The sequence below is a fragment of the Ambystoma mexicanum genome, chromosome 4q, assembly GCF_040938575.1.
Source record: "Ambystoma mexicanum isolate Mex_15411 chromosome 4q, UKY_AmexF1_1, whole genome shotgun sequence".
NCBI lineage: Eukaryota > Metazoa > Chordata > Amphibia > Caudata > Ambystomatidae > Ambystoma > Ambystoma mexicanum.
In genome coordinates this window covers 1,024,444,933-1,024,589,111 of record NC_090928.1, presented here as the reverse complement: position 1 = coordinate 1,024,589,111, position 144,179 = coordinate 1,024,444,933, and positions in this window count along the sequence as shown.

The window sequence follows — 144,179 nt, the reverse complement described above, 5'->3', positions numbered from 1 at the left end:
CCCTGAATGCCTGTCAATTTAAACAGGGCAACATTTCTCAAACTTCTTTCTGATTCTTGAAGTGGGGTTCAAGCGAGTATGCCTCATATATTTTTATTATCAGAGGAACATGTGGTTGGCATTTACGATCAGGCTTGTGTGCAGAGTCAGGAGGTAGCTGGGTGTATGGCTAGTGTAATGGTCGATAGGCAATGGGGTTAACATTGAATTCTTTAAAATATATAATGGTAGTTGAAGGAGAGCTAGAATTATCATAGTGTATTTAATGATCTTAATGTACACACTGACTCACATCCACACATGCACGCATCACACACACGCACCACACACACATGTACACACATGCACACACACACACATACACTACCACACAAAATGCCCTTGTTGTGACTAGGTAGCAGCGACAGGAGGGAATCCCAGTGACCACCTTGAATAACACACTCATGTGACATATTTTGAGTGTTGATCACTTTCAGTGGCTGCAACTGTGAATAAAGTATGCGTGTTATCTTGTTTTGACTGAGGACGGTACAATCCATTTCGCCACATTTCCCGATGTACACACATGAAATGTATGTGAATTACTATTTTGGAGGAGAAAATTACAGAGTTGGTTAAAGGCAGGATATTATATTCAGTGGCTTCAACAGAGTAGGCATTGCTAGCGCTATCTTGTTATGGGCAGAGAGGAGAGCATCTCAGTGACCACTTTACATAATATACATGCAGAATGGTAAACAATGCTTACCATGCTGTAACTGTTCTTTTTAAAGTTAAATCTTACCTCTTAATTTTACCACCCTATATCGGTTACAGCTAAACTGCTTCATTGAAATCTGTTTGACCATACATTCAGTACGTCTGGATGACATCTCAGCCTGGATGGACTCTAGATGGCTTTGTCTTAGCAAGAGGAAGCTGGAAGAAGTCCTGCGAACTCTAAGAAGGAAACATTCCCCACGGCCCCCCTGATTTTTAGAAAAAGTGTCAAGTTGTCACCCCACGTTAAATGCTTAGATGCTAAAGTTCATAGTGGTAATTCTTATGGGATGCTATTTTAACATCAGCTGGAGTTGTCCCTTCTTGCCACTGCCTGATGTGTTACCGATGGAGCCTTTGTGACCAGTCGATTGGACTATTGCAATGCACTTCTGGAGCAGGTGGGGGGTTTTCAATGAAACTTATTTACAATCACCAGTTCGTTCCAATGTGATTGTTTTCTGAACATAGAAAAAGTTAAAATGTCCATGTTGCTCGCAGGAAACTGCTGTAGCTTCCAGCAGAGTAATGCATTTTGCTTAACCTTCTATGTATCAGCCGTCAAATACAACCATGGGCTGCGCCTGTCTACCTTAAGGACAGCATCCGATGTTGTGTACCAGGGTTCAATCCTTGGTTTATGGGGGATCACTGACTATTAATTCCTATGTCTCTCTGTCAAACCAGAGATAATAACACTTTCACTCTTGGGACACAGGCATTGGAATCAATCACTAAATAATTCTCTTCATGGTAGTGAAAGCAGTTCTATTGTCAGGCTTCTCTGTGTTTTTAACGATTTCATTTACATCGTTTTCATGTTGATTGTGCACATATTTTCCACCAGAATTCAACAATTGTTTTTAATTATGGGCAGTCTGCCCATGTCAAACCTCCCCCACGCCCCTACCACCCACTTCCCTAGCCTTCACCCCCCTCCCCACTTCCCTACCCTCACATACACATACCTTTAAAAAAGTGGTCGAATTCTGGTTGAACAAAAGTGCACAACCAAAATGTCCACTTTTAAAAAGAAATTGTGGGATGCATAACCACACTGGTGACAGTACACGTTTCACAGTCACTGTTGGCAAATTAGATGTTCTTTTCTGTGCAGAGGAATTGTATAGTTGGGAGAAAAGGTGATAATTCCATGAGGAAAAAAGGGAATTACGCCCAAAAATACAAAAGGAAAATTCTGGAAATAGAAGCGTAGAGATTAAGAAGTAAGAATGAAAGAGTTGGAATGAAATAAGAAAAAACAAGAAGGAACACATGGAGGAAGGCTGAAGTAAACAGGGAGGACTAATAGAAGGGTTAAGTGGGTGGTAGGTGAGAAAAGAAGGGAAGGACAGGTGGAAGGGAGGTAATATATAACCAGGGAGCCATGCAGAGGGTGCAATGAAGGGAGTAAGCAAAGGAGGAAGAAAATGTTGAAAGAAAGCTAGGAAGAAGTGATGGATGTATGGAAACTTCTGGAAGCTACTGGAAGGATAGATCTATGCATGACCAGGATGAAGATTGCAACAATTGAACCTTCATCCTGCATAGATCCATGCATAACTTGTATGTCATCCTGCATCCCTTAGTCTGCACGGCTGAGGCACTACAGCACCCACTGTACCCATGAAGCAGTAGTTTTAGACCAGCAGCTAATAAGAAAACAGTATGGCAGATGCCTCTAAAGTCATAACAGCATTGGGCCCTCGCCTTGACAGTCGACTCTGACTGTGATTCTAGCATTCTATGCATCCTATTTGGATAAATTGAGAGTACAGCATTGTTTGTTTGCTCTGTGGACATATTGGTAGGTGGGCGTCTGCAGAATTCTGAACAAAAGCACAACAGGCAGCATGGAGGGAGGAAGGGTTTCAAAAATGAGATTCAAGAGCAGGAGCTAAAACCAGCTACCTGGTGTTGGGCATCACCTAGTAGACAGGAGCTCCCACAGGGGAACCAGGAGCTACCAGAGATGCTCCTTTAAAGGCGTGTCCATTTTGTATGAACTATTGTGTTTAAATGTGTATTAGATGTGTTCTAATTCTTCTGTATTAACATTCTCAAGTACTCAATGTTAATGTCACAGTTACATTTTTGGAAGGCACCAGTTGGTCGTAGGAGCCAAATGTAGCTCCTGGTCAATGTTAGTTGTAAGCTAACCAGGTTCATCTATGTTAGAAGCAGGAGCTAAATAGCTCCCAGCTCGCCTCAATTTCGAACCCTGAAACAGCACTCACTCATATAACACAGAAGTGACATATGAATTGCTCTAGAGTAGAGGGCATTTAAACCTGCACCTGGCAAAGAATGGCAGAACATGGACATCTGAGCCTCTGCCCTATGGTGACTTCCTGGCATATGGGGCATTAGCTGACATTCCTGACGAATTTGAGGTTGCACTTACACATTATGGCAGAAACTGGACATGTGAGGCTGTTCCTTAGATATTATAACAATACCTGCTACGTGAAGTGATCATTAGTATAAGAGGGCAGCACCTGCATTATGGAAGCTACACTTGGCAAATTTTGTCAGCAGTTGCTGTATTTAGGATGTGCTATACCCAGTATGTGAGGATAGAATTAGCATACCATGTTAATAATGTACTCTATGCGGCTGTCCTGGCATATGGTGGCAATTCCCTTGACCTTTACTAGTCCATATTGATGTATCATAATATGACCACAGACATGGCCTATGAAGGCAGAACACTAGTTAAAATATGGTTGGTAATTTAAATAGTCTTCCGTCTGCTTTAGAACCTATTTTTTAATACATCTATACACAACATTATTTTTTCATATTTTGGTGATTTAAAAGATTATGGGACATAACCTTCTGTGACAACACCAGGGTTAAGTGGGGTGTAGCATCACTTCCTTTGGTGTGACCAGTGTCGAATAGCATGTGATGCCATTTCCTGTGATTTCATCTAGATTGTGATGTCACTTCCTGTGATTACATCTGGCGTGCAATGTCACTTCCACTACACTTGGCATTTAGGTGAATTGATGTCCCTACCTGATTCAATTGTTCAACATCCTAAAGGACTTTCCTGTGGGTATTTAATCTTACAAAAATGGCACTCCAGTGCATGCTCAAGTCTAGTGGGAAGGATGGGTAGCTCTTTCCTCTCCAAACTTATTCAAACAATGTAGGACAATTATCTCCAATTGGAGCAAAAGAGAACCAGTTCTGGAGCATAAACAAATGAGCAAAAGACAAACGTAAAGCTGTTACACCTGTTTTAACAACTTTGTTTGTGTTCTGGGACAGTTTAGCAGACATGGGATGGCCGGAAGAGGAGGGGGTTTATAGCGATAGTTACAATTCCACCTCCCTGTTCCCCTCCCCCCTTCAAAAAAGACCTTTGCTTTATTCCAGCATGACATGAATCTGCCTGCTTTTTACACCAGCAAAAAGCAGGTTGATTCCACAGATATCCATTGTAAATGCTGCCTGCCGTGCTTAAATGGCGGACAGTGTTTACCCATTTTGTACTAAGGAGTGAAAAAGGAAAATGTAATGGCCTTCCAACAGCATTTTATATCTCCCTTTTGCACTCCGCAGTGCAGATGAGAAAATTGCCCAAAACTCACCTGTTTGCATGATCGTGCAAATGTATGTGGTCCCAATAAATTTGCTCAGCTTTATTTATTTCTTTTATTTATTTATTGGGCATTTGTATGGTGCCTATACACAGGTGTTTCCAGGTGGCACACAATAAAAAAAGGAGGGTGGGGGGATACAAGGGAATCATGAGAACAACAAAAAACTAAAATGGTTATATTGGCCTTGTGACAGTCATACTGTGCAGGTGCTTGAGAAGGTAATTGCATGGGGTAGGGGGTAGAAGGAGAAGTGCCGGAGTGGGGTACCCCAGGGAAGAGGGCAGGGAAGTGCTGGGTGGGTCAAGGTGGCAAGTGCCAGGGGAAAAGGGAGAGAGGGAGGATAAACGCGGTGGGCAGGGTGGACCAAGTTGGTCTATTCCAGGAAAAGGAGCCTGAGGGCAAGTGCTAGCAAAGGAGTCGGTGGGGACTGATGAGGGTTGGTCTGGTCTTTGCATGAACTCTGAAGAGACCAGTCCCCAGTCGTAGCAGCAGAGGGAGAGTTAGCAAGGGAGGGGGAGAGGGAAGGAATAGGAGAAAAGGAAAGTCTTGCAAAGTTTCCAGTACTTTAAAAGATCTGGCTCAAGTCAGAGGGGATGGGGAAGCCGTTCCAGGGGGAAGACCCAGCTGAGTAAAGGAATCTACCTCCCACTCTCTGCTTGGATTGACCTACAGGACACGTTGGATGTAAAGGGGTCCCAGGCCACAGATGGCCTTGTGGATGATGCAGAGGGTCTTGAATTCGTTCCTTGCAGTCACAGGAAGTCAGTGGAGAGATTTTCGGGCAGGAGAGATGCGGTCCCTGGGCTCGAAGCCAAGGATAAGTCTCACAGTCCTATTCTAGATTAGTTGAAGGGGGTGAAGGGAAGAAAGAGGCATATTGAGGAAGAGGCTGTTGCAGTAGTTAAGCCTAGAGAGAACCAGGGCTCTGGAGAGAATTTGCTTCTGGGGGATGGTGAGGAAAGGTAGAATGCCCTATGAGAAGGTGGAGCTGAACGTTGGGCTTCTTGACAAGGTCTGTGATGTGTGGAGAGAAAGAGAGGGAGGATTCAAAGATGATCCCAAGGTTTTTTGCCTCACAGGTGGGTGAGGGTATTGGACCCAAGGAGTCAGGCCAAAGAGAGGGGGGAAACAAGGAGCAGGTGTCCCAATGAATAGGATCTTTATCTTACTGGCATTAAGGTAGAGATTATTGGCAGAGCACTATGCCTGAATAGCAGTCAGGTATGAAGGAGGAGGAGGTAGAGGATGGCATCTTAAAGGAGAGCTGTGTGTCGTCTGCATAACACTGGAAATTAGGTGAGAAAGTAGAGATCAGGTAGGCCATAGGGGCGAGGTAGATGTTGCAGAGCCATGGTGATAGAACGGAGCCCTGAGGGACGCCACAGGTGGAGAGTGTTGTGGAGGAGAGAAGAAGACCCATTTGCACTTGGGAGGGTCTAGTAGAAAGGAAGGTAACCATCCATGCCAGTGCCCTGTCCGTGATGCCTAGGGTATCGTGGAGGCAGTTTATGAGGATGGAGTGGTTGACTGTGTCAAGCACTTTCAGCTTTAATTTACATCACTGTTAGGGTATACTTACAATCTATGTGACAACGTTAAAAACCGAGGGTTTCACTTTGATGATGAAATGACGGTCGCTGAGATAAACATTGTTGGTAAATGTGAGTTACCATGCTCTCTGCATTGTTTGAGAGCGACTCAACAAACCCAGTTTCAAGCAGCCTGCCTATAAATTAAATGTTTCTATCATAAGTCCCCAGAGACCTTTAAAAATCGTTAGAACGTTATACAATGTAATAAATCAAACAATATCCAGTGCATGATTTGTGGCTCTGTATCAAGCTCTAAACATCTTTGCATTCTTAGACTGTGTTAGTTAATGTACAAATGCATCATCCTCGGACCACTCAACAAAGCAACACAATTCAGGAAATGCAATGCAATTCTTGAACTTGGAAGCAGATTTATTGACACAGCAGCACCAAGCTATAACACAATATATAGATATGTAGATGTCCCATACACAAACCTGATCTCTTTGTCTAAACGTTTACATATGTGTGTTGCTGCTGAGCCACAAGACATTTAAGCCAGTGCCTCTAAAATGTTTCATTTGGAAGCATGCTTTTAAAAACCTTTCTCAGTCAAACATGTTCTCTTGCCATCTTGAAGCTCGGGCAGTCAGTGTTAAATAGAAACCATTTAATTGCTAAGGCACGTCAATCACGCTGACAGGTAACACTTACAGCATAACCGCCTCAAGCTAAGTAGAGCAAGTGACAAAAACACTTTCAGGCTGTCATGTGTTAATGTGGAAAGCCCCCAGACCCCACCGCTCATTCATCTTCATCCAGTTGACTAATGCCTCTCCCATGTTGTTACACGTTGGTCAATTAAAGAAGCCTTCTCGAATGTTCTGTCAACAGTTTACAGAAATGCACCTCATTAGCCAGACTGAGCTATCACATCAGCGTAATTTTATCCCACTGAATTATGACCAAACTATATCACTGGACAAAAGGCCTTTAAACAGCAGGAAGGTTCCAGGTGTAGCATAACCTTCTCAGTTTAATAATTGACGGAAGACAAGCAAACGCTAACTGCAAAACATGAACGTTATTCTGGGCGATGATTTATTTATCAGGAAGCTGACATACACCCCTAACAGTCTGGTATTTAAACTAATTATATGTCAACACAAATTATACGTTTCTATGGATTTCTCCTTGCAACAAGCTAGAGCTATGGTTTAGCGCCAACATTTCTCTCCTTGAAACTTGGTCATCACAATTGGCTCAGGTTCTAATGAAAAAGTGGCCCACAGTCGCAAATGACAATTGGTTCTTTTGTGACAAGAAACAGAGTGTGGGGTCGCACTCAAAACCTCCAAAACGAATTTTCAAAACCTTTTTTTTAGGTTAATACCAGTAATTTTAGTTATCTTATTTGTGTCAACACTAGATAGCCCGTAGTACAAAGGCCGCCGTGTAAGGAAAGTGTTAATAACGTTTCTTCAGATAATTCTGTGGAACCAGTGGTGCACGCATAAATGATAAAAAGAAAATACCTCCAATCAGTACTCTAAACACTCAAATGTACCAATGTTTAATAGACCAATGATGAACCAAAAAGGCCTTTTCAGATGTAAGCTTTATCAAAAAAAAAATCCTAAAACCATATTTCAACAAGTACAATAATATTAGCGAACATTTCTGCTAGACATAGAAATATTGACGAAGCATTACAATTTAAGAAGTATATGCTATCAAGGGTACAAAGAACAAACGTGCAAAACATACTCACATCATACCCTATTAAAAAATCTGAAAACACAAATTCATACAAATAATGATAACAAAAAAATGGGTATAAAGAGATTAATCGTGTGTTGTCGTCTGCAATATCGCAACAATGGGACCACTTCAAAACGTTTTGGGTATTCACTTCATCAGGAAGTCAGTCCCTTTAAATTCAAAGTTCTTTTGTGACCACCTGTTTGAGTACTACCCAAGGGAAGATTTTTTGTAAAATGTGCTGCAAATTGTGCATTTTAAAGAAAATGTGTTCTATAACACGCAGCAAAAATACTAGCTGTACAATGATGCAACACGTCAAACTGGCCCAATTTGGCCACAAAAAACAGGCCATCATTAGTATGTTTGTCCTGATCTTTGAGCATTGCCCCGTTACCCTATAGGCCAGTCTGAGTCTGGGTTTCTGTAAAGACTGGAGGGAGGATCTGTACTGCTGCCCTCTATATAGCAGGGTAAAGGCACAGAACACCCGAGCAAGGTTCTCAATTTTGTAACAGTGGACAAGCAGCCAGGCTTAAGCTTTCAGGAGGTGATTCAAGCAGGTTCTTAAATACAGTGTTCCCCAAAGCCCCCACAAAGGAATATCCACACACTTTGTTAGGTGATAACATAGCTTCTTTATATAAAATAAGGTTGCTACCTCTACCAAATATAAATATAAATAATAACACTTTGTACTTGAAATACTTATTGAAAGAATGGCAAACATACACACTCTATGTGGTACCACACATTACTTAAATCCAATAATAGACGCACTAACTGCAGACTGTTTGAAATAGGCAGGTGGATTCTTAAGTTAGGTGTAACAGCATAGAATAGGGAAGAAAGGCAGGTTAGTTGTGAACAGTGGCAGAATGCTTTCTTTAGACTATACAAGAAATTCTGAGTGAGGATCCCACCACTTGGGCAGCCTGTAAGGGAAATGTTAGGGATTAACGTATGTTGTCTTTTACAGTCCAGTCCAATAATGATGAATAACCTTGTGCTTTCTTCTAAAAGGTTCTACCACCCCAAAATATCTGAGAGGCCATGGGAGAGCAGGATCCAAAATGGTTCTGGGACCCCTGGACAACTCCTGCATCTAGAAGATGCTCTTCCTCGTCACAGTACATTTGGTGTCCTGGCAGGCAAAGTGGCATTGTTTCTCAGCTTTACTTGATGATTCCCTCTGAGGATGGACCCCTTTGGTAAAACGAGTCACTGAGATGCTGAGTCTAAGAATAAAAAGGAGCCAAAGTCGTCTGAAGTGTAGCAGTATAGCTCTTCACAGTGATCTCCTTTGGTTGAAGATTTCTCTGACTGTAGAAGTCCTGTGAGGATGAAAATTGTTGTGTGCTCCTTAAAGGATTCGCAGATGAAAGAAAGACCCCTGGAACCCTTTGATGACTTTTGGCACTGACAGATGCATAGGTCGCTTATAGTGTTGAGTTTCGTAAACTTTGTGGTTTTCTGAATTTTGGTTCATCAGTGCTGCAGCCGCAGCATGGACCTCTGGACGGGTCTGGCGACCTGGACTTGAACACCAGAGTGGACATCGGACCTTCACCAAATATGGAGCCTCAGGACATCTTTGTTAGCTTCTGGTGGTGGGAAACCCACCAACGGACCTTACACTGCACCCAACGACTCTGGGCTATCTCTAGCGGGAAGAAATGGTCAGTGGTGATGGCAAGGATGTCCTTTAAAATGTTCCTAGGCAGAAGCTTTGCAGCTCGGGGTGTCCAGCAGCACTATGCCAGGTTACCCATTGTTCCGGGAGGTAGACAGCAACGGCTTCAAGCGGTCACAAAACACACATCTGTACCCTGGGAAACACCAATGGACTTCTCTGGCTCAAGATGTCCGGCACTCCTCTTCTCTGGACATTGAAGACCCTTTCTCCGGATGGCAGGCACACATGACTGGCTTCCAGGATACTTTGATGAAGAGCAACAGCTTTGCACAATGGTCCCTCGTAACTCGGGGAGAGGTCTCCTTTGCAGGTCCTCTCTGGATCAGTCCTTGGGAGACACAACAGCTTTCTAATGCAGCAGCAGACATTTCTTCCAGCTGGGCTTCAAGGAACAGCGTCTTCTTGCTTCACCTTCGACTTCAGCTTCTGAACAAATTGGTGAATGAGAGGCCTCCAGATATACACATCCATCCCTCATTCACGCTGGCTGAGCCAGGCTCAGTCAGCCAATCACACAGAAGGATATTCATGCAGGCAGGTAGCCAATCAGGCTCACAGGCATTCAGGCCATTCACTCCACCCAGACACCCACAACAAAGAATGTGGATTGGGGTAAGTACCCAGCCTTTCAGCACATTACACTGCATTCATGTCAGTTTCAGTAAGGGCTGTCTCATTCATTGTGTCACAAACACAGCAACCAGACACCCACAACAGAGAATGTGAATTGACACCCAACTTCATTCACACAGGTCCCACCCCTAGTGTGTACCCACAACGTACAACACCTGGGAAGGATCCAGTCAGTCTGACAGGAGGCAGCCCCAGAGCCATATATGGTATTTCCACCCAACAGCCAATCACGGGAAACGGAACAACAGAGACATATTGGAAAACAAGGTAAAAGATAGTATAAACCAAGAGGCCACAGGGGCCATCTTGCCTTCCATAAGGAATCCATTAATTCCTGTGGGAATGAATGGATTCCTGAAACATTTTGGATCGATAAACTCTGTAGTCTGGTCCTGAATGGTTTGAATGAAGAGATTAATTACCACTCTTACATATGAATCTGGTTTGAAACATCACGACATCTCTATTCATCCCATTGACATGTAGATGCACTTCAAGTGTGAAGTTTGTTGTTGACTCTGTTCTGTTTCCATGTTAATTGACCAACATGTTTTCCATATCTTGTAACATCTTGGATCCTCTGTTACCTCAATAACAACCTCACTGCAAGTCCCGGACCTTGGTCTGGGACCCAAGGTGCCGCCTGTAATGGGCGACACCGCCCGCGACGAGGTTGTGTCGTACTTTCAACCATTGCTGATTTTATGTGATTCCATGCACTATCTTCCTTTCTGATGCGAATTAATGTACCAGCTAAAGTTTAAGTATCCCTCAATAGGAGTGCCACAAACGAGCCTCAGGTTAATGTACGTGTTTTTATTCATTTATTGTTTGTTGTCTTTTATGTAACTTGATATGCCAAGTTGTTTTCTTTCTGTTCACAACGAACCCCATTGTGGTCCCTTTAACACTTGAGTATTTTTTCTATTTCCATGCATTATCTTCAGTGATTTCCTTAATTTTGGGCTAGATACATTTCTCACACAGACCATTATACTGATATGCCCGTAAATTATATACTTCTCTTAACTGTGCAGGCCTACACCTGCCTTACACTGTGCTACGTGACCGTCGGTCATGTGCAGTATAAATTAGGCGTAGCCCTGGCAACCGCCTAACACAGCATTCTGAGATCCAGCCCGACAACTGCATGCAGGAGCTTTCTCCCGCTCCGTGTGCTCAGAGGTATGAGACACGATTGCAATATTTGCAAACCACCGTTTGAAATCCCGGTTCGTTACGCTGTCTCACTCACACTGAACCTTTCCCTTTATTAGATTCCATTTGTAAACACGATTGTGTTTAACAATATAGCCGCTGCAACCACGGCTCATCGTTGCGACCCATGCTGCTCTGGGCATTGACAACGAACGTTCTCATCTATGCAACGCCATTAAGGTAACCACAGTTTCTTACACATCTGTCTGTTTTTGTTATCTACCATACAATTTAGTTATTATTTCTATCTATTTTTTCTCGTTTAATCCTTCTGGAAACTCTACTGACGGGTATGTTGACATCGCTATTATTTTCACAAATATATGTAATTGTTATGTTGACATTGGTGCATTATGTTGTTTATGTGCAATTGACTAGACTTGCCCTGAAGAAGGAATTATTTCCGAAACGCATTGGCTTTAGTCTGCATTACATATGAGTTGTGGCAACTGCTCCCTCACTAAGAAGATATTAGTGACAGCTTTGTTTTTTCTTCGGATAAATTACTATTTGAAAACCAACAGACTTCCTCTTTATTTTTTATTTTTTATTTTTGTACTTTTGATACTTGAAAAAGAATTACATTTTTGAACTTTGAAAGAATACCAGCCCGTGTCTGGGCTCCATTGAGAGCGGCTTTGTGACCTGGTATTTTTACTCGGTCTCTAGCTTTTGTTGTATTTTTAAGTCAGGGTGTCTCCAGACTTGTCACAGCCAGCTCCTTCTGAACTACAATTTGCATACTTCTACTTCCACATTGATTATAAGAAAAGACTCCTAATCAAGTGGTGCCCACTCTCTTCTCTGTTTAAACTAAACCACATCCACACATGACGCTTACGTAGCATCTGGGCATTTGTAATGTGATGTAAAGTGGTATTTTATAGAGTCTGATATCTGCGTGGCTCTGAGGGGAAAATGGAAAATTTGTGGTTTGAGTCCGATAGAAGGAGTGCCAGGTGCAAAGTTTGAGGTGTGGATGAGTGCAGGCCTAAGTAGATTTACTGGAAGTGGTTTGTGGCAGTGACATTTGGAGATGTGCTTTATCTGGAGAACTATTAAATAGCAGTGCTGCAAGCCCAGGTTAGCCACTGACATGGTTCGATGTGTAGTTACAGTGGTTTCAGTGGGCATAATGCTGCAGTATGTGAAACGTGCTGTGTGGAGTGTAAGGTGATAGGAGATAGAGAGGTGAGCTGGTTAGTTGAGGAAGGAGAGTGGATTTTCAGATTCATTAAGACTCTAGTTATGGAGTTTAGCTCTAAACTGAGCTGTTTGAGTCTTACGGCCTGCTTCACAAACATCTGTTCAATGGGACTTTCCCATGTTAAAACATGTTTGTTAATCAGGCGCCAAGTCTGTTGTTCACCCCTACATTCTCGCTGTTATTTTCCATAAATATCTGTATTTCTTATATGACAGTACTACAATGAGCACTGGGGAAGCAATTCAACATATAATATGAGCTCATTACATGTATACGGGTAAATGGGCATGTGGTGACATCACCAGCACTGTACAGCAATACGCGATATATATAATGAATGCTGTTGGGCAATTAATGGCATTATCTCATAAGGTGATGGCAGCGAACCTCTATGTGACAATGCACCTAGGGATATTCTGTCGGTAGCGGGATAAAGGTTCCAAGGTTCTCCCCTACATATATGATGGCGCTGTTTGGAAGTATGAGCCTGCATATTGCATTAACAGTTTATCCCAGATATCCTTGCAGGTGTCCTGTGATCCTGCAAACTTGCTTTGTATTCCAGAGAGATTGAACTGAACATTTCACATCACCATTGGTCTTTGAAATGTGTCCCTTCACACTGGCAAATAGTGCAGGCCTATTTAAACTCTGGGACAGGACTACAATATCCCTCCCTCACTCCCCTCCCTCCCTCCCTCCCTCCCTCCCTTCTTCCCTCCCTCCCGTGGTAGTACCAGAACATACAAGCAACCTGCGCGTGTTTCTGTTTGTTTTTAGACAAACCATTCAATGAAAATACTATATTATTTCAATGGTTGTTTCAATAATTGCTCCTGGCATTGGAATAATTCTTGAGTAGTAATCATATGACTTCTGTGGTAGAGAGATGAATACAACTTTTCAAACATGCTGCTTGGTCATGGCTCATTGCATATGATCAATGTTTCTGCCTGTGACCTCTTCCTGGTACTCATTTCTGACAATATATTGCCTGAATCTTATGCACGTCCATGGATGTTTTCCTCCGAGGTCTCTGCACAAAGCTCCCAAGTTAAAATGTGATTTAGCTAATAAGCAAATGACGCAACCAACCTCACATTGTGCGCGGTGCAATTTGTACCTTGTTTGTCTTTCTTTAATAACATGTATGCCAGTTATAATATGTCACCCTATATTTGTAGCAAAAGGCCAATTTTCCTAAATGGCATAACATCCCTGAATGGGATCCACTAAGGAAGCATGGTTTCAAGCAAGTGCATAGGTCTTCAGCACCTCTTTTAAGAAGTTGCACCATCCTCGTGAGGACGAGCCAGTATTCATTGCTCTGATTTTCTTTCAATACACCGCGATCACCCTAAGGACAAGCACCAAGTTGGAATGGCTCTCGTAAGTTTCATTATCGTGAACACAAGCTGATGCACATAACATAATAGCGTCTTGATGAAAGCGTATGACAGCCCATCGTGGTATGTGTTAAAGACACATGCAATAAAGAGAAGTGTGGGCGTGACGAAATGACTATTGCTCTGCAGAGGCACAGGGATGAATAGTGTAGTATGGTGTAGTCTCTCTGTCATCAGTGGAACGCTGGAGGGAGTGTGAGGGATGGAACGTGGCGAGCAGTGGCATTTGGGGAGAACGGCGGAAAGCTAGCAGTCAGACGACGGCGGCGTTCATGTCCCCAAAGCCCTTATTACAGTTAATATAATACTACCACACGCGTGTTAAGTCTTATCAATAAAACCTGCATGGCAATGACCCTGCATCGGCCCATTGCTTCAATCGCGACGAGGATTCGAAGCCGTCGAGAAGGATCTTAGGCTGAAGTTGCACTCAGGTGAGAGTGTGGCGATTGCGGGCCCCTTGTGCTCTGGTGCTGGCAGCAGCTGATCAAGCAATATTTGATGTTTTCATGTTGAAATCTGCGTTGCGCTGCACATACGCATAAGGAATCATCGTTTGAGTCTGCTGTACATTAGAAGAAAGGCCAAAGCAACGTAGTCCTTAGCATGTTGCCATCAGCCATTTTGGAAGGCCTCTGTAAAGAGGTGGATTGGTCTCACACAGGATCATGCACTCATATCGATGGGCTTCTCCAAAGAAATGGACAGACACTTCTGCGGTTCGATCAACATGTCTTTATTCAACAACAGCTACTCAGGAACCGCCTGAGTGAGCGTACTTCCCGTCCCTCCCCTTCCCGTTGCCCCGAGTCCTTTATCATGTGACTAAACATAAAGTTCGGGATCATGACATTTCTTCGATGAGGCGATGTGGTTTTCTGCGAGTCCTTTGGGGCCTCCAGTCATTTCTCTCGCTCGATTCTTGGGATGGCCAACATGGCTCCTCTGCGCCAGAATCCTCCCTGTCTCCTTCGTAGGGTGCATCCTTTTCCCATGTACCTCGTGGTGTACGAGGTTCAACTAGCGGTACGATCCCTGGCATCTTTTTGAAGTGAGAGCTGTTTCTTGTCAAGACATGAGTACTGCCTTCAGCCGTGATGAGAGACCCTATCCTATGCGTTATGGTGAGGGGTTCTTCTCTGAAAGCTGCCATGTTCTTGCGATTTTGTGGCTGCCTTGCAATGACGATGTCTCCTGTTGTTAGATGATTCTCTTCAGCCCTCCTTTTCTTGTCAGATGTTTCTTTCATGTCCATTTTCTGTGATGCATCCTGCTGTCTCATTTCCGCATCACCTTTGTATCGTTCCTCTTCCAGCCCTATGTGGGTTAGTCTGGTTCTTACATTTCTTCCAAACATGACTTCGGAATGGCGATTTACCAGTGGTACTGTGTGGGGTGTTGCGATAGTCCCTCATTAATTGACACAGCAATTTTTCCACCGATTCTCCTGTCAGGCGAGCTATCTGCATGGTATGCTTTATATTTTTCATGAATCGTTCAACTGTACCATTAGCCTGAGGCCACAACGGTGTTACTCTCCTGTGATGGAAACCCATGTATTCTGCGAAGTTTCTAAAGTCCTGTCCTGTAAATGGGGGTCCGTTATCGGATTTCAGTATTTTTGGAATGCCATAAGTGGCAAACATCAGATCCAATGCGGGAATATTATGGTATGCCGCTGTAGATGGTATGATTTGTACGTGCAGAAATCTTGAATATTCATCAATGGCCACAAGGATATATTCACCTCCTTCTAATGGGCCATAGTGGTCTACTGCAATTTCTTCCCAGGTCCCTTCAGACAGTTCAGTCATTCTGAGTGGTTCTGGTCTGATTTGTGGATTGAGGACCACGCAAGTGGAGCAGTTCTTCTACTTGGGTATCCAATTGAGGGAACCAAACCCTTTGTCGCAACATTCTTTTGGTGGGCATTATTCCTCGGTGTCCTTCATGTGCCAGCTCAAGGACTTTTTTTCTCAGGGTCTATGGAATTACTAACTTGGTTCCCTTAAGTAACAGTCCTTCCTCTGTTTTGGCGAGCTCCTCCTTTACGGCTAGTAGACATGTGATATCTTGTTTAATCTCATCTCCTACATTCTCTTTGAGTTGTTTTGCATGTTTCCAGCGACCCTTCTCGAGGCATCTCATGATGATTTGTATTGCTTGCTCTGTGTTGGTTTCTCTGGCTATTTGTTCCATGTCCAAGCATTGTGGGGCATTTTCTTGAACCACATACATGTTGTATTGATCCGCTATAGATGGGTCTGGGCTGCAATCTTGGCTTGGGTGAAGCGAGAGAAAGTCCGCTGGATTTTGTTCCTTCCCCGGCCGGTGGATAATGTCAAAGTGGTAGTCTTGCAGCCTTAAGGCCCATCGAGCTATCCTAGGAGGCATTTTGGCCTGAGCGCTGCTGTAGATGAACAGTAATGCCTGATGGCCGGTGACTATTGTGAAAGGTTTTCCATAGAGAAATAAATGGAAGTGCTCACAGGCCCAGACTTCAGCCAAACCTTCCTTTTCAGCCTGTGAATAGGCTTGCTCGGTTTTTGAGAGGCTGCGACTTGCATAGGATACTACATGTACGGCTTGACCATCTTTGCGATCAAGTTGAGTCAAAATTGCCCCTAGGCCAACTGGGCTTGCATCCACAATTAGTTCTGTGTGTCTCTGGGGGTCGAAATAGGCCATGTTTTTGGTATCCGCAATGCGAATTTTGATGATTTGGAAAGCTTGTTGGCACTCGTCTGACCATCTGAATTCTGCATTGAGTTTGGTGAGGGCTCTTAGGGGTGCGCTGACCGATGCAAAATCTTTGATGTATCTTGTGCAATAGCTTGCGAAACCCAGAAATGACCGCAAATCGGTGATGGAGGTTGGTGGTGTGGTGCTTGTGAGGGCACTGACCTTCTCAGGATCCGGTGTCATTCCACTGAAGATGTGTCCAAAAAATCGTAGCGTTGTTTTCCTGAACTCACACTTCTCCTTGTTCAGAGTGAGATGTGCTTCCTCCAGCGCCATGCACACCCGCATGAGTATATCATCGTGCGGTTCTTGAGTCTGTCCGAAAACTAAGATGTCGTCGCTATAGTTCAGGCAATTTGGCACATGTTTGATTATGTTATGGGTTTCTGACTGAAAAATTTCTGCTGCTGATGAGACTCCAAAACTGAGTCTTTTGTATCTATAGAGACCCAGGTGAGTAGCAAAAGTGGTGATGTATCTGGATCTTTTGTGGAGTTCTAGTTGATGGTACCCTTTGTTGAGGTCCAGTTTTGAAAAGATGGTTGCGCCATTGTGTAGATGTACCATATCTGTGATCCTGGGAGATTGATGACTTTCTCTTGAAATTGCTTCATTTGGTCTTCGCATGTCCACACAAATGCGAATGTCTGGGGAGTCTTTTTTTGGTACAGGTACTATGGGGGACACCCAAGGGGTCGGACCTTCTGCCGGTTCAATTATGTCCGCTTCTAGGAGTTTGATCAGTTCGATTTCTACCTGTTTTTGTATGTTAATAGGAATTCCTCTGTAGTGTTGGGCTACAGGCGTGATGTTGTTGTCTATGTGTAGTTCAATTTGTCTGTCCTTCAATTTTCCTAGTCCTTTAAATAGTGCAGGGAAGACTTGGTCAATGCTTGCAGTGGGATCCAGATGCTTGTGCATCATGAGTCTGTATAGAATATGTATTAGCCCCATGTCGACGGCCGATTTATAGCTGAGAATGGATCCACTGTGTGTGGCGGCTTCTAGAACATGCATGGGTATTTCTTTCACGTGATCTTTGTATTTACATGAGGCCGTGAAGAAACCTTTACACGCAAGGGGTGTCTTGGAGCCATATGGAAATATGAGCGCTCAGGCTGGCTGCAGGCGTGGTGCGTTTGGCATGTTGTTATATACCTCTTCACTGACTACGTTGACCGTGGCTCCCGTGTCCACCAGAAATTCAGCAGCCACCTTGTTGACTTGTATTATGAGAGTGGGGCTGTTTTCTTTCGCAGTGGGGTTCCTGAGTGCATATAAGTAGCCTTTCACCCTTGGTTCTCCTTTCCGTGGTTTCAGTTCATTCCTGGGATTGTCCTCTGAAGAGGTGCTGGAGACACTGTCCGATTGTGATTGTTCCACCAAACACCTAACATATCTCCTAGGGCGCCTTCTTCGCCCTGAGGATGCAGATTTGTTGTCTCTCCAATCCTGTGATGACCTTGCTTGTCTTCTGTCTGTTGGTTCTTCACGACTCCTGTGGCGTGTCGACTCGGTTTTGTTGTGTGAGTCGCGACTGGGACTTGGACATCTCGGCTCTCTTTCTGGTGTGGATCTTCTATTTCTACCACTTCCTCGAATTTTACTGTGATATATGAAACATACAGCCTTATAATGATTTTCTCCCCCACATGCAGAACAGATTTGACCCATGGCGGGGCATGTGCCGTCATGTGGGTATTCATGCCTGCAACGATAGCAAAATGGATCTGTGTTCCCTTTTGGCGTGTTTTCCAGTTTATGTTGACTCTCATGTTTCCCGTGGGTGATGGTGATGCCATCAAGACCTTCCACCTGTGCTGTTAGGGCTGCCTCTGATCGGGCTAGGCGTAGAATCTCTTCCAGGTTACGTGGTTTTTGCAATAGTCTTTTCCTGAAGTCACCACTTTCACATCCTACTATTATTTGCGCGCTAAGTGCTTACTCATTTGAATACTTGTTGAAGTCACAGTGTTTCATTTTTACTCTTAGTCTCATCACGAACACGTCCATTGTCTCCCCTTTCACTTGTTTCGTGGTGTGAAAGATGTGCCGTTCATAGTCCACATTGGTGTGTGGTGTGAAGTAGTTGGTGAGAGTCGTTTTTAAGCTGGTGTAGCTGTCTATGGTATCTTCAGGAATTTCATCCAGAATGTCTCTTACGTTCGATCCTATGGCATGAGTGAGCAAACTGTGTTTTCTTTCATCTTCCAGAGGGCCCACTGCTTTGAGGCATACTTCAAAGTCCCTCAGCCATTTCTTCCACCTGGGCCCCAATGTGCTGGAGTCACTGAGATCAAAATTGGGGGGCAGTTGTGAGATTAGGCTGTCCGTCATATTTTTGCGAGTTACCCGGACAGGTGTTGGTTGTACAGTAAGTGAATCCTCTAATGAATCATCCAGCATGACACAGTTTTTTGTACTCGTTCACTTACTGTTTGTCGCAGTAGGTGGCAGCAATCAGGTCCCTCCTCAGTATCCGGTTCTCGTTGTTCTTGTGTGTGGTGTTTGACAAAAGTACACAAATCTTTCTTGGTACACTATAAATATGCAGGTTCGCTGCTTGTGCAGTTGGTTGTGTTTGTTAAATGAGACGTGGGGAGCCACTGTGCTCCACCCACGTGAATTTCCGTTTTAATGCGAGACGAAATGAGGAGAGAAAAAAAATTATTATATATATACATATTTTTTTTTTCTTCTTTCAATCCCGTGGGGAGCCGATGTGCTCCACCCACGTGCGTTGCCGCCAGTAGTGGGATTCCGTTTGGATGTGGGGAGCCGATGCGCTCCTCCCACTTAGACCACAGATTTCTTGGCGGGAAGTGTTGTGAGGAGCCGATGCGCTCCACTCACGTGTGTCCGACTCTGGCGAGTAGTATGGGGAATGACAGCCTACCTTCATATGGGGAGCCGATGTGCTACACCCATCGCTGTCTCACTTCCCAGACGTGGGACGGCCTCCTTCTACCCCTGGGCCCTAGCACCGTTGATGGGATGACCCGCCCTCACTGCAGGGAGCCGACGCGCTCCACCTGCCGGGTGCTTCGTTGCCGTTGGCAGGTACGTGTGGTACCTCGCCCGGAATCCTAACGAGGATTGTGGCTGGCGGGGAGTCTTCTCACTCCCACCCGCCTTACCTTCACTGTTGCGTCTTGGCAGGGCCCTGGCCTGCTGCTCTTCCGGCACTCGATGTCTTCGAGCACGAAAACCCTGGGATTGCGTGGCTGTGTTGGCGGTGGTTCGGTCTCACACAGGATCATGCACTCATATCAATGGGCTTCTCCAAAGAAATGGACATACACTTCTGCGGTTTGATCAACACGTCTTTATTCAACAACAGCTACTCAGGAACCGCCTGAGTGAGCGTACTTCCCGTCCCTCCCCTTCCCGTTGCCCCGTGTCCTTTCCCAAGTGACAAGGGAGCAAATGACGACATCACAGCCTCATCCTCATTTATTCAGCATCTTCCTCATCACAGTTTTTTTTTCCTACTTCATTTGCAAACTATTTATTTTTGGTACTACTTGTTGCCTATACGGCCATGTCTAAATGTATCAGGAAATGCAGATGCGCCTAGAAAGGAAGTGACTTTTGGCTGATTTCAATCTCAAGGCAATAAAAGAAGTGGAAGTGCAAGAAGAACTCCCGAAAAGCGACCAGTCAGTGCAGGAAGGAGAGTGAGTGTTATGACCTGCCCCCGCGGCGCAGCGCACGTGGGGGCTGGATGCCAGTGATGGCAGGCCGCGCGGCCTGTGTCGCAGCTCCTGCGGGAGCTAAAGAAACACGCTGCACACGATGCGTTAGTCTGCCTGGAACTGTCTCCCGTACTCAGGGGCGGGGCTTTTATTAGCGCGCCCTGCGTCACCACGTAGCGGGACGCAGGGCGGATGCAACATTCCTCCTTTATTTCAAACAAAACAACAACAACACAAATGCTATAATTTCAACTCACAACAACTTCCCAAATGTCAAAATCCACACGGTCCTTACTGCTCACAGTCTACGGGAGCTGACTACCATACATAGTCATTGAGCCGGGGGGGCGGTTTCGTAGCAGTTATAAGACCATACCGCCCTACTCGGGGGCTAAGCCCCGCTGTCCCATTGGGTGGCTCACCTTCACTGTCTGGGTCCCCCAGGTCCGGCTCACTCCACTGTTCCCACGTTCTGTCACCCACTCCTGCCTCGTCCTGGATGGGCGCGGGCTCTTCTTTGCTGGGCTGAGCTTCTTCGTCTTCCTGGTGGCCCTTGCCATCAGTCCACAGATTCCATGGCACTGCCTTGAACCACGATGCACTTCTCGTCACCTGGCGGCGTCCTCTCGTCACAGTCACCATGGTTCCTTGCCTGCCACTGACGGTCCATGGGAGCTTGTCGTATCTGGTGTCCAGTTTCGACTTTGTTGGATTTCGCAACATGACCACTTGGTCACCCACCTGGTGATCGGACTGTCTCGCCCTCCTCTTGTCGCTCATGTGGGCGTTGGCGCTCCCTCTCCTCCTTTCTGTGCGCTCCTCGTTGACCTCGTCCGGGGTCCTGCTAGGATGATGCAGAATCGAGGATTTGATAACTGTTCCAAACATGAGGTCCGCAGGCGGTATGCCCGTCGTGCTGTGGGGGGTGACCCGGTAGTTCCGTAGGAACCAGTAAAGGTCAATCTTCCACGGGCTGGCATTCGCCCTCGCCACTCTCAACACCTTGTTTATGGTCCTCATGAATCGTTCTACATCCCTGTTTGCCTGGGGCCACCTCGGCATGATGTGATGGTACTTTACATTCAGTTCGTGCAGATATTGTTTGAATCCTCCCCCGTGAAGGGGGGACCATTGTCGCTCTTGATGGTGCTAGCCAAACCATGAGTTGCAAACATCTTCTCCATGGCAGGGATGACCGCCTCTGCTGCTGTGGATTCAACTATTTCGACCTCGGGGTAGCGGGAGTGGTCGTCAATGGCCACCAGGAGGTGGTGGCCTTCCCGTAGCTTGCAGAAATCAATGCTAATGGCCTCCCACTGGGCACGGCCACGTTCTGCTGACTGAATGGGTTCTGGTTCCGTTGGGGCCCCAGTTATCTGGCAGGGTAGGCACGTGCTTATCAGTGTCTCGACCCGGTCATCGATCTGTGGGAACCATACCCTGTGCCTGATCCGAGCTTTTGTCTGTGCCATCCCTTGATGTCCTTCGTGGGCCAGTGCCACTATCCTCTCTTGTATGCTCAATGGGATGACGATATGATTGCCTCTCAGCAGCAGTCCGCTCTCGGTGATTGACAAATCTCGTCTGATGGTGAACATCCCGGACAGAAACCCCTTCGCTTCCACTGTTCTGTTGTGGGTATGCTTCATGAATGTCTCCCAGTCGCCTGAAATGATGGCATCCTTCACTAGGTCGCAGCAAGGGTCTCTGTGGGTCTCCGACTCAATGTCCTCGATGCTGACAGCCTCATGGCGCGCACCACCTGGCATATGTGCTCCTAGGTCTCTTCGGCCACTTGGACTTCTTGTGGGGTTGCCGCTTGAGGATGCCTTGAGAGGAAATCTGCCGGGTTTCCGCTACCCGGCTGGTAGACCAGTTCAAAATTGTACTGCTGGAGGTGCAGCAGCCATTTGGTGATCCTTGCCGGTGGGTGTGACGACGTACCCATGAATATGGGTAGTAGGGGTTTGTGATCAGTGATCTTCGTGAATCTGCGTCCATATAGGTAAAGATGAAAATGACGACACTCCCACAGCACGGCGATGGCCTCCTTCTCAATGTGGGAGTACCTCTGTTCTGTCGCCGTGAGTGCTCTTGATGCGTACGCGATGGGCCTCTTTTCTCCCTCTTTAGTGACTTGCATCAGGATGGTTCCTAGCCCTACGGGGCTCGCATCCACAAACAGTTCTGTGGGGAGCTGAGTGTTATAGTACGCCATTTTCGTGTCAACGGACAGGGATTCCTTGATGTTTTCGAAGGCCTCCTGGCCTCCTGGCACTCCTTCCCCCATTCCCATTTGGCGTTTAGTTTGGTTAGTTCGCGTAGGGGCTCCAAAAGAGTGGCCAGGTTTCGGATGAACCTACTGCAGTAAGTGGCCATGCCCAGGAAACTGCGTACTTCGGTGGGAGTCAATGGCGGGCTTGCGGCTTGAATGTCTGCAACTTTCTGGGGGTCAGGGGAGATGCCTGTACTGCCGAATTTTTACCCAAAAAATGTGATTTCAGATCTGAGGAATTTGCACTTTTCTGTGTATGGTTAATCCAGCGTCTTCTAGCCTGCCCAGTAGTGAGCCTCTTGAGATGTTCTTCCCTGTCAGGAGCGTGAATCAGGATATCGTCGCTTACATTGAGGACACCGGGTATGCCCCTGATGACTTCTTGAATGGTTTGTTGAAACACTTCGGCCGCTGACGATATCCCAAGGCTCAGGCGTTTGTACCTTCGCAGCCCTAGATGTGTTGAGAAAGTCGTAATGTAGCGAGAGTCCCTGTGAAGCTTGAGCTGGTGGTGCCCCGCCTTCAGATCCACTTTGGAGAACACACACTATCCCGTAAGGTCGGCCACAATTTCATCGAGCGTGGGTGTGATGTGGCGTTCCTGCTTGATGGCGGTATTCGGGAGACGCATGTCTATGCAAATCCGGACTTTTCCGGGCTGTTTGGGCTTCCTTGTTACCACCATTAGAGAGACCCTTGGTGTGGGCCCTGTCACCTCCTCTATAATGCCGGCTTCTTCCAGTGCTTTGAGTTCTCTCTCCACTTGTTCCCGCATGTGGAAAGGTGTTCTCCTGTGTCTCACTGCTCTCAGTTGTACCGATTCATCAATGTGCAGTCTTGCCTTTCAGACACCCTATCCCGTCTTCCAGCTTGGGGTAGTGCTTTAAAATGTTTTCCACTTCTTTCCCCTCATCGACTTGGCAGATGAACTTGACCACGCCCGGATCCTCCGTTGCGTCCCCACTCAGAAGGCTTTCGATCCCTGCCTTCACGACGTAGATTTTTGACCATAGCCTGTTTTCGCCGTGGACTTAAGTGGTGCGGAACCTGCCAACAACTGGTAGGGGCTTCCGGCTGCCGTACACAAACAACAGTGTGTCCGTGCTCTTCAGATCTGTTTGTGGTTGTAGCATCTGGAACATGCTTGTGGGCATGACGTTCACAGAGGCACCCGTGTCGATGGTCATTAAAACCTGCTGGTTTTGGATGGTGACTACGCATTTACGCCTTCGGAGGTTCTTTCTCTGTGGCACTTGGCCCTGATCCAACGCAGACACTAGGTAGATCTTCCTCCCTTTTCTGCCTTGTTCTTTACCGGGGTCATGTTGCGTGCCCGAGACATCATCACCTTCTTCCTCCGTCGATGAGTTGGCTGCATTGACCCTCCTTGCGCTGGCCTGCTTTTTCTTCTTGGTCCCGCTCTTTTCCTGAGGGTTCTGTGAGGGCTGTGCCGTGGTGCCCACTGACCGGCATACTTTCGCATAGTGGTCCTTCCTGCCACATGCTCGGCATGTAGTGCCTTGCGCGGGGCAGTTTCCCCATCCGTGTCGCGGTCCACCACACCAACCGCACTCCGTGGGCCCTGGGACATGTGGTTGCCACCTGTTTTGAGCGTAGCCGCCACCAGCCTCGTCTCTCGTGGATTGTTTGTTGGTGACATGGGACACCATGGCTGTGGTGAGGGCGGGTTGCAGTTTGTGTAGCGTGGCCCCCATGTTAGCAGCCCTGGTGTGTGCCAGTTCTCTTTGTCGCCCCAGTTCGAGAATCTGTTGGAGGGGAATGCCTTTCTCACTAAGTACCATCCGCCTCAGCTTTTCCGATTGGATGCCATTAATGAGTTGCCTCCGGATCTCTTTTTCGACGTTTGTAAATTCCCAGGACATGGCTAACTTGCTCAATCGTGTGTGGTAGGCATCCAGTGTTTCATCCTCTGCCTGAATGGTAGTGCAGAATATGAAGATCTCATAGTCCTGGTTTAGTTGGGGAAGGAAGTGTGCTGTGAGGGCATCTTTTGCACTTAGATATGCGCCTGGCCATCGTCAACGTTTAGAGAGTTGAATATGCGTAGTACCTCATCGCCCACGCTTAGCTGCAGGTGCGCCTTCATCTTCCTGGCAGTCGTTATGTCCTTGCATTCCATCGCCATTCGCCATTTCTAACTTTTGTATCCATAGCTGCCACCTGGGGCCACGTAATGACGGATCTGTGAAGGGGTCGAATGGCTGGACCAGTGCCGAGGAACCTCCTTGTGGGCGAGGCTGCGGTGATGACATTGACAGGTTTGCCGCGATTCTTGGCGGCGTGCCGGGTCCAGGGGTGGATGTCCCGGTCGCCATGTTGTGGTGCGCTTGTTACTCCTCGGTGTGGGCCCCTAGGTGATCCCTTCGATTGTGCCACTGCGCAGTGGTGGCCAGATCCGGCGTTCACCTCGTGTGCTCCCATCAGGTTAGGCACAGTGGGCCAGCTTTGGGCTTCCTCCGATGTTTCCTGGAGCTTCAGACCCCTAGTGAGGTGGATGGGGGGTCTGGTGCCTCCACGTCCGGATGGGGGGGGGCCCTTTTGGTCGTGCTCGGTGGATGCTGGTGGGTTGCATCTACCCTTGGTGAGCGGATGGCCCAGAGAAAAAAAAAGAAAAAAAAATCTTTTTTTTGGGTGGGGGGTTCACGTGTGTGATCCCCCCCCACCGGGTGTCCAAAAATTCAGATTTGATGGTTGTGCGCCATCTGGATCCTGTTGAGCGCCAAGCGCGTGTGTCTCACGAGCTCCACCTCATCGCCATTGTTATGTCCTGCCCCCACGGCCCAGCGCACGTGGGGGCTGGATGCCAGTGATGGTAGGCTGCGCGGCCTGTGGCGCAGCTCCTGCGGGAGCTAAAGAAACACGCTGCACACGATGCGTTAGTCTGCCCGGAACTGCCTCCCGTACTCGGGGGCGGGGCTTTTATTAGCGCGCCCTGCGTCGCCACATAGCGGGACGCAGGGCGGATGCAACAGTGAGCAGGGAGAAAATATCAGTATATTCTAGATTTGTTCCAACCTAGGGTAGAAGTGGAATAATGCACTTATCCTTTAAGGCAACATTCTGTGGAGAACTCACACTGTTTGTGTGGACATTAGGACATTTGGAGACTAACAGTTATAATAAATAAACTCCCACATTTGAACTATCACAGCTGCTGAAGGAGGTGCGGGAGACATGTTTTTACCTGAGATTGGTGAACCTGCATTGCCATGGAAGAGATGGCTGAAGACATTTGAACACTACGCCAATGTAGTGTGTGGCACAAATTATAGTGTAGAGAGAAAAAATCCTTGCTGTTGCACTGCTTGGGACCAGCAGGCCAAGAGAAATATGAAGACTTGCTTGACTTACCGGCTGGTGAGTGTGGGGACATGAACGAGTATGAGAAAGCCATACAGAAGATGTACTGGTATTATGAGAAGAAGATAAGTAACATATTAGAAAGATATACATTCAGGAAAAGAGTATAAGAGGAAGGGGAGAGTGTCTGTCGAGCAGTACATCACAGCTTTGAGAAAACTGGCCAGAACCTGCAAATTCAACAGCAATTAGAGGAGAGACTGAGGAGAGACTGAGAGACCAATTTATGTTTGAGTGTAGCAGTGGCAAGGTTAGAGAGAAATTATTGACGGAGGATGACCCATCCTTAGATGTTGTATTGAAGATGGCCAAAGAAGTGGAGCACACGGAAAAGTGTGTGAAAACACTGGATGGCAGAGTTAAGGATATCTCAGTGAAAGCAGCTTTGAATACCATACACTAGGTGCTGAGGAAGCAATATACGCTGTAGGCAACCAAGACAAAAGGAGAGGTGCCAGCAACTATAAAGATGTGAGTATGAAGTTTGAAGGGAGATACAACAGTGACAGAAGAGATACCCGAGAGGGAGAGTACAGAAAGAGGAGACAGAATGGTGAGTACCAAAGCCGTGAAAGGGGTGCACAGAGAGGAAGAGGACGAGCCATTCTCAGGATGTGTTACAGATGTGATAGTCCGTCACAGTGGGCAAGCTGTTCAGTCTGTCCAGCAGTGAGAATTATCTGAAGAAATTGCAATGGAAGAGGACCTCTTGCCAAGTGCTGCAGGAGCAAAAATGTAGGCACAGGCACGAATTGGATCGGAAATAGAGACAGTGATGAGGGAGAAGAGGGTTTTTCCATGGTTTTAGGTGAAGGTGAAATAGTTGACAGCCCAAGAACAATGATCATGGTCAATGGGCATCCTATAGGCATGATGGTGGATTCAGGAGCTCAATATACGCTCATTCCAGAGAGAGTATGGAAAAGTTGTGGCCCGGTATTTCTGCATGAAGTAGTTATCAGACCGAAGGCGTATGGGGGTGTCGCATCGCGGCCGTGGAAACTCTGGGCAAGATGGAGGCGGTATTAAACCCCTCTACAGGTCTGCTTGACGCTCTAGTCGTTTTTGGACCGGCAGGTATATAAGGAGGCCACGCCCCCTGCGAGTCGCGTTGCAACTCGCATTCGTCGGTCTTTGGACTTTCGCCTGTGCTGCAGTGCCCCACTTACGAGAATTCCCTCGTTACGATTCTTCCCGGAGCCTTGTTTCTTCCCTGGTCTTCCCCTCTTGTGCATATCCCTTTTTTCGCCTGCCCTGCCTCTTTTCCTGTCTTTCTTTCCTTCGCTTCTCTCAGATGTCGGTCAGCATCTCCGCTGCCGCTTTTCCTGACTAAACTGCAGTTCTGATTGTGCTTTCTGGTTTCTGTTTCTTTATATTCTACCTTGGGGTCTAGTGGGCTCTCAAATATCCGTCCGCTGTGTTTTCGGAGCGGTCACATTCTATTCCGAGTTTCACCCACTTTCCATTCTCTCTCTCTCTCTCTCTCTCTCTCTCTGGCTCTCTCTGGTTCTCTCTCGTGCTTGTTATCTTCATCTTATTAATTCCTCCGGATTTCTCTTGGTGGCTTTCCCTATTTCTTTCAGCCTCCTGTCATCTTACCTGTTTGCCCTCTGTTTGGGGTTGTTCCTTTGTACCAAGGGTGCTGCCGATCCCCATTCCCATACAGAGCATAAGCTTGGAGCTAACCCATATCCAGGAAGATCAGAGACTTCTATCAGTTTTCATTCGAATTTTCAATTTCTCTTTTGATACACGACTATACCAGCCTCTCCAATCTTCACATCGGATCGGCCAATACCATCTGCTATTACAAAGGGTTTTTTCTGCCATATCTGGCTTTTTCCCTGTTTGAAGGGACGGACTCCCTTGGGTTCACCTGACTGCCAGATCCATAGGCGGGCAAGGTGGCCTCGGGGGGAGACCGTCCCTACCTCTTCGAACGCAAGAAGGGAAGAAGGACTGTCAAATCGAGTGACGAAGGAGAGAATCCCATGAAGGAAAGAAGAAGGAGACAGAGGACATCAAACCCCACTGAAGATCCAGGTGAGGAGTCTCAGGGGGAAGGAACTTCCGCATACACTGACAGATTGCAACGCCACCCAACCAACATGGCCTCCTTGGAACAATACCAGGAGATGGTGACCGCTATTCAGGGCCTTCAGGCTGAGGTTCAGAATCTCCGAACTGAGAACATTAACCTAAGCCAACAAGTAGCGGCACAAGAAGATTCCCGAGGCGATCTACCTCCCCTGACCTTTTCCTTTGGGAAGTATGATGGCAGTCCGAAACTCCTAAAGGAATTCCTGACCGCGTGTATGATTTACTTCACGTTTCGACCAAAGGCATATGAACTGGATAGAGCTAAAGTTGGGTTTCTTGTTTCCAACCTTTTGGGCAACGCGTTGGCCTGGGCAACTCCGCTGATAGCACACTCGGATCCTTCCATAACGGATTACTCTCAGTTCACTCAATTGATGCGTTCTAGATTTGAGAGACCAGAGGTCCAATATTCTTCCTATGAAGCCCTTCTAGATCTCCGTCAAGGTAATCAAGATGTACAGACTTATGCCTCTACCTTTACTAAATTGGCCACAGACGCAGGATGGCCAAATTCGGCACAGCAGACCCTTTTTCGTCGAGGCTTACAGGATGAGCTTAAGGATGAGCTAGCCAGGATGGCGCGTCCTACTTCTTTTCAAGAGTTGGTTACGTTGTCCCTGCAATTGGAGTACAGACTGCAGGAGCGGAAGTTAGAAAGAAGGAGGTTCAGACTTCATCCTTCAGGAGGGATTCCCACTGCAAGCCCTCCAAACCGACCACAATCGGATGAGCCTATGCAAATAGGAACAACCCGAGGTCCTTTGAACCCCGAGGAATGCAAGAGACGCAGAGACCTGGGTCTCTGCATGTACTGCGGATCTTCAAAACATTTGCTTCGGAATTGTCCCGAAGTACCCCCGAGACTCTCGGGAAACGCGCCTCCCCGGTCTTGAGCAGGGAAAGGAACCGGGCAGAGTCGAAGAATCCCTGCAATTCCACCCACCAGGATAATTCTGTTGGTGCTCATAGCCTCATGGTGTTTACGGTGCGCCTTACATTTGAATCCTCCCCATCAGTAGAATTCTTAGCAATGCTGGATTGTGGTGCGGCCGGAAACTTCATTGATATCCAGTGGGCTCAAAAACAAGGCATAACCCTGCGCCAGAAAGCCTGCCCTTTGCCTGTAGAAGGGGTAGATGGAGCACCCCTTTCCTCTGGTCCCATTATTAAGGAGACAGTTCCGGCTAACATGTCCTTGTCTCAGCACCAAGAACAGATCATCTTTGATGTGATTAGAGCAGCTCATTTCCCAGTCATCCTGGGCATACCCTGGCTACGTAAACATAATCCCAGGATTGATTGGTCTGCTAATACCATCTGTTTTTTATCTCAGTACTGCTCGAAGGAATGCCTACCGCAAGCCCCTCCTTTGAGGAGGAAAGGGGTAGCACTCTCGACTTCCACGACAGTGGTCCAAATGATCCCGCCGTGTTATCAAGAGTATGCTGAGATCTTCGAAGACAGATTACCCCGTACTTTACCCCCACATCGAGCTGAGGACTGCACAATCGATCTAAAGCCTGAGGCGTCTGTTCCTTTCGGTCGCATGTACCATATGTCACTCCCGGAAAGAAGAGCTTTGAAGGAGTACTTGGATGCCAATCTTCAAAACGGTTTAATTCAGGAATCCCATTCTCCGGCAGGGGCCTCAATGTTCTTCATCCCTAAGAAGGGTACCACGGAATCGAGACCGTGTATAGATTACCGTGGGTTGAACAGCCTGACTATCCGGGACAGGTACCCTATGCCCCTCATAAAGGAGGTGCTTGAAGCAGTGGAAGAAGCCTCAATCTTTACCAAATTAGACCTTCGAGGAGCCTATCATTTGTTGAGAATAAGGGAGGGAGATGAGTGGAAAACGGCATTTAGAACTCCTCTGGGACACTTTGAGTATAGGGTAATGCCCTTTGGACTTGTGAATGCTCCTGCTGTGTTCCAAAGTTTTGTAGACAAGACCTTCTCGGATATGTTATATACCTCAGTGGTGGTCTATTTAGACTATATTCTGATCTTCTCTTCCTCCCTCTCTGAACATCGAAGGCATGTCAATCAAGTCCTTCAAAGGCTGAGAGAACATCAACTACTGGTTAAACCAGAGAAGTGCGTTTTTGAAGCCTCTTCAGTGTCCTATTTAGGGTTTATTCTTTCTAAGGAGGGGGTGCAGATGGATCCCGAGAAGGTGAGGGCGGTTCTTCAATGGCCCACTCCAAGAAATCCCAAGGATATACAGAGATTTCTGGGACTATCTAACTTTTATAGAAGATTTATTCCTAGCTTCTCAGATATTGTTCTACCAATCACCCGTTTGCTCAAGAAAGGCCAGAAGTTCGAATGGGATAAGGAGGCGGATCAGGCCTTTCAACTACTTAAGAGGAAATTCACTACCGCTCCCATCCTAGTGCAACCTAATCAGTCTCTTCCTTTTGTGGTGGAGACGGATGCCTCCGGAGGTGCCATCGGAGCTGCTCTTCTACAATCAGGCAAGGATGGAGCAGAACATCCGGTAGCATATTATTCCAGAACTCTTACACCTAGTGAGAGGAACTACTCTGTGTTGGAACGGGAATTACTGGCGATCCGTCAGGCGTGCATTGAATGGAGGCATTTACTGCAGGGGGCTGCCCATCCTTTTCTGGTTCGCACAGACCACCGGAATCTAAAGGTTTTGCAACAGATGGAGTGTCGCAATTCTCGTCACGCCCGATGGGCGTATTTTTTTTCCCAGTTCGACTTTGAGATAACCTACCTTCCAGGAAAGGAGAATGCCTTAGCGGACGCTCTGTCCCGCAGCCTGGAGCCCGAAGACGATCAGGGCCTGGGTGAGATACTCTCTGGTAAGAGAATCTTAGGAATGGTCAACTCCTTCATACAAGAAGTAGAGCGCTCTACCAGTCTCTCAGAAGTCTCTCCAGACCATATACCCCTCATGGAAAGGAGAGGGAAGCTATATTTTCATCAAGGTTCACTGTATTTACCGTCCAGGAAGCTCCAGACACAAGCCTTGTTCTGGTGCCATGACCTTCCTTCGGCAGGACATAAGGGCCATGGGGCAACACTGCATCTGATATCCAGATATTTCTGGTGGCCGACTATGGACCAGGACGTCAGGACATATGTGATGGCTTGCCCGGTATGTGCAGCTAATAAACCCATTACTCATCGACCCTTGGGTCTGCTCCAACAAGAACCTCTACCATCGCAACCCTGGGAACACATTTCCACTGATTTCATCGTGGATCTCCCTCTCTCTATGGGATCCACAGCAATCATGGTTACGGTGGATACATTGAGCAAGATGGCTCATTTCTCTCCCTTGCCTGGCCCGCCTTCTGCACCCGAAGCAGCCGAAGTATTCCTGAGAGAAATAGTGAGATTGCATGGTCTACCTCGGACCATTGTGTCCGATAGAGGGTCCCAATTTACATCTCGATTCTGGTCAGCTTTATGTAGCTCTTTGGGTATAAAGATAGCTTTATCCTCTGGTTATCATCCCCAAAGCAACGGACAAACAGAACGCTTAAATGCCACTCTCGAACAATATCTCCGTTGTTTTTGTCACCAGGAACAAGATAAGTGGAAGTCCTTTCTAACTTTGGCAGAGTTCACTTACAACAACACCAAACATTCGGCAACTGGCGTCAGCCCCTTCTACTTCACCTACGGATATCATCCGAGACATATACCTCTCTTTAGGGTTCCTCCAACTACAGTCCCTTCGGTAGATCAGCGCCTTTATGATCTTCGTTCCATCCAGAAGGAGGCTGCGCAGAAACTGGAGGCGAGTAGGGTTCGATACAAGAAGTATGCCGATAAGAAGAGATCTCCTAACCCCAAATGGGAGGTGGGAACTAAGGTCTGGTTGTCAACCAAATATCTCCCACGTTGGGTCCATCCTGGTAAATTCTCAGCCCGCTTTATAGGCCCATTTCCCATCTTGTCTCAAGTAAACCCTGTGGCCTTTCGATTACGACTGCCATCCAGTCTGAAAAGGATACACCCTGTTTTTCATACCTCCCTCCTGAAGACCTATCACCCAGATCCCATGGGCCGTCGTATACCCTCCTCCTCTATGCTCCAAGATCCCGAACTGGAAGAATATGAAGTGGAGAGGCTGGTTGATTCACGTTACAGGCATGGGACTGTACAATATTTGGTCCAGTGGAAGGGGTATTCTGTTGCAGAACGATCATGGGAACCCAGATGTCATATCCACGCCCCACGACTTCTAAGACAGTTCCATCGCCTACATCCGGGAAAACCCAGGGGAGAGTCAATGAAGAGAGGGCATACTGTCACACCGTGGCCGTGGAAATTCTGAGCAAGATGGAGGCGGTATTAAACCCCTCTACAGGTCTGCTTGACGCTCTAGTCGTTTTTGGACCGGCAGGTATATAACGAGGCCACACCCCTGCGAGTCGCGTTGCAACTCGCATTCGTCGGTCTTTGGACTTTTGCCTGTGCTGCAGTGCCCCACTTACGAGAATTCCCTCGTTACGATTCTTCCCGGAGCCTTGTTTCTTCCCTGGTCTTCCCCTCTCGTGCATATCCCTTTTTTCGCCTGCCCTGCCTCTTTTCCGGTCTTTCTTTCCTTCGCTTCTCTCAGATGTCGGTCAGCCTCTCCGCTGCCGCTTTTACCAACTAAACTGCAGTTCCGATTGTGCTTTCTGGTTTCTGTTTCTTTATATTCTACCTTGGGGTCTAGTGGGCTCTCAAATATCCGTCCGCTGTGTTTTCGGAGCGGTCACATTCTATTCCGAGTTTCACCCACTTTCCATTCTCTCTCTCTCTCTCTCTCTCTCGCTCTCTCTCTCTCTCTCTGGCTCTCTCTGGTTCTCTCTCGTGCTTGTTATCTTCATCTTATTAATTCCTCCGGATTTCTCTTGGTGGCTTTCCCTATTTCTTTCAGCCTCCTGTCATCTTACCTGTTTGCCCTCTGTTTGGGGTTGTTCCTTTGTACCAAGGGTGCTGCCGATCCCCATTCCCATACAGAGCATAAGCTTGGAGCTAACCCTTATCCAGGAAGATCAGAGACTTCTATCAGTTTTCATTCGAATTTTCAATTTCTCTTTTGATACACGACTGTACCAGCCTCTCCAATCTTCACATCGGATCGGCCAATACCATCTGCTATTAGAAAGGGTTTTTTCTGCCATATCTGGCTTTTTCCCTGTTTGAAGGGACGGACTCCCTTGGGTTCACCTGACTGCCAGATCCATAGGCGGGCAAGGTGGCCGCGGGGAGAGACCGTCCCTACCTCTTCGAACGCAAGAAGGGAAGAAGGACTGTCAAATCGAATGACGAAGGAGAGAATCCCACGAAGGAAAGAAGAAGGAGACAGAGGACATCAAACCCCACTGAAGATCCAGGTGAGGAGTTTCAGGGGGAAGGAACTTCCGCATACACTGACAGGGGGTGCCAAGATTGAGCTAATAGTATGGTTCAGTGTGGCTTTGATGTTCAAGGAGAGGCAAGCTGAAGGTCGTATTTATGTTTGAAAAAGTAGAGGCTCCTCTCTTCTCAGTTGGGCTCACCAGAAGTTATTGAAGGTTCGACTATATCCAAATGCAATGGAATATGTGTTCTTAGTCAACGGTTCAGAAGTAAACACAGAGAAGATACGTGCAGAAATATTTAAGGATGATGCCATAGGATGTGTGAAAGGCTTCACTCATTGCATACTACTCCAACGAGATGCCAAGCCAATTGCACAAAAGTTGCGCAATGTACCGTTAGCACTTAGAGAAGAAGTAAAGATGGAACTGAAGAAGCTAGAAGAGCAATGGATTATTGAAAATATTGATGCGTCTGAATGGGTATCCCCCTTGGTTGTGGTCAGAAAGAGCTCTGGTAAAGTCAGAGTGTGCATTGATCTAAGAGCAGAACTGAACTGAACAAGTGCATAATTCCTGAGAGGCACCCATTACCCAACATACAGGAATTGATCTCGACAATGGGTTCAGCGGAAATATTCTCAATGTTGGTCCTTACTGCTGGCTATCATCAAGTGAAATTGCACAAGGAATCAAGGCACTTGACAGCATTCATTACTCCAGAGGGACTATATCAGTATCCAAGGATGCCATTCGGTCTAATCTCCATGGCTTCCATGTTTCTGAAAATTAGGTACTGTATTTTAGATGGAGAAACTGGAGTTATCTTCTTTCAGGATGACATTTTAATTTATGCAGAAATCAAAGAAGAACACAATAGAAGGTTGGAGAGAGTATTTAAGCAACTGCATGAGGTAGGAATGGTACTCAGTAAAGAAAAATCAAAAATCAACAGGAAAGAAATCAGATATTTGGGACATGTGATTTACAGAGAAGGGATTTTGCAAAAAAACAAAACCTGGCGTATTCAATAAGACACATGGTGATGCCTAATAGCAAGGAGCAACTCATTACCTTTTTAGGCATGACTGAGTACTATGCTAAATTCATTCGAGGTTTTGCAGAACACACAGCGATTTTGAGAAGCATGTTGAAGATGAACAAGAAATTCACATGGGACGGAGAGTGTAAACGTGAATTCAGATATATAAAAGAAGCTCTGGCTCCGGCACCAACCTTGGGAAGACTGACAGTGATCACCATGGATGCCAGTAATGTGAGGCTGGGAGCAATTTTGATATAATTCCTTGAATCGAGAGCGTTTGCCTCCTGCTTAATCAAAGGAGCGGAAAAGGCGTATGCGACAATTGAGAAAGGGGCATTAGCCATCAGATGGGCCACCGAAAAATTCAGAAGCTTTGTCTGGGGTGTCAAATTTGAAATACACACGATCACAAGCCCTTAGTGGAGGCCTTTGCAGTGAAAGGTCTGGACAAAGTTTCAAGTAGAATCCGGAGGTTGGGGTCCAGATTGCAGGAATTTGACTTTACTATTGTATAAATTCCAGGTGCGAAGAACTACACAGCAGACTGCCTGTCAAGGTTGACAAATTATAGTGACCTGGGTTAAGAAGTGGATGAACAGGAGGTGATCTGCGAGGTGTCTGATACATCAGTATCAAGGCAGGAATGGGATGAAGAATTGTTGAAGGACACTACATTATTGATGGTCATTAAGAATGTGTAGGAAGGCAAGTGGCACAAAGTTGAACTGCAGGAGGCAGGAACAGGTGTTTTCTGGAGCTTCAGAGATGAATTGTGTGTCCAAGGTGGATGTCTCATGAGAGTTGACAAGCTGGTGCCCACTGAGGGACTCAGAGAGAAGATCATACATCTTGGTCACGAGGGGCACCAAGGAATAGTGAAGAGGAAAAGCAGGATAAAGAACACATATTGGTGGCTAGCGTGTGACCTGCAGGTGGAGAGGAACACCAGGAATTGCATCCTTTGCATGAACAGTGATAAAGTATGTGTAGGGGCAAAATACCCCATGGTACTTAGGGATATACCAGAGGGTCCATGGAAGAAAATAGCCATTGATGTGTTGGGGCCGGAATGTAGTGATGGAAATCCAACGTATTGTATTGTTGTTATCGACATGTTAACTAGATGTGTGGATCTGGTGATGACCTCTCATGTAACGACTCAGAAGGTGATTGAATTTGTGGAAGAATTTTGTGAATGTGAGGGGTATCCTGAGGAGGTGTACACAGACAATGAGCCTCAGTTTAAGTCTAGAGAAATGGAGAAGTATTTGGAGGAAAGATCCATTGTCCATAAGATCAGCACCATTTGCCAACCCAAACTAATGGAACTGTGGAGAGGTACAATAGAGTAATTAAGGACGCTATTAGATGGGCGTGGCTGAATGGGAGAGATTGGAAGCCAGTGGTGCGAGAGACTGTGGTAGTTCATAGATTTTCACCACACAGCACTACGGGGGTCTCTCCCTTTGAACTGAGCAGGGGGAGGAAGGCCAGCACAAAATTGTTCCCAGGGTGGATGAGTGCGGTGGCTGGCAGGAAGTTGGAGTTGGATGGAGTAGAGAGCAACATATGGCAAAAGCAGGTAACCAACAAGTTGCAGCAGGATAATGAGAGATTCAGGAGAGGAAAGTTGCCATATGTTAGTTGCTGGGTCAGAATCAAGGTTCCGGTTGTGTTGAGAGAGACAGTTCCGGCTAACATGTCCTTGTCTCAGCACCAAGAACAGATCATCTTTGATGTGATTAGAGCAGCTCATTTCCCAGTCATCCTGGGCATACCCTGGCTACGTAAACATAATCCCAGGATTGATTGGTCTGCTAATACCATCTGTTTTTTATCTCAGTACTGCTCGAAGGAATGCCTACCGCAAGCACCTCCTTTGAGGAGGAAAGGGGTAGCACTCTCGACTTCCACGACAGTGGTCCAAATGATCCCGCCGTGTTATCAAGAGTATGCTGAGATCTTCGAAGACAGATTACCCCGTACTTTACCCCCACATCGAGCTGAGGACTGCACAATCGATCTAAAGCCTGAGGCGTCTGTTCCTTTCGGTCGCATGTACCCTATGTCACTCCCGGAAAGAAGAGCTTTGAAGGAGTACTTGGATGCCAATCTTCAAAACGGTTTAATTCAGGAATCCCATTCTCCGGCAGGGGCCTCAATGTTCTTCATCCCTAAGAAGGGTACCACGGAATTGAGACCGTGTATAGATTACCGTGGGTAATCCGGGACAGGTACCCTATGCCCCTCATAAAGGAGGTGCTTGAAGCAGTGGAAGAAGCCTCAATCTTTACCAAATTAGACCTTCGAGGAGCCTATCATTTGTTGAGAATAAGGGAGGGAGATGAGTGGAAAACGGCATTTAGAACTCCTCTGGGACACTTTGAGTATAGGGTAATGCCCTTTGGACTTGTGAATGCTCCTGCTGTGTTCCAAAGTTTTGTAGACAAGACCTTCTCGGATATGTTATATACCTCAGTGGTGGTCTATTTAGACTATATTCTGATCTTCTCTTCCTCCCTCTCTGAACATCGAAGGCATGTCAATCAAGTCCTTCAAAGGCTGAGAGAACATCAACTACTGGTTAAACCAGAGAAGTGCGTTTTTGAAGCCTCCTCAGTGTCCTATTTAGGGTTTATTCTTTCTAAGGAGGGGGTGCAGATGGATCCCGAGAAGGTGAGGGCGGTTCTTCAATGGCCCACTCCAAGAAATCCCAAGGATATACAGAGATTTCTGGGACTATCTAACTTTTATAGAAGATTTATTCCTAGCTTCTCAGATATTGTTCTACCAATCACCCGTTTGCTCGAGAAAGGCCAGAAGTTCGAATGGGATAAGGAGGCGGATCAAGCCTTTCAACTGCTTAAGAGGAAATTCACTACCGCTCCCATCCTAGTGCAACCTAATCAGTCTCTTCCTTTTGTGGTGGAGACGGATGCCTCCGGAGGTGCCATCGGAGCTGCTCTTCTACAATCAGGCAAGGATGGAGCAGAACATCCGATAGCATATTATTCCAGAACTCTTACACCTAGTGAGAGGAACTACTCTGTGTTGGAACGGGAATTACTGGCGATCCGTCAGGCGTGCATTGAATGGAGGCATTTACTGCAGGGGGCTGCCCATCCTTTTCTGGTTCGCACAGACCACCGGAATCTAAAGGTTTTGCAACAGATGGAGTGTCGCAATTCTCGTCACGCCCGATGGGCGTATTTTTTTTCCCAGTTCGACTTTGAGATAACCTACCTTCCAGGAAAGGAGAATGCCTTAGCGGACGCTCTGTCCCGCAGCCTGGAGCCCGAAGACGATCAGGGCCTGGGTGAGATACTCTCTGGTAAGAGAATCCTAGGAATGGTCAACTCCTTCATACAAGAAGTAGAACGCTCTACCAGTCTCTCAGAAGTCTCTCCAGACCATATACCCCTCATGGAAAGGAGAGGGAAGCTATATGTTCATCAAGGTTCACTGTATTTACCATCCAGGAAGCTCCAGACACAAGCCTTGTTCTGGTGCCATGACCTTCCTTCGGCAGGACATAAGGGCCATGGGGCAACACTGCATCTGATATCCAGATATTTCTGGTGGCCGACTATGGACCAGGACGTCAGGACATATGTGATGGCTTGCCCGGTATGTGCAGCTAATAAACCCATCACTCATCGACCCTTGGGTCTGCTCCAACAAGAACCTCTACCATCGCAACCCTGGGAACACATTTCCACTGATTTCATCGTGGATCTCCCTCTCTCTATGGGATCCACAGCAATCATGGTTACGGTGGATACATTGAGCAAGATGGCTCATTTCTCTCCCTTGCCTGGCCCGCCTTCTGCACCCGAAGCAGCCGAAGTATTCCTGAGAGAAATAGTGAGATTGCATGGTCTACCTCGGACCATTGTGTCCGATAGAGGGTCCCAATTTACATCTCGATTCTGGTCAGCTTTATGTAGCTCTTTGGGTATAAAGATAGCTTTATCCTCTGGTTATCATCCCCAAAGCAACGGACAAACAGAACGCTTAAATGCCACTCTCGAACAATATCTCCGTTGTTTTTGTCACCAGGAACAAGATAAGTGGAAGTCCTTTCTAACTTTGGCAGAGTTCACTTACAACAACACCAAACATTCGGCAACTGGCTTCAGCCCCTTCTACTTCACCTACGGATATCATCCGAGACATATACCTCTCTTTGGGGTTCCTCTAACTACAGTCCCTTCGGTAGATCAGCGCCTTTATGATCTTCGTTCCATCCAGAAGGAGGCTGCGCAGAAACTGGAGGTGAGTAGGGTTCGATACAAGAAGTATGCCGATAAGAAGAGATCTCCTAACCCCAAATGGGAGGTGGGAACTAAGGTCTGGTTGTCAACCAAATATCTCCCACGTTGGGTCCATCCTGGTAAATTCTCAGCCCGCTTTATAGGCCCATTTCCCATCTTGTCTCAAGTAAACCCTGTGGCCTTTCGATTACGACTGCCATCCAGTCTGAAAAGGATACACCCTGTTTTTCATACCTCCCTCCTGAAGACCTATCACCCAGATCCCATGGGTCGTCGTATACCCTCCTCCTCTATGCTCCAAGATCCCGAACCGGAAGAATATGAAGTGGAGAGGCTGGTTGATTCACGTTACAGGCATGGGACTCTACAATATTTGGTCCAGTGGAAGGGGTATTCTGTTGCAGAACGATCATGGGAACCCAGATGTCATATCCATGCCCCACGACTTCTAAGACAGTTCCATCACCTACATCCGGGAAAACCCAGGGGAGAGTCGATGAAGAGAGGGCATACTGTCACACCGCGGCCGTGGAAACTCTGAGCAAGATGGAGGCGGTATTAAACCCCTCTACAGGTCTGCTTGACGCTCTAGTCGTTTTTGGACCGGCAGGTATATAACGAGGCCACACCCCTGCGAGTCGCGTTGCAACTCGCATTCGTCGGTCTTTGGACTTTCGCCTGTGCTGCAGTGCCCCACTTACGAGAATTCCCTCGTTACGATTCTTCCCGGAGCCTTGTTTCTTCCCTGGTCTTCCCCTCTCGTGCATATCCCTTTTTTCGCCTGCCCTGCCTCTTTTCCGGTCTTTCTTTCCTTCGCTTCTCTCAGATGTCGGTCAGCCTCTCTGCTGCCGCTTTTACCGACTAAACTGCAGTTCCGATTGTGCTTTCTGGTTTCTGTTTCTTTATATTCTACCTTGGGGTCTAGTGGGCTCTCAAATATCCGTCCGCTGTGTTTTCGGAGCGGTCACATTCTATTCCGAGTTTCACCCACTTTCCATTCTCTCTCTCTCTCTCTCTCTCTCTCTCGCTCTCTCTCTCTCTCTCTCTCTGGCTCTCTCTGGTTCTCTCTCGTGCTTGTTATCTTCATCTTATTAATTCCTCCGGATTTCTCTTGGTGGCTTTCCCTATTTCTTTCAGCCTCCTGTCATCTTACCTGTTTGCCCTCTGTTTGGGGTTGTTCCTTTGTACCAAGGGTGCTGCTGATCCCCATTCCCATACAGAGCATAAGCTTGGAGCTAACCCTTATCCAGGAAGATCAGAGACTTCTATCAGTTTTCATTCGAATTTTCAATTTCTCTTTTGATACACGACTATACCAGCCTCTCCAATCTTCACATCGGATCGGCCAATACCATCTGCTATTACAAAGGGTTTTTTCTGCCATATCTGGCTTTTTCCCTGTTTGAAGGGACGGACTCCCTTGGGTTCACCTGACTGCCAGATCCATAGGCGGGCAAGGTGGCCGCGGGGAGAGACCGTCCCTACCTCTTCGAACGCAAGAAGGGAAGAAGGACTGTCAAATCGAATGACGAAGGAGAGAATCCCACGAAGGAAAGAAGAAGGAGACAGAGGACATCAAACCCCACTGAAGATCCAGGTGAGGAGTTTCAGGGGGAAGGAACTTCCGCATACACTGACAGGGGGTGCCAAGATTGAGCTAATAGTATGGTTCAGTGTGGCTTTGATGTTCAAGGAGAGGCAAGCTGAAGGTCGTATTTATGTTTGAAAAAGTAGAGGCTCCTCTCTTCTCAGTTGGGCTCACCAGAAGTTATTGAAGGTTCGACTATATCCAAATGCAATGGAATATGTGTTCTTAGTCAACGGTTCAGAAGTAAACACAGAGAAGATACGTGCAGAAATATTTAAGGATGATGCCATAGGATGTGTGAAAGGCTTCACTCATTGCATACTACTCAAACGAGATGCCAAGCCAATTGCACAAAAGTTGCGCAATGTACCGTTAGCACTTAGAGAAGAAGTAAAGATGGAACTGAAGAAGCTAGAAGAGCAATGGATTATTGAAAATATTGATGCGTCTGAATGGGTATCCCCCTTGGTTGTGGTCAGAAAGAGCTCTGGGAAAGTCAGAGTGTGCATTGATCTAAGAGCAGAACTGAACTGAACAAGTGCATAATTCCTGAGAGGCACCCATTACCCAACATACAGGAATTGATCTCGACAATGGGTTCAGCGGAAATATTCTCAATGTTGGTCCTTACTGCTGGCTATCATCAAGTGAAATTGCACAAGGAATCAAGGCACTTGACAGCATTCATTACTCCAGAGGGACTATATCAGTATCCAAGGATGCCATTCGGTCTAATCTCCATGGCTTCCATGTTTCTGAAAATTAGGTACTGTATTTTAGATGGAGAAACTGGAGTTATCTTCTTTCAGGATGACATTTTAATTTATGCAGAAATCAAAGAAGAACACAATAGAAGGTTGGAGAGAGTATTTAAGCAACTGCATGAGGTAGGAATGGTACTCAGTAAAGAAAAATCAAAAATCAACAGGAAAGAAATCAGATATTTGGGACATGTGATTTACAGAGAAGGGATTTTGCAAAAAAACAAAACCTGGCGTATTCAATAAGACACATGGTGATGCCTAATAGCAAGGAGCAACTCATTACCTTTTTAGGCATGACTGAGTACTATGCTAAATTCATTCGAGGTTTTGCAGAACACACAGCGATTTTGAGAAGCATGTTGAAGATGAACAAGAAATTCACATGGGACGGAGAGTGTAAACGTGAATTCAGATATATAAAAGAAGCTCTGGCTCCGGCACCAACCTTGGGAAGACTGACAGTGATCACCATGGATGCCAGTAATGTGAGGCTGGGAGCGATTTTGATATAAATCCTTGAATCGAGAGCGTTTGCCTCCTGCTTAATCAAAGGAGCGGAAAAGGCGTATGCGACAATTGAGAAAGGGGCATTAGCCATCAGATGGGCCACCGAAAAATTCAGAAGCTTTGTCTGGGGTGTCAAATTTGAAATACACACGATCACAAGCCCTTAGTGGAGGCCTTTGCAGTGAAAGGTCTGGACAAAGTTTCAAGTAGAATCCGGAGGTTGGGGTCCAGATTGCAGGAATTTGACTTTACTATTGTATAAATTCCAGGTGCGAAGAACTACACAGCAGACTGCCTGTCAAGGTTGACAAATTATAGTGACCTGGGTTAAGAAGTGGATGAACAGGAGGTGATCTGCGAGTTGTCTGATACATCAGTATCAAGGCAGGAATGGGATGAAGAATTGTTGAAGGACACTACATTATTGATGGTCATTAAGAATGTGTAGGAAGGCAAGTGGCACAAAGTTGAACTGCAGGAGGCAGGAACAGGTGTTTTCTGGAGCTTCAGAGATGAATTGTGTGTCCAAGGTGGATGTCTCATGAGAGTTGACAAGCTGGTGCCCACTGAGGGACTCAGAGAGAAGATCATACATCTTGGTCACGAGGGGCACCAAGGAATAGTGAAGAGGAAAAGCAGGATAAAGAACACATATTGGTGGCTAGCGTGTGACCTGCAGGTGGAGAGGAACACCAGGAATTGTATCCTTTGCATGAACAGTGATAAAGTATGTGCAGGGGCAAAATACCCCATGGTACTTAGGGATATACCAGAGGGTCCATGGAAGAAAATAGCCATTGATGTGTTGGGGCCGGAATGTAGTGATGGAAATCCAACGTATTGTATTGTTGTTATTGACATGTTAACTAGATGTGTGGATCTGGTGATGACCTCTCATGTAATGACTCAGAAGGTGATTGAATTTGTGGAAGAATTTTGTGAATGTGAGGGGTATCCTGAGGAGGTGTACACAGACAATGAGCCTCAGTTTAAGTCTAGAGAAATGGAGAAGTATTTGGAGGAAAGATCCATTGTCCATAAGATCAGCACCATTTGCCAACCCAAACTAATGGAACTGTGGAGAGGTACAATAGAGTAATTAAGGACGCTATTAGATGGGCGTGGCTGAATGGGAGAGATTGGAAGCCAGTGGTGCGAGAGACTGTGGTAGTTCATAGATTTTCACCACACAGCACTACGGGGGTCTCTCCCTTTGAACTGAGCAGGGGGAGGAAGGCCAGCAGAAAATTGTTCCCAGGGTGGATGAGTGCGGTGGCTGGCAGGAAGTTGGAGTTGGATGGAGTAGAGAGCAACATATGGCAGAAGCAGGTAACCAACAAGTTGCAGCAGGATAATGAGAGATTCAGGAGAGGAAAGTTTCCATATGTTAGTTGCTGGGTCAGAATCAAGGTTCCGGTTGTGTTGAGAGAAGTTGGTTGCCAGTGATCAAAACCCATTGAAGTGGTGGAAGTGTTTCGGCATGCTCTGAGAACCAGGGATGGCAGAGTGTGGAACAATGGGAGGGTGATGGTGTTGACAGAGGAGGAAGATGATGGTGGTGGATCTGCACATGGAAGGAATTGTCATGGTGCTAGATCTTTGTGGGAAGGTTCCTTGTCTGGGAGTATGTTTTCCTTGGCAGATAATACAGATATGCCACGGAGGACATCAAGTGTTGGCAGGATCTACCAAAGACCCAGAAACTTGAATGACTATGCTGAATCATAACATGAGAAGTGTTCCTTGTGATGTAAAGGGGATGTGTAGTATGGTGCAGTCTCACTGTCATCAGTGGAATGCTGGAGAGAGTGCGAGGGATGGAACTTGGCGAGCGAGCGGTGACGGTTGGAGAACGGCAGAGAGCTAGCAGTCAGACGACAGCAGCATTCAAGTCCCCAAAGCCCTTATTACAGTTAAATGTATTTAGTTAATATAATACTACGACACGCCTGTTAAGTCTTACCAATAAATCCTGCGTTGCAATTACCTTTCGTCGGCCCATGTTTCAAATAGTGAATGCACCGCTTTCTCAGCCGAACACTACTACTAAACAAGTTGTGATCATATACTTGAAGCCGACACAGCCTGACAGGAATGCATCCACCTTTTGTGGAACTGTTGGCCCAGGGCAGGGTACACTTTTTAGGAGGGATGTGAAAACAGTTGCAACCCAAACTAATAATCCCAATCAAGTTTCTATACAAATATATAATTAATACCAATGAAATCAACTAACTAAAAACACTTAGTACGAAAAGCACCCCCTGGAAAGAGAACACAGAAAGTGCAGACTGTTGTGTCTGGCACTCTGGGTACTTGAGCAGGGGTGTTCAGGCAAGAGATTGCAGTAATGTCACTGTCCAAAAGGGTATGTCTTAGAAGAATATGCTGGATAAGGGGGCTTACAAGTCACTAGGGTCCCAGAAACTGGACCGAGGTACAGGGTCTCTTAACAGTACCTTATCCTTGCCTAAGGCGGCTTGGCAGCATTGAGTCAGACTTCTTGGCACTTTAGATGATATTGAGGTAGTTCAAGTTGATGCAATCCCACTGGCATTCAGTGCCATTTTGGTTTGAAAGTGCAAGCTACTGAACGATCGATTCGGGTTCAAGAAGGTAAAACAATGTCTTCCAACAGTTCGAGCAGTGGTCAAATCAGTTGCAAGATGCTTGACTCTGCTGGTTTGAATGGGCCATCGTAATGGCAAGTTCATTCGTCGAGTCAATGCTCAAATTGTTTCCCCCTCAAATTTTGAGTGTACGGTAGGGTTGTTTGAGATGGTCCATGACAATGGGTCGAAAAGGCAGGTATCTGTCTGGCTCAAGATGCAGCAAGTGGTTCAAAGTTTGCTAAGCGTGCCAAAAGTAGCACCACCTGTCCTGTGTCGGCTCAAAGGCATCGAGGGTGGTCAAAGAAGCTCAAAGGTGGCTTTAATCAGTGAAACATGATTTCAGCTGCTCTTCGGTTTTTTGGGTGATGTCAGTACCAATCCATGGGCTATAGGACAAGTTGAGTCCTTCTGATACACTCCCAATCCAGGGGGCTTGACTGGCACCTGCAGGGTGTGCTCTTGCACCTTTAAGCGTCTCATGTGCAAGATGGAATTGCCAATAATGATCTTGGACTCAAATAACCAGACAGACTCAAAGAATATGGCAAAGTACTACTTTATTATCAGCATAAAAATAAAGTAGGGTTATCTGGCAAATAACAGGCATTAATTCACGCACTCTCACCCAAATGTGATTTACAAAGGTTTTATACCTCGATATGTGCCCACCAATTTTTGGATTTCTTCTCGTCTACTCTCTAACATAGTTAGAGAAGACTCTTCCAAGGGACCTGTTGGGGAAGCATGTCAAAGTTTACTCACATTTATTTGGGAAAATGGAATAATTTTTAACCCAGAGGACACAGTACTAGCTTCGGTGATTTCATCAACTAAATTATCCAGTAGAGCATATTGTAGATCATGTACCAAAGGGGAATTAACCTCGTCATTCACCTTGTTCACCTGAGATGAGGTTGCCTTAATTTTTGACATGGCTACATATTTTCTCACAATTGCTGCTCCTTTTTCTTTGATTCCTCAGTCTGGCAAGGAGAGCATTTTGAAAAAAAGACGACAGTTTTCATTTTTTTGCATCTTTGATATTTTTTCATTCTTTGAATTTTTGACAGACACCATCTTTGCATTGGTTATTTTTTTCTTGCTTTGGACAGGAAAGATATTAAAGGTTGGGTTATTTAACTTTTCACAATCAGCCGGGGTCGGTGCAAGTTCTGGAGGTTCCACGGGCGGGATAATATTAGACGTTGTTATTTTGTCCAATTCCCCTCCCTGCTGAATAGAGCAACTGTTTTCTTTCATGGGGGCACTTGCTTGTTCTAGTGCACATGCATCTATTCTGGCTAGATTAGCTTGGTCATCTTTAGCTCTAGATGGAGCATCCAGAAGTTGAGCCCCGGCGAGATCTCGATCCAGGTTGTCATTAGAAAGCAAAGAGGGTGCTGAGGTCTTAGGCATTGATACATGCGATATTCTGGATTCTAACAGTTCTCGCAACAGAATATTTTGATCAATCAAACATGAGTCCAGAGTTTCATAAAGCTTTGCTAGTGAAAATAACGCTGTGTTCATAGCCTGAAGGGTGGTTTCAGCGAATAAGACAGAATCTCGGAGGGGGCATGTCAGACAGGAGCGTATACAGTTTTGCCATTCGCTCCAACATACCAAGATATCTATGCAAACTTTGTTAGTAAAAAATATAAAATATAATAAGTATAGAAAATTTGAACACAATCACAATTGAAATACCTTCCCCTCTTCGCCCTCCAGCTCTATCAGCCATATCAGCCCTTAACCAAAGCCCTTGCTCGAATGCACGTGCACGAATGCACATGCCCAGTAGTTGATATGGGCTTCTGGGAGAGGGTGGAGGAGCCACAGGGATCACTGGGGAAATGAAAAAACACAGTTGTAACACTAGCTGTAACAGGTATAACAGTTGAAACACACTGTTTTTTCTAAGTACTCAGGCTGCAGCTTTACCATGTATACAGAGTCCAAAGAGTCCACAAATGTAGAAATGTTGAAGTGAAGGAACTTCCACACACGAGCAGCACGATCAGCCATATCAGCCCTTAACCAAAGCCCTTGCTCGAATGCGCGTGTGCAAATGCACGTGCGCAGTCGTTGATGTGGGCTTCTGGGAGGGGGAGGAGGAGCCACAGGGATCACGTGGATACAGAGTCCAAAGAGTCCACAAAAGTAGAAATGTTGTTTCACACATGAGCAGCACAATCAGCCATATCAGCCCTTAACCAAAGCCCTTGCTCGAATCTGCCATGCTCACATTGCTTGTTGGCCGTAGTGTGTGGATGCTGTATTTCTTCAGAATACATGCCTTGCATTTTATTGCATGACAGTTATGGGATACACATGTTTACTGTAGACATGTTGCACATGACTCCCCATTTCTTTTTCTGTCCATGTGCGGTAAGGATGCAACAGATGCAGAGGAGGAGGATGTTGAAGAGTCTGTGGTGTTTCAGACCTCCAGTGGAGGACGTGGCGTGGCAAGCCGAGAGAACCCACTGGTGCTCCTGACCATCTTCAGCCGTGCTGCAGACTCTTTGGACTCTTTGGACTCAGATGGCTCTGATGCTGAACCCAATTTGCAGTCCTCAATGCTGGCAGAGGTGAGTGCACCAATGAGTGCAGCAGTTGTGGCCCGCGAGTCTGCAGGGGGTCAGGTGCCTACACAAGGCCAGTTAGTGGTGGCCCGCATGTCTGTGGTGGTTACGGCTGCAAAGTCACGCTCCCATGTATTAGTTTCTGGTCCTGGGACTGATGTCCAAGGGAGGGTTGCAGACCTGCAGCCAAGGGTAGGGGCATCACAGCAAGGGCCATGCTCCCTTGCATCAGCCAGGCGTGGGCCCCGCACATGTGGGTGATGTGTGCAGCCTTAGCAGACAGAGTGCGAGCAGCAGATGTTGCGTTCCGCACACCGAAAAGGTGCTGCCTTAGAGAGTTTGACTGAGGGCATGGATAGCGTGGCCACTGCCATGACCCCCCCAGCAACACATGTGGTGCAACAGCTGCAGTTCATGCGGTCCACATGCCGCCCCCACAGACTGCGCATGGAGGCCGACATCAGGGCCTGATGAGCAGACCTGCAGTGTCTGCAGGCATCCCTGCTTGCAGAGGGTCATGCACACAGGGATGCCCTGAGGAATGAGATAATGCCCATCATGACTGTAATCCATGACGAACATGCAGCCACAAGAAGACTGTTCCACCAGAGGGTGTTAGCATTGAGGCAGACGATCTCAGAGGAACAATGTGCAACCCGTGAGGTTGTGCATAGTGACCTCACAGCCCTCAGTCTGCTGGTGAATTCATCAGTGTCATGCATGCCGGCTGCCATTGAGGACCAGACCAGGGCATTGCGAGATCATCCTCCAGCACCACTTTCACCTGCAGATTTAATGCAGGATGGGGGAAGGCAGCATGTACATGCCTCCCGGGCCACCGTAGCCGTGAGGTCCATGAGCACATGGAGTTTTTTTTTTAAATAATCTTTTTCTTATTGTACTTCCACACGTTGACATGCACCCGACCTCTCGCCCCTCCTGTGTGGACCCTCTATAGCCCCCCGTCCATGATGGACATTTTATTTTTTAATTTATTTTTGCCACTTGTGTAGATGCCAGGCCCGTATGAAGGCATTTTATTTTTGAGTTGCCCTTTCCAGGTTTCTTTTTTATTTGGTTTTTATTTTTTTATTTAATTGTGCAGTTCCCTGTGTTTGCTGCATGTGGAAGTTTCTTTATATGTGCTTTGCATGATACCAAGCCAGGAAGGTTGTTCTAGTGGTACTCATGTCACTGTCTTCCTCCGTTGGTCAACTCAGCTATGCCCGCACATACTGTGGTGTAGTACATGTTCTTGGCCATGTCCAATCCAGACAGGGTACTCCTTGATGTGCTTTTCACTTGGCCTTCCCTCTCACTGTCACTCTCTCTGTTGAGCTAGACTGCACTCATGGGCAGATCACAATCTATGTCTGTCAGGTTTATAGTCTTTTCATTGAAAAAAATACATCGAAAAAGAAATCCATCGTAGTTAAAGCACTGAATTTGTCGATTCCTATATTCGATGCACACGTTTCGATGGATATGTACTTTTAAATGTAAAAGATAGCATTTCGATGCATTTATTTTACACATTAAAACGTTACATGGAGCTGTCCAGTGCTGAAATCTTCAAAGTATTTCCGCACTGGCCAGCTTCATGTAACGTGTCAGTCTTTATTATTTTCTGGTGGGGGGTTCCTCTCCCCCAACACCCCCCAACACCCAAGGGCACTCCCCTAACCCTAACCCAACCCTAACCCTAATCGAAATCCAACGAAATGTATTCAATGAAAGTGCATTTCGATGGAAATGGCTTTCAAAGAATATAATTAGTTGGATATTAATTCGATTAATCTAATTTTGATGGATAGTCTAGATACCATCCCGTCACCCTCTTGCACCCTGTGGTCCTTCTGCAGCGGGTGGTGTCAGCATATTTTCATCCTCCATTCATGGAGGTGCAGTATATTTCTGTTGTTTCTATGCATGTCATTGAATTTAGGGAATGTTTCTCCCAGTGGGTTACATCGCATGCAAGGCAGGTGGGTACCCTGTGCAAGTAATTGATGGACATTTGCAGACACTTGTGTGGTGTTTGGCTGGGAGTATTGCACTTTGTGTGATCACTTTGGATTCACTTCTCTTGTGGGGCACCAGTACCACTTCATGGGTGCATGTATCACATGGTGTGGCTCTGGTCACAGTTCTGGGCATGGTGTGGTTTCTGTGGATTAATGGGGCCACGGGTTGCAGATTCCAAATCGTGGGAGTTCCAGCTGTGTGGGCCTTTCATGGGTGGTTGGGAGTGGGTGGCAGGGCCAGCTACTTGTGGCCTGTAACAGGTGTTGATGGTTGTGCTGGTGTGTGTTTCATTGCACTTTGCACATCTGCACTAAGTGACACTTTGCATCCCATGCAATGTTTGTGGAGTGATGGTTCAATGGCCCATTTGGCCTCTCTTGCTATGGATTAATCTATGGATTAATGGGGCCACGGGTTGCAGATTCCAAATTGTGGGAGTTCCAGCTGTGTGGCCCTTTCATGGGTGGTTGGGAGTGGGTGGCAGGGCCAGCTGTTTGTGGCCTGTAACAGGTGTTGATGGTTGTGCTGGTGTGTGTTTCATTGCACTTTGTACATGTGCGCTAAGTGACACTTTGCATCCCATGCAATGTTTGTGCGGTGATGGTTCAATGGTCCATTTGGCCTCTCTTGCTCAGGGTTCCACATTGATGGTGTGCAGACCCAGTTACGATCCACAAACATGCACATGCAACCTTTGATGCTCATTTTTGGGATGCTATGTTGTGAACAGGCACACTATGTTGTGCAGTGTTGGTGTTTTCACATGCATGTCCCATGCAGCTTAAAGTTGACTGCAGCTGGGTGTATGGTGCTTCTGCATTCAATTGAATGCACAATTTGACCAATTGTATGCTGGCACAATGAAGTCTGCATTGACCTTGCACGTTTCCCTTGCATCCTACCTTCTGCATGCATTTATCTTTGTTGGCAGTTTTTACATTACTTTGTCATGTGTGCTTATGTCTTCCATGGCAGTTGCCACGGTGGCCAGCCTTGCAGTCTGACATCGGCCTCTGTGAAATGCTGCCTCCAACATGGTCCAGCATGGAGTGTAAGAGGTGAGTATATGTGTACTGTCCTTCGTGTGCTTTGCATCATGGGCTCCCATGACTTTGTTCACTGCACTGTTCCACTACTACATGGGTGATGCCATGCCTTGTCATATCATTGCTTGTCTTCCAAGGGGTCCCTGGTTTTTTGGGGGCTCAATTATCTGCATTTGTTTTATAATTTCTCATTTTCACGCAGCATGTTGTCTGATGCGTGTGTTGTGTATGTGCCAACGGCTTGGAAATGGGGATATGTGACATGCACATTTGCTGCATGTCATTCAGGGGGTCAGGCAGTGTGGGGGTTGTGGTTGTTTGTCAGTGTGTGGGCTTTGTGCGTTTGAATTGCATGCAGTGTGCAGGTGTTGCTGTATGTGTGCTGCGACAAATGTTTATGGTTGCCTTATGAGTTGGTTGCATGTGTTTCATGTCACTGAGGGGGGCACATGTGTCTGTACTTTTTGGGTGCATGGATGTGTTGGCTGAACTCAGTTCGCTTTTTTCCATTGTCTGCAGATCCTTCCATCGGGGAATGATGGCTATTTAATGGGATGTTTTTTGACTGTCGACTGCATGCCCAGGGGACAGGTCAGATGTGCATTTATCTTGACCCACATGGAATGGCTATATTATTTGATGCATGTGTGAATGTGGCCATTCTGGTGTGTCACCCTCTTTGTCGCAATTGTCAATTACCTCTTGTTCAGCTGTATATTTTGGATGGGGTGCATTGTGTTTATGTTGCCAGAATCTATGTCACATGTGGATCCTTACTGCACTGCTTTTCCACACACCACATGTTTGTGCACAACATGCACATTCTCTGACATGCGTGCAGCAATGTGCCATTGTGCTTCTTGCATTTTGGGGACAGGGTCATTTTGGAGCCCATGTATGGCTGGCAGCTCCGATATGATGTTTGGTGAGTTTATGGAATTATCGGTGGTTACACATTTGATGGGTATGTTAGTCATATGGGATGTTTTTAGTGCCCAGGGGGTGATTTAATTCAATGGTTGCCATGGTGGTACTCACACGAATTTGCACTTCAAAGGGCACTTTTTCAGAGTGGTTTTGTAGGCACAGTGGATTGGTCCATTGTTATCATTGAATGACACGTGGGATATGGTGGGATTGTGTGCACTCCACGGGAGAAGGATATTAGGTGAAAAAAGATTGCAAAAGCTGGGTACGTGCAGCCTCTACACATGCCCTTTGCCCAGCCATACGCAAGTGGTATGCCTGTGGGTGTGGATGGTGGGCCACCACCATATCTACCGGGACGCCACACTGTGTTACAACATTGTGCAGGACACATGCTGCCACAATGATCCTGCAGACTACTGATGGTGTATATAGCAACACACCACCAGAGTGGTTAGGAGAGTGGAAATGTGACTTGAGCACTCTGAATATGTGCTCCACTCAGCCGAAGTTGCAATATGGGCAGTGTTGTAGCTTACCTCAGCAGGTGTGTTGGGGTTGCGTATGGACATCATCATGTATGTTCACAGAGGGTAGGCACTGTCCCCTGTAGATGTGAGAATTGTTGTCATCGGCATTTGTTGATAGTATCTATTGGTCTGTGTGCAACATGCATGCATGTGAAGGGCCATTTATACTCACCAATGAGCCATGTGTTGCCATGCTTCCCAGCTTCCATGGCCCGTTGTAGCAGGGACATCCTGAAGATGTAGCTATCATGTGTGCTACCATGATAGTTGGCATACACTTCAGTAATGATGATATTGGTATCACACACAACCTGAACATTGATGGAGAGCCATTGTTTCTGGTTGCAGTAGATGCACTCTGTTGCTCTAGGTGGACGTAGAGCAACATGGGTGCAATCAATAGCACCTAGCATTTTTGGATAGTGCGTCACTCCATAAAAATCCTGGACTACTGCTTGCCTTTCTGCCTTTGTTCTGGGTTTATAGATATGCCGGCGGACAGAAGGTTGTGCAGTTATGATTGCCAATACCTGGTGTAGGCAGCAAGATTGCGTGCCCTGGTAGATGCCACCTACTATGGCAGTGGTCTGCTGGAATGACCCAGTGGCCAAAAATGCATAGCAGTGAGCACCTTTTGCAAGGCGCTCAGTGCTTGGGAGCACATTGTGGGTGATGTGAGGTCATCTTGCCACTTCCTGTCTAGCTCTAGGATGATATGGGGGTGAACCTATACCTGCCATAGACTTGGTCATCAGGCATCCCAAAAAGGCTGGTCTGTTGGTGGAAGATCCAGGCGCTGGCCATCCTCCTCCTCCTGTGGTGTCCCTGGATGATTGCTGCATCAAATGGTGCATTTATCATGGCTGTATCCATGCGTTTGTTGTGCTTGCATGCTTTATATGCATTTGTTAAGGTGTGCGTTGACGTTTATTTTTTTATTTATTTTATTTATTTACTTGTATTGCACCGGTAGCTCGCAAGCTTTGGGGCGCAGAGACATGAACACGCAGGACAGAAGTTAGGTGGAACAGATAGTACAGGACATTTACAAAAAGAAGAAGGTACAAAAGGATCAAAATTATATGTTTTACTTAAAGATGTGTGTTTTCAATAGTTTGCAAAAGCGTTGGTAGTTTGGATCCAGTCTTAGCTGAACAGGGAGGTTGTTCCATATGCCTGCAACTGATACGGGGAAGGATTTGCCTGCACCGTTTTTGTGTCTGAAAGAGGCCACAGCAAACAAGCCCTGATCAGCTGATCTTAGCTTTCTGATAGGTGCGTAAGAGATGAGTTTGGATTTCAGGTATGCTGGAGCTTTACCAGTGAGTCAATGTAAGGGATTCAAACTGGACCCTTTCCTCAATTTTTAACCAATGCAGTTCTTTCCTTGCCTCGCTGATGTGCTAGTTTCTGGTTTTCCGTTTGATGATTCTAATTACATTGTTTTGTAGAACCTGGTAGCTATGATAGCATTGTTTGTTAGCACCTAGAATGAGCGCATTACCGTAATCAAGGCGTAATAAGATGGTGGCTCTAGCGATCGTTGCGCTATTTTCTTCGGATAAATATGGTGTTATGGCTTTTAGTAAACAAAGATGGTATGGGCAGGTTTTTTTGACGTATTGGGTTTGGGCTTCTGATCCCAAGGATGCTTCTAACATCATCCTGAGGGTTTTGACGTTGTTTAGAGCTTGAATTTGGGTATATTTTATTGTGGAGGCACTATATGAGGGATGGAGCTTTGTTCTAGCTAGATTAGTGCCAAAAACCATGAACTCTGTTTTTTTTGCCATTAAGGCACATCCAATTCATGTCCATCCATTGCTCTACTGCATTGTATACCAAGTACAGTTTCTTGTTGTCTTTCTGATGGTCTCCACTTAATTCAATTACCAGCCGAGCGTCATCAGCATAATTGGTAAAGAATGTATCGATGTTATCCAGGACTGTACAGAGAATCCTTAGGTATAGATTGAAGAGGAGCAGAGACATACTAGCACCCTGTGGGACTCCACAGGTGATTTCTTTTTTTAGAGAGAACAGGTTTCCCCAGTGCACACTAGAAGTTCTATTTTGAAGAAAGGACATAAACCAGCCAAGCAATGTGCTGTTTTCTTTAATGCTGTCTTAAGTAGATTGTGGTCTAGTAGGTCAAAAGCTCTGCTCAAGTCTAGGAGGATAAGGAGACCAACTTTCCCCTGATCTATTATGTTCAGCATCTTGGTCTGTAGATCAAGCATCGCCGTTTCTGTGCTATGTGCTGGACGAAAACCAGATTGTTGATGATGGAGGGATTCTCAGCTTTGTACATGATCTTGGAGTTGCTTAGTGGAAATTTTATCCATAATTATAAGCATAAAATTGCAGTTGGTAATGGGTCTGAGATTGTTTGGGTCCCGCTGGTCTAGATTGTTTTTTTTTACCAGTGATGTGACTGTGAACCCATTTATGCTTTTGGGTACATTTTGGTCATGAAAGGAGGTGTAAATGCCTGCTATCGCGTGGTGTAGGTGTTCCGGGATTTGTGCATGTTTTTTAGCAACCCGACGATCCCAGTTCAATTCCAAGAATACATTTATTTTGTACGCGTATGGGCGGTGCAATTGTTTCATGGTGCAACGTCCCTCGTAACACCCACATTTTCGTTTGTTCTTCCTCATTCTGTGTGTTCCGCCCCCTTTTTAGGTGGCTGTGCAGGCCCAGCCCACCCACTTCTTGGAGTCTCGTGCAAGGCGTTCGTTGGGTCGCAGTGATGTGGTGGACTGGCGTGAGTTCCCCGCAAGTCCCTGGTAAGCCCTACGCATTGCTTTCCATGAATCAATGAACAGGGATTTGTGCGTGATTTCACGTGCAAGTCCGTTTTTCCATGCAGAATATTCCATGAATCGGGCTCAAAGAGTCTACATTTGTGGAGTGAATCTTCATCTCAACTTCGATACCTTCATATAAGGAGACTAAGATGCAGAGGACTCAGTTTATTTCTGTAGAAAGTCTTCCTGTGAGTCCCCCAATCTGTGGTCAAGACGCCTTAATGCCGCTTTGTCATGTTCTGTATGGCAGATTCTTATTCCTGGAAGTATTCCAACATGCCCGCCCTATCTGGCGATCATTGCAAACGCAACAGTGTAGATGTTCTATCCCAGAACACACTGCAACTCACTGATGTCACATCCTCCCAAACAGCTTATCAACAGAATCCTCCAAGAGCCCAGTGCGTTGCTACTCTCAAAGGAGTATACAAGCACTACGTGAGTTAGTTTGTTTGTGATTTACCTATCCTTACTTCCTTACTCTTCACTTCATTTCTGATGTTCTTCATAACCTCGCTAACCCTTCCTTCTATTCTTGATCCGCAGACCGCTACGGCAGTTCGAGAGAAATCGTTACCTGATCTCAGACGATTAAAACCACACCCTTTAGGAGCGTGGTTTCAGCCCAGTCTCACTTTGGTTCGTTATTCGGATCCTCGCCCTTCACGAGGTATTACATTTCCCTGTCTTGATCCTCCTTCCATTTGCATTCTAGGGTACTCCGTAATCTGTTGTTCCCTTTTTCATGCTTTCCTTCTAGCGCAGTCTTTCTACCACAACACTACCCCGTGAGCAGTCTCTGGGTGGCTTCCCTTGTTCACAAACCGGTAGGCGTTTGTATTTCGTTCTTTGTTGCTCCTTTGTATTGGTGCTATTGTTTTATCATCTTTTCCTCATCTACCCTATACTTTATACTCTTCTTCTTAGCCCATCTATCCAGTATTCTTGGGAACGCCAGGCGGCCTCCCCCTTCCTTCATATCTATTACCCAAGACGCCCTTCTTTCCACAAACCGGGGGTAAGATATAGAATAGAATATTGCTGGAGGTCTGACAGCTTGAAAGGAATCTTATCATACTCTAACCTAATCTAATCTTTACCTTCATATCCAGTCCTTAGTTACGTTCGCTAAGAAGCCTCCAACACCAGAAGGCGGAATCACATCCCGCGCAAGAACATCTCGGGGAGACAACGCTCCCTAGCAGCTCTCTGCAGGGTTTTATTCCCCGTGAGGGTTTCCCTGGGGACCTCCCGGGGATCAAGCCTTTGTGCCGGACTCCGGAGGGGTTTTCAGGGGAATTCCTAATTACTGCAGGGAAGGTCACAGAGAGATCCATTACTGGATATCACCAATCCACGGGACATTGCTCTCCGTTAACTCAGTTCAGGTAGGTGATTTTCTGTTTTTACTTCTCTGTTCACCTGGAGCAAATCTCATTTATGTCCAACAAAGTATAATCGCTAACACGCTTAAAGTCTACTTGGGGGAGCCAGGATTGTTGTCGAGGCATACGATAAAAAAGACGGCTCCGAGTAAAATGATGCTCTCTGACCCAGATGAGGTGCTATTTCTAAAAGGCCTGGGTCTGTTGTCCGTTCTCCCAATGGTTCTGGGGATTCCTGCTCACCACAGTCTCTTGTTCCTACACCAAAGGCTTCTGATATTGGATTCATATTTGCGTGTGTATTCTGATCTACTCCCAAGTCATTTGCTTGCAGCAATGTAGGACTGGACTCAATTACGATTGGCTGGGGGATCAGGGAAATGAAGATGTAATTTTTGATGCATGCACTGGTGGTTTGGTGGCCAAATTCCTTTCTGCAACACCATCTACACCTGTATGTTCAAATAAGGGTTGCCCTGAGTCACTACTAACCCGCTGACTCGACTGTCTTCCTCAAGTGAAAGCGGCAACGACAAATGCAAATTTGTTACCCAGGGACATAATTTCACCAAAATGCCAGGTGTAGCGGAAGTGACATCACACAATGCTTGACTTCTAATGACATCACAGGTAGTGATGTCATCTGACACCACCCCGAAGTGACATCACGGGAAGCGATGGAACATGACCTTTCACCCCTTGACAAAACAAGAAGTGGCAGCACACGGCATTGTTTTTAAGTACACTATGAAAAATATGGTTACGGTATCACTGTAAAGTTATATACATTACATACAAGAATCAATCACCATGTATCGTTAATATCAGTGCTTATAGGTTCATATTATTGTGAATGCAAGCAGACGTCCAAGGGCAAGCGATAATGATGTGTTATTATATAGCACTTATGCTTAAGTGCTTCATATAGAACAAATATAAATACAATATCACCCAACCTGTGTTGGTACTCATTTATCAACCTCTGCAGGAAGAAAGGCTGAGTTGAACCTGCAGATCACACATAAATCGCACCAGTGAGCGCTCTACCCATCGAGCTATCTTACTGGCTATAGCTACTAGAAAACAAACCACCGCAAAAACTAAGAACCACATGCTGCTGGCCACAGCCCAGGAGCCTCAAGTAAAAAAAAAAAACACTTTGCATTTTGATAGCACTCCGCAAGTTGTACTTGTACAGGGGCTAAGTGCCGCAGTGCCGCAGAAAAAGTGATACAGGAGGCGTACAGTCCAGTTAGGGGATTTTTTCGGAGTCAGTAATGGGTCGAGGGTGAAAGGTAGTTGTAGCACACTCGCCACTTCTCGGTGTCCCCGTAGGCCCTGATTCCACAAGAATATATAATATCCCACTAAACTCAAGCCGGGGTGGGGGGAGGGACTTAACTCCTCCTGTGCTACCCTCAGTGCTCCGACTCCTTTTCTTCTGTCCTGCTGAACTGTTGATTTACAATGACATATTACACACTTTTATTTTGTATCTGGTTTTGTGAACTCAAAGTGCATATTTTCAAGCCACTCATCCGCCAATGCCAGAACTACCAAGCAGAATTTACATATGTGCATACATTTCTGAAGCCACTCAGTTGTTTATTTTATCCACATAGCTTTAAGGTAGAATTAGAATGAATCTGGGGTTTAAGGCGATTGGATGATATAGTTTATTATTTTGTTATTTATGTGCATTTAGGAATGACATGCAACTTTGGCTGTCTAACTGTGTTGGACTAGAACTCCTATCAACCCTAGCCAGCCAGGTTAACGGAGAGGGATCGCGGGAGTTGTAGTCTAGAACACCAGGAGAACTGCAGATTGCAGGCCCCTGCTTTAAGAGGTTGTGGCATTCCCGTGCCATCAATAAAAGTGGGCAACATTTGGTCCTCCAAATGTTGCCCTGCATTAAAAAAAGAAGAGCTCACGTGTTCACGGCACTCAGGCACAATTGACATTGGGCCTTGTGTCTTTGTGACTTGGACAAACGACATAGTTGGAATTGTCCACGTGATGCTGCCACCTTTGTGCACATGTTTGCCGACAGTAATCACTAACCAGACAAAACAAATGGAACGGTCTTACCACCAGGGGCAGGGTTGACTCTTCTGTACCTATAGCAGGGGTTCCGAGACCCACCAGGGCGCTCTCCCAGCAGGGGCCGTATGCCCAATACATCAGGTGTTGTTTCGGGCGCTGGGCCCACCTGATATCAGAATGCGAACAAGGAAACCAAGAAACGGATTGAGCAGTCCGTGATCCGTAACAAGTAATCCAAAAACCAGAAGCCAAGGCTAGGGGAATCCAATAGCAGTCCGTAAATCAATCCAAGGTCGATTTCTAGGTAGTCCAAATGTAAGTATTCATAGCGCTGAACAGTGTCCAAATTAAACAGCTGTGAAGCATCGAGTTTTCCGATGCAGCTGTTTAAATACCGGCGCTTCGTTTACTTCCTGGACACGTGACCCGCAAGTGCATCACGTGAGTGTGTCTTTCCGGACACGTGACCCTCAAGCGCACCTCGTGTGCGTTTTTTTCGGGTGACCGCATCACGTGAGCGAAGAGCGTTGGTCATGGAATGTGGAAGCGGGGCATGAAGCTGGTCTCGTAACCGCCACGGAACTCGCCACTGAAGTGGACGTCTCAGCGAGTGGGCAGTATGCTTAAGCACACGTATTGGCACACGGGGAATTGGGGAGAGCACACATGAGACCCGGAACCGGGCATGAGGACTGGGAGGAATGGAACGGGTACTGGGGAGACCAGGAACCCCGAGAGGTGAATGTGAGTGCGTGACAGAGTCCCTCCCCAAAGGCCCACGACCCCATGGGCAGGAAGGGTTGTCCCTATGGAACCGGGCCACCGGGCGGGGAGCTTGGACATCAACAGCAGAGACCCAGGACCTCTCCTCCGGCCCATACCCAGACCACTCCAGGAGATACTGAAGGCGACCCCTACAAACACGGAAGCCCAGGATACCGGAGATTTCGAAAACATCAAGGGAGGCCAGAGACACCGGGGCCACCGGGGCACAAAGGCATGTAGGACAGGGACAGGGCTTGAGCAAGGAAACATGGAAAACCGGGTGTATTCGCCAAGACAATAGGTCACAGGATTGATCACCCGACACACTACATAGACCCACAAAGCGAGGCAAGAGCTTCCGACAACCCACCAGCTGCAGGTGTCGAGTTGATAACCAGACGCGGGACCCCACTGAATACAACAGGGCCATCACCCGTTTTCTGTCGGCCTGTGCCTTCATGGACGCCTGAGCCTCGAGAAGATGAGTCGAGGTCTGAGTGTGGATGGAGGCCAGGTCCCTAACACAAGCAGTAGCGGCCGGGTTGACAGAGGAGGACAAATCAGGGATAGGTAAGACACGGGGGTGCTGACCGTACAGAACATAGAAGGGGGAGAAACCAGTGGAAGAGTGAACAGCATTGTTGTATGCGAATTCTGCGAGATGCACCACTTGCAGCCATGACGTTTGCTGCTGCAGAGTCAGACAGCGTAAGTACTGCTCCAAGGTTTGATTCAGTCTCCCGGTCTGACCGTCCGTCTCAGGATGATAAGCTGAGGAGAAGCGGACGTCAATACCGAGTAACTTGGTCAATGCACGCCAGAAGCGTGACGTGAATTGGGAACCCCTATCTGAGATGAGAACCTATGGTAGCCCGAAGAGACAAACAATGCTCTCAAAGAACGATTTAGCCAGTGCAGGAGCAGAGGGAGTCCCCTTGCAGGGAATAAAGCGAGCCATTTTGGAAAAGGAATCGATTACCACCCACAGAGTGCCGAAACCCTGGACCCGGGGTAAGTCAGTGATGAAATCCATGGTTAATGTGTGCCAGGGCCTGGGATGGACGATGCTAGAGACTTGGGTAAACCAGCACTTCTCCTTCTCCTACTCCTTGACCTATCCGCGGCCTTCGACCTCGTGGATCATAGTGTCTTATGCCACCACCTTTCCTCCACTGCCAAATTCTCCCCAGAGGCCACAGCCTGGATCACCACTTTCTTACAAGACAGAACCATGCAAGTATTCTCTGACCTAGCCGCCGCATCACCAACCATTATACTTTGTGGTGTACCCCAAGGCTCCTGTCTCTCCCCCACCCTATACAACATCTTCACACGACTCCTCTTCCTCATCCTCGACGCTATGGGCATATCCTACACCAACTACGCCAACGACACGCAGATCCTCCTCACTCTCACAGGGAACTATGACACTGACTCCGTGACCCTCAACAACCTCTACAACACCATCCAAGCCTGGATGGCAGACAACGGTCTATGCCTCAACTCTGACAAGACAGAACTCCTCCTGGTAGGTTCCCCCGACACACTAAAAAATCTAGATGCCCAATTCAGCCACTTCACCATTGACTCCATTAAAATTCCGGTCTCCGACTCTGTCAAAACTCTGGGAGTCTACCTGGACTCCAGCCTATCCATGGATAGACAAGTCAGCGCAGTAGCCTCAGCAGCTGCATATCATGCCAAACTTATCAACGCAGTCAGACCCTTTCTCTCCAAAGAGAACTGCACCAACATAGCCAGAGCCATCACCGGCTCTAGGCTAGACTACTGCAACATACTCTTTCTAGGAACCTCCAACAAAAACTTAGAGAGACTACAAGTAATACAGAACAATGCTCTCCGGGCAGCCCAAGGCATTGCTAAAAGAGAACACATCTCTGAAGCCAGAAAACTAGCCCACTGGCTCCCAATAAAGGAAAGGATCGTATTCAAAGCCCTGACACTGACCCACAAGTGCATTCACCTCACTGCTCCAGCATACCTCTCTCAAAGGATCCACCCCGTCTCCACTACCAGGCCAACCAGATCACCGTACACCAACATGCTCTTGGTGCCACTAGTAAAAAGAGTAAAAGCGGGCAGATCCAGCTTCCCCTATCTAGCGCCCACTCACTGGAATGTCCTACCTCCCACTATCCGAGGGGAGGCCTCCCTCACCACCTTCCGCAAAACTCTGAAAACTACCCTCTTCACATAAGACCCGACACACCAGCACGAATACTTATCATATATGTTGTAATATACGTCCCAATGCAATATCTGTAACAACAGTATGATATCTTGTAGTATTCATAATGTGTTATCAATCGCTTTCATGCCTGTACCATGTAACTAAGTTATTGCAAGTAACAGCGCCTCAATGCCCCTGGGCTTCTTGCGCGCTATATAAATATAAATAAATAAATAAATAAAAGGGAAGCAAGAGACCCACAGGGCGACCCCTACGATGTTTACATTGTGTGCAGATCGCACAGGTGTTGACGTAGCACTCCACCTCCCTCTTCATGGACGGCCACCAGCACCATCGTTTCAGTAATGCCAAGGTACGTGATTGGCCGGGGTGTCTGTGAACAGGGGCGTCATGGGACCACTCTAGGGCCATGTTGCGGGCATCTGTAGTGGGCAGGAATAGACGATCAGAGACGAAGGGCAGGCCATCATGAAACACAGGGTCCCATTGAGACAACTGGTCGGGGTGTAGAACAACCCAGTTCCGTATAGCTTTCAGTAAAGGCAGAGAAGGGGTAGATAAACAAACCACCTTGCCGCAGTCCAGGAGAGTATCAGGAAACACCGGCAAGGCAACCCCCCCAGGGGACCGAGACAAGGCATCAGCCTTTCCGTGGGCAGTGCCGGAACGATGCTTGATGACAAAATCGAAAGCTGCAAAGAACAAATGCCACCTGACCTGCCTACTATTGATACACTTCAGGGACGCTAAATTCTGCAGGTTCTTGTGATCTGAATACACCGTGATCTGGTATTTAGCACCCAAGAGATGATGACGTCAAACACGGAAGGCATCCATGACTGCCAAAAGTTCTTTTTCGGTCACTGTGTAATGAGCTTCGGCATCGGTGAACTTACGAGAGTGAAAAACCACGGGGTCGGTGGTGAGACATATCTGTGACAAAACCGCGCCCAAGGCAAATGAGGATGCATCTGCCTCCACAATGAATGGCAGTTCTGGGTCCAGGTGTTGTAGGATAGGGGCAGTGATGAATGCCAACTTTAAGGCCTCGAAGGCCTGTTGGTGTGTCTCCGTCCACAGGAATGGGTTGCGAGGGCTCGTCAAAGAGGTGAGGGGAGCTACTAGAGAAGTGAACCCAGAGATAAAAAGCCTATAGAAATTAGCGAAGCCAAGAAAAGATTGCAGCGCCTTCAGGTTTTTAGGAACGGGCAAGTCTAGTACAGCCCTCACCTTGGATGTGTTCATGGCCAAGCCCCCAGGCGTGATGTGGAAGCCAAGAAACTCCACGGTGTCTGCATGGAACTGGCATTTCTCTGGTTTGGCGAACAAGGAATGTTTTTGCAGACGAGTAAGCACCTCTCTTACATGCTGCACGTGTTCTTTCAGGTTCTGGGAGAAGATCAAGATGTCATCTAAATAGACCACAACGAACACGTCCAGGATATCGGAAAAGATGTCGTTCATAAATCTCTGGAACGTGGGCGGAGCATTGCATAGAACAAACGGCATGACCGTGTATTCATATAGCCCATAGCGAGTGCAAAAAGCGGTCTTCCATTAATCGCCAGGGCGTACACGGACCAGGTTGTAGGCACTGCGTAGATCTAACTTATTGAATATTGATGCGTGAGTGAGCCGATCAAGCAAGGGCATAATCAGGGGAATAGGATAACGGGTTTTTTCTGTGATAGCGTTAATCCGGCGATAGTCCACACATGGGTGCAGATCACCCTCTTTTTTGGGGACAAAAAAGATGGGACTAGCCGCTGGAGAGGTGGAAGGGCGTATGTGGACTAAACAGAGGGACTTATGGATATATTCCTTCAGAACTAGGTCTTCTGTGGGGGAAAGGGAATATATCCGGCCGGTGGGAATGGTACTGTTGGTATCAGGTCTATTGGACAGTCATAAGGACGGTGTGGTGGAAGCACTTCAGATGAACCATGATCAAACACCCCTGCATAGTCCTGGCATTGGGCAGGAACGAGGGTGGAAACCAGTCCCACTGTGTGGTGTCCTATAGGTGGGACCGTCGTGTCCCCAATGGTTAAGTGAGCAATGGCCCCCAAAGCCTGAGCGGGTGTGTTGTCCCTGGTGATGGCGGGAAGACAATAGTGTTGGCAGAGATCTGATTCAAAGTGTACGGAACCTGCTTTCCAGTCTATCAACGGGTTATGCTCCTGTAGCCAAGGTATCCCCAATATCAGGCTGAACTGGGGCATTGAAATAAGGTCAAAGCTCAGGGTTTCTTTGTGTATATCGTGAATTGTCAGGAGCATTGCAGCTGTCTGTTGCTTAATGGATCCAGAAATCAGAGACGTTCCATAGACCGCCTGCACTGGTTCGGGCCAGGTCTTGGTCAGAAGGGGTAGATTCAGAGATTGAGCAAGCGCGATGTCAATATAATTGCCCGTAGCGTCGGAGTCGATGAGGATCGTCACTGGTGGCAGACATCAGGCGTGGGTTGAATAACAGCTTGCACATGAATTGGCCTGATGCGACCGAAAGCGGGAATAGGATTCGGGGTGAAACAAGAAGCTCTCGACCCAGCCCCCGGTTCTAGGGTCGAGCAGTCCAAAAACCCGAGGTCTTGAGTTTGGGCCGACGGGGACACTCCTTAACGTAATGACCAGTTAGCCCACAGTAATAGCATGCATTGTCCACCCTCCTACGCTCTCTCTCTGTGGGTGTGATCGGGCTTTGTGTGCCCCCTATCTGCATGGGTTCGTGAGTGGTGTTGGAGGCAATTGGGGCGACAGGTGGTGTTGGAGCATGGGAAAAAACCGGCCTCAGCCCTGCGTTCCGAACGCCGGGTGTCTACCTGTAAGGTGAGGTCGACTAAGTCCTGAAAAGAGGTTGGCAAGCAGGGAACAACAGCAAGAGCGTCCTTCATGGCATTGTTTAGGCCCCTATAAAACACAACGGCCTATTTACTTTCAGGCCAAGACGTCTCTGCTACAAGCTGATTGAATCTAGTTATATACTCAATTAAGGGCCCTCTCCCCTGCCCCAGATCCAGGAGTTCCAGATCTCGGGACTGAACTTTGTTCCGAGTATCGAACACCCGAGACATCTCCGTGACCAGTAGATCAAAGTCATAGAATGCTGGGTGGTCATTTTCAAGAAGGGGATTAGCCCAGGCGGCGGCTCTACCGGCTAAGTGGGAGAGGGTAAATGCTGCTTTAGTGGTTGAATCTGGAAAGGCCCGAGGTCTACACAAAAAATGCAGTTTACATTGATTCAAGAAGGTCCTAAATTTACCGGGATCCCCATGATACCTCTCGGGGGCAGCCAATGGAAAAGGAGAAGGAAGTACCCCTGGGATGGGGCTCTGAGGAGGTGGCACAGGAGGCGGGACAGGCTGTGGTGCTAATGGTGTATCCCCAAATTCAGCATTGGGGGGCAAAGGGTGTCTCGTGCTTTGGATATTGTCCAAACGTTGGTGTATGGCAGTGTTTGCTGTGGCCATGTCTGCACGTAACACGGTTATGGCTTGGACCATAGTAGCCAAAGATTCGTCCACGGCCCCCTCCATTGACTACACGACAGGATGGCTTCACAGTCTGTTGTGTCTTGACTGTCATGTAGTCAGAAGAATCCTCTGTCCACAAGTGCCGCACAGAGAGAGTCCAAAAGCACTCCCTGTACAGCCTTTGAGGCCACAGGTGGGAGATGATCTTCCGGAACCGCAGACACCTAAGAACCCCGGACCACTGCAAAGAAAGCACCGGTTAAGTATCAAGCCCAAACAGTAATCACTAACCAGACAAAACAAATGGAACGGTCTTACCAACAGGGGCAGGGATGACTCTTCTGTACCTATAGCAGGGGTTCTGGGACACACCAGGGCGCTCTCCCAGAAGGGGCAGTATGCCCAATACGTCAGGTGTTGTTTCCGGTGCCGGGCCCACCTGATATTAGAATGCGAACAAGGAAACCAAGAAACGTAGTGCCAAAAGGATTGAGCAAGCAAAGTCCAAGAACAGTCTGTGATCCGTAACAAGTAATCCAAAAACCAGAAGCCAAGGCCAGGGGAATCCAATAGCAGTCCGTAAATCAATCCAAGGTCGATTTCTAGGTAGTCCAAACGTAAGTATTCGTAGCGCCGAACAGTGCCCAAATTAAACAGCTGTGAAGCATCAAGTTTTCCGATGCAGCTGTTTAAATACCGGCGCTTCGTTTACTTCCTGGACACGTGAACCGCAAGTGCATCACGTGAGTGTGTCTTTCCGGACACGTGACCCGCAAGCGCACCACGTGTGCATGTTTTTTTGGTGACCGCATCACGTGAGCGAAGAGTGTTGGTCATGGAATGCGGAAGCGGGGCATGAAGCCGGTCTCGTAACCGCCACGGAACTTGCCACTGAAGTGGACGTCTCAGCGAGTGAGCAGTATGCTTAAGCACACGTATTGGCACACTGGGAATTGGAGAGAGCACACGTGAGTCCGGGAACCGGGCATGAGGACTGGGAGGAATGGAGCAGGTACTGGACCGGGAACCCCGAGAGGTGAATGTGAGTGCGTGACACTCTACCACTAATCCGCTACAGGACTGCGAGACTTTTCCTTGGCCTCATGCCCTTGGATCCTACCTTTTCAGCTCTGTAATCCCTTCATTGGCTACCAGTGGATGCAAGGATGATACTTCAGACCCTCTGCATTGTGCGCAATGATTTTTTGGGACTGGGTCCAAAATACCTTCAACAATCCCTCTGCCAATTCCTACCCTCTTGAATCCTTTGCTCCTCTACCTCACACTCCCTCCGGGTTAGTCGTTAATTGAATAGATAAGCTGGGGGCAGATCTGTGTGTACGGCTGGGTACTCCCTTTGGAACAGCCAACTGGACATGTCGAAATTTGAGGAGAAACATCTCTGCTTCTGGAAGCACCTCAAGACCTTCCTATTTGACCTTCCTATTTGCTCCTGCATTAGCCCCTCTTCTCCCCAGCTGCACAGTTTCCTCTGTTGGCACTGTGCCCCTGCACACACTCTGTCCTTCGGGCCCAGGTACCTGCTCACCCTGCCTCCCTGCTGCACTGCCTCCAGGCCTCCCATTGCAATGGGTCTTGTGCGTGTACCCATACAGTCCCCCACTCTTCTTCTGCACTCATCAGATTTGCCCTATCCAAATTATCTAGAACTTGCCAATTACTGGCTGCACTGCCACCTTTTGAATGCCTATTCTATCATTGTACTTCATTTTCCTTCTTTGGTCTCCTCTGTTTTACACGTTCCCCTTCTCCCCCATACAGGGTCTTCAACCCTTTATCCCTTCTCCATGCACTTGCGTGTTCTCAATGTGACTGTGCCAGGTATGATAGTTGTTTTGGATTCCTTTTCTCCCTTGTCCCACTCCCTTAGCTTGTTTGCGCTCTGAGCCACTTGTGTACGAGATGTCATATCATGTCATATACATCCTTTGTCCTTGGTGCAGTGTGTCTCACTCTGACTGTGCTGATGGCAGTGGCTCCCCATGCACATGTGTGCACAATCATGTTCCATGTGCTTTCCATGTATGCCCCTAGGTGTCCTTGACCACCTGCTCATTGTAGTATGTGTCCAAGATGATCCAAGTGTCATCTCATTTGGACAGCCATGTCATGCTCACTGTAGGTCTATGTGTCATCACGCACGACTTCAGGCTGTCCACATCTGTATCATGCACATGCTCCCCCTGTTACAGGCCCACTGCCTCTTTTCAACTGGTGTTGTCTCCTACATGCATGGGTGTACTATTAATGGTTCCTCATCTGTCCTCCATCATGTCCACTTCTCATCGGCTGTAGTGACATTTGAATGATGAAATGCAATAGATGCATACCAACACTGTCTGGCAATGCACAGTTCTGTGGGGAACATTTAATTGCCATGCAGTGCCCCCCTGCTATTACCCAGAGGGCGGGTGTTTCACGGAATCCATGCTACATGGTGCATGCCATTTGCACATGATAGCTGCAATTGCCCTTACTCTGCCGTCCTGTTTGAAGATTGTCATCACTACGTACATGTTGATGTTGGAAGTTGAGGGGCTACACATGCACTGCACCGCACACACCCACTCCTGTGCCAAGATCAAGATACTTTTATCATTGGTCCCCTTCAACATGCAAACACAATGCTGCTGTGTGATGGTGACCTGACATGTATGACCCATGTCCCTCCTTTCAATGTATAGAAAGGCAGTAGCGTAGGTGTCTCCTTTGACACATGTACACTGCATAGTTGATGGTAGTTCAGTGCTGCACATGAACATGCATGTTACATGTATCATGGTGTATTTGGTTTGATTTCTAGCTGTGGCTATTTGTGTGTTCCCACATGCTTATGCTAGGTGCCATCCCTTTGTTGCCATCTCTCATTTCTGCATTGGATATGTACCTGCTAGAGGTTGTGTGTGATGCAGGTGATGTGCAACATGCACTACATGTGTTACCTTCACACATCCTTTTCTGCATTTGGGATACCCTTGCATTGCAATCCCACTGGATGCATGTTGGCGTTTGAGTTGCCTGTGACATGGCTGTTTCATTGTTTGGCTGTCATTGTTGTGAACTTTATGTTTGTGGTATCTGCCACTCACATGCGTGTCCTTGTTTGTTTTCTTTATGTTGCAGGTGATGACGTACTGGAGGATGAAGATGTCATCCCAGACACGGTGGTCAGTTCACATGACCAACCAGGCACCAGTGGAGGTCATGGGGTGGCCGCCCACGAGAACCCACTTGTGCTCCAGGCCATCGTGTCCAGAGCTGACTCTGAATCAGGCTCTGATGTATCCTCTGACCACTATGTTGAGCCAGATCTGCATCATGACGTGTCATCGCCGGTAAGTGATCCTGTGTTGGATGATCTTCTGTCCGCGACACCTGCAATAGGGGGCCAGGCAGAGTTGGAATATCTGCCTGTGGTGGTTACGGGTGCACGGTCACACTCAACAGCAGTTGGCCATGTTCCTGGGGCATCAGGTCGACGGAGGGATGCAGTCCTGCAGCCGCGGACGGCACCAACCCAGCAAGGACCACGGCTCCTTGGGCCCAGCAGGTGTGGTGTCCGGCAATGCATGGCCGTGTGCCACCAGGGTCAACTGAGTGGGATCGTTCCATGATTGCCATAGCACAGCAACAGGGGGGAGCAGTTGAGATGATTGCTCAAGGTATGGAAAGTGTGGCCCATTCCATCCTCCCCTCTGTAAGGCAAATGGTGCTCCAGCAGCAGGCTACGCAGTCGACATGTCGCTCACTCAGGCTGGGCATGGCGGCGTCTGACAGAGTGCGCCGGGCTGAAATGGTGGCTCTGCGTCAAGCACTTAATGCTCAAACAGAGGCACACTGTGAGTCCCTGAGGTTGGAACACCAATCCCTCCGATCTACTCTGGCTGCGCTCTGGATGGACGAGAGTAGGCGGACAGAAGACAGGATGGTGCAGCTTGAAAGAAACATCTCAGCTGAACTCCATGCAAGCCGGGAGTCGCTCCATTTTCCATATGAGGCCATGCAGGCAGAACTCCGTCTCACATGTCAGTCCTTGCAGGAGGAAGCACGTGTGACACGTGAGGTAATGCATGCTGACCTAAGTCTCATTGCCAGCCAGGACCTGGCTTACCAGACCCGCATCCTTGTTTGTCCCCCTGTCTACCCTGCACCTGCCAGTCTCCCTCTGTCTCCCCCCCTTCACCAACACATCGCCTACCCTTCTGCACTGTCTTCTTTCCCTCTGTCCCCAGTGTGTGCTTTCATCTCCCATATCCCCCTTCATGCATTTTGACCTTGGACCCCTCCTCCCTTCTCTCCACCCTCTCCCTCTTATCACCCTTTCCCCTCCACCTTGTCCTCTGTCTGTCATTTTCAACCACTACCCCACATGCCATCAGGCATGATGATATGTAGCCGCTTGTTCTTTGCAGACATTTCCCCTTCTACCTCCATCCATCCGCCCCCCACCTTCACCTTTTTTAGTATTGTTTTGGCACTTACTTTTATCATTGGTCCCTCCACCACTGATTACAAGTCGTCTCTTCCCCCATTCACTTCTCCCTCCCCAGCGCTATCTTGATTCTTTGTCGACCTTCCACGGTTTGTAACTTGTTTTGTTACTCTCCTCACCTCTTCCCTCCGCTTCCCTCACTCCCCTCCTTATCTGACTCCTGCACTGCAACTATTGCCGCCAGGCATAGCAATGTTGATGCTAGTTTCCCACATTCCCTCCCTGGACTCTCCCTCATTGTTCGAGGCATTTGTAATATGTACTTTGATTTGGTGGTTCATTGTCACATTGTGGACTGGTTGAAGGACTTGTAGGAATGTACTGTTCTTCTCTATTGTTCCCTCCCTCATGGAGGTGCTTTACTGAACTTTGTGTGTAGGTCGTATAAGGATTTTCAATGAATAAGTGATGGGTCACTCTCTGCCATTGTCGATGTGGGGTACTCTGTACATGATATGTTCTGCTGGTCAATGGATGATCCTATGTTGTGCTTTATTTTGAGGTGTCAGGGGATGGTTGTGGTTTAACACACAGGGGGGGTCCTTGACTGCAATGTTCATATGTGCTGTGTACAGGACACTGAGGCTCACTTCACTTCACATGCATGCATTCGATGCATGTCCCTACTGATGCAAACACTTAGGCAACGCCCCCCACCAACTAGGTTAACACCATGCACACACGTGCACCCAGATTGCCTTCTCAGGCATGATGTGTCCCGACAATCCATGTTCACTTTCGAGTCAATGATCGTGTACATGCATGAGAGGGTACTATTTTGTTGATTGCACTTTTTTTAAACGATGGTCAAGGGGTTTCCCCAACGCAATGCACACTCACTGTGCTGTCCAGTGAGCGGTGTTTGATATAGCAATTTTTGATTGTCCAATGTGCATGCCAACATGGGAGTTGGGAGGGTTTGGGTGGCATACCAGTACTTTCATGCCCTGTTTTTCAGGGGGGGATATGCACCTTGCATGTGTTCCCTTTGGTCACATTGGATTGGTTGTGTTTAAGTAGCTAGGTATGCACACAATGTGGCACTTCCCTGGACCCATTCTCAAGGTGGTACGGTTGTGACAGTTAACTGTCCCTTTCTCATGATCGATTGTGACCTGGTATGTGCCAGGCCTGTGTGCACTCCGCAGGGGTTGGAGTTTAGGTGAAAAATGTGGCCACAAGCTGGTTACAGGCTGCCTCGCCACATGCCCTTTCCCTTCCCATGCGCAGCAGCTGTGCATGTGGTTGGGGATGTGGGGGCACCACCATGTCCACGGCGTGCCATGCCGTGTTGCAACGTTGTGCAGGACACATGCTGCCACAATGATCCTGCTCACTACTGGGGTGCATATAGTAGCTGTCCACCAGAGAGGTCAAGCGAGCAGAAGCGTGACTTGAGCAATCCGAATGTGCGCTCCACTATGGCCCTGGTTGCAATATGGGCTGAGTTGTATCTTACCTAGGATGGTGTGGTGGGGTTCCGTATTGGCGTCATCATGTAGGTGCTGTCCCCTGGTAAGGTGATAATGGTTGTCATTAGTTGGGCTTGTGTATTTGTACGTGTGTGACATGTATGCATGTGCACAGGCATTTGTACTCACCTAGGAGCCATGTGTCGCCATGCTTTCCAGCTTCCAGGGCCAGGCTCAGGGCAGACATTCTGAATATGAAACTATCATGGGTGGACCCTGGATAGTTTGCATAGACAGAGGTGATGATTCCCTTGGCATCGCATACCACCTGCACGTTGATGGAATGCCAGTGTTTGTGGTTACGATAGATGTGCTCAGTGGCCCTAGGTGGACGTAGGGCCGCACGGTGCAATCTATGGCACCAAGCACTTTGGGGAAGTGTGCCACCCTGTAGAAGTCCAGGACCACGGCCTGCCTTTCTGCAGGTGTTCTGGGCATGTATATGTGCCTGCAGACTGATGGGCATGCAGTGATGATTGCTAACGCCTGGTGTAGGCAACGTGACTGCGTGGGCTGTGAGATGCTCCCCACTATGGCAGTTGTTCACTGAAATGACCTAGTGGTCAAAAAATGCAGTACATTGAGCACATTCTCTAAGGGGCTCAATGCTTGGGAGCACAGGGTGGGTGATGTGAGTTCATCCTCCCACTCCCTGACCAGCTCTAGGATGATATGAGGTGGAAACCTATACCTGTCATAGACCTGGTCATCAGGCATCCCAAAAAGGCTGGTCCTGGGCAAATAAATGTGGGGTCTGGCTCTTCTCCTCCTCCTGCGGTGTCCCATGATCACTGCTGCGAGGAATGGGACATTCATCGTAGCTGTATATGCTTTTTTGCTGTTTGCGCACACGTTTATGCTACGCGGGGTCCCTTCCTCCTGCTTTCATGTGGCAGACGTAATTGTGCGTGTGCGTGTGTTTTTATGTGCGCAGGTTTTCCCTATTTGATTCCATGAATACGTGTTGTTCACTAGCGTGTGGGTGTTGCGTGTTTTTCCCAGCGGTACTTCCCACGTTACGCCTACATTTTCATGTGTTGTTCCCCATTCCCTGTGTTCCATGCCCTTTTTAGGTGTGTGCGCGAGAAGTTGTACGCTTTCCCCTTTCCTGTCGCACACGCATTCGGAAAGTCGCAGTGACATGTAGAGTAAGCGCAGATTTGGCGCACATCCTGGGAAAAACATGCGCAGGGCCTTCCAAGAATTGCACGTGTGTGATTTGCACGCGTGCGCTAGCTTTTTCACACTTGCGCCACAAATTTCGGCGCACATTTATTCCATGAATTACCCTCCTTGATGGGTGCATTCATTTTTTAGAATTTGTTCCGGTTTTTCGGGCTGTATGGCATGCAAAGAAAACCGTTTCAGTTTTCTTTGTGGGCGGAGATGAGGTTGGGGAAAAGGAAAGAAGAGGAATGAGAAATAACTGGAAAGATAAAACATACAGCAACACTATGGGTTCCAACTCTGAAATTCCAAATGCTGAGAGTGCGAGGGCTGAGGAGTAGGTAAAGGACTGGGTTGGCAGGATGTATGAAGTGTTTCAGAGGATAGCTCAGGGGCAATGTGCTCCCCTTGGAAACAAGACGACACGGAGCAACACAGGTTCAATCCCGGGTCCGCGCTTAGAATCCTCTGGGTATTAAGCACGTTATAAATACCCAAATTACATTAAATTACAATTGCTGCATAGTTGTTCATACAAGTGTGGTGGGTCCTTATCCAGGATTATTGTCAAGGACTAGCCAATTACTTTGGTTGTCAACGGCTCTAGAAGTCAGCGTTAGGAAAACTTGATGAGTGGGGTCAGGCGATGCCAATGGGCTAAGGAGTCAAATTTTAGTGCGTCTTCATGTTTTGACGGTAGAGCATGGGTGATCCGAGGTTAGTATGCTGAGACTGGAGAGATGCCCCCGGGCATCAAGGTATCTCCTTGGTTCATCAATGGGTGGCCGTGGGCCCAGGTTCTGCATTGTATGTCAAGATGAACAAGAGCGTATCCAGGTCTTATCCTGAAGTGGTGGTGGTTTGCCACCTGGTTATAGGCTTCTTTTTATAAAATGTTGAACCTGGGCATGCAGGGAGGCACCGTGCCCTAAGATCTCAGGTTCTCAAATAATGTGAAATGGCTCAACTCCTTTGTCAGGTTGCCAGGGCCAGTCTTTGTTACGATGTGCTGTCATTTTTCTTGTATTTTTTGTTGGAGGTCTTCCATCATGTCCCATTTTCAGGAGACTATCACAGGAAGTCGTGTTACATGTTTCAACTGCTGCCGTTGGCCTGCACCAGGCTGTTGAACAAATAGTTGTTTTCATTGCAGCTGTGTACTCAAATTGATTTACGGCTGATTAATAAAAGTGTTTTACAGTGAGGCAATCCCATTGGAAAATGCTTTGTAAATCAGGTCCTCTGTGACATCCTGTTTATGCTGGCACTGGACTTACTTAGAACTTACAATGAGCCATAGCGCAGCACACACACTTGAACCTGACAGAATATGTAATTGAGGAGAGAATAGACTTTGCTCTGCCTCATGGAAGAAGTGTTATGTACATCACTTCATGATAACGTGCAACAGGAAGAGAAATATATTAACAACAATGGAGATGGACACATGAATATGAAACCCAGAAAGAAAGTACAAACACATCAGAAAATGAATACACTCAACCAGTAGCAACTGTTCAGAAAGTTCACCTGTATAAAGCTGTACAGTAGTGCGATCTAATGGGTAGTATCCGTAAAAATTGATGTGCCTTCTCAAAACATTCTTTGAGACCAAGTAATGTGGCCCAACACGACCGTTTTGTAATTTCATAACACCTATGCATGTAGACAACATCCATTTCAGTCTAGACAGAGGCAATGCACAAAAACACAACATCAAAAGACCTTGACAGATCTCATCATGGGGTTGAGCCAAGCTGTCACTAGGAAGAGCTCTACATGAGCAACTATGACATTGCTACTGAGAAAGCAGGAAGCAGAGTACATGCCCCCATAACAAAATGAAGAACAATGACTTCTATAGAAGGAAAAGAAAAGCATGCACTTTTGGGATTACTGTGTACACAGCAAAAACAGTCACCATTTGCAACTAGTTGGATGTCAACCAAGAGTACAGGATTGTGTAACACGTCAAACATCAAGGGACACAGTGGCAGATGAAAAAGTACATGACCAGCACAGCTCGAAGTAGAATTCCACATTAATTACATTCTTTTATTTATTTATTGGACATTTGTGTGGCACACATAGGGAAAAAAAGCAAACAGTTATATTGACATTGTGATAACCCTAACGTGCAAGTACAAGACAAGGTGGTAAGTGCAGGGGGGTGAGGTGCAGGAGAGGGGTGCCCAAAGGGATGGGGGTGCAAGTGCTGCGGTGCCAATACAACAATTGCCAGGTGAAAGAGAAGGGGGAAGGGAGGGTGATTGTCGTGGGCAGGGTGGACCAGGTTAGGGCTAGTCCGGGGAAAGGAGCCTGAGGGCAAGTGCTGGCAGGGAATGAAGGGGTGCGGTCTGGCCCCTGTTTGACTCTGAAGGGACAGGTCCCAGTCGCAGCGGCAGAGGAAACGTTTAACATGCGAGGAGGAGAGGGAAGGAAGAGAAGTAAAGGAAAGTCTTGAGAAGTTTCCAGAACTTAAGAAGATCCGGCTCAAGTCTGAGGGGTGTAGGCAGGCTGTTTCAGAGGAAGGAACCAGCCGAGGAGAGGGATCTACCTCCCACTCTCTGCTTGGAGAAAAATTTGACCTGCAGAGAGTTGGAGCCAGAGGACTGAAGACTCTGGCAGGGAGATACTTAGGGAGGGAAAGCTGGATGTAGGGAGGTCCTGGGCCCTAGACAGCCTTGTGGATGATGCATAGGGTCTTGAATTTGATCCTTGCGGTCACCGGGAGCTAGTGGAGAGATTTTAGGGCTGGAGAGATGCAGTTCCTGGGCTTGAAGACAAGGATAAGTCTTGCAGTCCTATTCTGGATTAGTTGGAGGGGGCAAGGGGATGAGAGAGGCAGATTGAGGAAAAGGCTGTTGCAGTAGTTCAGCCTAGAGAGAACCCGGGCTCTGGAGATGTTGAGCTTCGGGGGAAGGTGAGGAAAGGTAGAATGCCCCTGAGGAGGTGGAGCTGAAAGTTGGACTTCTTGGCAAGGTCCATGATGTGTGGAGAGAAAGAGAGAGAGGAGTCCAAGATGAACCCCAGGTTTTTTGCCTCACAAGTGGGTGAAGGGAGGGGACCCAAAGAGGCTCGCCAGAGAGTGGGGGGACTGCAAGGAGCAGGCATCCCAATTTAATAGGATTCCGTCTTACTGACATTAAGGCAGAGATCATTGGCAGAGCACCATACCTGAATAGTGGTCAGGCAGTCAGGTATGAGAGAGGAGCAGGAGGAGGTGGAGGATAGCAGCTTGTAGTAGAGCTGTGTGTCATCTGCATGACACTGGAAAGGAGGGGAGAATCTGGAGATCAAGTGGGCCAGAGGGGTTAGGTAGATGTTGAAGAGCTGTAGCGATAGGATAGAGCACTGAGGGATGCCACAAGGAGAGAGTGTGGTGAGGAGAGAAAAGGACGCATTTACACTTGGGATGATCTGTTTGAAAGGAAAGAGCACAGCCAGCCAGTGCCTGGTCTGTGATGCCTGGGGTATCATGGAGACTGTTTATGAGGATGGAGTGGTTGACTCTGTCAAAGGCAGAAGAAAGATCAAGGAGGATCAGGACAGAGGGTGTATTTGAGTCCAAATTAGAGTGTGGGTCTTCACAGGTGTTAAAGAGAGCAGTTTATGTGCCTCTGAATGCCATGAAACTGGACTGGTGGTCATGGAGGCAGTTAGCCATTTTTGTGTGGAGGGTCAGTTAGGGGATAACCAGCTTCTCCATGAGTTTGCCCAAAAAGGGGGTGATAGAGATAGGGCGATAGTTAGCCGGGCAAGCAGGGTCAGCAGGCAGCTTTTCTAGGAGAGGGTACACAAGAGAATGCTTAAGGGGTTGTGGGAAGGAGCCAGTGGCAAATGAATGGCTGCAGAGGTTGTCCTTGATGGTTCTCGAGGAGCAGGTGAGCTCCTGTTTAGAGGAGACTTGCATAGAGTGGACAACTCTAGAGATCTCATCTGGTGGAATGGGAGAGAAGGAAGAGAGTATGGGGCAAGGGAGGTAAGTGAAAGGGGTGTGTGGGGAGCAGATGACAGAGAGGACAGGATGTCCTGGGTTTTTGAGGAGAAGTGGACAGCCAGTGCAGTGCAGAGGACCTGGGAGGAGGGAGGAAAGGAGGCGACGGCAGTAGGATTGGCAAGTTCCTTGAAGAGTTTAAAAAGTTCAGCCGTGTTATTGGTGGCTCCAGGGATGTAGGCTTGGACATGAGCCCTTTTCTTGTAGCAGATGGGAGACAATATTACCTTTGGAGTAGGTGGCAGGCCAGTTGGTCAGAGGATGAGCTACCTACAACGGGCCACCTGCAAAGGAGAAAAAAAAAACATTTCTTAACATTCTAAGGGCTTTGTTCAAATTGTATATATCTATAAAAGCTTAATATCCATACATTATATATGCCGAGAATGACAGTGATGACAAATATTGTAAAACATGTATCAAACAGATTCAAGTTGATATTATTTTACATAGATGAGTTAATGTGTCTCTTAGGAAGATGCCAAACCGAATCTTATAATCTCACAGTAGCAATAGTCACTACACAATAGTAAAGCACTTTCCAAAAAGTGCTTCCTATCCACTTGCTATCCTATTCATAAGAATATGAATATATTATTCATATTAAGCAACTTCTTACTGTAAACAGCCTTTTCCTTTATTTTCTATGCAAAGGACAATAGAATCAAAACATGTATACGTCAATTATTATTAACTGTCACGTCGCGACTTCACTGGCAAAAGGTAGCAAATTAAACTGAAATCTCTGTAAACTGCATGCATGTGTGGGCATACAATCCATCCGCATTTCAAAGTTCTTAACAATTTCATGTGTTGTGTCTGACAATTAAGGCTTTTGTAAGTTTCATTTGCTGTTATTTAAGAGAGAACTATACAGAACTATAAAGAACTATGAAGAAAGGTGGTTTTAATTTTTTTTAATGAAAAAAGGCCGGTATATGATGCCGCATATATTAAGTTATTATAAAACTTCAATGTTTGCAGGTGTACCATACGCTGGTTTAGCCCTCTCTCTCCAGCTGTCGTTGTCTCTTGCGCTCTCACTTTTTCGCTCTCTCTCATTCTCGCTCTTTCTCACACTGCCTCATTACAAGTTTGGCGGTAACCTTCCCGGTAAAACTGGCAGGCCGCCGCCGAACTTGCAGATTTTTCCGGTGCCTTGCAATGGGGAAATACAGGGCATTACAGCCCTGGCAGACCCTGTATTTCCCCATTGCCAGGGGCCGGAATGCATTACTCCCCATTCCCATTTGAGCCCCAAGGGGCTCAATGGGAATGAGGAGGCAAGATACACCGGCACCATTCGTGAATGGTGCCGGTGCATCCAACATGGTCTGCTTGCGGGTGCCGCTCTGCCCGCCAGGTCAGACCTGGCGGGAGAAAAGGCACCTGCAAACAGAACTCATAGTTTGCCGGTCCATAACAATGGTACCGGCAAGCTTACCGGTATCGTTGTTACTGGACCGGCACACTTGGACTATGGGCCTCACTCCGAGATTGGTGGTAGTCATGGCGCTATTTGCACCATGACTGCCACCAATAACGGGTCCGGCACTGGTGTAGTTCAATGGGGACTTACCGGTATAGTCCGACCCTGGCAGGACCGGTAAGTCCCCATTGAAATGCCATTCCCCATTCCCATTTGAGACCCCATAGGGCTCAATGGGAATGGGGAGGGTGCTAATAACGGGCTCGCGACTTGCAAGACTGTTATTAGCGCCCTGGTCCCTTAGCGGGACCCATAACTTCCCTTACGGTTCCCGCTAAGGGACCTCGGAATTGGGCGGTAGGGGATTACCGGCACCGGTCCCCTTACCAGTGCCGGTAATACCTTACCGCCCACCTTGTAATGACCCCCTATGTCTCTCTCTATGTATGGGTGAGACTTACATTAGTGTGCCACCCTAGTCGTTGCTCCCAGCTGCGCAAAGGGTAGAAAAAAAAAACAGTTTGAGGAGGAGCACCTTTTTTTTGTTGCAAAAGCAGCTATTAAAACGAAAATGGTTTAATTGTACTAACATTGTAAACTGGCTCTTTTTTTTTAAATGTACTGTTTCTTTCTAATGATCAATTCCAGCATAGATACATTGTGCTTCATTTCAATGCTATGCAACACGTCTCTCAATATTATAATGCAGCAGAACTTTTTCAGGGGCTACTGAAGCTGATCAACACAATCCCGAATGCTCTTTCAATGAGGTTTCTCATGTGATAATGTGCAAAGTTGTAACATTAGTCTGGCTCATTTTGCGGATGCTGGATTGGCATCATATAAAAGTTACACAGCGAGATGACTAGTTAGAACGTTCTTTATATTCCAGCTTCATTCTCTGCAGTGTCCTGTATTATGATTGTTTCCAATAAGACACTTCAATGGGTGTTGAGAGCTCCGCATTAAGATATTAAACGTATTTAAATCAATATAGGCACGGTCCATGCTGAGCCAGGGGAACATTAGCGCCCAAGGGTGCCTACCCGGGTGCCTCCAGGGTCCCAGGCTTGTGTATTGCCACGCCATGGAGACAACTACCACATTTACCAAGAAACCAGTTTCAATGTTCATACAGGGCCATCATCTCCTAAGGAATACTACAGCTTGGCAGTATAAAAGAGTCACGTGTTTATCCCAGGAAGTTAGCATAATGTCGATAATAGCATGGCAAATATATAATAAATGTTCCGGTTCTGAAAAATGTGTTCTCGAGTGCGTGGAGCTACCAATCGCACATGCGTGCAATCAATGACTCCTTCTATGCTGGCGACATGAGCCAGTGAGCAGAGCCGTCTGCTGTTCCTGTGTGGCATCTAATCCACCTGTTCATGCCGCCTAGCGTTACATCCCCGACCTGTTGCAGGACCGCATAATAGCGCTTGATATAGAATGCCAGCTCTAAAGACTAACATATAATGTAGCTCTGTCGAGTGCTTCAACCAGGGTAGATTCGCTGGTACTTCTTGCCTTCAGCCTATTTCTCTAAGGGTCCAACAGGCGCATTGTGTTTCACGGGCAAGTCAAATAGTACTTCAGGGAATTGAAGTAACTAAACCTCTGACATTGCAAACCTGCCCAACCTTGCACTGTACATCTTCTTCGTAAGTGTTTTATTCTCTGCTACGGGTACTGGTGTCACATCAATTGACTCCTCGGCTGATATCCCCCATGCAACTACAGACTTCCTGCTCTGTTATTTCAAAGTACACCTGAGTTCTCCCCACGTGTCAGGCTGTGGCCACCTCTTGCTGCCTGTTTATTACACTTATTCGCCACTGGTGACTTGAGCACGCTGTTCCACAGTGGCCGCACAGATCCTTGTTAACGTGAGCATCATCGAATTTTGCTCTGACACAAACTCTGCTCTGACACAAACTTTCACATCTTCTTCGCCACCCAAACAATGCTTCTGCCCTCCAAAATCTCATGTTCTGTCCTCAGAGAAACATTCCGTAACGGGGCAAATATGATAACCCCAAGATACCGCACTTGTTTCTTACCAAAGTATATGATTTAAACACAATCGAAGTCGAACCCATTTACTTTTTGAGCTGACATTATATTTCTGGCGGCTGTGAGGGTGACATAGGTTCATAAGCTGTGCCAAGGCTCAATCAGAAGTGACATTTCGACTGAGCTGTGTTACTCTACCCCAAATCAAAATACCATGCACCTGCAAAAAGTAGCACAAATGGATTTAGCCCTAATAGTGTGGCTAGAAATGCGCTGTGCCACCATCAACATCAGGGCCTAAGAATTCTGACAATTTTGTTCAATGGTACATCAGATTTCGGATGTCAAACTACACACTAGAGCTGGAGTATTCAACATATGGCTTTTCAGATGTTTTGGACTACAACTCCCAACATCTCCATGGACTACAAATGCTGCATCATATCATATCATATCAGCACTAGCCAACATAGGTTCTCATTACGAGTTTGCCGCTATCCTGACGGTATTACCTCTAGGATACCCGCAAACAGAACTGCTGTTCCCAGCACTTGGTCTGCCGGGATTTACTGGCATATTACCGGTAAGGGCGGTAAATACCCATTCCATGGAGTCCCATATGACTTCATGGGGGGATTTTCCGGTATTACCAGAACAGGTATTACTGTGCCGGTAATACTGTCTGTTTTTTGCGAGTAGGGAGTGGGCCTTACCTCCAGCTGTTAACTGGAAGTAAATTCTCCATCCCTACCGGTAAACATTTAGATGGCCGGTTCATGGTCTGTAGTAACATCTGGCACTTTTACTGGACCGGCCAACTCAAAGTAATGAGCCCCATAGTCCACAGTAAAGGATCATGGGATTTGTGGGCCAAAACATTTGGATAATCAAAGTTGCAGTCCTTTTAATACCATCTTTGGATCATGTCATGATTACTGCCCCTCATGTCCCCAGCCCTCCAAGATGTCAGGCAGGAGCCAGGCCACGATCACCTACATAGCCCTCAAGGGCCTCTCCATCCCTCCAAAGACCCACTTGGAGTCAGACTTGGCGCTTATGGCACCAGACTCACTCACTCCCATAGGATAACATTGGGGATTGGACTTGTAGTGCATTGATGGGGACAAGATGGATGCCCCCACATATTTCGGTTCCCAGAACTGCATGTGCAGTCTAGTCTTTTGGGTGTGGTTCAGCCCAGAGACACCTGGGATACCCAGAGACTATTTAAGCCACGCCCAGGCTGAGAAACATGCTTTGTGTTTTCTGCATCTGCAGCGGGACACTCACCGTGTTCGGATCGGTCTCCAGTAGGCCTGCATCTTTCTTCTGCGCTCAGCTCCTGCAAGAACAAGAACACCGTTACAAACAGCCTTACCTTACAGCGCTTCTGCCCATCATTCATCGCTCCTTCTGTTCTGCAGGCATCTTCAGCGGTGTCATTCCCATCCTGGCATGCCGCTTCCTAAGGAAAAGGGAAAAGAACAGAAAAAAGGCATTAGTAAGCATACAGCAAATCTTCACTTATTTTTAAAGACTGTACGAGCTTCAAACGCTTACCTGAATCCCAGCCGCTCTGGGGAAACTCTGTCTCCGGACCTTCTCATCCATCTGCAAGAGGGAAAAGACACTCCAGGTTAGCTTGGAAACATCTAGAGGCGCCGCATACTGTGCTTACTCACCGCATTTCTTCTTCATAACCGTCATCCACGCTGAAAATGTTGCGGCACCTAAAAGACACAGAAAAAGAACTCAGTTCAATACAAATACAAAAGTGTCGCATCGCACATCGTGCTCTTACTCACCTTCAGCGCTTCTCATCTCAGCAGCACGTTGCCATCCCCGGACGCCGGCCATCATCTAAGGAAGGAAAGGAATGAAGTTAGAGAACTGTTCAAAAGACTCATTATACTTACCTGTCAGACTCTTGCCAGTGAAGTAACTAGGCAGCAACGAGCCCGCATCAGTCAACGTGCCCCTGCGCTGAAAGCAGGATGGAGAGCACACTTTCCAAGAAAACAAGGCCCAGTCTCCAGTCAAGTAGACTCCAGGGAAGGGTTTGAGGTCTTAAGAGGTGAGCGTTACAGATCAGCATAGGTGGTGTAGCTCCCAATAAAACAGTATAGGACCACTTAAAACTGCAAACTTAAAGCTGAAATACTAGATTGAAGGGATGCTTTTCTTGGACCAATGGGAAAGAGCTACATTCAGAATTTGTGAGGGGGGTCAATTAAATTACAGTTTCACATGCTTTGTTTAATAATTGGTTGATCCTGAATATTTTATTTTCAAGTACATGACAGATGCATTATTTATCGCTGTCCTACTTACTTTTTATCAACTATAATTAGACGAGATTTTGGATCTTGCCCACACATTTGTTACATTCCATTGTCTTTTGATGTTGCTTATTTGTAATGTCTCAACATCTGCAGTCCTTTCTCTTTTGCCTTTTTGTTGTCCAGAACCTGTCCAGCAATGTTGCTGATGTGTTTACATTGTAAGATGCTATTTGTTTTATACATTCTTTTCTCTTCACCTCTCTTTGTTGCCTTAGTAACAATGGTTGTGAATTGAAAGGATAACATAGAAGATGCAGGAAGCTTGCAATGGACAGCATGGCAGATATGCTAATGATACTGTGTTTGTCTCAATATTCTGACCAGGCGGAGCGCAGTGCTGTTTTTTAGATAATTGAGCGCCAAGAGTACAGAGCCGAATCAAAACAGAAAATAGCGCTTCAGTCATTAGCAGAAGCCCATCTCAATACACTACAGAAAATTGGTCACTTTTAGGAAAGGGCTTTTAATTGCTTAATCTCAGTAATGTGGACAATGGACATACGTGTTTTATTTTAGGGTCCATCTAGCCCACTCAGAAAATGTAATGGACCTCATTTTCATTTAGTACAGGCCTGTGCAGTCCCTAAAACATCTAAATGGCTATTAATTTAATCAGGTAATTTAACTATAGCGCAAGAAAAGGCCACCAGCTAGTTGTCGCGCAATGATTATGAGGATGACATTTCTATCCCATGATGCCAGCGGCAGACTTTGATACATCATTTTCTTTTTGAAGGTTAAACTCAGATAACCTGCCTTTGGCATTTAATTAGCTACATATTAAACACTCTTTTAATAATAAAATGATTAAAAATTTTATAGCTTCTCAAATGAGGCCCTTTTAGAGAGATTTAATGACTTGGTTGGAGTACTGTAGTTTGTGAACCAAACCTTACTTAGTCCACTAGGTAGGAATTGCATTTTTTGCAGCATGCAAAATCTGTGTTGAATTCCGCCATTTTGAATGGAAGGACTTCCCTTGTATTATTTATGTCTTAACAGTTAAAGGGCATTGAAAAAGAGCAGCAAATCCCTTGTTTGTCTGCATTTCGTAAAACCATCTATTTATGACTCCCTTCCTTTCTTTATAATTATATGGTGAGGCGTAAAGAATTAGTGTTACAAGAATTCTCCGTAAAATTGCAGTGGGATGATTTCTTATGGAAGACAGGACTCATATGCTAATGTGTTATTTTCAATAGCAGACGAGCCAGAGTAAAAGCATTAGAAACAGGAATACAGGTGCATTAAATTCTTTAAAACGACAATACAGTCTAAGCGTTAAACTCAAGTTATTGAAAATTTACAGTATTGCATACACATTTTATACAAATATATATATATTTTTTTAAGCGCAAGGCCTACGAACTTCCCCCACGAACGAACTTCCCCCACCCAACACCAATACACCATTTCTAAAAGACTAATCTCCCTGCAGAAATATCCCCATTTATTGTCATTGTTCTTTTTACTAATACAATGTTCTGGGAATGCAACATGGGACTATTGAAATGCTTTGTCAAATTAAGCATCCATTTAATAGTGATGGTTCTTGGGGCCGGAAGAAATGAGAAGGGCACACTAGTCAGGTTGCGAGAGTTGACACACGGTAGGTAAATTGCTGACCGAAAGCAGATGATCACTTAGGAAAAAGTAAACAAAAATGCTAGGTGTTCCATAGCGCAGAATGGAGCACCGAGACAGAGCGTCCCTTGGTTCTGGTTGCACAGTGCTGAGGAGCCGGAAGAAGATCAGAGTGGGACACAGACAGTGCAATGATTATTGCTTGTGAAATGCAATATAAATACAGCATGATCACTGACCTAATGCATCACTCGCACAGTGTACATTTGCCATTTGTCAATTTTACCACCTCACATAGGACCGTCAGGGACGTCATTTCACCAAAATGCCTGGGGTGGCGGAAGTGACATCACATGACCCTTGACCCCCCTGATGACATCACAGGAAGTGATGTCATTTGACCCCACCCCGAAGTGATATCGTGGGAAGTGATGGAACACGACCTTTCACACGTTGACAAAACAGGAAGTGGCCTCACATATCATTGTACACTACAAAAAATATGGTTACGATATCACTATAATGTGATATAAATTTCATACAAGAATGGATCGCCATATGTATTGTTAAGATCAGTGTGTATAGGTCCATATTACCAAATTACTGTGAATGCAAGCAGACGTCCATGACCAATTGATAATGATGTGTTATTATATAGCACTTACATTTAAGCGCTTTATATAGAAAAAATATACATACAATATCACCCAACCTGTGTTGGTACTCATTTATCGACCTCAGAAGGATGAAAGGCTGAGTTGAAGCATTTAAGAACAAACTAAATCAGTGACTCACCCCCTGAATGTGCCTGAAATAAACATTTAATGAGTCTAGCAATTATTGTCTTGAATTCCAGAAAGACACATTATTTGGCATTCCTATTATTTCTTATTTAGGGTCAGTGCTGAAAGTGTTAGACTTGTGGCACTCCTGTTCCTTTTTTTTCTTCTTTTTTTAAGGGGCCTAAACAAAAAAGCCAGCCACTCGAGAAGTAGAGAGCCACATGGTGCTGGCCACAGACGAGGAAATTTCATTACAAAAAAAATGTTTGGGTTCTTTTTATTAGAGGTCGCAAGGGAGACAGAGAGGTCGCAAGGGAGACCTCAGAGGTCGCAAGGGAGACCTCTGGCGACCCCTAAATGACGTCTCTGAGGACCGTATGTCTTAGTGTAGCATACATGTATACCTAATCCTTTTACATACTGTATTGTGTTTAATGTGTTCGAGAATGTCTCTTGGGAAGCGAGCATGCAATCTATATGCAATCTTTCTGTTCAGCAGTAACTCAAATTCTCAACTGAATTTCTATTTCATAATTAATATAAGAAACCAGCGATAATAATTACAGGTAGACTTTTAATCGTGTCATTATTCAACATTATAATGCAATCAATTAAGGCATACCAAAGAGAGCAGCAGGTCTTCATATGGAGGGAATACTTCTGTGCATCGGTGAATAACACACATTGGGCTATGCTTATTTCCGTGCTACAATTGCTTCACTCATAAAAAGTAGGTTACAGTTATGTAGGATCTAACTCTAATTTCAATTAAGTAATGGTTTAATCAAAGTGTTCACAATGCACATAGGGTGTGCAAAACACACGCCTGCCTGAAAAGTGTTCACAATGCACGTAGGGTGTGCGCAGGTTTGCCTTTAAAGTGTTCACAATGCATGTATGGCGGCATGGGCCTGCCTGTAAACTTTTCACAGAGCAGGTAGGGTGTGCATGGGCCTGCCTGTAAAATGTTCATAATGCAAGTATGTGTGCATGGGCCTGCCAGACACTTTTTGTTTCCATGTGTTTAATTTAAAAGGCTCATTAACATCAAACAATGGCAATTAACATCCTGGCGGGGGTTGTTAGCCAATCAGGTGATTAGGAACACGGGCTTGAACCGCCGGTGAAAGCCTGCATTCCATGCCGCCTGACAGCCTGCTCCCCTCACTGCCATCTTCCCCCCACCCTCTGTCCCTTTTTTTCCTTCTATATTTGCACCCTCCCACTTAACTTCTTTCTGCGGCAGCGAGGGCTGCAGCCGCACCTTCTACCCGGCTCCGGCTTGCCACCATGGAAAAGGAAGAGGGGCTCTGTATGCAGCCAACTGAGAAAAGTATTTCCCTTCATTCAACGGGACGCGCACACCGTCCCGTTGAACTAAGGAAAATACTCTCTTTGTTTAGCACCCCGGGTTACCGCTATGGCAAACCTGGGTGCTAATAGCCTTAATCCCCCGTTCCAAGGGCTGGAAAGGGGGTAACGGCCGGAGTCCTCGTTATCCGCATCACTTTGCCTCGGCCATATTAGCACATGGAGATTGTTATGACCTCCTCTCAGCCCATCAGAACATCCAGACTGCAGTCAATAACTACTGGTACTGACTGCATTCTGAACATTGTGTCTTCAAAAGCAGACAAGGAACAATACAATTTCCAGGCAAAATGTCTTTAAACAAGTCACTTACTCTCTGGGAGGACTTTTTCACATGCAACATCCTATTTAACACATCAAAGAGAAAGCTAAAACATGTGACAATACTTTCACTTGAAACGGTTTCATTTTTACATGTCACCTAATGTATGTTCATGTTCAAACCGATCCAGTTTAACCAAATGCGCAATTAAAATGATTAACTTATTAATACAACCTTGATATTGAAATTTAACAAAATATACCCACATTTAATTTACTAATACGTTTTGCCTGTTTAGTTTACTCGCTATTGAAACAATGTTTCTTTTTACTTAGCCACTAAAACTACAAAACTCATATTCACCTACCACTGTGTGTGCTAATAGCCTCATAGACCTCGGGAGGAGTCTTTATAACATAGTATAGTGTTCTATGGGCCTCAATCCTAAATAAATACAATCTTGGTAAGTTTATCCTCTGACATAATAAAAACTCAGGTGAGTGGTAATGGGGTGTGGTATTAATATTCTGTCTTATCGCTGGGTTGCATGGGTTTACTACATCTGTAAATACCAACAGCAGTAATCAATGAATCTGCAAGGAGCAAAGAATACACATCTTTTTTTTTGTGCAATATCTTAAATACTGCTGGTGGTAACAATGTACCAGTGATGTTGAAATATCACTAGAAATTATATATACACATTTCTGAGGGACGACACCACAGTAATAAAAACAGAGGCATTACGACAGGTCCAGCTTCTAGTACAGTAATTCCTTCAAAATCTGGATGGAGTCCTGTGGACTCCAAAAACCATGCCAACGCTGTTAACCAGCAGTAATTCTGCAGGACCAAGTGGCAATAACTGAAAATGAGCATGGCAGAAGTCCAAGTGAAATGATCACCAACCTTGCAATGAGGGCCGTAATAATTTTCTAGTTCGAGATTGCTTGCGTTAATGTGTATTCTTTTTCTGATATAAGTTGATTGCAGTATTGTTGCTGAGTAAACCCACAACTACAGATGCCCTTTTGGAATTCCTCTACTGACTTCCTAGGGCCTCATCACGAGTTTGGCAGTAACCCTTAAATGCGGTGGTAATGCTCTTACCGCCGCATTTAAGGGTCCGGCAGATCATGGCTTTGGCGGATTTCCCCCCAGCTCAGAGCTCAGAGAGTAATAGCGCAAATTTTCCCCATTGGGCCAATGGGGAATGTGGAATTCCCGAATGAGCCGAATGGGGAATGGGCAATAACCCTTCCGCCAAACCCGTGATCCGGCGTTAATAGCGCTGGGGGTTTGGCAGTAGGGCTATTAGCGCCGGCGCTAATAGAGCCGGCGTTACCGCCCCACTCGTGATGAGGCCCCTATACCAATATACAGGCCAACATTGTTATGTGTGATAGTCCTCATTACTAAAACAGCAGTGTGGGTAAAATGACAGTGATGTAATTCTGTTACTGCTGCATTACCACTGTATTGCCAAACTGCCGTACTACAAGTTTGGTGGTAAGGTGGAGGAGTTACCTCCAGCAACCGGTAGAATTACTGCAGGCTGTAATTCTGCCGAAATCCCCATGGAGTCCAATGGACCACAGACATGGGGATTAACACAGCAGTACCACCACTTGCAATACTGCTGTAAATCCCCAGGACCAAGTGGCAGTAACATTAATTTAGTTTGATGGTCATTCGGCATATTACTGTCGAATTAACACCAAACTTGTAATGAGCCCTCTAGAGTCTACAAATAAGCCTGGTTTGGACCTGGAAAGGTATGAGAAAAATCTGATTATTATGTATGTTATTCGATACATAAACTATAAAATAATCCATAAGGGCTGCAGCTTGCACACACAGCATATGTATGTCAGCAGTTTAATCCAGTTTGCCAAAAAGCAATGAAGCTGCTAAAAAATACCAGCACAGCAACAGTGTTTAAAACGGAAAAATATAAAGAGTAAGGATGTCTGAGCCAATAACATTTTTTGCATAGTGACAAACAGTACACTTATATGCATTGCAAAGTGTACTTTTGTAGGCAAGGACAGCGATCTCTGTGGGAGAGTGCTTTTTTCTTAGTAAATGTGGATGTGGTCCCCTTGTATGGATCATTAGTCATAGGAACTAATAAACATGTTTTCATTTGAAAAGCACCTGTTTAGATTTTAAGGACCCTCAAGTTGCTCTGCCTCTGCCATTTCACACATTCTATTTATTTTCTATTTATCAAGTGTCTATTTCTCTAGTAGTCATCCTCCTTCAGGTTCAAGCATCGCCCATAGTGTTGATGAATTGGATTCTGCCTCGTAGGAGAACAAGGGTGAGTGGGGGTAAAATTTCGCACTCAGCCCTCATACTTCTACAAATCAAAACATAACGTAATCATAAAGGTAAAGCAGAGACAATCAAGAGATATACCTCCTTTGCCTTTTGTGGTAACGCGGGCTGAGAGAAGGCTGTACGTTCAAGAGAGGTGTGAAGGTTAACCATGAGTAACCGACCCACACAACATATATCACAGTCCAAAATAAAGTGAATGTCCAATCAAGGTTCTAAAAATTGTAAACACTGTAATTAAACACACCATCTGCATGTAGAATGAAAAGAGATTAATATGCACAAACCCACCCCAAAGGAAAGAGCAAAGAAGATGCAACAGACTGGAGAAAGTAGCACTCTGAGTTTTTGTTCCAGGGGTGCTAGGAAAGGTACTACCATGAAAAGGATATGGGGTTGGTAAAAGGGACGATCACGACCTAACCAGTCTCTAGGGTCCAAGTGGACTGTGGGGGCAGTTAAGTGTCAACAGTACCTGGATTCAGTTCTTGGTGGGCTGATGCATCATACCTTGTGTAGAACAGTGATGTGAGCTGATCAGGCTCCGTTCAGGCACATAGAATGGTGGCGGCCCCATCAGCAAACGGACATTGAGCAGGGGTGAATGCAGGTGCTCTGTGTGGTCAAATTGCGGCAGAACAATGATGCAGGTCAGGCGGTCCCAATAACAATTTGCTGTTGGCTAGACCGAGTCAGGTTTTTGCCACTGGGAACGGTGGGTGAGTGACGCCCCAGCAGTTCGAGCTGGCAGGCAACAGCCATTGAAGTGGTTACTGAGGGTGCATCGATGTTCTATCAGTGAGGCAGCAGTTCTCAGGCTGGCTTGGCTGAGGCGTGGTTGTATCCACGGATAGAGTCGGTGAGTGACCCTTCAGAGATTCGGGTTGGGTCACGGTGTTCAGCAGTCGCTTCAGGCCTAGCAGGTGATTTGATTCGCTAAAACACGATAGAGTGTCAAGCTGGTTTAGATGTAGTGCAATAGTTTGGCTGGTTTGATGAGCGCAGACACCAGCACCAGTGCCTTCCCTACGTTATAGGATACAGGGAACATGGATTGACCAGTACAGTGTGGGAGAACAGGGAACTCCAGTTGGTTGGGCCCTCCGGTTGCTGTGTGGCCTTCATAAAGGACTTGAGGACAGGATACTCCTGTTCAGGGCCTGCTCTTCTGGCCCAGAAGATCTGTTGCACTGTGGTTGGTCCTCGTCCACAGCACTGGTCACTCCCAATGATCCCTGCGAGTGGTTAGGGGACAGATCTTCCTTCTTTCTTGGACGGCTCCTTCACCTGCACTGGAGGGCTTTGGACAGTGCAACTGTCCCGATAGATGTCCAGGTGATAATGTACAGAATGTTTCTTTGACCTTAAGGTATCCTTGAGTAACTGAGATAATTCTGCTGAAAGGTTGTAAGACTCCTGCTTTTAAAGTCCCAAGTATGCAGGTGATTGGTCCAAAGCTAGCCTGCTTTATGGGACCAATCACTACTCTTGCTGGTGTGCACTTTGCCCAGTTGATCCTCCACCCAAAGTGCTTTGCTCCAGATGAAGTGGAGAAGACATGAAAGAGAGACAGTGAGAGAGAAGATTGTGGAAGGCTTCTTCCAGTGTCCAGAGCACTCCTGCCTATCCTAAACATGCTCTCTTCTCTCCTACTGAAAACATAGACCTTTAGACTGACAACAAAGACCTTTAGACATGCAGCACCCTGGTGTGAGGCTACTCTTCTGAATGGGCATGTTCCTTTGTACCTGGGCGCAGGACAGCTGCCTGTTTTGTGGCTGTCCCTGTGGGAGGGGGATACCGGCTCTCCCAAAGAGAATCAAAGAGAGACTGGTTCTCCGGGTTTCTGTCCTGACCTGTGGCAGTATCGGGCCGTCTGACCCGAATATACATTCCCTTCCACAACAGAGCTAATTCACAGGAACCAACACCTGTGCAATATTAATTGAGATGTGGCGGACATGATCATAAATATTGCCATGCACTATGCCTAAACTTGGCATAGCTTATTCTTACAGATTACAGTCCCACAGCATGGGGTACTCACGATAATCGTAGTTTGGGTACAGTTGGCCTATCTTAAATGTCGCCCCTGTGCTGCAGTGACTTTGCTGTTGCTGCGGCAGTCAAGTGGGCATCTTGTGACATTTTAACCTGCTCTGCAACATGAGCAGAGCAGGTGCTGTGGATAAGGTTACTGATGCAGCAGGGCACAAGGGCACTATGTTATGTTTTGTTTTCCCTTCTTTATAGGCTCCAAAGCCCGAGGGCATCCAGGCGCCACAGGTGGAAGAAAAGAAGAAAGGACAGTACCCTATTTAAATTTTCTCGTTAGCTATGTCAAGATTACGCAAACAGAATGGTCTATAAATATTTCTGAAAAGCCAGGTGGTCAGTTGAGTTTCGTAAAAATGCAGGTAGGGCATTCCAAGCCCGTGAGGCCTGTATGTGAACGGCACAGCCATATCCACATGCTCTTTTGACTTTGTCTACTTGTAGAAAACAAGCCTTAGCTGATCGAAGGGTTCTGCTCGGTATATACGGTCTCAGTTTGTTCTTAAGGTATACGGGAGCATCACCATAGAAACAATTGTGAAAGATTCTCAGTAGCTTAAACTGTACTCTGGACGAAACTAGCAGCCAGTGGAGGGTCCTCCTGGCTGCTGATGCAGGATCCAGGGAATTCATTTGAAAGACAATATGCACAGCAGCGTTCTGAATCTTTTGAAGTTTTTGAAGGTCTGCCTTCCTGGCTCCCCCTAAAAGGGCGTTGCAATAGTGCAATCTCGGGAGTATTATGGCTTGAACCAGTTTCTTGCGGTTTTCCTCAGAGACCAGAGGGGCCACTTGGCGAAGCACATTCAGATGGTAATTTGTGCCTTTTACAATGGCATCTACATGTGCGCTGTTGTCCAAGCTGGCCTCCAAATAAGTACCCAGGGACTTCACCTTGTGTACCACTGGGATCTGGCATCGATCAATCAGAAAGCTGGTGTAGGAAGGGCTCAGCGTCTCTCTGTCTTGCCTAGGGCCATATAACATTAACTCTGTCTCAGTGGCATTTAGGCATAACCAGTTGGTCGACATCCAGCTTTTGACCATCAAGTAAACTGAATCTAGTGTCTGTTGGTCTTTTTTATGGTCCCCACAGACCTCCAGTGCCAACTGGAAATCTTCTGCATAGTTGCAGAAGAATAGGTGCAGATTTTCAAAGTCCATACATAATGGAATAATATAAATGTTAAAGAGCAGGGGGAAAGACAGGTCCCCTGGGAACTCCACAGGCAGTAATCTCAGCATCAGATGCACTGTCACCCCAATGTACTCGGGAACTACGTCCCTCAAGAAAAGATTTGGGCCAAATTATTGACTCCTTTGAGAGATCTCCAACAGTAGCCATCTGATCCAGCAGGATCCCATGGTCTAGCAAGTGGAAAGCTGCCGATTGATCGCATAACATCGGCAGCCCTGACTTGCCAGACACCAACCCAGAGAGCATATGTGTTTATAGGTCCAGCAGAGCACTCTCGGTGCAGTGGAAACTGCAGAACCCTGATTGTTTTTTATGACAAATACCCATTTCTGACACATGTGCTTGTAGTTGTAGTTTGGCCACTTTGTCCACAAGTTTCAGAAAAAAGAGTGTGTTGGTAATTGGCCTCAGATTGGCCGTGTTGTGTGGGTCTAGGCCAGCTTATTTTTAGCAACGGAGTGACTGCTACGTTTTTATGGAGGAAGGAATGTTTCTAGTACGAAAAGAGGAGTTGACAAACCTGCAAAGGAAAGGGGCAAATATATCTTTATGTTCAAGTATGATTTTGGATGATAAAAGTTCACTTGGACAACTTTTAGGGTACATGGCCTGCATAATGTTAGACATTTCTATCATGGTATGTTCCCTGAAACTAAACTCAGTTTGAGGTTGTTGGGGAGCTTGCTCTCCATCAGCCAAGGGTTGAGTGGCAGTTTTAGGATTGGTCAGTCCTTCCTCAGTGCCCTTGCAACTGTGCTTTCTGTGGGTAACAGTAGAGATAGTCTTAGTTAATTCTTGAAAACTTTTATTTTGAGCAATTTTTAATTTATCAGCAGAGGCTTTCTGCACTCGTTTACAAGCATTGTTGCTAGGTTTAATAACATGGTTTATGCTGACTGGTTTCTCCCAGGACCTCAAGAGTTTGGCTTCCAGCCTGGGTGATTTGACTGTTGTAGAAGTTGTGCTTAGCTTCTACAATTTTAATCTTGTATTCTTTTGCCTTAAGCTTCCAGATTTCAAAAATGTTCGGGGTGTTCTCTTTTAGCCAGGTATGTTCGACCTGCCTTTTTATAATTTTTAATTCTACCAGCACTGGGGTAAACCATTTGAGGTGGTTTGAGGTGAGTTTAACTGTTCTAATCTTCAAAGGGGCAATCTGATCTAGCATACTTAGGATTTCCTCATTGTAAGCACTAATGAGGGTTTCCGAACTATCGGAATCCTTGGTTTTAGTCATTATAGCCTCTAGGCACTTTGAAAGGGTAGGCACTGTGATGGATTTCAGGTTCCTGCTGAGCACTTTATGCATAGGTTCATGTTTTCTAGGGGGGGACAGGTGGAAGTGTCAACTGGAAGTGAATGGAGAAGTGATCCGACCAGACACATGGTGTAGTGATTATATTATCAATGCGGATATGTGCACTTCCCACCCAGTCAAGAATGTGTCCTTTGGTATGCGTGGGTTTGGCGTTGTGAATTATTATATGGTGATTATTTAAGGATTTCTCGAGATGAAGAGCTTTGCTATCTTTCGTATGAACTTTCCACAAGTTAAAGGCTCCTAAGATCACTGAAGCAGAATTGGTGGTCAACAAAGTTGCTACAATATCTACAAAGCCATTGTGAACTGGGTGATATCCAGCCAGCCCTCTGACTGGAGGATTTCCAAACAGCCCTTTAAGACGAGTAGTAGTACCATCAAGATAGATGGAGATGCAGATTCATACTCAGGCATCAAATAATTAAGGCAACTCAATAGTTTGGCAATGTGAGTCCGTTTAATGACAAGTTAAAAAAACAGTGAGTAGAACGAACATCAGCAATCGCTCTATCATCTCGCTCTCTGACTTTAAGAAAACACAGTATTTATAGCAAAAACTCATCATTACTGACGTCATTCTATGTGGAACTCTTAAAAACCTAACATGCTATGTGATTGATTATAGGAAGTTAACTTAACATAGGTACTATATCTGTATGTGGTAACGGGGAGAGGGGATTGAATAATCACTGTCAGGTGGGGCCACTATGCCCTCCCTTACAAATGGCCACCATGAACTTCACTAAACGTATGACGTCCCATTGGCCCTACTCACTATAGGACCCTAGATTACATGGTCCACTATGATTGGGTTGACATCAACCCCACTCATACTTTCCATCTATGTCTAGCAGCATGCAGAAAGAACATCCAGGTGCAGAGAAGTTCGTCTGCACCCCCGCTTTCTTCCAATTATGTTACAATCAATCATCGCTTCAGTAGCCATGTGTCAATGACTTCTTTGTATTTTTGCCTTGAGTCTGCTCTGTGGTATGAGAACTTTTAAGGAGTATGGGCATGGCAGTGATCTATCCGTAGGTGTGAAAGTCTCACTCGTCCAGCCTGCCTTGACACGTGGCTGGACTCCGTGAAATCAGGCTTTTCTTCATGTATTTTCGTGTATTTGATTTAATTTTACCAATCCTCTGACATCTGTTGCTTATCTTGACCTTTCTGAACAGGATCTTCTGTTCTCTTCTCCTTAATTGTATCCAATGTCAGCCTTTTCCAGTCAGATAAGACCTTGGCTTTTTGGCATGTTTATCCTTAGCTGGGTTTAATTCTGTCTCGGTTCTTGATTTTCTTGCTGTGACGCATTCCATTGGAGGCCTCTAGTAACCTTTGTTCAATTCTGCTCATATGAGTAGTGGAGTTATGTTCATTCATAAAGTGCTTCTTGAGATATATATTTGTAAATGTTGGTGCTTGCTGCAATCTATTTATTATTAGGAATAAGCAAGCTTCACAATTTCTTTGCTTCTTGCGGTTACTTGCATCTGTATACATTTAAAATAACTAAATATCTTCATCTTGTACGTGGCATAAGTTTCTTCATCTTGAGCCCAAGATGTCACTTATCCGTGGTATCTCCTTTATATTTCGTCTCTTATCAGTATTCTCAGGTCGTTATTTTTCTATATGTGGGTAGTCCGATTTCGTATGGCATCACTATTCATTTTTCTTCATTATCATCTTGGTTTCTTCGATATTCCATTCTGACAACCGTCATATTCTCTGGGATGTAGATATGGCCTTTTCAATGGATATTTTACTGTCCAGGTTTTCTTAGGTGTCAGTACATTTATGGGTGCTTTTATTCTGATAGGTAATGGGCACAGCCCATGTGCTGCTCTCTGCTGGTTTATCTGTTCATCATACATCAAATATGTTGGTGTGAAAGTACCGGGCACTAATGGGGGGGTCAACTGGAGTGGGGGCAATACTTGACACTTCCTCTTCACTCCCCCCTCTGGGCGATTCATCGACCACTCTCGCTTTTCTCTTTGTATCTACTTTTACTTCATCCTCTGGATCCAGACATGTTGGTCTGAAGAAATGCTTCTTTGGGGTCCATATCTTATGACTCCCTTAAAGCATCCTGCTGTTCTTACGTGCTCGTCCTTGTTCCATGTCATCAATTGACATTCTCCACTTGGGCTGCAATAGATCCATCTTCTCACATATGTTCTATGATTTCTGGGATACAGGAACTTTGTTCCTTCTGGTGCATACATTCTGGCTTTCACAAAGTCTCTTATTTCTTCATCGGTCAGGTCCTTGGGCTTCCATCCTGACTCAACATCAATCATGATCTTCATCCCTATGCCTTTCTTTGCAGTCTTCTGGCATTGTGAGATTATTAGCTTGATCACACAGAATCCAAGTAAAATCATCACTAACAGGGCTCCTAAGAACTTCAATGCATCTGCCATCTATTGTGGAACCCATGAGAACAGTGCTCCACATCAGCTGTCATCATCAACTTCATCAACTTCATCTATCATCTGATTCTGTAGCTTTGTCAGCATACCTATGGCCTCTGTTAAGGTTCCATTTTCATCGTTGTTTGAAGGTATGAATGTGCCACATGATTCTCTAATTTTTGTACAAACACCTCCATCCATAGCTGTGATCATGTCCAATACATATCTGTTCTGGAGCGTCATCAGTCTGATTGCTCTCAACTCTTCTTTGATTGTATTGAATCCTTTTATGGTCGTGTTGATGGTTTTCAGTAACTCCCATCTGGTTATCTGCAACCATTTTGTATTTGCTCCAACCTGAATTCTTAGCGTTAGGATCGTCGTGAACACCGATGAGGTCAGGCTGAACAGTCTGTTTTCATATGGAATTAAATCAAAGGCTTCTGTTGATTTGGCAGAGAAGTAATTTTCTCTCTTTATTCGACTTATCAGCTCCACAGATCTCTTCTTCCTCAGGTGATTATCTGCTTCAGAAAACTGTCAATGTTAGGTCACTTTTTGGAATCACCAAAGCTGGAACATGGACATTCACCAGTGTACATATACCTCCCCAATTCTTTGGCAATCTGATATATGATTTGGATCCAAATGCCCATAGTGATTAATGATCACTGCAGTTCCATGCATCATTCCTGCTGCTTCGAATATTCGTCCACATTTCTGATTCTCTCCCATTTTTCTTGTACCATTATTTCTGAAGCATAGCTTGGAACTATCCAATGGCACTATCTGTAAGTGTCCTCCTCTGTCTTTGACCCATGCCAGTAGTCTGGCAGGTCTTGGCCATAATGGTTTGCATATCATCTGTGCATTTTCAATTGTTGAGTAGGAGAAAATGTGATAAATTCCATCCTTTCAACATACACTTTAGGCATGAAAATGTCTCTCAGAATGTATGCTCGTGTCTTCTCAGGCACTATCCTGATATCATATCTCACAGGATCAGGTGTGCTTGCAGGTGCCTTCTTTGTTTGTTCACTCTCTACAGCCTTTTGTCTCTTTAAAAGTTCAGCCTTCTTCTTTTGCCTCTCAACTTATTTTGGCGTAAAACTTCTCATGGTTGTTTGTCCAGGCTTTCCCCATTCTCTGAAATGTGATTCTGAAATCATTGATGCTGGGCCAGGTGTGGTTCCACTCATTCTCTGTGTAGGTGTAACTTTCCTCAATCCCTTATCTGGTGCACTTTGCCACCCCTGTCTCAGGCATTTCAACTTATCTTCTAAAACAAGTGTTGTGTGTGTATTATTGCTTATCACATCCATTTCAAGCTCAGTCACTCTATCATTCTTTCTTGGAACAGGAATTACTATGTAAGGTCTGGGCACCTTTGTAGGTCTCATGCGTGCATCCTTAGGTGGATGCACAGGGATCTGAACGTTTTGTGCACCTATGAAAATTGTAGTTCTAATTGTTAATGACAACTGTATGATAATGAATACAACACATGTATAAATTATACATTGGAAGGTGATCCTGCAGCATTTGTTCCTTGGGCAATATGAATGTCTCTCTGCGCGGGGGAGGACAACGCTGCTGCTCTGGCTTCCCATCTCGATCATCTAAGGAATCAAAAACTGTTTTTTTAATGCATTTTTATCATTATCACTTCTCCTGGACTCTGCTGTCTCTGCTTGTAGATCAATAGTTATGGACCAGTTGTCCTCTAGATATGACTATGGATTGTCCCTTGTCTTTCGAAACAATTCTTTTTCCCCAAATTGAAAGTTCCAAACAAGGCAATAAGTTCAGTATTTCTCAGACTGCATATTCCATGTAGACCAGTCCCCAGTCAATGCCTCAAATCTGCTTCACATCAGATGACATGTTGCTTCCTTGTCAGTATGAACAAAAGTGAAGTCCTTGACAACACCTTCACGATCTTACCCTCGAATGAAAGTTTCTACACTCTTCTGTGATTTTGATAATGATCAGAAAGTGCATCCTGTATCACCATGCTATGCAGAAACATACTCAAATTTGTAGTGTTAGCTGGATCTCGGAAAAATGTAAGTACGTCAACATTGCCCTGTCTTCCCACAAGATCTGGAGAGTCTTCGATTAAGCGAAAGAACATCGCATTTGCCAGTCTATGATTCTCTGGTGATAGGGACATTTGTCTTGTCCTCGCTGTACTCCGGAAGTAAAAGAAACTGGTCTGTGATCACTGTGATCAGTCTTTTTACAATTTTTTCATTGTTAGGATCCCGAAGGAATTCTGTTATGCTTGTAAGTCTCCTCACCAATGACGGATAGGACCTCAACACTAATTCTAAATAAGTCAACGAGTTGCCCGGTAAAACCGGGTTCATTACCGGCATGCCAGAATGAGCGGGTCCGTGCTCCTATGAACCCGCTAATAGCGGGTGATTACGAGTGTGCGAGCACACTTGTTCCCCCACGCCGGTATTGGCAAAACCGCCATGCCACTAAAGGGCCTCCAACTCCCCTATACCGGCATCGCGGGACCCACCCATAGCGGTACCACCTCATACCAACCCCTAAATACCGGCACGGTAATACCGGCACGGTATTACCGTGTTTGCAAAAAATAGACCTGGAAATTACGTCATCGCGCAGGAACGGGAAATGGGCCGGCGGCCATCTTTAAAAACACAATCCACTGCCATCCTCCATAACCACCACTTCTCTCGTGTTGTCGTGTGCCACAACAGAAGCAGGATGTCAAAGGCCACCAAGAAGTCCTCCCAAAGGAAGAGAAAGCAGCGTTTTCCAGACCCAGAACTCACCATGCTTGCCAACACCCTTGCACAGCATGCAGATACAATCAGAAGCAATGACCTCAAGCATGCGGCCCAAACCAAAAAAAAAGAGGTCTGGCAGGAGGTCACACAGAGGGTGTCGGCAGTGGGGAGCACCCCAAGGAGTGTGTCTGACTGCCGGAAGCGGTGGGACGACCTCCGCCTCCGGGTGAGGAAGATCCTGGCGGAGAACAGGAGGGCCGCAATGGCGACAGGCGGGGGCCCACACTCCCCTGTGAAGTTGATGAGGAAGATGTAACGCAAGACAGGGGTGCAAGTACATCCACTGCACGCAAAGGGACCAGTGCCACCGCCACCCCCCAGCCCAAGAAAATACCTACAGCAACAGCCAGTGTGCCACGCAAGGCAGTAACCCCGCAGGGGACACCTGCACCCACAGAACAGCAGCAGGCACCCACAACACTGGGAGCCGTTTCCATTGATACTCCGCCAGCCACCACGGACATTGTGTCTACAGAGGTGGATAATGAGGCAGAGATCATGTCCGGCACACCCACCCCAAGCCCCATCACCAGCCTCCCCCCCCTACAGAGTCTGAGGACATGTGCGATCCGTGCCTCCATGACTCGGACCTAGGGGAATCTGACATTGGCATCTTTGAGGAGGACATGGCCCTGGACGAGGGCCCCACGCAGGTGCCTTCCACCACCCTGCCAGCCACCACCCTGCCAGCCACCACCCTGGCCACCGGCACTCCTGCAGCCGACAACTCTTTCGAGGCTCGCCTGGCAAGGGTTGAGGCCCGACAAGAGTCCATGCTGGAACTCATGCGGCAACAGGTGAACACTGGGAATGAGGCCATGAGGGCCATTGCCACGGCCATTGCAGCCAATACTGCTGCTGTGGAGGCATCGACGTGTGCCTTCAGGGAGTGTATGGGGTCACTCACACAGGCCCTTCTTGCAAATCTCCCACAAATGCAGCGCCCACACCTTGGGAAAGCCATGGGACTGACCATTGACACCTCCACTGCAACAACCCCTTCCACCTCGTCCCAATTGAGCTCTGTGCGGTTAATGCGGAGCAGTGCACGGCGCTTGACCATGGCACCCCCAGACCCAAAAATTGCCAAGAAATAACAGGACAGGCAATGCCATTTAGAAAAAGTACATTGGTGAAGGGACCACTGTTTGTTGGACATATGTGGACATTTGGGATCTGTGGGGTGGATGAGGGAGTTTACTGGGGTATTTTCTGGGGTTTGTGGGGTGGGTGAAGGAGTTTACTGGGGGTTGTGAGGGGATTATGTTCACCATATCACGTCTGCTGAAAATACACCGTTGTGTGCAAGCAAATCATTGGCTTGACATCGTTCTTTTTGTACATGTACATTTATTGTGTGATGGTGTACAGTGGGGCAATTTGAACAAAAAAAGTGTGCATGTCCAGATTCAGTGTGTCGCGGACACATTACTTACATTGTCCATGCGTTTCAAAAGTATTTATCAATTAGTGTTTGGCGTACAGCATGGCCATCCCGTGCATCACGTACTGGCAGGGGGGCTCCTTCGCCTCCGTCTCCATCCCCTTCATCCTCACCCAGCCCATGCATGTCAATGTCAGGTGGCAGTGGTACATTCCTTCGGACGCACATGTTGTGCAGCATGACACAGGCCATGGTGATCTTTGCCACCTTCTCGGGCCTATATAGGAGTGCCCCACCAGACCTGCTGAGGCAGCGGAACCGCGCCTTCAGGAGGCCAAAGGTCTGCTCAATCACAACACGGGTACGAGTGTGCACACGATTGTACTCCTCTTCATGGCTGTTCTGCGGGTTCCGCACAAGGGTAAGTAGCCACGGCCTCAAGGGATATCCCCCATCACCTGCAAGCAGATACAAATAGGTGTGTGTCACACAGAACTGCCACCTTCAGGGAGCACAATCATTGCAGCAGCTACTTGGTGTGGGCATGCACATGTCCCTGTACGTGTACAAAATAGTCACCTAGATGCAATGTATGCTGTAATGAGGTGTGGTACACTGGACGGGGGGGGGGGGTTCAATAGATGATGCTGGTTGTAATCATGCATGCACTGGCAGATGTGCTTTGGTAGTGCACAAATGTTTGGCCTCCAAATCATGCTGTATATTCTTTAATATGCATGGTCACACTCGCCACATTGCCACAGTTGCCATCCTATTCATTCATGCATTGCTTGTAATAACGATGGTGCCCTGGTTGTGCTTCTTACTTGTTGGCATCCATCTGCAATATTTGTGATAAGTGGCCCAGTGATGTGTTGTGTTCTGTTTTGCTGCTTTAGGGGAGGAGTGTTTAGCTCTGCATGCATTCTCCACTCACTGGCTAGTGCAACCCAGGTGCACTATTCCCCCCCTTTCCCACCCAGGTGCAGTAGCCCCCCCTTCTGCATCCGCACACATCAGTACCCCACAGCATGGACACGGGCCTTTTGTGCAACTCACCGAGCAGCCAGGCACGTGGTCCAGCATGTCGCTCCATGTGAGGGGATAGCGTTGAGTTGCGCAGTACCATGGCATCATGTGTGCATCCAGGAAATCGGGCGCAGCAATGGCTGATGATCTTGCTGGAGTCACATACCATTTGCACATTGATGGAGTGGTATTGCTTGCGATTGAGGTACACCGCCTCTATGGCATGGGGTACTACCAATTCCACATGGGTGCAGTCGATGGCACCAACACAATTGGGCATGCCTGCCAGTGCATGGAAGCCTACTTTGGTTTCGGCTATCTCCTGGGCAGTCCGTGGTAGGGATATATGGGTGCTTGCGTGCTTCAGGAGGGCATTCAGCACTTGGTTCAGCATGCGTGAGAATAGTAGTTGTGAAATGCCATGCAGCTGTCCCACTGTATGTTGGTAGGTGCCTGTGCCCAGGAAGTGTAGCACAGACACCACCTTTAGTAGTGGGGGGATGGCAGTGCGTATTTCTATTTGGCTGGCAATGTCGTTCTGTATCATGTCCACTATGGTGGTGATGGTGTCACGGTCCAACCGGTACAGGGTGTGGATCTGCTCAGGCGTTAGGTTGAGCTGGGTCTGGTGCAAGGGATTGGTGGCTGCCTACGAGGCACAGCTGCCTGCGCTGGTGGTAATTGCTGGGCCTGTCTCACCCTCCTTCTCCTCCTGCGTCTCCTCTGTGCTGCCTGTTCTTGATGCTGTAGTTGTTGTTGTTGTTGCTGTTGTTGCTGTAGTTGTAGCAGTATAGGCATGTCCTCCAGCGCCATGATTGCAACTGCTAGTGGTAGCATTTTGGTGTAGGAAGGGGTGTGGTGTGTAGGTGTGCTCCTTTTGTACTGGGCCACTCTGAATTGCATACACCACCTGTGGGGGGGTTGTGGTGTGTGGGTGTGCTCAGTTTATACTGGCACAGCCTCCATTGGCTCCACCTGTGGGATTGTGTGCACCTGTGGCAGCTGCCTTGTATCCTGCTTGCTGTTTGCGGGTGGCCCGCAATGCCTGTATGGCCAGCATCGTGCAGCCCGTGATTACCGGCTTCGCGATGCCGGTATTTGCATGTATGCGTGGGTTGGAATGACCCCCTATTACCGGCATGCCGGTATTTGCTCCCTGAAGGGGCGCATGTACGCGCCTATGCCGCTATTAGCGGCATCGTTGTTTAGTATGCCGCTAATACCGGGTTTCCAGGTCGGAATGCTACGGAACAGTAAACGATGCCGGTATTAACATACCGGCATCATTTTTCCCTTACCGGCATAAATCGTAATGAGGCCCAGTATGTTCCTGGTGAGGTCACTATTGGGTGACACCATAAGTAAGTCCAAACAAAGACTCTGTATGGAAGGACTTAGGATACTGTATTCCTTTGCAGTATATATGTCTTAAATTAAAAATTTGGCATAGTTTTTCTTATCAAGGCTTCAGTGTGCCTCAGTCCAAAGTCAACAAGCTATTTGTGGCTCAATGAATGCAAGTTTCTCCTTTCACCCTGCAACTAGGATGCACAGAGTGTTCGTATTTGAGTCCCTTTTCCCTTTATTTTGCTTAATGGAAATGACAAAACCGAGCCACAACCTTGCACAAAGTTTCCTCACTTTTCACTTGACTGGTCATGCGTCCTTCTTCCTCATCATAGATCTCGTCTGCACGTATTGTGGTGCTTCCGCGTTGTCTGTAATCTCTTTGCGGTGGGGTGCAGGCAGAGGGGCCTCTCTGATATATGGCTTGATATCACCAGGGAAGATCCAAGCTCTTCTTCCCTGTAACTTGACTGCAGAAGGCGTTATGTCCTCCACACTAAACCGGCCATGAAACCTTGGCTCGTCCCAGCTTTTCCTTGTGTGATTCCTGACTAGGACAGTGTCCCCAGGGTATAGTTGAGGGACACGTAATTCTGGACCCTTATCTGTTGTAGCATCTCCTTCTGTGTTCTGTACTGCCCTACACCCTTCTTGTTGTCGCTGCAGCTGTCCTGAAGTTACAGAAAAACAAGATGTCATGGAGTTCAAGTAGTTTTGCATTTCCAATCCTAACACTTTTTTTGTTGGCTGAGCATCACATTTAGCTCTAGTTTGAGGTGTCAAAGGCATCTGCATCCTTCTGCCTGTCACAATTTTGTGCGGTGTAAGATGGTGATCAGAACCAGGCTGGTTTCTGAGTGCATACAATGCCAGTGGCAAGCAGTGCAACCATCGTTTCTTCAGAGTAAGCTTCAACTTGGCTATACTTTCCTTTAAGAAGCCATTCAGCTTCTTGCATATCCCATTCCTTTGCGGATGACACACCGAAGAAAACTTGTGCTTCATACCAAGCAACAAGCTTATCTGTTTAAATACTGCGTTAACAAAATGAGGACCATTATCTGACCTCATTACTTCACAAACTCCCCATGTGGAAAAAACCTCCCTCACCAGGAATTTGCCCCCACGGGTAGAGTCTGGGTGTGTACATGGACCTGCTTCTATCCATCTAGAGAATGGACACACCACAACAATTAGATACATGTACATATTGACTTAGTCTGAAAGAACAAGGAAATATCGAGGCTGAGTACCACAAAGGAAATACACCAATCACGGGCTAAAAAGATTCACAGATCTTTTATTACTGTACAGTTTACAAAGCAAAACAGATAGCTATCTGGCTCCCAACACCTCACAATGTGTACCAGCCCCATAGAGAGAGGTGAGAGAGTACTGGACCTCTAAACATTCATGCTTTTATACCATTTTGTCTAATATTGTCTAGCCTCTATTCACATTAATAATTCATGGTCTAGAGTTTGTGCCTAGTTCACATACACATTATACAATATTATGCAAAGGATTACATAGGTTTGCATTTCCATGGCGGCACAATGGTGATGTATATTCTCGGATCCCTCAGTAAGCCTTGTTCAAAGTTCCATTACAATACTGTTCGGCCTATGTATACGCTCACGGTTTGTTCTTCATTGTCCCAATGTTTATACAAGGATGAGTCTTGTGAGCGTCAACAACACTTAAACAACAGTTCATATGCAGCACAAGGTCTCATTGCCTACTCTAAACAGTCGGCTCTCAGACAGCCTAAACATTAACAGAACTCAAAGGTCGGGAGGCTTGATTGCAAGTTGAAAACATAGTCCACATTTTAGAACGAAGAACTCATGAGTCAAAATCAAAATGGTGGATGAATCTTAAAATGGCAACGAAGTTAACCCAAAATCAGAACTTTGCAACACGGTTTACCATATAGCGCGAATAGGCTTAGGCCAATATAAATATTAAGGAGGTACTATACAATTACCATTTAACAAGTCGATATGCAAGTGCTGAAAAGGACGATTAGGCCTTGGGATGACTCCTCTGATTACACGTAGTGTATGCCCAGCTGTGAACTTCTGACTGACAAATTATGCATTTTATCATTAAAAATGCAACATGTCCTGCCAAGTTTGGTACAAACTATTCTTCGGCAATAGCTGCTGCTAGATTCTCTCATGTTACATGCGCTGGATGGTGTAACTGTTCCAGCGCTATTTTGTGTAGGGCTATAGGCATTACTGGTTTACCAGTGCTGCCTTGTCTCTACAGAGCCTCAGAGGGGTTTAAAGAACACCCTTGTCGCTTCCAAAGATTCTTCTCTTCCTGCGGTGCCTCCCCTTGGAGCTCCATTAACTGAGTGTTTGACATATTGCTGTAGCCTTCTGGCTCACCCCTTACAATAAACATTTTCTCATGCACATCAGACATTTCCACATCCATAATTTTTTCATCTTCGTTTGCCACACGCTTGGCTTCAGCGTCTGCTTGATTTCCACGTGAGATAAAATCTGTCCCTTTCGTGTGGGCTGTGCATTTCACAACTGCTATGCCCACTGGGAGCTATAGTGCCTTAATGAGCCTGTCCAATAAGATGGCGTGCTGCATTGGCGTGCTGTCCGCTCGGAGGTAGCCCCTCCTTTTCCAGCACGCTAAGCCTGCATGCACTGTCGACGTCACATAGGCAGAGTCACTGTACACCGTTACTTCCTGGTGTTCATGTCCTTCAATTGCAAGTATCAATGCCATCAATTCTGCAGCCTGTGCTGAGTAATGAAAGGGTAAACGTACACTGATAAACACTCGAAATTCCCCATTTACCGTGTACTTGACCACAGAGGCACCTGTATATCTTTGTCCACCATTCTGATCGATCCTAGAAGAATCATCAAGGAAGACGATTTCTCCTTCTGCCAAAGCATTTTCTTTTATTCTAGGGATCTCATCATAAAATTCTTCATAGTTCACGCAATCATGTATTGGCTCTCCTTCAGTGACTGGCTCTGCTATAAACATAGCTGGATTCATTATTTTGCACCAAACTATTTTGATTGCTGGATTTGATTTGACCACTTCATAAGCAGAGGCTCTTTGGGATGTCGATGTACCTTTCGGTTTCTCTAAAATGGCAAATAATGCCTGCTCAACAAATAACCTCATTGAGCACCCCATTACAATGGCTGCAGCCTTCTCTATGGCCAATGCGGCGGCAGCCAAACTTTGTTCGCAAAGGAAACGACCTCTCATTACTGGGTCTAAAATCCCACTGTAGTATGCCAGGGGCTTGTACCCCAACATGGTTCTCTGTGTAAGGACTGCTGTCATAACAGTACCATCTGTGTGTGAAAACAGGTAGAAGTCCTTTGCATAATTGGGAATTCCTAAAACTTGTTTCGTGCAAATGGTCTTTTTTAGTTCATCAAACCCTTCCTCCATGGTCTTAGTCCACACAATTTTTTCTCTCGTTGCCTGTGCTTTCTTCAAGGCTTGTAATAAGGGCCTGGTATAAGAGCTATAGTCAAAGACCCATGCCCTGACGCAATTATATAATCCTAGAAAACTCTTCATTTGTTTCACTGTGTGTGTGGCTTAGCCGTTTTCAGAATAGCTTCAGCTCTTTCAGGGGTTACCTGATTTCCATCATGTGAAATCAGTTGGCCTATGTACAACACCTCTTGTTGACAATACTGTAACTTCTCTTTGTCAACCTCACATCCGTTCTCAGCAAGTATAGTCATCAGCTGAATGGAATCGCGTCTACACTCTTCCTCTGTTGTGCTACAAACTAAAATGTCATCCACATATTGCAAAACAACGCTCTCTAAAGCAATGTTGCTCAAGTCCATTTGCAGGACTCTATTGAAAATCGAAGGGGACTCACAATACCCTTGAGGCAGTCTTGTGCTTTTCAGATGAACTTGTCTGAACGTTAAGCATGTCAAATCCTACGAGTCCTTGTGCAATGGGATTGAGAAAAATGCATTTTTTAGGTCAATCACTGTGAAATACAGTGCCTCAACAGGTATGTTACATAGGATCGTGTATGGGTTCGGGACTAGAGGGAACTCGGCTTCTAGTATCTGGTTTATTGGCCTTAAATCCTGGATTAAACGCCATGACCCACTCTTAGATTTCTTGATAGGGTACACTGACGTATTACATGGTGATTCTGACATCACTAAGATGCCCTGATCCATCATGGCAGAAATTGGTCCTCATCACGAGTTGGGGGGTAACCTTGAAAATCGGCGGTAAAGCTATCAGCGCCGATTTTAAGGGTCCGTCGGATCACAAGTCCAAATACCGCCGGCGCCATTACAGCCGGCGCAAGTACAGCTGGCTGTACAAGCATCGGCTGTAAAAGCGCCAGTAACCATTCGCGCTAAAACATAGCAATCATGAGTCTGGCGTAGGCGCAATTAGCGCCAGAAAAGCGGCGGACAATCCGCCGAAAATACCCCCTGGAGGTAAAAGAACACAGGTCACAGCAATAAGGGCCCAGGTGAAACCAATGCAAATCAGAGGCCTACAAAGGACCCACCCATGCACAACACACCCTCCCAACACCATTCCATCAGCAGGAGCAGGGAGGAGGCAGCAATAAGGGCCCAGGTGAAACCAATGCAAATGCAAATCAGAGGCCTAAAAAGGACCCACCCATGCACAACACATACTTCCAAACACCATGCTGCCATTTGGAGCCGGGATCCTTGATGTGGACTTCTACCTGCTGCGCCTTGAGCTACAGAGGCCAGACAACCCGGCCAGGGCCCTGGGAGCGCAGGGGGTGGTGGAATGAGGAGAAGGAGGAGGAGAGCAGCACCAGCAAGGCGGCCAGCCATCCCCAAGGTCAGGCCAACACCCTGGGCCCTGACTGAAGGCCAGTTGGTGACTGAATATCGGCTGGACAGGACAACCTTCACCCAGTTGCTGGACACAATCCAGGCTGACATCGGCAGCCGTATAGCCATCAGCACAGCAGTACCCCCACTTGTGAAGCTCATGTCCGTGCTACAATTCCGGCACAAGACACCCATTCAGGTAGTAAAAGACATGTGGCAGCACAGTGACATATGGAAGGCCTACCACCACATAGCCTCCTGTGTGAGTAGCACTCTGGCTTCCCACACTGACACAGTACAGACATCCCACCCTCCCACCCGACAGTCATGCAAATGTAACACAAAAGTCTGCACATCCACAAAAGCACCACACATAAGTAGTCTGATTAATGCCAATGTACATCCCACAAACACTGTCCCCTGATTGGCCAATGAAATGCTTGGAGAACAGTACACAATAGTGACAACCAGCAAATGCAACAGCAGCTAAAGGGAATGCAATGACATATGAGGTAGCCACTTCTCGCATGCACAAGCAGATGGAAGGGTCCCCTCCCCCAGTGACAAGGGAATGAGTACTGTTACATTCTGAAACAGAGGCGTACCAAGTTGTGAGTACTTTATTGAATCAATGCTGCTCGTAGCACAGCACACTCCACAATGTTAGTGACCAAACAACAAGTATGGCAAAATGACACTGATGACTGAGCCCTGTACACCCACTGAACTTACCTTCTCCCCAAACCTGCTTTCTCTCCCCTGCAGGTGATTCCGGATATCCCCAGTACACATGGCGCATGATTCCTGTTCTGTGTGTCATCCACACACTGCAGCAGAGCGGGCATACAACATTGCCCATGGTCGTAAACGGGTCTGCGTGGAGAGGGCATTTGGACTGCTGAAGGCACGCTTCCGGTGCCTAGACCGTACAGGAGGGGCATTGATGTATGCACCTGAAAAAGTTGGAAAAATTGTACTGACGTATGCCATGCTGCACAACATCTGCTGTCGCAGGAATGTGCCACTGCCCCCTGATGCTCATGTCCAGCCACCTGAGGATGGGAGTGAAGGTGATGATGTGCCTGAAGGTGTTGCACATGCACAAAGGGTTGGGCTGAGGGAGGGGAGGTTGGCCAGACAGGGCTTGATTGATGGGTTTTTTTTATACGGGTGACGGCTACATTTTGCACATGTCACTTCAACATTAAAGAGCACTTAATCACAATCACTACTGTCCATGCTTTGTGAATTTTGAAACGTGATTTATTCTCAGTTTAACAATCCCCCCTCCCCCAGTGAACACCCAGCACACAATCCCCCCTCCCCCCAGTGAACACCCAGCACACAATCCCCCCTCCCCCAGTGAACACCCAGCACACAATCCCCCCTCCCCCCAGTGAACACCCAGCACACAATCCCCCCTTCCTCCAGTGAACTCCCCACAACAGTGCAGGTAGGTGCATGTTTGTTTTCAGGGCACCCACAACGATGCCATGTCCAACTATGATGGTTGTGGGTGCTTTCCATGTCCAGGCCCCTCTGGTGTGTGTGACCTAAGGTGGTGCATTGAACGGCGCCTAGGAGAAGGCTCAAGGGATCCCTCCGTGGGTGTAGTGGAGATCGATGGGACTGACCCGGTTGCTTGCATATGCTGACGGAGAAGGTTGTTCCCCTCCCTTGTCTGCTCAGAAAGTGCTCCCTCACCCTTTGAACAAACCCTGTCAGCACTGAGGTGCATTGCTCCACCACTCTGCGTGTGCACGCATTGTCTTGCGCAATGTACTTGCATCCATGGCGTATGGATGCACTGATTGCCTTGATGTGCCGGCTCTGCACTTTGGCCATGGATTCAACTTTGGCCTGTTTGGCCTCGATCACGTCCAGTCGTCCCATCACTGCTGGCCCTGTGACAAAGGGTACCCCTGGTGTGGCAGGTACCGGCCTGCCACTTGTGCGCTATTGGGGGGGAGGGCTGCATGGGGACATGTTGTCGGCTGTGATTGGGCTGCTGGGCTTTGAGTGCCGGTCTTCAGGGCTGCCATATGATGGCGTGTCTTCGTCTGGCTGTGGTGTGCAGACATGACGCACATGCACAGGTGGGGTTTGTGCTACCTGTGTGACTGGCCCTGGGGTCCCCTGTGGTGTGCCCATCCCTTCAGCGTCACTGCTTCTGGGTGAATGCAGACGTCCTGCCTGATGAGCACATGGAGGTGTCTCTCCCACGTCGGGCTCCGATCCACAGGTGACTCCCACGGCATGAGGGGTATGCCTGGTGGCTTGGGTGAGCTGGCCGTGGACTCCCTGCAGACATGTGGGTGCAGCAGTGGTCTGGTTGGGCTGCATTGTGGTGATGTGGGATGTGGCCTACATCGGTTCCCTTCCGTGCAGCCCCTTTGTGGGGTGGTGGTGCTGGTCGAGGCACGTGTGGCCTCCTCCCCATCATCTTCATCCCGTGAGGTTTGCCGTGTGCCTGTGGGGTACATAGGGTGTGGATTGAGTTCAAGGCAACCTACATAAGTATCAAGCAGTTCATGCCATTAAGTGGGATTGTAGACAGTATCAATTATGCATTCAACTTGCATTTTGTTCAGTCACTATGTGGTGATTGGTGTGATGTGTGAGTGTGGAGGTACACTGCATGGGACTGTTTGTGTGACAAGATCACATGTGGGGTTGGGGTGCACTGCGCTGATGTGTTCTGGTCCTGGGGGTGTATTCTTGCACACTCACACTCTACGTAGCTGTCCCATGGCTATGGATGTCTGTCCCCTGCCCCTTCTATTGATGCACTGCACGTGCAGGGTAGTCTAGGCAGCAATACGGTTCAATGGATCAAGGGGTCACTTATGAGTGTCTGCAGTGCTTCACATGGATTTCTTCACATTCATTCACTCAGGGTCTGCATGTGTGGTACTTTCATTGCATGCATTTGGGGTGGGACTCACAAGCAGTTGGATCAATACCAGTGCCTGCCTCCGTTCCATCAATTCCCTCGATAGTGCCAATGTCAGTCAGGGCACTCATCTTCTCCTCCCAGGGTGTGAGTTTGGGTGGGGGTGGTGGTGGCCCTCCTCCAGTGTCCCTGCTTGCACTCCTGTGCTGTGACATGATGCAGCGGACTCTCACACGCAAGTCGTTGAGGCGCTTGTGACAATCTTCACCATCCCGGGGCACGCACCCCACTGCAGTTACCCTTTGGCTAATGTTGCCCCAAATCTGTGCTCGGCGCTGGCCACTGGTCTTGAGCTGCTGCAACTCTTCATGGTGGATCTCTGCCTCCTCCACCAGTACAGCCAGCTCCTGGTCGATAAATTTGGGCTTCCTCACCCTGTCCAGGGCAGACTTGCCCCTAGTGCGCTCCTGTGACATGATTCTGTCTTCTCAGTGGTGGATGCCTTCCAGGGGCTGTGATATCCGACGGATTGTGATTTCCAAGATGGCCACTGCTTTGTTTCCCGTTCCGGCGGTGACGTGTTTCCTGCACGCTAATAGCACGCGCTCATGGCGCGTGCTATTAGCGCAGTATGGCGGTACCGCACGGTGCACCGGATTTACGGGTTCTTGGCCCGTTTTCCCGACGAGTGCTCTTTGCGCTACCGCCATGTCACTGTGCGCATGCACGAAAACTCGTGATCTAGCGGACTACCCGCCGGGGGCTTGGCGTTAGCGCTATTTATGCTCAACGGGAAAACCGCTGCATTACCGCCGAACTCGTGATGAGGCCCATTGTCTTAAAATCCCTTCATCCGCCTCCCTAGACATGGGATACTGTTGTGCTTTTGGTAAAATTGCAACTGGTTTCAATTTAATCTTCACTTCTCCTTTCAGTAAGCCTACGTCATAGGGGCCTGCAGTCCATACTGCGACAGGCACCTTTGCCATGTCGTCATCAAAATATTCAGGACGTTTTTGTGCCAGCATCATTCTCTGAGGCACCTCTCTTTTAATCATTTCCACCCAATAAATTAGATTTACCTCAAATGTCATCTCATCCTCAGCTATTAGTTCTTCAAATAGATCGTCATCAGTGATGTTAGTCAATCTGTAAACTTGCCCAATGGCAATAACTGCACACCATTGTCTGCCTTCATCATCACAACCGTCAAGCAAAGCCATTTCACCTCGCACTATGACTGCTTGTATTGCTAAGGGAAACACTTGTCCCTTTTCCTCATGCATGGGTATTCTTGGTCTGAACATAAACTCATCTGGGTTTCTCATTGCTCTGTCTGCCATGACATTAATATGCGCACTCCATATGTGAATATCTCAGGTTCTAACAGAATAGCTCTCAAAGCCATTCGCCCTGCGTATGCTGTGATCATTTCACACACGTTTAAATAATGCATTCCTGGAGTTGAACATACTATGCCTTCCTCAGTGAACGAGATTTTCATTTTTAACTTTGTCATCAAATCTCCTCCCAATATATTTACAGGAGTCTGTCTCGAATACAACAGTGGCACTTTCATGTCACACTCTCCTATAGAAACTAGAAGTTCTTTTGTGAAAGGAACACGGCTTGTTGCTCCTTTAAAGCCCTGAGTATTCATGGCGACACCGGACAAAGAAAACTTGCCTTCACGTATACACAAACACGTTGCACCCGTGTCAACTAAGAAAGAATATTCTTTACCCCCTATAGAGACATCTACCCTTGGTTCTTCATGAGGGTTCGGTGTCACTGATAGGATGAAACACATCAGGTCTCCCAGTGAGCTGTCCTAGTCCATATATAATTGCGTTCCACTGTTAGTGAATGGATTTCGACCGTCACCAGTGGCATTTCCTGCTCTTGAGTTCAATATCTGTCCTGTGCCTGCAGTTTGCTGAAGTTGCATGGACGACTGTTAAGACTGCCCATGCGGGAAATTTGTCACAGTCTGCTGTTGCTGTACGTTTTGCTGCACTCTCGGTGCTTGCTGTTGCACAGTTTGATTGTGCGCAAATCCATCTCCACCCTGCTGCGAGAACGCAGGTGGATTAATCATCCCCCCACTTGTGAATTGGTCATTTTGCACCATCCCTTGACTTCTGCACATACGCGCTAAGTGTCTTGTTATCCCACACGTCCAACAAGTTGGCGGTGGTCTGATCATTTGCCCTTGTTACATATTCTGATTTCCCCCTTGCATATTTTGGAACCCACCTTGATTATTCTGAAAGCCTCCCTGATTACTTTGCCATCCTCTTCCTTGGAAGCCTCTTCCTCTTGGGTTAAACCTATTATTGCCTTGATCGAACTGCCTTTGGTTATTGACCTGCTGTGCATTGGATCCATCTGTATTAACTAACATTGCCCCTTCAGTGGCATATTTGGACAATTGTATCTGCACTAATTTAGCCTCTTCCCCTTTCCTTGCAGCATCTTTATTGCGATTTTTCTCTTGCAGCAGCCTGCAATAGTGCACAATGGTCTGTTGTATTTCTGACCATGGGTTAGCTTCAATCCCTACCAACTTCTTGAGCTGCTTCTGTACCTGTACTGGCAGCCCTTGACATAATATATGGTAAAACATGGGTATAGATTTCCCCCAAGATTCCTGCATTTCCAGTACCCACGCGTCTAGAAAATTCTGAATGTAAATGAACGGATAATCTCCCTCTTGCATCTTACGCTTCATTATAGCTCCCATGTCAGAAGTGTCCGGGTATAGCACGCGAATCGCTTTCCATACCGCGGTTCTGCAATTGTTAAACGGCGCTCCGTCATGTGCGGTACTAACTGTAGTCACACCAGGGTAACCTGCACGTGTCCAAACATCGTCAGCTCGATCACCACGTATGGTGATCAAAAGACCCTTGATATCTCCAATAGCCAACGTATTTCCTCCCGTCATTTTTTCCAATTCATGTATCCATTTCCCAGCTCCAGATATCAGCATCAGGAGTTTGTTTTTTAGGTTCTCTCTGTCCATCTGCGGCCATGGTATATACTGTGGCCTTGTCCCTCCCTTCTCCAATAAGGGGAACTGTGACGCGCTAAACTCCCTTTCTTCTCTCATCATTTGTCTGTCTCCCGCAGGGATAAAATTCCCACCTCGCCGCTTACCTGGCAATGTCCTTAACCTGCTTACATATGGTGGGGGAGACACCCTCCTCTGACCGTGTGTCAGTCCTTCGTGCCGTTCTGACTGTATCACTGACTCTGGTACCTTAGATGTGGACCCAGTAGAGTCCCACCATCTTATACCCTTTCCCCTAGAGAGACGTCTCTCACGACCTTGTTCTTCGTCTCTCTCTTTTCTTTCACAGGCTTCCCTTTCTTCGTCTGATATTGTCTGTGCCCAACTCGTGCAGCTTCTCTCATCTTCCTCATTTCTATATAGAGTCAGCCGATCTAACGACAGTTCTCTATGTCTGCTGCTGCGTGAAGTGTCCTCAGTGTCATACAACTGAGTTCTTTCAAGGTGCTCATCCTTTCCCTTTCCTTGGGGTACTTTTTCTAGCCCATTTCATCTTATATTTTATCGATCGTCTCTCCGATAGTTCTGGTATCAAAATCATCTTCTAGATTTACTCTAGACGTGCCTGGTACTGAATTGTACTCAGGAAATAATTCTTCTATATCTTCCTATTCCACCACTGGATCAGGTTTTCTAACCACCCTTTCCAGATACTCGAGTTTGCGTGCTCTCTGTTGTTGTTTGCATTCTATGTCGTCATCAAATTCTCTATGCTGCCTCGCTTCCTCTCTAACCCGATCTTCCTCTTGTTTCCTCACATCTCTTCGTTCATTCGCTCTTCGTATTTCCTCATCTTTCTATCTTTTTATTCTCTTGTCTCGTATCTTTTGCTCTTCGTTGTCTATTCTCCTTTGTTCTATTCTTTCCTGATCGTCAGCTGTTCGCTGCTTATTATTGCCTTTTCTTTGTTCTTCTGCTTTTTCTTGTTTTCTGACTTGTTCGTCATGGTATAACTGCTCTTGTTTCTGCCTATCTTTTTTTCTTGCCCTTTCTTCTCTTAATTGTTGTTCCTTTTCCTTATTTCTTACTTTTAGTTCGTCTTGTTCTCCCCTTTATCTCATGTCCTCAATGCCTTTACCATCGAGTTTCAATACAATCTGACCTCCCATCCATTCGTTCTGTGTGAATGCTCTCTCATCAGTTCTACCTTCATCTCCTTTCCATCTCTTTACCTCTCTTCCTGTACCTAGAGATGTACTTGCTTGTGCTTGATCACCTTTTCCCTTTTCGCGCCTCTCCATGTCTCTCTGGACTTTGGAGGTAATATCTCTTTCCCTTTCCTTCTATGGGCTTTCGTCACTACTTTGCGTAGGTGACTCATAATGTGGGTTGCTATATCCCGTTGCTGCTTTAAGTTCCCTAGGTGGGTACAATCCTTTGTCTTTACTAGCTTTGTTTTTTATTTCAGACGCGGTGGGTGGCGCAGAAGGCTCTTCACCCCCCTCTGTGCATATATTCAATATCCAGTCTAACGGCGGCTCTTCCTCTTTTTCTTCCTGGTACATCTTCCAAAGTTCTAAACTAGCCAGGCGCTTGTCTAACTATTTGCCTGTGTATGTGGCGTGTAAATATGTCATCATATGCTGCAGGACCATTTTAGATAACAATCTGCCTTGGGGCCATGGCATAAACATTTTGCTTGCGGTCCCTTTAACCCATTCTGCACTGTACTGTTTAAGCTTAGGTGTGTGTTTCGAAAACTGTTTGCACAGGTGTATTAATGGAGTAAAGTCCTCCAGCCTTGACTCGTCTTCTCTTTATTCATATAACACTTGCTTATTTTTCACTTCACACTTTATTAAAAATTCATGTTTTCACATATCAACAATATGAGCAAGCATCAATCGTCGCAAGCTCCAATCCCATTAATTTCAACTTTCAACAACACTTTTTTATTTTAATCTTGCTAAAAAACAACCATCAATTCATATAATGCAATGATTTTCATCTATAATCGTGCACTTTTCATACTTTTTTCACATACAATTATTTTTTACCATGACGTCACGACTTTACTCAAACACATAAAACAAACAGACAAACTTTGGCCAGTTACATAAACCTTATGCCGTCTGCTCTGTCAGACACATCTTACCCCTATTTATTTATTCCGATATGGAATTCAAGCCTATCTCTTTCAGATTGTCTTTAATCGATATGGTCTCCCACGTCATCCTATTAATCAGGACCTTAGATAAGGGCTTCTTCTAGTGTTATTTAAAACCTAGGCACTGGGCGTATACTCTTATGCACTCACGATAACTCAGTGTGGTCACAGGGCACACAGGACTGATACAAATGTTGCTATTTTACAGTTACCTGCAACACGGTATAGACATTGGGCCTCATTACGACTGAGGCAGAACGGGTTAATGGGCTCTGCTAAAGGAGGCGGACCCGTTAAACCCATTCCGCCTCATAACAAGCTCCCCTCGTGGGACCCGGTAAGTAACGCCTGGTCAAACCAGGCGTCCTACCGGGTCCTGCGAGGGGAAGAGGGAGCAAACTACGGGCCGCTCGTAATTGGCCCGTTGTTTGCTCCCTCTCCCATTCCCATTGAGCCCTTTGGGGGCTCAATGGGAATGGGGAAGGTCTGGGCCCGGGTTCCTGGAGGGAGGAATTACCAGGCCCTCCGAACTCAGAATGGCCCGGTAATTCCTCATTCAGGGAACCTGGACCCGTACCGGATTTTGGTGGCAGCCATGCCGCCAATAGTGGCATGGCGGCATGGCTACCGCCAAAGTCATAATGAGGCCCATTGTGTCTTTGAACACATTTGCCCTGCAGAGAATTCATCTACCCAGGGGCGCACTGTGCAAGAGCGCATATTCCACAAATACAGAGAACATCTTATAGCTTGACTTCCTGAGGTTGGCACTGCATCTGCGTTGAGTGCTACTCCTTTGTCTTAGAGCTGTTTATGTCTCAAAATTGGTTACACAATAGGGTCTTCCCGTATAAGCTAGGGGCTGGGATGACTAGTTGATGTCTCTTGTTTCCTAGATGGTGGCATACATCAGACCTCATACCAGCATCGAAATGTTAGACAAACATTGCAACTTTCGATGAAGAAGGATTGTTTCTAGACCACCGGGGGAGGTACACTTATTGATTACAATTGCACATTTATGAATAGCTACTATACTAACCTATTAGGATTTAACATGCTGTATTCATTAGAAAGTATGTGGTGTTCATATAAGGCATAACTATAGAGTAAGTCTCACTGAGGTGAGCCGCGCATCCTTAGCGATGCCCGAAACAATGTTAGATGATGGATCGGTTCACATCCATCAGGGCTTCAATTTTTTCCATGTTTTCTATCCCTACTATGTTGGTAACACAGTTTGCATTTAGAGATTTGACTAAGGCCTTGTTAGACTGGAATGTTTGGTACAATGAAAAATTGTTATCGAAGTGCGCAGTTGATAACATACTTACAGCATCTTTTGTGTGATATTTCTCTACAGTACAATTAGGCTCATGAAGAAGAGGATTGCCCCTCGAAACGCGTCAGCCACACACATTGGATTTAGGGATAGCTTTGCAGATCAATTCTTTATAAATAAATTGCTATTGTTTTTACTTACTATATTGTTTCAATGCATTTTTTGCTGTGAATATTTAACTGAAGTATGTACTTTATATGATTTCTAAAGTGAATCCTTAACTGTCTTGTGACGGTGTTTTATAGTGTGCAAGGGATGGGAGGGTTCCAATCTTGGATCCTCGTTTCCTTCCTGACCTACAATACCAGAGCAGGACAGGACCTGACAAACAGTGCTTGTGGGGAGGGGTGTACTTCTAGCAAAGGCCAGGTAATTAGTAATAATTTAGCGCATTTCATTGTTAGCACCTGCATTTGTATGCATACATTTTTAGGCAATTGAAATCATGATGATTGACTTGGTACTTGCATGTCAGGGGAGTGAGCGGGACATGGGAGTCAGCAGGCAGCTCATTCTCAAAGTTCTTAAGTAAGTGTGTCTTTCTGACACAGAGCGTCAACAGCTTTTAACATTTAGGCTGACTAGAATAGTCTCATTAGAATATGCAGATGCACCCACAATGTTTGCCCCTCCCCCGGCGACTCCTGCACTCTCTAAAAGTTAGCCCCTCACTACAGGGTTATCCCGCAGTCAGGGTCAGCCCTGGGATTTGCGAAGCCCTCGACGGCAAATGATGGGTGGGTCCCATCGTAGACAATGATGCAAAGAAAATGGTCATTAATATCCGTAGGGATCAGATAAACTGATGCTCAATACCTGAATTTTAACTGTTAATATAACGGTTGTAGCAATATCAGGAGTGAGGCTTATTTTGGAGTAGCCGACCGAGTGAGTTGAATCATTTGTAGAAATGGGGACCTCAAAAGAAAATACGGTAATGAGGATGGGATTGGTCCCGGGGCAGACAGGGAAAAGTGCTTTTGCTGCAGGATAGTGCAATCCACAGGATAGTGCAATCCTAACAAAGCTTATTTACCCAAAAGGTACTAAGACAGTCAGAGTAAGCAATTCTGCAGGTCTTCAATAGGTGTCAAGTCCAGAAAAAAAATGTGGGTAGTTCATTAACATACGCAGAGGGACTGTACGTATCCTACAGTAAAATACACACATTTAATTCAACTGGCCTTTCCTAATAGAAGAAAATTCAAAATAGAAATTAACATTGTCTTTTACATAATTAATCATCAATACCCTGGAGAACAGCTAGAGGAGATTTTCCTAGTACACTGCTGGCAAAGTGTACAAGGTGTGCACCTTTTAACCCATGGATCTAAATTGAAATAGTCTATGGAAAGCAAAATACCAATACAAGATGTGTGCTTTGGCGACACTTTCATGTGGTTTTGTGGGTTCAAATCCTGGTGGGCGAACATTTTTGAAAACAACCTTTTTTGCATGCTGACCTCAAAAACACCCAAAGGGGATGGAGTTGGCACTGTGAAAAAAGTGATGGACGCAGTCATCCACGTGCAATCTCAACTTGTACCCTGGAAATGAACACAGGACCAGGGAGAATATCTTCAGTCCCGCCACCTCTCTTTCCACATCCATGGACCTGGTAAATCATCACAACAAATGTACCCTCTGATCCTTTCCCCTCCTCACCATGACGTTTGGCTTTCAGCAATACTCTGTTTTATAAATCAGACCTGAAAAGTACACACATCATGATTAAAGTACTACAGCAAAATAGGAATCCTTATTGAAATAGGTCAAACAATAAGAGTGCAAATGTGTTATTTTCACCCCATCTTGAAAACTACAAATACCAGAATGCAATTCCACAAAATTAAAAAGAATGGCTTGCAGGCTGTCTTTTGAAACTTAATCATAACAAATGACAAAAAATGTATTTAACACACTCAATGCGAACATATGAATACTATCGCTGAATACTATGAATTCCACCCAGTCCAGCACCCTGGCTGTGGCTGCTGACATTGAGTCAGGCCACCAGCCAGTGTGAGGAACTGAGCTGCGCGGGGTATCTCTGCCGCCCGCTTTATGTAATGTACAGCTAGGCTGCGCTGTCCAATTACTTCATTGATGCAGCGACTGCAATGTGGCCCCGGCCCTGCTCTGCCCCAACCAAAAGATGGGGGGGACAATTTGGCATGCCACAAAAGTTGGAGGGGGGGACTTGTCCCCACTGTCCCCCATATAATTACACCCATGAGTGGACATTTTTTTTTCACACATAGAGTTGTTGTTTATCGTGGACAGTGATTTTAAGTGACTTAAAATGTATTTAATTTGTTTAATTTTACTTAAGCTATAGAACACATCAATATTTATTTTTTCATTCTTGTTTGAACTTTAGTTTTTCAAAACATTTGTTATGAAAAATGTTTTTATCAGACTCTGCAAATGCACAATTCTATAGGATTTTGTTTTCCAAACAATTCTATAACAACTTTTAAAGAATATCGTTTTTGTTTTCAATTATTATTTTTACATTTGTTCATTTTCCATAAAGCTTTTACAGCCTTACATTTTGTACTGATTAAGGTGAATACTTGAGCTTGCTTATTATGTTCCCAGTCCTTGTTTCTGACATTTAAGTCCCAATGAACATTTTGTATAATTGTGTTAATTGCTATTATTATCAAAGAACAGATAACATATTTTCATGAATGTTTAGGTAATTCATATTAGAGCTTATCATAGAATAACAATTGAGTTTTTCTTTTTTCAATTTCTTTTTTAGCTTGAGAGCATAATTGTTGTTGCATTCTTTTTATTTTGTATTTGTTTTACCATCTAAACAGTCATATGTCCAAATGATGCACATATGGTGTGTGCTTAATTGTTTTTTCAGATTTGGATTTAGTATGTCACTTCTAGTTGTTCAGGAGCGTTCGGTGAAGTCGTCCTGTTCCAGGAATTTCATCATAAAGCCCCTCGGCGGTTGCTTACTACTGTTTTACTGCTTTAATTGTGTGCATCTGCACTTCGGTGCTTTTATACATTTACTGCTGCATGACACTGTGAATGGTTTTGACTGGTGAGTGACATTATATTGTGATTGCTGGACTACCATGTTCGCGGTTAGTCCTCTTTTTGTGATTTCAAGGAGTTCTACCACCTCGTTCTGGTTCCCATTCACGGCATTTATTAAGCCCTCGCAGCGGATGGGCAGAAGGGGCGTGCCGTCAGCATGCCTAAGGTGCACTTAACGCAAGCCCGTCTGTGCCGTCAGCTGGGCCCTGCTCTAATTTCTCCTAACAAGCATCTTGTTTTTCGCGGGCGCAGCTATTGGCTGTTGCCCCAGCTGCTACTATATTACCTAATAATTTTTGCTCACATCCTGTCTCTGAGCCTATACCACTGGTGTATAGTTTTTTTTACTGAAATCCTGTTCTCTGGCAGCTCATGCTCAGAGCTGACGGGATTTTCTAGAAGATCATCAACTTGATCTTCTTTTTACATCCGAAACCTGGCTGGGTCCTCATTCTGATACCAGTATTATTCACATTTTCCCCTCCAACCATGCAATACTGAGACGTGACCGCCTGCCTCCTCGTATTGGCGGGGGTATTGCTGTTGTTTTTAATTCTAACTTTCAAATTCACACTGTGCCATTGGTTCATGGCTTTAACATGGATGCAATTCTATTTGGCATTTCTATGTCTGCTTCTAATACACAATATGTATTTTTGATTTATCACTCCCCACCCCCCCAGGCTATGACAGGAGGTTTTGTGATGAGTTCTCCAGAAATACTCTAATGTTGTTATCATGGGTGATTTTAACCTTCTGATAAATGAAACCTGTAGCTTATTGGCCAAGCAAGCTATGTGCTCTATGTCTGATTTAGGCTTCCCTCAGTTGTTTAATTATCCTACACATCGGCTGGCCAATGCTCTCGATTTTATCTTTGCTTTGCTCACAACTCTTTCAATTGCCCCGGCATTACCTATTATCTGGTCTGACCATCTAGCGGTTCCTTTTTCAATGCCAATTATGTCCCTCCCCACTTCAGGTCCTCAAAGGTTTGCTTTTAAGCAAGGCTGGCATAACGTTTCTCTTCCAAATCCTACGTCCTTGATTCTTGAGGATTTCTATAAGGTTACTAGTTGCACATTGGCAATCATTTCCCAGACTTTTACATCTGCTGCCGATAGCCTGGCCCTGTGCAAATGTTGTCCTATAAGGACTTGCCGGTCTCAGCTCTGGTTTACTGCTGAGCTTAAAACTCTCAAACTTTGCCGGAGACAAGCTGAAAGGACATGGAGGTATTCCTATTTGCCTGAGCATCGTCTTCTTTATTGGCTTGCCATCCTTGAATATCAAAAAGCTATTAGGGTGGCAAAACGAATCTACTTTAGTAGTAGAATTGAACGGGCTATTAATCAACCCACTGATCTTTTTGCAGTTGTTCAATCTCTCGCTGTGCAGGCTAATTCCCAGAATGGTATCTCCTCTTCTCAGGATTTGTGTGACTCTCTTTCTCTTTTTTTTAATGAGAATATAGTTAGCATCCGAGAAGGCATTGTCACATCTTGCCCCTCTGATTCGCAAAATCTCCTTTCTCCCCCTGGCGCTCTCACTGCCGCCAAATTGGTTCCGCAGTGGTCTTCATTCCTAGTGTTCTCAGAGGATGAAGTAATGGCTGCACTTAATGGCTTTAAGTCTGCATCCCCCCAGGATTCTGTTCCGCTATCTGTACTTAAAGATATCTCTGGAGACATTGTGGTACAACTTACAGAGGCTGTTAATGATTCCTTCACTTCCGGGATAATTCCAGACAACCTCAAACATGCTCTTGTTATTCCAATGCTGAAAAAACCTGGTCTCGACCCGGCAGTGCTGTCTAATTTTCGCCCCATTTCTTTACTCCCAAGTTTCATGAAGTTGCTGGAATCTCTGGTGTCCCCGCTTCTCAGCACTTTTTTTGAATTCTCTGATCCATTTCAATCGGGTTTGTCCTGGGAGGGTTCAGTCTTGGTTTCTGTTGTGGATGACCTGACTCGTCTGGTTGATCAGGGTGGGGTTGGAGCTCTGATTTTGCTTGATTTATCAGCAGCTTTTGATACCATCAACCACCCTACCCGGATCTCCCGGCTTTCCACCGCCTGCCTCTCTGGCAAAGTACTGGCCTGGTTTTCCTCTTTTCTGACAGGAAGCTCTCAGTCTGTTTCTCTTCCTCCATTCTATTCCTGTGTGATTTCTCTACTCTGTGGTGTCCCTCACGGTTCATCTCAGTCTTCCACTTTATTTAATTTACACATTCAACCTCTTTTGGCTATAGTCCATGCTTTTGGCCTGCTATGTTATTCCTACGCCGATGATAACCAAATCATTGTGGGGTTAGATCTTACTAAATCTGAATCGGCACGTCAATTGAAAAACTGCTTGGTAGCCATTGGTGAGTGGATGGTGAACAATTGGCTTAAGCTCAACAGTGAAAACATTGAGGTGTTGGTGGTGGGTACGGCTACTCCCTCCTTGTTTTGTGCCCAGGAGTTTTGGCCAGAGAGTCTTGTCCCTTTTCTCCAGCCCATCACGTCGGTGAAAGACCTAGGCATTCAAATCTCAGCCTCTCTTTCCAAAAAGCTAATTTCAAGCTACGGACTCTCTGGAAAGTCTTACCTTATATTTCTGCTAAGTTCCACGCCCCTGTTGTTTCCTCCTTAGTCATTAGTAATATTGACTAATTGAACATCTCTTGTGGTGCCTCCAGCGAATGCAAAATTTGGCCGCCCGGGGCTGTTCGTCGCCCTCCCTGGGGTGTCCATATGACCCTGTTGTTGCGGCATCTCCATTGGCTCCCTGTTGAGCAACGTATTAGGTTGAAGGCACTGTGCATAGTACACAAGGCCTTCTATGGATTAGGTGCCAAATTTCTTCAGAATGTATTTGGTCTGTATATACCTTCCAGGCCTCTTTGTTCACAAGATCTTAAGACTATACAGCCCCCGAGGGTTAGGCATGCTCGTATGGGTGGGCGTGCTTTCTCAGTGGCTGCTACAAAAGCCTGGAACCTGCTTCCTTTCCTTCTGCATAGCACTGAATCCCACTCATTGATCCATCGAGCACTTAAGACTTTCCTGTTTTCGTTTTTTCCTGTGGATTGGACAAACCTCCATTAGCTTTGCGCCAAGATGCCTTTGCGCTTATGCTGCGCTCTACCAGTTTTATTAAGATAAGATAAGGCAGAAGTTGTAAACAGTCATCAAAATGTGCACAACACATTTGTGCATTTCAAATAATGGTGGATGGCCAGTTTTGGTAATGAAAGTAGAACGCCAACTGACATAAGCCTTATGATGATTAGATTTGTTTGCTATTAGCATTTAGAGTAACAACTTTATACCTTTGTGGCATTTGAGTTAAATGCACTACTTATTAGAGGTATGTTATGTTTATACTGTACATGCTACACCAGAATGTCTTAATCTAATAGAATAAGGACTGATTCGGGATAGACCTTGAAATCATGCAAGTAGCAAATAAACATTCTATTGAGAAACGCATTAATGTGTTTGTGATCTCGTTCAGAATCAGTGTCAGCACCACAGAAACAAGAGGGTGGGGCTCTACACTACAGCGAAATTGATCCTGGTACTGTTCAGGCCTGAACAGTAAGTGTTTGCTGTTTACAGGCAACAAGTATGCACAGTACAGACTCTGAATGTACCTTTAGTTTGGGTCTACTTACATAGGTGAGCAGATGTTACTCTAAAGAAGCGGATGCGTGTCTATGTCAGGGAGCATGTCCCAGGCAAACCTAAATGATTTCCATTGACAGGTTTAATAGGTTTAATTCCCCACACTACTGCATGCCTAGGAATTTCTTGATCATCTAAACATGCAGCAAGCACATTGTGCCTCAGTGTTTCACCAGAGAAGGAAACAGGCCAATGGTGGAGGTAGATGTTAGTGCTCGGTGCATGTAGCACCTGATGGGGAACTGGCATCCTAATTAATTCATAGTCAGTCACAGTGACTGAACAGTTTCAGTGGAGAGGCAGAAATACGTTCCATAACTTAGTACAAGTGACTGAGCATACTAAGGGAGGCTAAAATAATGTAGAGGTTTGAAGGGGTTCTCCTCGAATATATGTTTGGAAATAAAGGGCTAAAATGTTACATTTTGAAGCAAAGATTTTGAGAATAAATTGGCTAAAAATGATTACATTTATAATTGGTTCACGGTTTACACATGAAAAAAATCCAATAGATGTCACGTGGCCAATTTTTCAAAGGGGCATTTTAGAACCTTTAGATTATGCGTTGCACACACTATAGCCCTTATTCACATAGCCCTTATTCACATATATACACACACACACACACACACACACACACACCCACCCCACCCACCCCCCCTCTCCCCCCAACCATCATTTCCAAGTGCCTGGCATGTGACTGATTGTCTCACATTCCACTTGTCTGTCAGAGGCCCTGACTTGCCTAGAAGTTTCCTAACTTCACTGATGTCCAGTCCAATTGTGTATCCAATACTTGACACCACTCAGTTGACTGAGGTCCTGGGTCTTGTTAGATGTGTACTCTGAGTTTGAAAGTTTGACTTAGCCTTTAATCCTCTTTAGTGCTAAAGCTGCAGGTGTCTATAAAATAAAATAACGTATGCACTGCATACAGCTAAATAATAATAATAATAATAATAATAATAATAATAATAATAATAATATAGCACAAGAGAGAACAGCACAGTCCAGAGGAGACTGGGAAAAGCACCACAGGCAAAGAGACAGAACATTCTAAGAAAGGGGCTGGAGAAGGAGAGAAGGAAGATAGAGAGATGCAAGGCAGTCATACAGAAGTGGAAGTAGTTATGGTGATGGAACAGACATGTTACAGGCCTAACAGGAGTGAGCTGAGGGTAATTGGAGTTTCGAGAAGATGCAGGTGGAGTTAGAGGAGGACTCTGGTGGAGGGCAGAAGAGGCAAAAGACCAGTCCCTCTAGGCCAGGAGGTAGACAATGATGTGGGATTGATGTTATTTATTGATCACTTATTAGGAGCTTATACAAATAGCAAAACTGTTTCAAAGCACCCACAGGGCAAACCGGGTGGGGACAGGGGAAGGTAGACAATGAATTACAGCAAGGATAAATAATTGCATTAATAATACAAACAAATAATGAGAATAGAGGGAAGGTGAGACAAACCTACCATGCCTTGTGAGTGTTCAGAACGTGCAAGTGCCGGGGGCAGACCCTACATCCAGGAACTAGATGTAAGAAGGGGAGGAATATAGCCTGACTCTGCCTAAAGATACATACAGTTGGCCAACCTTCTGGTGAAAGTCCTGAGACTTTGCATGGCCTTATCTCCCACAACTTCCTAGGACTAATGTGCAATAGAACATGGGTCCCCAAACCCCTGCAAAGGGGGATTTCAGGAGTCTAACAGTGTATGGAAGCTAAACCACATCCCAAGACTGTGAGCGACTGTGGGGTAAAGGCCTGTCCCCTAGGGGAGGGATTGTGAAACCCAGAGAATTTCATTAGAGTGACTTTTTTGTGTGAAACCCAATGTAAGAGAAACTCCTTACTCCTTGTTGAGTTGAAGGGTGAAAAAATCCCCAAGACTTGTTATCTATGGAGTATCCAGACCTGTTTATTAGAAGAATGTTGTATAAACCCAAGAGAAACCATTTTGTAAAATGCCAGTGTTAGTGATTTATGGTAGGTCCCTAGCAAGGAGAAGTGGTTTTGAGGTACCCTTGACCCTAGTAGCTATTACTGAAAACGTGTGTGTGCACATATCGGAGATGGCGGATGTTTTTGTGCATTTTGCTGAATTCTTTTAATTTCGTCATGTCCCTCCTTATATACACATGCCCTGCTGAGTGTTGGTGTGGCAGATCATCTTGAGCAATTTGCAGAATTTCATGATTTCATGACGCATTCATTTTGTTCTATCCCTTCGACCCCACTGACTGTGCCTTTTCCATGTTTCACAATCTTTGTTAGATGCACTACTTCAGCCTAACGCCTAGGTGTTCCCCACCATCCTAGAAAAACAATTTTGCGCGCCCTTTTCGACCTCGGTGGACATTCTCATGCCAGAAAAGGTGTTTTTATTAGGAACCCGTTTCTGCACCTTTGCCAATTTTGGCATGATAGTTCGGATTTGGCTAGATTAGTTTCAGAACTTTCACGGATGAGAAAAAAAAAGGAACAGAGGCAAACGTTTTTGTAGTTTTTTCTTATTTAAAGCTATATAAACATTTGTGTATAGGCGCGTTGTAAATGCCATATCATATCATATCATATCATTTATAACCTTAACTTATAAAAAAGGTAAACAATCAGCCCCCTGGCAATTGAAATCATTAAAATAATTGCTGCCACTTTTCTTCTCTCATAGAGTCATCTTATTATCGCTGCAAGGTTGAATGAATGCATTGCAGCTTATTCACAACTACCACAATATTTTCCCCGAAGCAACTGCACAGCCCCATGTTCTCTTGAAGTTACCCAAGGGAGCTAGTGGCCTGCCAGCAACTGCATTGGTTACCACTAAGAAAATAATGTAATTTAAAATGTACAGGCTTGCTCATGAAGAAGCTTGGACCACATCTCAGAAACTTCAAATTCTGCAGGGTTCTAACACGTTTTTCATTCAGTAAACCTCCCCTTCAGCTCTATAGTCTCTTCTACCCTTAGCCTCATAATGCTTCTATGAGAAGCACAGCTGCACACTACAACGACATTTAGCATACCATAATAGCAATCATATAAATACCAATAGTAAAGCTATTATGATGGCTGATTATGGAGCCTCAGCATGGGGTAGAACATTATTTATTAAAAAAAACTCTTTGCTTTCCCCGATCAGCCCCAAATGTTGCTAGTCACGAGGAACTACGCCTTGGCTTCTTGACTGATGGTCTCATCACGCAGCCCGTCTCACTCAATCTACTATCCTGGAAATGCTGGCTAAAAGAGGGGCAGAATGCGTCCCATGATTAACCCATTTGAAAACATATTTGGGGTGTATCGGCTGTTCGAGCCACCTACACCACAAAGTTTAGACCGGCTTCATAGCCTCCCAATTAAGGGCCAAGATCCGGGCTTATATCCGTGAGAAGTGAGAAATCAATGAATGAGTCACTCTTTCTAATGGGCGGCACGCTGCCATTACTTAACCGGCACTCAAGGATAGTTGGAGCGGGCGAATAATCTGTCTCAAAGGCCATTCATAACAAGAGCAAGTTTAACTGCTCACCCTTAAAGTCGGTACTGGCGGTGCAGCAAGGAACCCCTGCTGAGAAGCGCTACCCCTTAGGCTTAGCGGCGCAAGCGAACTTGCTTCACTTTTGGTTCTTTTGCACGGCATACTATGATGTATGCACAAAAAACATTGACAGTCCTCTTCAGAGAACTTTGTTTTATCCAGTGCTGCCCAGCACTACCCGTTTTCCTTTCCGTAGAGTCCACTGGGAGTGTATTGCAATACATGATTCAGGCACAGAAGACATTGGGCCTCATCACGAGTTTGCTAGTCTGGATACAACGGTACCAGTACGCTTACCGGTACTATTGTATCCAGACCAGCAAACTCTGAGTTGTGCTCGTGGGTGCCCTTCATTCCACCAGGTCTGACCTGGCGGAATGAAAGGCACCCGCGAGCACAGCATGCCTGTATCACCGGCACGGTAATGAACCGTGCCAGTGCTACAGGCATCCCCATTCCCATTGGCTCAATGGGAATGGGGATCACCCGATTCCGCCCCCCCGCGAAAGGGCAATTACCGGGTCCGGCGGGGCCGGAATACCCCGGTAATTGCCATTCGCGGGTGCCGGAACAAAATGAATACCAGCGGCAGCCGTGCCTGTGCTACAGGCACGGCTACCACCAGCCTCGTAATGAGGCCCAATTGTATATTAACTGCATAAACACTGCAGGAATCTGGGGTAATTACTTCTGCATTACACGCTGCCCTGGCTTATTACGAATTTCTGAGCATAATAACTGGATCTTTTGGGTTGTCTGCTGCAGACATACTAAGCAGGTCTGTGGGGTGGGGGGTAGGTATGCAACACTGGGGCTTTTATGACTTTTTTGTACTTATGTAAAACTGGATACATGGTGAAGATGCATGTGTTTTATTATTTTTGTCAAATGTTATTTTCTTATTGCTGATAATGTGATCACTGTATGCATAGTTGCTTTGATTGTAATGATTTCAGCTTTTATGGCACTATGCCTAATAAAGTTAATATTATAGCATGAACACGCGATTCGGTGGGCAGGTTCGGGTGGTAACGGTCCAGTGCCCAAGTTATAGGCCTGAGTGGAGCAAATTAATCAGGTGAGTGGGGCTGGGGGGTAAGAAGGGACAACGGATCGGAGAGGAGGGTGGGGAGGAAGATGGTGGGGCAGGGGAAGCTGCGACCAGGCTGCTCGGAACCCAGGCTTAGATCATGGGATTCAGCCCACGATCCGAGCAACCTAATTGGTTGCCTCTCTCGCCCAGGTGCTATTAATAAGTAATAATAATCATAATAATAATAAGAAGAAGAATGATATGAATAATAATATTAATCCAGCGGCTGCTTGGTTTGTATGATGTATGCAGGCATATCTAGTGAATACAATTAATTTCAATGAATAATGAAGGGAGAAAGGAGGTCAGGCATCCTCTGCTTGCTACAAGAAAAGGGACCCAATTGATCAAATAATCTAAAGCAAAATAAAGAAATTAAGTGAATATCAGTGGTATTTGTGGGGTATATATATAGTCCAGACCCACTCTCCTGGTGGAAGAAGAAAGATCCATCTGCCTGATCTCAGACTTCATAACAGATATGCAACAATACAGCAATCACGCTTCTGGTGGAGAGATGAGATGAGGGGCTGCAAGAATGGGTGGATCTTGTGTGCAGTCCTAGGGTGACTGTCCCTCCAACTTGAGCACTGTAAGAGGCTGCATGGCGACACCCTGCCTACGAACTACCTGCCTAATGGTTAGCTCTCCATAAAAGTCAGAATATATGTCATTTCTGCATTGCAGCAATCTGTGAATTCAGACCGAATAGAAATTAGAAGAACCAGCTTAATGTTGATTTTCCTGAAGTAATCTAGATATTATATGATATGGCATTTATAACGCGCCTATACAAAAAGTGTTTCTAGGCGCAACGAGGCAAGTGAGGGGAAACAGAAGGAAGACCGAGACAACAGTTCTACTAGGCCAAGTGACATTGAAATCGCTCAAGTGCAGGGGATGGGTAAGGGGAAACGTGCAGGGGGAATGAAGCAGATAAGGACAAGCAATAGGGTCAATACATTTGTTGAAGCTAAAACAGAGTCACACAATAATGTTTTATACATTTTCTCCATTAACACTGTTATAAACGACATAAAAGAATCATAAACACCACTTTTGTTTTACACTCTCTTTATTGTTATATTGCTCAAAACCAAAATAAACAAGACAGCAGCACTTTTACTAAAACTCTATAGCATCTCAGTACAAGGGTTCTAAAAAACATCACTAGTTACACAGAATCAGCAGAAGAGTGCACAGAACCACCTGAATCGAATTGAGCTTCTCATAGCAAGAGGATTGATTCATTTGGGGCCCATACATTTCTAGGTCTCGCAGAGGGATCTACAGTTGCATAGTATTCAGCTGCCGCATTGTGGCATTACAGGATATCAGACTACCATGAACCATGCTCAGGGGGGCGTCCCCTGCCCCAGACCATAGCCACCCTCATCCTTACCAGGACCAGGAGAAGGTCCAGCAGACGCCTAACATGGCCAGAGGCCTCCTTTGTGTACCCCAGCAGAGAAATTAAGGGCGAAGGGGTCAATTGGTCACCAATGATCTCACTAATTGTGCAGAACACCTGCGTCCAAAATGGATAAACGCAGGGACAGTGCCATGATAAATATAGAAATGTGTCTGGGGAAAATCCACAGCGTAGACAAGCATGCATCTGTGACCTCTGGGTAAAATGCATGTAGGCCAGCAGGAGTGAAGTAGAACTGGCGCAAACATGTGAAATGTATTCATTTGTAGCTACTATTAAGCGCTACCTTTTTTGTCTGAGCTCAACAATAGTACCACAAGTTCGCCGAGAATCTTCCAAGTTCTCATGAGCCTCCTCAGCACATCCCACTTTGTTGGCTATAATTTGAGCAAACACACGTGGAACCAACTTCCCATTGCCCTCCAAGTCTATTGCACCTTGAAGAAGAGATGCAATAGATAGAGCCAAAGGAAAAGACGGAAGCCAGCCCTTTAAGACATTCCTTAGCCTAAAATACAAAAGCAAATCCAACGTAGGCATGCCCCCCCCATGAGTTTAAATTCTTTTTTTAAAATTTTATTTTATTTTTTTGAGTCAGCTCTAACCTTTACAAAAACATCAAACAATATTTACAGCCTTAAAAAAGTAATTAACATTCCAAAAAAAAAGACAGAGAAAACAATAAAGAAGACCAGTAAAAATCATTAAAAGGATTTAAACAGGCAATTACTATACAGCATAGAAGAAGAGAGAAAAAGAGAAAATAGAAAAGAGAGCCAGGAGATCGCAAAAACATGAAAAACATACAAAAGGGGGTGGGGGAAGAAAAGGAAAATGAGAATAGCCAAGTTGTATCTTAACGGCCGACTATGCCTTAATGTCTACAGTTGCCGTTTCTTTGCTACTCCTTGTCTGTGATAATAGTCCTACACATTGTTGCCTCAAGTTTAGTTTGCTACCAAACCCCCAACCCCCAGAGTTCCTTTACTTCCACTTTCAATTTGTGCCTGTGTTAAATCCATCTCCTGCTGGAACAGTCCAATTTTTACAAGAACCTGACTAACTGCTATAATTATGGCAGTGTTATGTCCTGAAGTCATTAGGTTCCAGAAGTTCTCTGACGTCAGCCATTCTATTTTATCCACACATTTATAGAAATAGTTGACTCTTACATCCCATGTCCCTTTGCACTCTCGAAGCAGATGGAATAGGCTTTGCTTAGATGGTTCTGCACAGCTGTCGCACAAAGTGGTGGCTTTAGAGTGTTGTCCCCGTATACTAAGGATTTCTCCTGTATGTATTAAATTTAGACAAGCCCTCAGAAATCTGTTTTGTGAGTCAGCACTTAGGTGTTTTTGTAGCTATTTCGGCAGTTGCCCCAGCTTTTTGTCCACCGTGAGGAAACTATTTTTGGGTTTTATTTGCCTCATTGTAGACCCTGTTCTAATCCAGTCCAGTGTTTCTGTTTCTTTTTTTAAGGGGTTGGCCATCAACATTTCTGTCGGAGTATCCACTACCAACAGAATTTCTGAGACTGTTGTTTCTAGGTATCTAAGTGAAATCAACTTCTTCGCTTGCATCTGGAGTTTTATATCCTCATAAAGTGAGTTAACTTGTGGATCTTTTATCAGCCTATAGAGTGATAGCAATCTCCAGTTTACTTGTTGTTCCAGGGATTTCAACCCGAGTTCAAACCTTAGGGCCGACATGTGCAAGCAATTTGGCAGGACTAGTGATCTCTTCCATACGTGACCTTCAACTTTTTGCCAGTCTAACTCCCAGAGGATTGCGTTGGCCTCCAAGCCGTATAGTAACACAGGGGTTATTCTTGCAGTATAAAACTTTACCAGTGGTATAATAGAGAATTTGCAGAGCTCCCATAAGATTTTTTCCATCTGTGGTATTGCTCTCTCCATTTTTGTTCTTATTTCAACTTCAATTTTATTTGTTGAAGGAGAAGCATATATCACATTCCCCAGGTACACTAGCTCTTCCGTTCTCTGGATCACCTCGCCTTCAAAGAACCAGCTTGTGTAGTTTATGCGCTTATTTGGGTGCTTCATTATCAAGATTTTTGATTTCTTAGGGTTTACTCGAAGACCATTCTCTTTGGTGTACTTGCTCAGGCCATTCAGGAGGTGTTGTAGTCCTACCGCTGTTCTATCGATCAGGACTATGTCATCCGCATAAGTGAGCCACAGAACTTTGGTTGCGTGTAGTTTCGGGCTCGCTATTGCCCATGATTCCAAGAAAGGCCCTAGATCCGATAGATACTGGTTGAAAAACCTTGTCTCACTCCTTGCTCGACCTTTATGGAGCTACTTAGGTGCCCAGCCTCATCCAGGCGTACCATCAGTGAAGTGTCCTTGTGTAATTCAGATAGAATGGCCAGCAAACCCTTCGGTGCTCCCCAGTTTCTCATCTTCTCCCACAAGCGTTCTCTACTCACTAGGTCAAAGGCCCTAAAGAAATCTATCCATGCTCTGTATATGGGACCTTCTCCTAAAGTTTTAGAATGTTCTGTCAGCAAGGACAATGTTAGCCTATTTAGTGTAGTGGACATTCCCTTTCTGAATCCAGTTTGAAATTTAGAGATTGTTTTTGCATGCTTAGCCCAATCCTCTAACTCTATCATGATCAATCTCATGAATATTTTACTTTCGATATCGAGGAGGACAATTGGCCTGTAGTTTTCTGGCAGCGACCGATCTCCCCCTTTGAAAAATGGTATGATCACTGCTTGTTTCCAGGACGGGGGGAACATGTGATTTTCTAATATTTCCGTATAAAAGATGTATAGGAGGTTCGCCCAGGTTCTAGCATTGTTTTTTAGTACCTGGTATGTTAAGCCATTTGGGCCTGCTGCCTTTGAGGATGAAGTTTTTAGAATTAAATCCTCTATTAGTTGTAAATCAAGCTTAGGCTCCCATTTTATGTTAGCCTCTTCTCCTCTTGGATACATAGATGTATTTTTAAAGTTGTTTGTGAGATAGTCCACCCAGTTCTTTTCCAGGACTAAATTACATTGAGTAGTGTTATCATCTGGTTTGTTGCCCAAGTTATTTATAATGGACCAAAAATTGTGGGAGTTATCTTCACAGAGAACTTTGGGCATCTGTTCATTGTCCTGCTGATGTCGCTTGCACGAGACCACTGTTTATAGTCTCTCGCTCGATTTTTTAGCTCTCTGTGTAGTGTTGATGGATTTGTTATAAGCATTTTCAGACGTCTACTTTCTCTTCTTAGACCTTTTTTGCGCTTCCAAGTTTCTTCATCAAATAAGTGTTAATGGTGAGTTATTTTCCCAGGCCCACTTGTGCTTGGAGGATGTATAGTCCAAATGAATTTCTTAAAGCCTTCGGGGTTGCAGTTTTCCTTTACGTCCGTGGCAGTAAGGCACGACAGTTTGTCATTTAGTTTCTTCCCCTCTCTCTTGTACTTTACCATCGTTGCTCTCCCTTTTTTCACAGAGAGGTTGTGTATGTACGTCGCTGGACGAGTTTTATTAATACTGGGTATATTGATTTGTATGCTGGCGTGATCGCTCCCTTCTCCCCATATAGTTTCCATCGAAATGTCTTTCGCCTGAAGAGCTTCAGATACAAAAAAATAGTCTAATGTTGAGAAGGAGTTGCCCCGCGACCAAGTTGGGTTTGCTGGCCTGTCACCTGTAACGGATCCATTTAACATACGGAGGCCCCATGAGATAAGATATTCTACCCAGTGCGATCCTGCCTTTGTATTTTGACCCATTTTGAGTTGTTTTCCTTGTCCTGCATTGTTATACATTGGGCATTTAAATCGCCTCCTAGGATCACATTTACATCACTATGGGTTAACAATATTCTTTCCATTACTGTGGTCAACAAGGCCTGAAAACTTTGGAGATTCAATCGTGCCGGGTTCCAATATACATTCACTATTACTAGTTGTACCTACCCCCCCTCCGTTGTATTGAGCCCGACTTTGCATGCAAGGACACTGTCTTTATCACTATGTAGAATTGTAACATCTCTACTCAGTGAATTATTGATCCCAATCAGCAGCCCGAAATTCTTCTAACGTGAGGAATTGTCCTAAGGGAAATAAATCCTGCCATCAGAAGATTCCAAGTTTGACCATGCATGGAGTGTAACCTTTTTCACCTGTTAAAGGGATCCCAGGAACAAGTATAACCATTAAAAGGGGAGAAAACAATACAGTGCTGTGATTCTTTTGCTCAGTTCGCCAGAAAGCCTTACAAGTGCCCTCTACTATGTTTATAGCTCTACCTATACATCACAGAGAAGTAAGTACTACTGATCTCAAGAGCGTGGGTGATGCAACGGTTTGTTCTATCTGAACATGAGATCAATCCGGGTTAGGGGAATATTAATAGGACAGAAACTACGCTTGCGTTGCATCATAATGAGATCCGAAATCCGGCATTGCAAGTCTTCCCCTTTCCAAAGGAACAATCAACTTATCCCAGTGTATTCAGGCCTGCCTGCCTTCCCAAATAAACCCTGACACAATGGATTTTAATTTCTTAAAGAAGGACCTCAGCACCTCAACCGGCACATTTAGGAAGGTATATAGAAACCTCAGGAGAAGGATTATTATAACCAAGGATATGCAACTGTACAAAGGTAATGGTAAATGCTACCACCTCTGCACAACAGACCGGGCTTGAACCCATTTTACTACATTGTTTTTCTGAAATAAGATGTCCGGGGATCGTGCCAGCTCGATTCCCAAGTAGCAAGTGCTTTCTTCATGCCATTGGAGGCCCAGCCCATCAATGTACTTCTCAATCCCGTTGGTTGAGGGAAACAGCACCAACTTAGCTGTATTAATGTTAAGACCAGAGTAAGGCCCAAATTCAAGAACATCTGCCATAATAGGTGGCAAATTGACCTCAGGTTCAGTAACAAACAGTATCATATCATCAGCACATAACAAACTTACCAATCTGTGTGTGTGTAAACGTAAACCTCTGTGGATATGTTTGGATCTCATTAACTCTGCCAAAGGTTCAGCTGCCAGAGCGAACATGGGGGGAGGAAGTGGGCACCGCTGTCTTGTTTCACGACCCATCCAGATCGGTCCAGATGTCCGACCATTAATACAAAGGCGTGCAGCTGGAGATGTATATAGTAAGGAAACCAGTGATATAAACACCTCCCCAACCTTCATTCGCCTAAACAAGAAGGACCACTCCACTGATGCAAATACCTTCACAGCATCCAAAAGGGCAGCAACCACTGGGGCCTGCTGATCCAATGCTAAGAACAGGACGAACACTCTGCGTAATCCATAAGAGGTGGACCTCCCGGGAATAAAGCCCGCCAAATCCGACTTCACACTATTAGCCATTAGTGGAGCAAGCCTAGCGGGCAAAATCCTTGCTAGTACTTACTATCAACATTTATGAGCGAAATAGGCCTACATGAGGAGAAATCTTCGGCCTCCTTCCCGAGCTTCAGGAGAAGCGTGACCACCACCTGCCTCATGAACTCTGGCAAACTCCCATCAGTCAAAGCCTGCTGAAACACATTCAAAAGGTGTGGTACCAGAGTGGTATCGAATGCCTTGTAGAAGTCGGCTGTGTAGCCATCAGTACCTGGAGCTTTCCCCAAGGGTATAGCTCTGATGGCATTATGGACCTCCTGAGCCGTGATAGGGATACCCAACCATTCCCTTTCATGCTGAGTGAACCAATACAATGCAATCTAATCAAGATAGTTGTCAGTCTGAGACTGAGATGCAGTAGCCTTGGTAGAATATTAAGCACTATAATACCAACTGAGTCTGAGTAATGTCATCATCGGTATATTGCAGGTCCCAAACTCTATTTCTTATGGCTATAATATGGGATATTGGAGCCTTGAAAGGGTACCACATGGGCCAAGAGTCGACCAGGGTGTTGACTGTCTCCATATTGGTGGATAGACGTCTGCCTATGTAAACATATTACATCCCTTCATGCAGCCCCTCTTAAGTTCTCCACTTCTTTATAAAATTGTGCTTAAAGAGCAGGATCAGTAATGAAGCCTGCGTCCACCTCAATCTTTTGAATTAAAGATTCACTATTGGCCAGTTCAGCCCTAATGGTTTTGAGACTACCAGCCTCTTTGGCAATGCATTCCCCTCGGAGTAAACATTTATAAGCCTCCAAGTTTACAGAGTGAGAAGCCATTGTCCCTTCATTTTCCCCAAAAATTAATGATACCTTGATGGAATCCTGAAACGCTATATCAGAATGGCTAAAACATTTATAAGCCTCCAAGTTTACAGAGTGAGAAGCCATTGTCCCTTCATTTTCCCCAAAAATTAATGATACTTTGATGGAATCCTGAAACGCTATATCAGAATGGCTATCATTCTTGAAAAAACAGGATTTATCAGCACCCCTCCTGCCCAGTATAACCATTCTAACAGTCACCAGGGCATGATCTGACAATGTATGTGCTAGAATAGTACTATCCGTAACCCAACCAGCCCCTTTTTCATAGACTAGGAAATAATCCAACCTGGACGCTGATTGGTGTACTGTGGACCTATATGTACAGCCCTTTACATGCTGATGATGGTTCCTCCAGAAATCACTACTGGTGCAAATCTGTTGAAGCTTTTGCATAGCGTTAGAGACCAGTCTTTGTATTAAACCTGTCCAGTCTAGGTCAGGGTCAAGAAGTGCATTAAAATCACCTGCCCAAATAATAACATTAGCCAAATATTTCTCCAGATGTGCTTCAACCCATTGCAGTGTCAAAGGGAATCAATGTTGGAGCTATAGAAATTGACCATCATGACTGCATGGCTCTGGAGTACACCTCTGATAATCAGTGCCCTTCTCTTAGAGTCCTTCACCATTTCTGTAAAACGGAACCCCAATGCCCCATGGACAGCTATACAGACACCAAGTAAAACATGAGAGAGGGAGGACAAATACCTGTGGCAATACCAGGACTTGACAAATTATGCTTTCTCTGCTGAGGAGAGGTGGGTTTCCTGCAGGAAAGTGACATCAACAAGGCGTGTTTGCATATACAGCAATACTTTCCACATCTTTGAGGGGCAATTGTGCCCACAAATATTCCAAGCCATATTATGTACACCCTCAATCAACATATGAAACCTACATAATCAATCTCAGGGCACATTTTTCAAAGCTTTGCAGTCATGACTCAACAGAGACATATCGTGAGAAAATCAGCACAGGTGCCCCATCTCGCATGGAGAATGCTGCCCACCCCCCATAGCAAGTTGCAGTACTGCCATGAGACCAAAAATGAGTCTGATGTCAAAGTGAACAGAACTGAAAACCCAAAAGTTAAACCAAGCAACTCCCTTTGACTAACCAACCCCTACCGCACCAGCAACCCAATCTGCCAGTTAAACCCCTACCCCAAAAACCACAATGTATCTTGCTACGATGCATGAGAACTGCTCGAAGCACAGCAACCCTGGCAACCCCAGTGAAGGCTTCGACAGCGCTACAGAGCAATTACCTAATCAAATTAACAACAGGCGAAAAGATCACCACTACATCAACCAGGGCCCTATTCAGGGGAACTATTCAACTTTTTCTGGCTCGCCAACCTTTTAAGTTCATGGGACATTGTGTCCAAAAAACACAGGTATCCTTAAGGGACTGGAAAAGCAATGCCCAGCCATTGTGTTTAAATTCTCAATTTTGCTGGAAAAAGCTTACCATATTTTAATCCTTTCTCTCAGAATCTTGTCTTGACATCTGAAAATGTTCTCCTGGAATCTTGGACCTTCATGGAAAAGTCTGGAAAGAGACGGATTTGATCAGCTTTGTAGATTAGCATGCCCTTATCACAAGCATGGTGCAGCGAATTGTCTCTGTAGTAAAGCAATCTGGCTATTATCGGCTGGGGTATTGCACCAGGGATCGGCGTCTTTCCTCCTGGGATTCAATGTGGTCGCTCAACCACGAACGGTGATGAAAAGCTATCCTGGCCCAGTGACTAATGCAGGATAGATTGCACCAGAAGCTCCATTGAACTGTGTTCCTCTGACTCTGGGACCCCCACTATTCGCAGATTATTCTGCCTCGTTCTGGATACAAGTTCATCTTGTTTGTCTGTGAGGTCTTTAAGAGATTTTTTGAGAAGGGTTAATTCTCTCAAGGCAGCTGGAGTATTGTCCTTCACTGTTTAAAGTTGAGTTTCGGCTACATACAGCCGATCTCCATGTTTATTCAACCTGACTTGCATATGATCGACTTTGCAAGTTAAGGTGTTCAGCTTATTGTCCATCGAATGAAGTCTTGCATGCAGCTGTTCAAAAATGGCCTTAATAACTTGCATATTGTCCAACATAGCAGTGAGCGCTGTAATCTGGACAACCTCTGCTGCCAAGCCCGACACAGGAGTTTGACCACCCTGGGAGAAAGCAGAAAATTGGAGCCTAGATTGGCATTTCTCTGATTTATTTCATCATGCTCAGGTTCCTCTCCCAGCCGTCTCAGATAACAATTTGTACTGATACTAAAAAATCACTTGCCGGTGAGTGGGCCCAAATAGTGACAGGACAGAAACATATAGCACCTGGAGTCCCTTGTAGTGCCAGGAAAGCATGCAATGGACCTCTTACACTCTTACCACAATTTAGGTTTTTCTCTATGTACTATGGACAGTAAACAGACTGCGGGTTCACCCAGTCAGTGCAGCGGGCATCCACCAGGCCCATGGTATCACTGCAAGCCCGCCCACATCTTCCTGCATATAGTGGCAAGGACAACAAGCAGCAGATTACCATAGGGTATGCATTAAGCAGAACGCTTCTGGTTCCCATCCGGCAGATGGTGTAGATATTTTTCTGTGGCTTGAAGTGGGCACCATGTCAGGAATGACATGCACTACACACCGTTTAGTGTGCAACAAGGATAATGTCAGGACGTTGAAAATGTATGGGGCACGAATCAACCAGCAGCCTAGATCGTGATAGGCCTGGGTGCTGCAGTGCTTGCTCTCCCCAGGTAAGTGCGTTGTGCTCTTCTAGAAAATGCAGTAACAGCAGCAAGACATGTGGTCCCTGAAAATAATAGACCCCCAGATGGCTCTGAGCAGGCCTCTTCAGAATCCTGGTGCTTGGCGAGACATCCAAGCTCAGAATCATTGAGGTGAGCTTCACACGCCCATCATGGTCCTTTACGTTTGCCGAGTCGGGCCACTACATCGATCTTTAGATGGAGAGCTTTCCAGTGGACTCTGCCGGGAGATAGTGGGATCTCTGGATACCCCAATGTTTGCGATGCCTGGTATTGCTAAAATAAACAATCCATCAGCATCTTCTGGGGAAGGATTCAGGCAGGATTTACTTGAGGTGCAGGTAGCTCACAAAAACGCATCCATCTTGGCCAGGCTATCGAGAGCCCCCTCAATCATAAACACCTTCTCTAGAACAAATACAAGAGTAAATCAAATCATATCACAATCAAACCTACACCATAAAACACATGCTAATTAAAAATGGTCTCATCTCATCTTTCACATATTGGGCAACTTTCACATATTCTTCTATTTCATAACTAATGTTTACAGCATTAGCAATGGCTCAATGTCAGAACTGATATTATTATAATGTGGCACAGCTATTTCCTTAAAAAATTAAGATGTCTATCAGAAATTAATGGAAAACGGTGCTGGTCTTCAGCATTACCAAGGCTAAAAGTGCACCCGAGATTAGAGCCTAACTATTTGATATGCGCACCTATGGAAGGACGTTTAAATGGATGAGTAGAGAGACTTTTCCTACAACCTTGTTACCTGAGCTCATGGAGATAATTTCCTACTTACATCGCATCAGTTACCCTAGATTAGTGCAAAAACGTGGATAGGCTATTTACTCAAGACATTCAGCTAGTTTCTCAGCATGTAAGTCCTCTAACTGAATCATAGTTTTAAGTTTGATATAGGAATGCTGATGCTAAATTCAAGTTTCAACCATGTTTTGAAGACCTCGCTATGAAGACCTCAATGACTGTGAAGAAATGCTTAGTACTGTGATTACCACCCAACCACGTCCAGCAGAAATAAGGTCACCAATACCAGAACTGTTAGAAGCTGCCAGGGCAGATAACAAGAACTTGGTTAATTGTACCTCCTCCTCTAGACTGTGGATGACACCTGCTTGTAATCCATGAAGGCACTGTGACGTAACGTAGTGAAATTTCTTTTAACTGAGCAAGAGTGTGGGGTTATTTTAAGGGGATAATTTTTGAATGGCCTTGTGCATAAAAGGAAAGTGAAATAATTGTTCACCTTTTCCTCTTATGCTCTAACGTATTTTCGGCAGACACAAGGTGGAGGAGAGTCTGTGCTTTTCTATTCCAGTCATGAGTGAGTACTTTGTTTAACAACTGCATAACATTTTCATGCAGGCGCATAACGAGTAGCTACCAATGGACTATGCCTCACATATGACTCTTTTCCTGATTCTTCCTGAGCTGGCTAGTCATTGGCCTGCTCTCACTGCCACTAACATCTTCAGGAGCACGCTGAGGAGCGGCCAGCTGGTACGTGCCACCTCCTTCATGTAGGCCCATGTAGGACTTTAAAAAAAAAAAAATGTTTGTATTTGATTTACCAACCTTTTACAAAAAAACTTAGAAAAGATCATAATAAATAGTAACAGTGTAGTAACAGAATAACAGAAAGGAAAGTGCTACAATACACATAGTCCACATTTCCCGATGATTCCAAGAGCTGAGACGTAGTAGGAAAACTAATTATATACAACTAACAATAAAATAACATAAACATTAGTGGAGTTAAAATTACATACAATTCTATAATTCACATCTTTCCACCCTCTGCCCAAAGGTTTAGAGTGGAATCTGCAAAAGTTAGACAGGGTAATTCATAGAATTTCGCACAAAAGTGGCGCACGCGGGCTGGCGCACAGTGTCCCCGTGCGATACACTGCGCCAGCCGCGTGGGATAAAATCCATTTCATCGCACAGCGTATTCATGGATTTTAGCCTCCAAAACCAGCCGTGGCGCAGAGTAGCACAGCGACCCTGCAGCAGCGCCAGTTATCCCCCCAAGAACGCCCTTGCGCAAGGAAAAGCCATCAAAATCCCCAATTCATCGCAAATGTCTGCGCTGACCCTGGACTAGTTCAAAGGGCTGCCAAACAGCAAACGCCAAGCGGGGAACGTGTATTTCATGGGTTCGCGGGAAGTTTCACACGCGATTGTCCTGGGTACATGTATTTCAGGGGTGTGCGTGAAGTTTCATACGCGATTGCATCAGGGCACGTGTATTTCAGGGGTGCGCAGGAAGTTTCACACGCAAATACAGCAGGGTACGTGTATTTCAGGGGTGCGCGGGAAGTTCCACACGCGATTGTCCTGGGTACGTGTGTTCCAGGGGTGCGCGTGAAGTTTCACACGCAAATTCAGCAGGGTACGTGTATTTCAGGGGTGCGCGTGAAGTTTCACACGCGATTCCATCAGGGCACGTGTATTTCAGGGGTGTGCGGGAAGTTTCACACACAAATTCAGCAGGGCATGTGTATTTCAGGGGTGTGCGGGAAGTTTCACACGTGAATACAGCAGGGTACGTGTATTTCAGGGGTGCGCTGGAAGTTCCACATGCGATTGTCCTGGGTACGTGTATTCCAGGGGTGCGCGGGAAGTTTCACACGCAAATTCAGCAGGGTACGTGTATTTCAGGGGTGCGCGGGAAGTTCCACACGCGATTGTCCTGGGTACGTGTGTTCAAGGGGTGCGTGTGAAGTTTCACACGCGAATTCAGCAGGGTACGTGTATTTCAGGGGTACGCGTGAAGTTTCACACGCGATTCCATCAGGGCACGTGTATTTCAGGGGTGCGCGGGAAGTTTCACATGCAATTTCAGCAGGGTACGTGTATTTCAGGGGTGCGCGGGAAGTTTCACACGCAATTCCATCAGGGCACGTGTATTTCAGGGGTGCGCGTGAAGTTTCAAACGCGAATTAAGCAGGGTACGTGTATTTCAGGGGTGCGCGTGAAGTTTCAAACGCGAATTAAGCAGGGTACGTGTATTCCAGGGGTGCGCGGGAAGTTTCACACGCGAATTCAGCAGGGTACGTGTATTTCAGGGGTGCGCGGGAAGTTCCACATGCGATTGTCCTGGGTACGTGTGTTCCAGGGGTGCGCGTGAAGTTTCACACGCGATTCCATCAGGGCACGTGTATTTCAGGGGTGCGCGGGAAGTTTCACATGTGAATTCAGCAGGGTACGTGTATTTCAGGGGTGCGCGGGAAGTTCCACACGCGATTGTCCTTGGTACGTGTATTCCAGGGGTGCGTGGGAAGTTTCACACGCAAATTCAGCAGGGTACGTGCATTTCAGGGGTGCGCGGGAAGTTTCACACGCGATTCCATCAGGGCACGTGTATTTCAGGGGTGCGCGTGAAGTTTCACCCGCAAATTCAGCAGGGTACGTGTATTTCAGGGGTGCGCGGGAAGTTCCACACGTGATTGTCCTGGGTACGTGTGTTCTGGGGTGCGCGGGAAGTCTCACACGCGAATTCAGCAGGGTACGTGTATTTCAGGGGTGCGCAGGAAGTTCCACACGCGATTGTCCTGGGTAGGTGTGTCCCAGGGGTGCGCGGGAAGTCTCACACGCAAATTCAGCAGGGTACGTGTATTTCAGCGGTGCGCGGGAAGTTCCACATGCGATTGTCCTGGGTACGTGTGTTCCAGGGGTGCGCGGGAAGTCTCACATGCGAATTCAGCAGGGTACGTGTATTTCAGGGGTGCACGGGGAGTACTACACATGAATTGGCCGTGTGGGTCCTCCCAGGTGTTCCCTCTACACCCTTCACGGCCCCTGCTGGCAGCCCACACCACAGGGGACTACCCTGCACCCCTGCTCATGCCCCGCAGGCAGCCCATCCACCATGGGCATGCCCCCCAGCCAAGCCCCATGTCACCTTGCACTACTGATCAACAACGCATGTCTCCCAGCCCCCCGACCCCCCAGCACTGTGGGGCACCTGCCAGCAGGCCCCCACTCATATCCAACTCATGTCCCCCTGCACCCCCACCCCCCAGCCTTCAGGGGCACCCTCAACCAGGCCCCGACACATGTCTCCCTGCACCCCCACCCCCCAGCATCCAGGGGCACCCTCCACCAGGCCCCCACTCATGTCCAACTCATGTCCCCCTGCACCCCCACCCCCCAGCAGTGCAGGGCACCCTCCACCAGGCACCCACTCATGTCTCCCAGCAACCCCTCCCCCCAGCAGTGCAGGGCACCCTCCACCATGCCCTCACACATGTCTCCCAGCACCCCCACCCCCCAGCATCCAGGGGCACACTCCACCAGGCCCCCGCACATGTCTACCAGCACCCCCACCCCCCAGCAGTGCAGGGCACCCTCCACCAGGCCCCCACACATGTCTCCCAGCACCCCCACCCCCCAGCATCCAGGGACACCCTCCACCAGGCCCCCACTCATGCCCAACTCATGTCCCCCTGCACCCCCACCCCCCAGCACTGTGGGGCACCCTCCACCAGGCCCCCACTCATGTCTCCCAGCACCCCCACTCCCCAGCAGTGCAGGGCACCCTCCACCATGCCCTCACACATGTCTCCCAGCACCCCCACCCCTTGCAGTGAAGGGCACCCTCCACCAGGCCCCCACACATGTCTCCCAGCACCCCCACCCCGTAGCAGTGCAGGGCACCCTCCACCATGCCCCCACCATGTCTCCCAGCACCCCCACACCCCAGCATCCAGGGGCACACTCCACCAGGCCCCCACACATGTCTCCCAGCACCCCCAGCCCCCAGCAGTGCAGGGCACCCTCCACCAGGCCCCCACACATGTCTCCTAGCACCCCCACCCACCAGCATCCAGGGGCACCCTCCACCAGGCCCCCAATCATGTCCAACTCATGTCCCCCTGCACCCCCACCCCTAGCACTGTGGGACACCCTCCACCAGGCCCTCACTCATGTCTCCCAGCACCCCCACCCCCCAGCAGTGCAGGGCACCCTCCACCATGCCCCCACACATGTCTCCCAGCACCCCCACCCCCCAGCATCCAGGGGCACACTCCACCAGGCCCCCACACATGTCTCCCAGCACCCCCCCAGCATCCAGGGGCACACTCCACCAGGCCCCCACACATGTCTCCCAGCACCCCCACCCCCCAGCAGTGCAGGGCACCCTCCACCAGGCCCCGACTCATGTCCCGCAGCCAACACGTCATCACAATCTAGATCCCTGGCCCTTCTGGGCTGCCTCCACATGCCAAACACCCACCCAAGGATTGCATCCACCCACTTAGAAATGCCAATTACATGATACAACCCCAATGGCAAGTATGTAAATGAACACATGTCCCTCACATACACACAATGGGTGTCAGTGAATGTCAAAACCCATATCATCATATGCATGAAACCAATGAGATGATACTACACATTGAAGTTTGATGAAGAAAATGTATTAAAAGCAACATAAATGGAATCAAAAATAAACAAACGACAATGGGAATTAAAAACCAAAAGCAGCATGTCCGCAAAATAATGTAAAACCACAAATCATAATCCAAAGGAAAGGTGTCCAAAGTCACAGTTCAAAAAAGTAAATCCAATGGAAAATCAAAACCGAAAAACCATTGCTCCATGGGTAAATTCCCAAAAAAAAAAAAATCCAACAGATAAACAATCCAGGGTCCATGATCCCAACAGAAGAAATTAAACCTATCTAATAATACTACCTAAAAAAAAAACTATATACAAAAAAGTGGTCCATTGTCCAAAAGGTCCAAAAAAAATAAAAAAGCAAAGAAAACCTAACACTAACTACATAACTATTTACAAGGGCAGTGGGCTAGTCCGACGGCTCACTGGTTGTGTTCATGGGCCAGGGCATCATCGAACTCTTGTTCAATGGCTTGGAGGCGGGCATGTTCCCTGGCCCTGAGGTCTCGCAGGGATAATGCAGTGTCCAGTTCCAACTCCCTGCGAAGACCCTCGAGGCACTCAGCCCGCCTCAGCGCCCTCTGCATGGAGTTCTCCGCCCTTTCCATTGTGAGCCGTTCCCCCTCTGCCCGCTGCCGCTCCGCACCTATCTGCTGGGCCAACCGCTCCCACACGGAAGACACTGCCATTCCAGGGTTCTCCTGCCCTCCGTCCGATGCCTGCCCCTCCGATGTTGAAGGCCCCGAGCCATCATGGCTCCCACCTCGTTGCTGCTGCTGTGCCTGTGCCCGTGCCCTGGCTCCTGCTGCCTGCACATCCTCCACCGGCCGGGGTGCAGTCGTTGATGTGGCCACCCCTGCTGGACGTCCGACTCCCGACTGTGGCAGGGATGTGTCCTCCACCAGCCTAGCCGCACCTTCAGCGCCAGCCCCACAGGGCACCCAGGTGACAAATGGATGGAAAGATGGCACGGAGGACGACTGGCGCATAGGGTGTTCAGTTGAGGAGGGGGTCGGAACAAGCTCCAGCAAACGGAGGAATCCAGCCTGGGTGACCTGTCCCAGTAGGCCGACGCGGTCAACGAGCCATTCGAGATGACGTGCAGTCTCCTCATGAAAAGACTGCAGGTCACCTCGCATGGCCTGTTGACGCAACGCCACACCAGTCAGGACAGGCTCAACCCGTACCTGGATAGCCACGTCCGCAGGCAGAGGAAGGCCAGTTGTTGTAAGCTCATCCCCTGCCTGAAAACGGGTCTGGACGTAGGCATCCCTGCTGGTGCAAGATGATGCAGTGACAGGATCAGGGACAGGATTGCACACAGGCACCTCCGCGGCGGCCTGTGCTGCCTCCTGTCCCTGGTCCTGCACTGCACCACTAGCATCAGTGGAATCCCCACCTCCAGACCCCGTCTCTGTCACTTGCAGGGCCTCCTCCTCCACCAAACCCCCCACCAACCTGGATGACTCTGTGCCATCTTCCCCCGTTGGGCCCTGTGGGGTCCCAGCTGCCCCTTCTGCTGCCAAGGAGTCCAAATCCGACCTCCGCCTCTTGGACCTCCCCCCGGCAGCTGCGGCCTGGGACGCGGCACCGGACTCCTCACTCCCCGACGAGATGACAGCCTGAGAGGGGAGCCAGGCCTTGCGTCTCCGGCTGGCGGTGCAATCCCTGCCGCTGTGCTCCACAGCACCTTCTCCGCCCTCTTCATCAGTTGACGCTGCAGACAGGGAGAAATAAAACACAGGCATCAGGGCACTGTACAATCGACACATACACACATGACAGTTGTACATGAGTGGCATTGGGAAACCTCAGACATGGCATCACAATCGCCAACACACATGGCATTTCAACTCGCACGCATGAGCCATACACAGCCATATCGCAACAGCCAGCACC